General features: G+C 42.9%; 5 protein-coding genes across 15 annotated transcripts in view; 4 read left to right on the top strand and 1 right to left on the bottom strand.

Moving 5' to 3' along the window:
* The window catches only part of LOC111959565 (ribosomal RNA processing protein 1 homolog B), a 6,595-nt gene extending 1,527 nt beyond the window's left edge, over positions 1-5,068 (bottom strand). The window contains exons 1-12 of one of the 2 annotated variants that reach the window (XM_023981204.2): positions 4,876-5,068; positions 4,453-4,535; positions 4,263-4,320; positions 4,008-4,093; positions 3,803-3,864; positions 3,550-3,679; positions 3,217-3,281; positions 2,816-3,042; positions 2,421-2,643; positions 2,283-2,302; positions 2,037-2,174; positions 1-1,094 (exon numbers count right to left, since the gene is read on the bottom strand). The exon at positions 1-1,094 is cut by the window's left edge and continues 387 nt beyond it. In XM_023981204.2, coding sequence (XP_023836972.1) covers positions 1-1,094; positions 2,037-2,174; positions 2,283-2,302; positions 2,421-2,643; positions 2,816-3,042; positions 3,217-3,281; positions 3,550-3,679; positions 3,803-3,864; positions 4,008-4,093; positions 4,263-4,320; positions 4,453-4,535; positions 4,876-5,005 — 2,316 coding nt within the window. In that variant the 5' untranslated portion in view covers positions 5,006-5,068. Of the gene's footprint in view, positions 1,095-2,036; positions 2,175-2,282; positions 2,303-2,420; positions 2,644-2,815; positions 3,043-3,216; positions 3,282-3,531; positions 3,680-3,802; positions 3,865-4,007; positions 4,094-4,262; positions 4,321-4,452; positions 4,536-4,875 lie in introns of those variants that run through there. The other variant, XM_023981206.2, reaches the window with a different exon arrangement.
* A 17,533-nt stretch (positions 5,069-22,601) lies between these two features.
* On the top strand, positions 22,602-62,658 carry LOC111959575 (glucose-6-phosphate exchanger SLC37A1). 2 transcript variants are annotated; one of them, XM_023981226.2, is made up of 20 exons: positions 22,602-22,850; positions 32,461-32,698; positions 39,410-39,491; positions 40,141-40,246; positions 40,488-40,566; positions 47,023-47,158; positions 47,325-47,401; positions 47,519-47,685; positions 47,830-47,888; positions 48,445-48,525; positions 48,622-48,750; positions 52,793-52,883; positions 56,797-56,859; positions 57,113-57,198; positions 57,424-57,472; positions 57,662-57,735; positions 57,919-57,997; positions 58,147-58,244; positions 58,330-58,406; positions 62,570-62,658. In XM_023981226.2, exons 2-20 carry the CDS (start codon positions 32,643-32,645, stop codon positions 62,622-62,624), a joined length of 1,644 nt encoding a protein of 547 aa, XP_023836994.1. In that variant the 5' UTR covers positions 22,602-22,850; positions 32,461-32,642; the 3' UTR covers positions 62,625-62,658. The 2 variants fall into 2 exon arrangements, with proteins under 2 accessions (XP_023836994.1, XP_023836995.1); XM_023981227.2 differs by lacking the exon at positions 62,570-62,658 and adding an exon at positions 60,298-62,156.
* Positions 62,659-62,666: 8 nt separating this feature from the next.
* LOC111959576 (high affinity cGMP-specific 3',5'-cyclic phosphodiesterase 9A) lies at positions 62,667-98,265 on the top strand. 9 transcript variants are annotated; one of them, XM_023981229.2, is made up of 19 exons: positions 62,667-62,747; positions 75,833-75,903; positions 76,215-76,325; positions 77,762-77,805; positions 79,185-79,239; positions 79,562-79,632; positions 89,071-89,155; positions 89,632-89,692; positions 90,551-90,625; positions 90,976-91,062; positions 91,216-91,320; positions 91,950-92,032; positions 92,223-92,379; positions 92,504-92,617; positions 92,843-92,947; positions 97,392-97,520; positions 97,626-97,721; positions 97,839-97,896; positions 97,997-98,265. In XM_023981229.2, exons 1-18 carry the CDS (start codon positions 62,685-62,687, stop codon positions 97,884-97,886), a joined length of 1,560 nt encoding a protein of 519 aa, XP_023836997.1. In that variant the 5' UTR covers positions 62,667-62,684; the 3' UTR covers positions 97,887-97,896; positions 97,997-98,265. The 9 variants fall into 9 exon arrangements, with proteins under 9 accessions (XP_023836997.1, XP_023836999.1, XP_023836996.1 ...); XM_023981231.2 differs by lacking the exon at positions 90,551-90,625 and adding an exon at positions 90,699-90,773 and having other exon boundaries at positions 97,626-97,728; XM_023981228.2 differs by lacking the exon at positions 90,551-90,625 and adding an exon at positions 90,699-90,773.
* Positions 98,266-119,569: 21,304 nt separating this feature from the next.
* LOC111959532 (fibrous sheath CABYR-binding protein) lies at positions 119,570-129,978 on the top strand. The gene is made up of 7 exons (XM_023981155.2): positions 119,570-119,660; positions 120,084-120,189; positions 120,769-120,874; positions 126,921-127,841; positions 129,262-129,325; positions 129,428-129,552; positions 129,639-129,978. Exons 2-7 carry the CDS (start codon positions 120,145-120,147, stop codon positions 129,668-129,670), a joined length of 1,293 nt encoding a protein of 430 aa, XP_023836923.1. The 5' UTR covers positions 119,570-119,660; positions 120,084-120,144; the 3' UTR covers positions 129,671-129,978.
* A 13,106-nt stretch (positions 129,979-143,084) lies between these two features.
* The window catches only part of LOC111959600 (NADH dehydrogenase [ubiquinone] flavoprotein 3, mitochondrial), a 3,591-nt gene continuing 2,496 nt past the window's right edge, over positions 143,085-144,179 (top strand). The window contains exons 1-2 of the mRNA XM_023981284.2: positions 143,085-143,201; positions 143,695-143,800. Coding sequence (XP_023837052.1) covers positions 143,157-143,201; positions 143,695-143,800 — 151 coding nt within the window. The 5' untranslated portion in view covers positions 143,085-143,156. The remainder of the gene's footprint in view (positions 143,202-143,694; positions 143,801-144,179) is intronic.

Raw genomic sequence — 144,179 nt, forward strand, 5'->3', positions numbered from 1 at the left:
GTCCGCTTCAGTTTCTGGCTGCATTTCACCCTCGACCTCCACACTCTCCTCTTCAGACTTGGCAGCCTTAAGTTTCTTCTTTTTCAGGGAAGTGGTGGCGATGCGGACGTCAGCTGGAGGCTCCTCAGCTGGAGTGGCCAGTGGTTTAGGGCCTGCTGGTGTCATGTCTACCGGTGCTGAGTCTGTTTCAGCGACCTCTTCCTTTGTGCTCTCAGCACTCTGTTCAGCCTTCTTCCTCCTATTCTTCTTTAGTGGGGTGGCCATGATCTCTTCTACAGCATCTAGCTTCGTCTCAACCTCCTCTACGGTTGTCTGTTCCTCAGGGTCCTGCTTGGTGCTCTTCCTCCTGCCCTTCCTCTTGGTTGTGCTGGTAGTAGCAGTCTCAGGGGCGCTCTCTGGCTCTGTAGCCCCCTCTGCAGCCTCTCCGTCCTGGGTAGCTGGAGCAGGCTGGTCTTCTGTCTCCGTGGCTTTCACACTAGCCTCCGGCAGATCTGTATTAGTCTCTGGTTCTGCTACCGCTTTCTTCTCCTCCTGTACAGGCATTTTAGACTTCTTGGTCTTCTTTTTCTTCTTGGACGACGTGCTGTCTGGTTCTGGTGTCTCGGATTGGGTCTTCTGTCCAATCTCCATGACAGATGATAGGCTCCCCACCACTATATCCGGTGGAGTTTCTGATTGATACTCTGTCTCCATGGCAGTTACCTCTGAGGGAGTATCAGTGACCTTCATAGGAGAGGCGTCCTCCTCCAGGACAGCCTCTTGCTTCTCCCCAACATCGGTGCGCTCGGCTGGGGTAGATGTTTTCTTCTTTACCCCCACCTCTACAGAGTCTATTGGGGCAGAGAGCTCAGTCTTTGCTTCTGTAGGTGCTGCCTTCATAGCGTCTGTCGTTTCGCTCTCCGTTGTAGGAGGAGTTGTGTCTGCCTCAGCCTTCACTTCCGACTCCTCCGCCACCCGGTTCTGCTCGTCACTCTTCACTTCTCCCATGCTCCTCTTCTTCCGCGTGGTGGTGTCACCGGGTGTCTTTGCTGGTTTGCTCTTGTCCGATGCTGCACGCTGGCCTGACTTCCCTGGTTTTGAGTCGTTTTTCTTGCCTGAAGTAGAAAATATGGACATAGCAATGATGTAAGAACAACACTGAACAAAAATATGAACACAACATGTAAAGTGTTGGTCCCATGTTTCATGAGCTGAAATAAAAGAGCCCAGAAATGTTCCATACGCACAAATCCTTATTTCGCTCAGATTTTGTGCACAAATGTGTTTACATCCCTGTTAGTGAGCATTTCTCCTTTGCCAAGAGAATACATCCACCTGACAGGTGTGGCATATCAATAAGCTGATTAAACAGCATGATCATTACACAGGTGCATCTTGTGCTGGAACAATAAAAAGACACTAAAATGTGCAGTTTTGTCACAACGCAACAGATGTCTCAAATTGAGGGAGCATGCAATTGGCATGCTGACAGCAGGAATGTCCACCAAAGCTGTTGTCAGATAATTTTATGTTCATTTCTTTACCATAAGCCACCTCCCAATATAATTTTTGAGAATTTGTCAGTATGTCCAGCCGGCCTCACAACCGCAGACCACGTGTAACCACGCCAGCCCAGGACCTCCACATCCAGCTTCTTTACCTGCGGGATCCTCTAAGACCAGCCATCCGGACAGCTGATGAAACTGAGGAGTATTTAGGTCTGTAATAAAACCCTTTTGTCTGAAAAACTAATTCTGACTGGCTGGGCCTGGCTCCAAGTGGGTGGGCCTATCCCAGGCCCACCCATGGCTGCACCCCTGCCCATTCATGTGAAATCCATAGATTAGGGCCTAATTTATTTATTTCAATTGACTGATTTCCTTAAATGAACGGTAACTCAGTAAAATCGTTGAAATTGTTACGTTCATATTTTTGTTCAGTGTACATTCAATACTGAAAAAATATATAAATAAACAAAGACGCTTAATATCTATGGCAATCACGGTAACAAAGACTTAAGGTGAAAGGTTAGTGTATAAATAGTGAGTTTGAGGTACCTTTACGTTTCTTGGCTGGTGAGCTCTCTTCCTCCTCCAGGGCTCTTCCCCTCTTCATCCTCTTTCTGCTGCCAAACATTTCATCGTCATCCTCATCCGTTGACACTTCCTCTGGGTACTCGTCCTGTGGGAAGACTCCTGAGAGAGCGAGAGGAAGACAAAAGGAAAAGAGCGACGTCAGCTTCTTTGCACATCTATAATAGGGATACTCTGTGATTGAATAGTTATGACCATAAGGATTCCTACCGTCACTGAGGTCCCGGAGACTGCAGGGGAACAAAACCGAAAAATAAGACTGCCAGTCAGAATACACAAGCTGAACCAATTCCTCTTAATCTGAATTCATTTCAAGCTATTCTAAGGTAAGTGTGTGCGTTTACTTACGTCTTGATGACTTTGTAGAGTCTCTGTCTGTTGTGGCTGGGGGTGTTGCTACGGCTGGCTAGCCCAAACAGCCTGTCCGCCAGGGCAGAGTAGTCAAATTGGAGAACAGGTCCGATCCCCCCGTCATCTGGTATCGCAGACCCCGAATCACTCTCCAGATGGAGCATTTCATCATCTTCTTCATCCTCCAGACTATCTTCATCTTCCTCAGTTGATACGGTGCCTAAAACCACAAAGGGAAGAGAGGACAAGACTTACATTTTTTTTTGAATATCTGGACATTTTTAATTAGAGGCCTTATATCATTAATAAGACAATTCCGTATATTGCAATGTAGACTTGTGGAAGTCAAGCTAATTTCTCTACCAGTTAGTCCTCAGAATTTCAATGCCTACAGTTGGTCTGCTTTCCAATGGTTTTCATGGGGGATTTCTTAGCAGCTTTTTTGCCTTTGGGAGGCTCCTTTTTCTCTTCCTCCTTTTCAGAAGCCTGTCCCGAGTCAGACTCCTCAGACCCTCCACCTGTAGCATTCACCTCCTTCAGCAGGTCTTCAATGGCGAAGGGAGCCTGGTCCACGATGGCACTGAAGATGCTGCCGCAAATAGCCTTGAGCAGGATCCGACTGGGACAAAGGAAACAGGGGGAGGAGAAAAAGAGAAGGGGAATGCGTAGAGTGGGTTAAAACAACAGTCAAAGGGTGATGGCCATTCATTTGAAGAGGGTCATATATAAAGACAGTGGTATTACTCAAGTGGCTGTTATCAACCCTCGCACAAAAGTTCCCTGTAAAACTCACTCTTTGGTTTTGGATGCTGTTTTGCAGAACGGGTCGATAAACGTCAGGTTCTGAGCCGCTGTGAGCTGCAATCACAACCAAAGCCCTAAATCATTAAACTGTGGTGGAACCAATCTCAGCATGGAACTAGCTCACACACACAATATGAATTCCTAAAACCCAACAAACCCTAACCATTATTATAACAGCCATATCGGTATCATACTTTAGTAATACCACGTCTCTACCTTCATAAGCTGATTTATTGATCGATTTATTACCTCACAATTATATTCCTAATTTTAGCAGCAAAACTAAATCTCGATCAGCACTTACAGTAACCATAGGTTATACCTCAGCTGAGCCAACTGCAGCCAGCTCTGTCATGTAGAGGTCCAGTATGTGAAACTGCAACCCGCAAGGGGCTCCGCTGGTGCTGTGGAGGACCTGAGCAGTCAGGAGCTCCAAAAACCTGGTCACCACACTGTAGAAAGACAAAAACAAGTTAGTTGAACATCACAGGGAGGATGCGTGCAAAAGGGCTTAAAGGGACATTATAGTTCAAAATCGTAGTTTATCAGATGTTTAGGGTCAAAGAATCACCCACCTGGTCTCCCATTCTTTCCTCTTCATCATTTCAAAAGAGTTCCTGAACACGAAACGAACCAGCTGTCACAGAGAAAGACAAAGAGACAGGTAACGATGTAATTTCTTCATGTCCAAATTATTTTCACAGTTTATTCTCCAACTATATGCGATGATTTATTGGGTAAGGAGAAGCTGATAAGATTTTAATGGATGAATATACTGACCTGGAAAAACTTATCCATGCGAAGCCTGTCAATGCCAGTCCATTCTCTTTTGATGGTCTGCAGGAAAGTCTCCAGAAACAAAAACACTACAAAGGGGATTAGAGAGTCAATGAAAAAAATAAACAAATCTCAAATTGGAGTACACTTTCTGTACAGTGTCTGTCAATTCTCCGAAAATTTGTTCACAGACCCATAGGAAATATTTAAAAAATGACAATAATGAATACATGGTAGCTTCTTTTTATTTAGACTTACTACTCTGGACGTTCTGAAACCTATGCATCAGGCCAGATATCTGATTCGACAACTCCTCCTGTAGGTACAATTCCTATTAATGAATCTTCTCTTGGACCCACAAATTGTCAAACTTGCGTATCAACTCTAATGGTTGAACCTTTTTACATGAATTCACATAAGTTGGGTCACAGCGTGACACTGACGTTACCTGAAGAAGTGGCTTGTCCTGCATCCACAGGCAATAAAAGAGGCCCTTCCATAGTTTAAGTAACTCGTCGCCTGTGAAACCACCTAGAAAAAAGGCAATCGGTGAAACAACTGGATAAATTACTAACTTTACTAGAAAAGGAAGTTGGCAACTTTGTTGGTCGCATCGTTACTGGGCTTGTGCGACTTTTCTTTAATGTGTTCTACATCTTAAGACCTTTTACATAATTGTTTGTGCTAATGACAAGTTAACTATTGTATTGTTAAACCGTGAAATTCCGATCTTTTAACAAGCACAAACGAATCAAAGGGTTAGAAAACTAGCAATACGAAGAGATGAGGCGGACATGCTGCGTATCCCTTCCACCGTTATGTTAAAAGAGAAGTGCGTGGTCCAATTTCCCGGTAAGCCCGTTAGCCTTACCGTTGATTTTCTGTGACCTAACACTGATATACTTTCTTAGCTTCTTGATGGCCTTTGTCCGCATGGGCTTCTCGTTAGATGCCAATCTTTGAGCGAACTGGATCTCTGCTTCTTGTTGTATTGGCGCCATGTTCCCACTAATTCATGTGGAAACACATTTCTCTGAGCTTTTCGCATGCGTTTTACCTCGTCGCAGGATGATGACTTCACACTTAAAATATATGGCCGCTATTCTGCATTTCATCACAGGGCGGCAATGTTCACTCAACTTTGACTCGTCATTTTTACCCTGGCAGAGTCCATGGAGGCTATTTATAATCCCACCCAATCTTTTAATACTGAGAGAATTCCTCAGTGACATGCAAATCCCAGAACAGTAATTATGAGAGACACTTAGGCTACTATAGAAACATCTTTATAATTGAAATAGACTGAACAAAAACATAAACGCAATTTCAAAGATTTTACTGAGTTACAGTTCATATGAGGAAATCAGTCAATTGAAATCCATTAATAAGGCCCTAATCTATGGAATTTACATGACTGGGAATACAGAAATACATCTGTTGGTCACAGATACCTTTAAAAATTGGGCTCCACAATGGACCTCTAGATCGCATCACGGTATTTCTGTTTATTCAAATTTCCATAGATAAAATGCAATTGTGTTCGTTGCCCGTAGTTTATGCCTGCCCAAACCATAACCCCACCGCCACCATGGGGCACTCTCTTCACAATGTTGACATCAGCAAACCTAACATCAGCAAAGCGCTTGTTCACACAACGCCATACACGTGGTTTGCGGTTATGAGGCTGGTTGGACATACTGCCAAATTCTCTAAAACCACGTTGGAGGCGGCTTATGGTGGAGAATTGAACATTCAATTATCTGGCAACAGCTCTGGTGGTGCGCTTTTGAGAACTGTGTTTTTCCCCTAATTGCATTTAGCCTTATAGCATACCTCCGTGCACGCATTACTGCCCCTAACACGGGCGACACTGGGTCAATTGTACGTCGCCTCATGGTCCTCCCGGTCGCGGCTGGCTGCGACACAGAGGTATCGTATTTGAATATTGAAACAATGTTGCAAATGTCGGAGCAAGTTTTATACAAATCTCCGCTGTTGAAAACGAAATCTAAAAGAAATGTGAGGTATTATCTAAATGCTTTTTATAGTGGAGATCAAGTTCATAAAGTGCCTGGCTTGGCTGATGAGACAGTGGATTGCGCAGTCAGATGGAACAGAGTAAATCGGCTAAATCAATGACGTTAAAATGCCTGTGGTAACTTGTGGAATAGACGCCGGCAGGAATGCGGTTTTAACCAATCAGCATTCAGGATTAGACCCATCCGTTGTATAATTGGGCAATAAGGCCTGAGGAGGTGTGGTATATGGCCAATATACCACGGCTAAGGGCTGTGTCCAGGCACTCCGCGTTGCCTCATGCTTAAGAACAGCCCTTAGCCATATATCACAAACCCCCGAGGAGCCTTATTGCTATTATAAACTGGTTACCAACGTAATTAGAGCAGTAAAACTAAATGTTTTGTCATTCCTGTGGTATACAGTCTGATATACCACGGGTGTCAGCCAATCAGAATTCAGGACTCAAACCACAGTTTATTACAAGTTATAGCACACTTTTACTCACACCAAGGTAAACCTGATCATCATCAAAATCATCTGATCTGACATCTTTAGCTACTCGTTTCTCTGTGAAACATTCCTCTTAAGTAAAAATTAAACCAACGGACTGCTGCCTCTTCTGTTTACAATTGTCATGACAAAAGGGGTTCGTTTAATCTCCCCCGGACACCCGTGTAGGCATGTTTTGCACTGGCTGAAAGTTGATTGCATTTGATTTGGAACCGGGCTGCCTCCCGAGCTTGAGTCATGTGCCCCGTTCAAAGCCCAAGGCGAAGTTGGCTCAAAATAAAAGTGAGGTAATTAAGCATGTGTAGTAATTAGTAGGATTCATTGGCGTGTATTCATGAGTTCCAAGGGAACCCAGGCTTCCCCCCAAAAATTACTAAATAATGTATCGTTCATCTCTGTGTTTCATAAATGTTCTTCAATTTGCAAGAGGTTGAATGTATCTCACCGGAGAAAGCATCTGAGCGAGCAAAACAGCGCCCCTCTGTCTGTATGTGTAGGGCATTTATCTGATGCTGTCTGGTCAGAAAGAGTATGACATTGTTGCTGCCTCTAGCAGTGAATGCAAGGGAAGCCAAGTGAGCATTTGGCCTCCCTTGATAAAAAATTAAATAACAATAACCAATCAGCATTGAGCTAAACTGAGTGAGCTGTGAATGACACTTTTTGTTGGTACACCAGGACCAAAGGAAGACAAACGCCATGCTTGACAGGATTTTCTTTTTATTGTTGCATTTTGTTGTGTTGTTGTCCTCTGGTGGCTAGCTAGGTAGCTAAAATTGTCCCTTTCCTAAATTAGCTATCGATGGAGATTGGTATTTGGACTTGTGGTTTTACTTAATTCTCCATATTGGCCAATGATTATAAAGACAATTCTGATCCAACCCTAAATTCATACATTCATTGTGCCCATGTAGCTAGATGTAGTATGCTAATGTTAACTACAGTAGCTGGCCTGGCGTATCATTGCCCATGAAAGGAAGTTAGGCTAGCGAGCAAGTATTTTTGCCAGGTATTGTCACGCCCTGATCTGTTTCACCTGTCCTTGTGATTGTCTCCACCCCCTCAAGGTGTCGCTTATTTTCCCCAGTGTATTTATCCCTGTGTTTCCTGTCTCTCTGTGCCAGTTCGTCTTGTATGTTTCCAAGACAACCAGCGTTTTTTCCCGTTCTCCTGCTTTTTGTATTCTCCTTTTTCTAGTCCTCCCGGTTTTGACCCTTGCCTGTTTCTGGACTTTGTACCCGCCTGCCTGTGCCACGACTTCCGCCGAAGTTGGCTCTTCTCCTTGTTCGGGCGGCATTCGGCGATCGACGTCACCACGCGCCTGTATTTTGTTCATGTTCCGTGTTTTGGGCACGTTTATTGTATTCTGTGCTGTCGTTTATGGAACGGAATAAAAGTGCGCCTGTTACTACACGCTACTCTCCTGCACCTGATTTCGTCTCCCTTACACACCCGTAACAGAATATCACACCTCGTTCACCCTCCTCAGGACTTTGAATGGCCCCACAAACCGTGGACCCAGCTTCCGGCAGGGCAGGCGGAGGGGCAAGTTTCAGGTCGAGAGCCAGAGCCGGTCTCACTGCGGTGACGGTCCGCGATGGTCTTTTGCGAAGCGCAGCTCGCTGAAGGTGAACATGGGCAGCCTCCCATGTCTCCTCCGCGCGCCTGAACCAGTCGTCCACCGTAGGAGCCTCGGTCTGACCCTGATGCCACGGCGCCAGAACGGGCTGGTACCCCAATACGCACTGAAAGGGGGAGAGGTTAGTGGAGAAGTGGCGAAGCGAGTTCTGCGCAATCTCGGCCCAGGGCACGAACGCCGCCCACTCTCCCGGCCGGTCCTGGCAATAGGACCACAGAAACCTGCCCACATCCTGGTTGACTCTCTCTACCTGCCCGTTACTCTCGGGGGGGAAAACCCGAGGTAAGGCTGATCGAGACCCCCAGACGTTCCATGAACGCCTTCCAGACTCTCGACGTGAACTGGGGACCCCGATCAGACACTATATCCTCAGGCACACCGTAGTGCCGGAAGATGTGAGTTAACAGGGCTTCCGCAGTCTGTAGGGCTGTAGGAAGACCGGGCAGAGGGAGGAAACGACAGGACTTAGAGAAACGATCCACAATGACCAGGATCGTAGTGTCTCCCTGTGAAAGAGGTAGATCGGTTAAAAAATCCAACGACAGGTGTGACCAAGGTTGTTGTGGAACGGGTAAGGGGTGCTGTCTCGGTCTCTTACACTGGGCACACACCGAGCAGGAGGAAACATAAACCCTCACGTCCTTAGCCAAGGTGAGCAACCAGTACTTCCCAGTCAGACAGCGCACCTTCCGACCGATCCCCGGATGACCAGAGGAGGGTGACGTGTGGGCCCAATAGATCAACTGGTCACAGACAGCAGACGGAACGTACATACACCCGACGGGACACTGGAGGGGAGCGGGCTCTGTACGCAATGCCTGCTCAATGTCCGCGTCTAGCTCCCACATGACCTGCGCTTCCAGGCAGGAGGCCGAGAGTATGGGAGTCTGATCCATGGGCCGCTCCTCTGTGTCATACAGCCGGGACAGTGCGTCTGCCTTCATATTCTGGGAACCTGGTCTGTAGGACAGGGTAAAACCAAAACGGGTAAAGAACATGGCCCACCTTTCCTGACGAGGATTCAGTCTCCTCGCTGCCCGGATGTACTCCAGGTTGCGGTGGTCAGTCCAGATGAGGAAAGGGTGTTTAGCCCCCTCAAGCCAATGTCTCCACACCTTCAACGCTTTAACCACAGCCAACAGCTCCACATCATAGTTACGCTCCGCCGGGCTGAGCTTCTTCGAGAAGAAAGCACAGGAGCGGAGTTTCGGTGGCGTACCCGAGCGCTGTGAGAGCACGGCTCCTATCCCAACCTCGGACGAGTCCACCTCCACTATGAACGCCAAAGAGGGATCCGGATGGGCCAGCACGGGAGCCGAAGTAAACAGAGCTCTCAGCTTCCCAAAAGCCCTGTCCGCCTCAGCCGACCACTGCAACCGTACAGGACCCCCCTTCAGCAGTGAGGTAATGGGAGCAGCCACCTGGCCAAAACCCTGGATAAATCTCCGGTAGTAATTGGCAAACCCTAAAAATCGCTGCACCTTCTTTACCGTGGTGGGAGTCGGCCAATTACACACGGCTGCAATGCGGTCACTCTCCATCTCCACCCCTGATGTGGAAGTGCGATACCCTAGGAAGGAGAAGGCCTACTGAAAGAACAGGCATTTCTCTGCCTTGACGTACAGGTCATGCTCCAACAGTCGACCAAGCACCCTGCGCACCAAGGACACAAGCTCGGCGCGTGTAGCGCAGTATATCAGAATGTCATCGATATACACCACTACACCCTGCCCGTGCAGGTCCCTGAAAATCTCGTCTACAAAGGATTGGAAAACTGATGGAGCATTCATCAACCCATACGGCATGACGAGGTACTCGATTCGAGACGTCGGGCAGGGGACCTTCAGTACCTCGTGGAGTGGGAGGGGTACGGTCCGGAGGAGAGGTGCTGGGTCCCGGTTGCAGATGTGTTGGACCCCGAACTGCTGCGGGAGTTTCACCGTCGCCGGCCGGATCGCCCTGCGCCTCGCTCTCCGGGTTTTCCCCGAGGCCGGTGTCGGCGCACCGCTGGAGCCGCGTGTCAAGGGGGGGTACTGTCATTACTTCCGCAGAAGTCGGCTCCTCTCCTTGTTCGGGCGGTGTTCGGCGATTTGTTTTGTCTTGTTCCATACACACCTGGTTTTCATTCCCTAATCACACTGCATGTATTTAGTCCTCTGTTCCCCTCCATGTCTTTGTGTGATATTGTTGTATGTTATGTGGGTATTTTACCACGCACCTGTATTTTGTTCATGTTCTGTGTTTTGGGCACGTTTATTGTATTCTGTGCTGTCGTTTTTGGAATGGAATAAAAGTGTGCCTGTTACTACACGCTACTCTCCTGCACCCGACTTCGCCTCCCTTACACACCCGTAACAGCCTGACCATTTTGCCTGCCTTGACCACGAGCCTGCACCTCCTGGACTCTGATCTGGTTTTGATCTTTTTGCCTGTCCACGACCATTCTCTTGCCTACCCCTTTGGATTAATAAACATTAAGACTCCAACCATCTGCCTCCTGTGTCTGTATTTGGGTCTCGCCTTGTGTCTTTACAACAACAAAAAACTAAAAGCATGTACTGTATGACAGAGTCAKAATTCATAGACCATTTAGGCAATATGAAAGAGGATGGCATTGACGTTTCTCTACAAGTAGGGTGAGTCAACATGTTTTTTCTACTTGCACGCACACACACACACCACACACACACACACACTCACACACACAGAGAAATCAGTACCATGGACAGCTACATCTTATTTATCTTACGTTAATTGTACTAAAGAGTTTTTGTTATCTTTAAATTGTCACTGTATTAGACTAAGCATAGATGATTAGATTATGTTGAAATAGTGGAGGCAGCTCCTGTTTTCTTTGCGACTTGCGGTAACTCTCCGAGGTTCAAAATCAATAGCTGTATAGTAGTCCGAAAATGTCGGAAACATTACCTTGCTTGACCATGCTGTAGGTCATGTAACAGTTTGTTACATGCAATATGTCACCGGAAAGATGTAGCTCTCCGGTTTTGTAATGAAACAAATGTGTGGTTGAATTTATTATTCTTATTGTCTCGGCCTATTGTGATGGTGTCAAGGCATATGAACTAACCGGTTATACAGCAAACAACGTAATTATCACAACACAGGTTGTAATATGCATTGATGTATTGATATTTCCCCCAATTTTCCAGATAGGTCAAATGTCTGAACTCCGGTCCCACATTGAGGTAATTATTTTATGCTGGCCCGGGTTGAACCGGTCAAAAGCCTGTTATGTCATCGAGCGAAAGTGGGGAGGGAGGAGCGCCCTTCTCAAATGAACAGTAATCTGCGCCGCTCCGTCATTTTGTCAACAAGGCAGCATGGTGTATTGTCCAGACATATACAACATCTCTTTTCCATAAAATAAATGTTTGAACCCATACAGAAAACTCATGTATTATAATATATGTTCATACAGTATATGCGGGGGAATTCAAAATATATTTACATATACTGTACAGAATATATTTATGAAATATATAACATGAGCACTCATATATTTACATAATCTATGTTAATGCAATATATTTTTGCGCCACATGTATCAATCTGAATTGTAGTGTTGAATCTACTGATCTCTGGTACCTTGGCATTAGGTTCCCAAAGGGGGGTTTGCATGCAAAAGTTAGAATTGGCTTTAGTAAGAAGGAAATCCTTGCACTTTTAGCACAATAACCATACTGTTATAAGTATTATGACCTGGAAAAGGTTGTGCCTCATATATTCTTTTCAGAAAGGAGGAACCGTGGTTACATGCATAGGTGGAGACGGGCAGGTTGTGTATGCATGCAGTTGTGTGTGGGCGGTAAAAACTAGGGTCAAAACAAACAAATGATCTAATACACTTGTTCAAACAGGCGTAACTGCGCTCTCACGCTTATCAAGCTAATGATCTAATAACTGGTGTCAGCATGCTTCAGTTTGGTTGGTGGCTAGCTGAAGTCGGCTAGGCGAACTGAACGAGTGTGCTCACATGCTCCCTAAAACAAAAGCGGAAATATTACCCTGGGACAGTAGAGGGCGATGAGCAGGTAATAGCCATCTACAGCCAAACAAGGAAGACACGTGTGGGAAAATAAAATAGTGTACACAGAATGCGTTTCAAACTCATAAATGACACACCCTCCTCTTGGCCGTCAGTCCAAATAATTAGCCAAGCAAGGGACGTTGGCAATGTAAGGCCCTCAACCATCGTTTTTGACCGAGTTTGCGAGTGTACAATTATGTTCACTCCGGGCCTGAAACACCCCATAATTCAATTTGCGATGATTGTACATCCGCTAAGAAAAGTCCGCCAAAACTTAAAACCAACATTAATATGGAGAAGTCAACATACAAGTGTAAGTAAAAACTAATGTAAATAAGTTAGAAATTGTGCTACTAATGCACATGACGGCTCAAACACGTATCATAAAAGTAATGATGTTTTTGTTTGGTTAGCTTTTGGAGACGTTCACTTGCGCACATAACTTCTCCTGGCATCACACTTATACATTGTCATTTTTGATTTACCTGATATAGTAGGATGCTAACATTCGATGTCTGCGGAAGCGTTGTCTTCTAGCCAAGATATGATATGCAATCATAATTGACTGTAGCGCATATAAGGCACACACACAACAGTTCTATGATGACTGAAAACACAACCGTGGGATGAAGGAGTGACAAATTTCCGGGCAAGAGCAGTCCATTTAAAATGTATTAATTCTTCCCTCGCCCCTTGCCAGCAAGTGTCAACTCGTCAGACGTCATGATACGTCATCAGAAGTGTCCACTCAATTTGAGGGCTGAGGGGAGAGGGTGTGTCTTTTAAGTGTTTGGAATGCAGCCACAGAGAGACACTGATGGTGGATGGTGGTTGGAAGCGTGCGCTTGTGTCGCTTTTGATGAAGAAGAACATCAAGACGAAGCACCTGCTTTATAAGTGGGATGCAATGTTGAGCGTTACATCCTGATGGGTTCGTGCTGATTGTACGGAGATTGTGGCAGCCGGTTAAATGGCGTCCCTTGAGAGGGCAATAACAAGATGTATGTCAGGAGAAGTGCAGTATTATCATAAGGAGACGTATACTTGGAATACGGAGGAGGAATGGAGGGAAAAAGATAGGCAGAGGAGGTCTAAGAGAGAAAGGGAGGAAGAGGTCTGCTTGAGTCTGTAAAAAAAAATGAAAAAAGGGGGATGGTTTGTTAAAGAAGAATTATAGAAAGTGTAAGCAGACTGAGCTGAAGACAGAAGGAGAAATGGAAGTGAATGAGGTCGAAGTATCGGAGGTGGTAGGTGTGGTGAAGTTCTCGGAGCCCGAGGCTTGCACTGAGGGTTAGGATAAAGATGAGTCTGTGACGGTAGGAATGAAGTTTTTAGAAAAAGTGGACCCTTGCCTTTTCGCTGATCCATTTGTGGTTTCAGGGTGGGTGAAAACAGAGTTGGGTGCTGTGGAATCAGTGAGGGTTTTTTATTTATTTATTTAACCTTTATTTAACCAGGTAGGACAGTTGAGAACAAGTTCTCATTAATAACTGTGACTTGGCCACGATAAAGCAACGCAGTGCAACAAAAACAACACAAAGTTACACATAAACAAACGTACAGTCAATAACACAATAGAAAAATCTGTATACAGTGTGTGAAAATGTAGAAGAGTAGGGAGGTAAGGCAATAAATTGGCCATAGAGGCGAAATAATTACAATTTAGCATTAACACTGGAGTGATAGATGTGCAGATGATGATGTGCAAGTAGAGCTACTGGGGTGCAAAAGAGCAAGAGGATAAGTAACAATATGGGGATGAGGTAGTTGGGTGTGCTATTTACAGATTGGCTGTGTACAGGGACAGTGATCGGTAAGATGCTCTGACAGCTGATGCTGAAAGTTAGAGAGGGAGATATAAGACTCCAGCTTCAGTGATTTTTGCAATTTGTTCCAGTCATTGGCAGCAGAGAACTGGAAGGAAGGCGGCCAAAGTAAGTGTTGGCTTTGGGGATGACCAGTGAAATATACCTGCTGGAGAGTGTGCTATGGGTGGGTGTTGCTATGGTGACCAGTGAGCTGAGATAAGGCAGGGCTTTACCTAGCAAAGACTAATAGATGACCTGGAGCCAGTGGGTTTGGCGATGAATATGTAGTGAGGGACAGCCAACGAGAGCATACAGGTCGCAGTGGGGGTAGTATATGGGGCTTTGGTGACAAAACGGATGGGAATGTGATAGACTACATCCAGATAGACTACATGAGTAGAGTGTTGAAGGCTATTTTGTAAATGATATCGCCGAGGTCAAGGATCGGTAGGATGGTCAGTTTTACGAGGGTATGTTTGGAAGGATGCTTTGTTGCGAAATAGGAAGACGATTCTAGATTTAATTTAGGATTGGAGATGCTTAATGTGAGTCTGGAAGGAGAGTTTACAGTCTAACCAGACACCTAGGTATTTGTAGTTGTCCACATATTCTAAGTCAGAACCGTCCAGAGTAGTGATGCTAGTCAGGCGGGAGGGTGCGGGCAGCAATCGGTTGAAGAGCATGCACTTAGTTTTACTAGCATTTAAAATCAAATCAAATCAATTTATATAGCCCTTCTTACATCAGCTGATATCTCAAAGTGCTGTACAGAAACCCAGCCTAAAACCCCAAACAGCAAGCAATGCAGGTGTAGAAGCACGGTGGCTAGGAAAAACTCCCTTGAAAAGCCAAAACCTAGGAAGAATCCTAGAGAGGAACCAGGCTATGAGGGGTGGCCAACAGAATGTCCTCTTCTGGCTCTGCCGGGTGGAGATTATAACAGAACATGGCCAAGATGTTCAAATGTTCATAAATGACCAGCATGGTCAAATAATAATAATCACAGTGGTTGTCGAGGGTGCAACAGGTCAGCACCTCAGGAGTAAATGTCAGTTGGCTTTTCATAGCCGATCATTGAGAGTATCTCTACCGCTCCTGCTGTCTCTAGAGAGTTGAAAACAGCAGGTCTGGGACAGGTAGCACGTCCGGTGAACAGGTCAGGGTTCCATAGCCGCAGGCAGAACAGTTGAAACTGGAACAGCAGCACAGCCAGGTGGACTGGGGACAGCAAGGAGTCATCATGCCAGGTAGTCCTGAGGCATGGTCCTAGGGCTCAAGAAAGAAAGAAAGAAAGAGAGAATTAGAGAGAGCATACTTAAATTCACACAGGACACTGGAGAAATACTCCAGATATAACAGACTGACCCTAGCCCCCCGACACATAAACTACTGCAGCATACATACTGGAGGCTGAGACAGGAGGGGTCAGGAGAAACTGTGGCCCCATCCGATGATACCCCCGGACAGGGCCAAACAGGCAGGATATAACCCCACCCACTTTGCCTAAGCACAGCCCCCACACCACTAAAAGCAGTTGGGGCCACAGAAGGAGTGTTGTATGGCATTGAAGCTCGTTTTGGAGGTTTGTTAGCACCGTGTCCAAAGAAGGGCCAGATGTATACAGAATGGTGTTGTCTGCGTAGAGGTGGATCAGAGAATCACCAGCAGCAAGAGCGACATCATTGATATATACAGAGAAAAGAGTCGGCCCGAGAATTGAACCCTGTGGCACCCCCATAGAGACTGCCAGAGGTCTGGACAACAAGCCCTCCGATTTGACTCACTGAACTCTATCTGAGAAGTAGTTGGTGAACCAGGCGAGACAGTCATTTGAGAAGCCAAGTGTAACCAGAAGTGGTCTTGTGATAATTGTTTGTTTCTGCTGGTCAGAGGGAGAAGGTGCTCTGCGTTAAATGAATGGGGGCAAGAAATGTGAATTGTTTTGCTCTCAAGAAAAGGGCGCCATTGAAAGGAGTGATTACTGCGGTAGCAGTAAATGTAAAAGTTGACCAACTGAAGGGGAAGATTCCTGGTGTTTGTGATGCTCATCGTTTGGTGCGACGCAGACAGGGTGGCATGAGTGTTGAAACAGAGGAGTATGTTCTTTTGAATTTTGATGTGGAGTCTTTGCCCAACAAAGTGATGTTACGATATATAAATTATCATGTACGTGCATTTGTGCCAAATACATTACGTTGTTACAGGTGTCAAGCTTATGGGCATGTGGCAGCAGTGTGTAGGTGGGAGGTACCTTGGTGTGAGAAGTGTGCATAAGGACATAAGACAAAGAAATGTGTAGCTTTGGGAAAGGTAGTGATATGTGTTAATTGTAGGGGTGCCCATTAGGCTGGGGTTCAGAAATGTTTGTGCGAGAGAGGCAGGTTGAGGTTTCCAGGGTTAGAGTAGTGCAGAAGTTGTCATATGCTGAGTCAGTGAAGAAAGTAGAGGAAGATGGGGGTCAAGGGGTAGGGATCCTGAGAGGAGTGGTGTAGTAGTAGATCTGTACCAGTACAGAGGGATAGGCCAACTAGTGATATATGTTTCAGTAAGATTGGATTTTTAGCATTTAAGGCAATCAACTGTACTGCAGGGATGGAACGTAATTGGCAGATAATTGAGATTGTGGTGGCAGCTGCAAAGAGGTATTTGGGTGTACGAGACATAACATCAGGAGAGTTACAGGGTGTGTTAAGTGGTGGTGTCCCATCCTTTCAGGTTGTTGGCCTGAGGTAGGACTAAATAGATTTAAATAGTGGAGTAGGGTGGTGTTATTATTATTTTTAAATTGTGAGTGTAGTGTTAGATGTTTTTTTTGTTTTTTTTCAAGCAAAGTTGTACTCCAGCCTAGTAGGTGGTGGTAATGCAACATTTATTGGATGCCAACTGCCGTTAAACCTCATCGAAGAAGATACACACACACACAGAGAGAGAGACACTTGACTGGGGTCGGAGTCGGAAATGTCGGCGAGTAGTGCAGACAAAATGGAGGAAATGTATAAAAAGTTGGCGAAGCAACAGCTGTGCTGGCATGCGAACAACGTGTGTGTCAATTCTGATGGTATGGAGCAGGAGGATGAGGGTCAAGGAATGTAATGGTCGGTTGTGGAAAGACATGGGAAGAAGAGAGATCATGATACAGAAAGCAGTCTTGTAAAGAAAGCAGAAAGAGGGCCAAGGTAGGAAGCAAGAGTAAAGTGTTGGAGTGGAAAGTGGTGATAGTGTTTGATGAGACTACATGGCCTCACTTACACCCTATCCGACTAACTATTGCAGTAGAAAAAGAGGTAGGTGAGGTGAAATTGGCTCGGTTCATTGGAAATGGTCGATTGTTAATATTTTGTGGTAGCCTGGCAAAGCAAGAGAAGATTCTGAAAATGGAAAACGCTTAATGGGAAGAAGACTAAAAGCCATGTGAAGACTAAAAGCCAGGTGCTTATGCTAGGTTGAGGGTAGTCATCATTGATGTCCCAATGTCTATGTCCATAGTTTATATTAATCAAATGTGAAGGGAGTGATGGAGGCCAAAAGGTTCATCAGTAGGAAAGAAGGTAAAAGAAGTGAAAGCCTATCAGTGCTGCTGAGGTGTGAGAATGTTATGCCTGGGAAAGTACAGATAGGATTTCTTAGTTTCAATGTGAGAGAATTTGTCCCATCCCTTTAAATGCCAAAGAATGGGAAATGTAGCTGTTCAATGTATAGGAAGGTAAAGATGTGTCAAGTGTGGAGGGGAACATGATTATGGTCAATGTGGGAGCAATGTGAGGGTTAAGTAATGTAATTGTGGTGGTGAACACAGTGGTGCAGAGAGAGGCTAGAGAGGCTCAGAGATATAGAGTTAGTCATGATGTATTTTATGCAGAACCTGTAAAACAGATTGGTGGAACTACATTGTGGAAGGATGGAGCTTCCATGGCTGCCCCTGTAGTAAGTAGACCTAATGTCTGGGCTGGTGTTTCTGCTGGTCCTGGCATGGGTAGGAGGCCTCTTCAGAAATCTTGCGCTCATGAATGTGCGGTGTCAAAGGACACTTTGATAATGAAAAAAAGTTGACTTCATAGCTTTTATTGGCAAGGTTATGAATACGACTCGGGTTGTGGAAAAATATATATTTTATATTTGAGATTCTTCAAAGTAGCTACCCTTTGCCTTGATGACAGCTTTTCACACTCTTGGCATTCTCTCAACCAGCTTCACCTGAAATGCTTTTCCAACACTCTAGAAGGAGTTCCCACATATGCTTAGCACCTGTTGGCTGCTTTTCCTTCACTCTGTGGTCTGACTCATACCAAACCATCTCAATTTGGTTGAGGTCGGGGGATTGTAGAGGCCAGGTCATCTGATACAGCACTCCATCACTCTCCTTCTTTGTAAAATAGTCCTTACACAGCCTGGATGTGTGTTGAGTCATTGTCCTGTTGAAAAACAAATTATAGTCCCACTAAGCCCAAACCAGATGGGATGGCGTATCACTGCAGAATGCTTTGGTTGCCATGATGGTTAAGTGTGCCTTGAATTCTAAATAAATCACAGACAGTGTCACCAGCAAAGCACCCCCACACATAACACTTCCTGCTCCATGCTTTACGGTGGGCACTACACATGCGGAGATCATCCATTCACCCACACCCGTCTCACAAAGAAACGGCTGTTGGAACCAAAAATCTCCAATTTGGACTCCAGACCAAAGGACAGATTTCCACCGGTGTCCTTTAGTAGTGTTTTTTGTTGTTGCAGCAATTCGATCATGAAGCATTTATTTGCGCTGCAATTTGTTAGGCTGGTAACTCTAATGAACTTATCCTTTGCAGCAGAGGTAACTCTGGGTCTTCCTTTCCTGTGGAAATCTTCATGAGAGCCAGTTTCATCATAGCGCTTGATGGTTTTTGCGACTGCACTTGAAGAAACTTTCAAAGTTCTTGAAATTTTCCACATTGACTGACCTTCATGTCTTAAAGAAATGATGGACTGTCGTTTCTGTTTGCTTATTTGAGCTGCCATAATCTGGACTTGGTCTTTTACCAAATAGGGTTATCTTCTGTATACCCCCCCTACCTTGTCACAACACAACTGATTGGCTCAAACGCATTCAGAAGGAAAGAAATTCCACAAATTAACTTGTAACAAGGCACACCTGTTAATTTAAATGCATTCCAGTTAACTACCTCATGAAGCTGGTTGAGAGAATGCCAAGAGTGTGCAAAGCTGTCATCAAAGCAAAGGGTGGCTACTTTGAAGAATCTCAAATCTAAAATATATTTTGATTTGTTAAACACTTTTTTGGTTACAGCGTGATTCCATATGTGTTATTTCATAGTTTAGATGTCTACACTATTATTCTACAATGTAGAAAATAGTCAAAATTAAGAAAAACTCTGGAATGAGTATATGTGTCCAAACTTTTGACTGGAACTGTATGTATATATCCTATAGCACAACGTGTGTATATTTTAATTTACAATTTAATTAATCCATGAAATAAATAATACAAGCACATCAAATTACGTTACTATTGTACACTAGCATACTCCCCTATTAACCCAGGACATATTTAGGCATACTGTGTTGATAAGGCAAATTTGGTTTATTTGAAAGTAACGTATTTATTGTTGATAACGTATTGTCAAAAGCACGTAGGCAATATTATTTCCTAACAATTTCACAACTTAAATACAGCCTACTTACTCCTCAATCGTATCAAGGACATCTTGGTAATTATTTTCATTGTCTCTAAGGAAACTATCTGGAGCAGACACTCTCTAAAACCGTGTCTGCCAAACGAACACATTAATATCTGTGTCACAGCCAAGCTCTCAAATTCTATGCCCGTGTTTCACTCTATGAATGGTCAGTACTATCCGGAATCCTTGGGACGTCCCAACCGTGAACCCTAAACTATAACCCTTATCTTAACCATTTTACATTTCTACTTGATTGAGGTAGGGACATCACAAGGATCCCAAATAGCAAGTATCCTCTGGGAAAGCCTATGAACTCCTCTTCGACTGAAAGCCACGGACATAACTCTTATGGTTTTGTAATGTAGGCTACTGGGAACTGGTAACAACAAAGTCTGTGATTGGCCAACAACATTTAGATCTGTATACAGCAAGATAAGATAACATGCAATCCCATGAGGTGTTGAGGGAAAGACAGATTACCTATAGATTGGACATAATCTTTTCTAGGCCATTAGTGATAACAGGAAATACACAAGCCGTAGGCTACACTATAGCTCAAGGTGGCTACATCGGATTGTCGGGCTTGCACAGGAAAAACTAAGTTTCTAACATTTATGGTTGAGATTTAATCCATATAAATTTAAACTATGCACCTTGTGACTTTCATTAACACGCAGGCGTCACACCAATGTTAGTAAGGCATTGGTATGACGACATGTTAGTTACACGTTCAATGGTAGGTGACAGCCACATGTGGTACTGTTGACTAGGCTGAATTTAGGCCTTTATCACCCTCCATAGGAGAGTATAGATGTGAGAAGGAATACAATGTGGCTGCTATGATAGTGAACTGTCTTTACGATTGATTAGGGGTGTATTCATTCCGCCGATTCTGTTGAATAATTTTTCTTAAACGGAAGCAAACGGAACGAAATACCTGAATTTGTCCAGTAGAAGCTCTTGTTTGCAACTGTTGGACTAATGATTACACCATAGATCAGCTAGATGCAGGCAAGAGTGTGCAAGGCGGTATTGAATGTGTCACTGTCTGTCACCTCAAATTTTTCTCTTGACCTACGTTATAAACTTTCATTCGTAGGCTAGGTTGTAGCAACCTCATGATAGGTACAGGGAAAATATTAATATCATGTAGTAGCCTAAACCTATCAATGTTGCATTGAACTGGGTGAATGGAATATAAATGAGAGTCATCCAATATGCTGTATTATAAGGCCATGCTCATAAAAAGTAAAAATCATCCTTCCTCTTAAACGGCACCGACCGCCACAATATATTCTGTACATATATGTAAATATATTTTGAATTCCCCCTCATATACTGTGTGCACATATATTATAATATATTCGTTTTTACGTATGAGTTCAAACGTTTATTTTATGTTTCCATATTTTATTTTATGGAAAAGAGCTGTTGTATGTGTCTGGACGATGCACTACGCTGCCTTGGTGACAAAATGACCGAGCGGCGCAGATTACTGTTCGATTTGATAACGGCGCTCTTCCCCTCACGTTTTCGTCCGATGACGTGGCAGGCTTCTGCCGGGTTCAACCGGGCCAGTATAAAATAACTCCCTCAATGTGGGACTCGGGACCCATGTCCATAATGCTGAAACTGACCTAGAAGAGAAAAATACAAAAAAATAAATAAAAATACAAAAATACAGGAAAAAATATATAAAATAAATAAATACAATCAATCGTGTGTGTATGAACATGTGTAGATATATGAATGCACTCCTTAGCGCCCCCACCCCTCTCGGAAGGAGGGTGTGGTCAAGCAAGGCATCCCCCGAGGCTAGATGCCCTAAGGTTTTAATCAGAACGGGCGTAGATTAGTTTCGCCCATTTCTTTTCCCGGCATGAAAAAATAGAGGATAAAAATAGAGAGTAAAAATAAAAAGATAAAAACTTCATTAAAAGTATAGCTCACAACTGTGCCCCCTGCACAGTTGTGAGCTATACTTTTAATGAAGTTTTTATCACACCCTCCTTCCTTGCTCCTGGCCTGCCCTGCCTCTTCCACCAATCCAATTGTTTCTTATGGACAGAAAAGAGCAGAAGCTCTGAGCTGTCCCATCAGGTCCATTGTCTACTAGCTCGGACTCGGGTTCAGACACGTAACCGATCGAGAATATAGGTAAAAACATAAATAAACCCGCAAAAAATAATAAACATCAATATCTTCAAAACTGTTGAATTAATATCCTAACTTTTTTTTGTTCCACGTTAAAGCTGTTCAGGTTTATCATATATTGACAATATGTATCCGTTACTGGAAAACCAAACAGGGCTAATATGGCCTATTTGAACTGGATGATATATCCTTATCATTAAATCCTATTCAAATAGGCCAACTACAGGCCTTTTGGTTTTCCAGTAACAGATGCATGTTTTAACTAATTCCCTTCTTGATTCACTTTGTTGCCACACCAAAATGCTTTAAAAAAATATCTAGCCAGGGACATCAGACACGGCGGTTCCTTGTACTATTCTGACGTCATTTGTAGACCAAAGGAGAGTTTAGGCGACCAGTGTGAATGGGCGGATTCAATTATGCTGAGCCGCGGGGCACCGGGCAAAGGCCCGTCACGTCATCCGGAGAAAGCGAGGAGGGAGGAGCGCTGATATCAAATCAAACAGTAGTCTGTGCGGTTTGGTCATTTTGTCAACAAGGCAGCATGGTGCGTCGTCCAGAAACATATTTATATTCCCTAAGTAAATGTTTGAATGTTCTGACTATTTTTCATTGGGAAGGCAGATAATAAAAAAAAAACCCAAAAGCAATCACTTTTGCATGGGAAACACAGAGTCCTACTAATTACTACACATGCTGAGATACGTCACTTTTGTTTTGAGCCAATTTCGCTGTGGGCTTTGAACGGGACACGTGGCTCACGCCTGGGAGGCAGCGCGGTTTCATATTAAATGCAATCACATTTCAACCAATGCAAAACACGCCTACACCGGCGAGATTAATCGAAACCCCTCACTGAAGTGTGACAGTTACACATTGGTCTGAAAGAAGAAGGAAGTTGTAGTTAACCGCCTGACAAACTGCCGCCTTTTTGCTTTTTGGACGAGAAACAAGACGTGTCTTTTGGTTCCCCCCTGTATTTCAACCACGGCAAGTTTGATAATGTCTCTCTCTCTCTCAATGTCTGTGAATTGATGGGCGCGGCGATTTTTTACAGATAGACCTCATTTTCTGTCAAGCGTCGAACGCACGAGGATGAGCAGAAAGTGAATTGGAGAGCACGGTTACATGCACACAATAATGCGATTATTGTGTATAGTCGAATTAATATAATAGTTACATTAACACGTTTACATGCTTTGCAAGAATAACGATTAACCTAAGTCATATTTACATGGACACATCTGAAATCAAGCTACCTGATGGCACTGATAAATGCAGACCATGTTAGTTTTGGGAAGGTTATTTGATTCTAAGTAAGGACATACAAAATGTATGTGAAAACTACTTCAAGACGCATACATTTTTTCCCCTGACTCATTTCGCGAGGGAGGGAGGCTCGCTCGGCTGGTGGCAGGACATGGGCAGATTAAATAGATTGCTGGAAGGCGGATTAAAAGTGTTTACATTTCGAAAGATTGCCCAGAAAACTAGGGGTTTTAATCGATGTATCCTACTTCGATTTTGACCTTATGGCGATTTAAGATGAGCAGAATAAGGTGTTTACATGACTATTACATAATGCCTACTACCATACTCCGTTTAATATCGAGTTATTAGTGTACATATAAACAAGGAAAGTGGTTGGTTACAAAGTAGCTGATGATCATAATCATTGAAAACATAGTATGGACCGTGGTTTACTAGCAAATGTTCTGCAGTATGCTTCTCTCTTTGATGGCTATCACACAAGGACGTCCTATTTTGATTATATTTTTATTTTTTTACAACAACCCAAGATAATTAGTATTTGCTCTGTATACAACTAATCTCAATTAGGATGCTAGATAATAAGTCCCTAAATTAGGAAAAATATATGTATTTTTAAATAACATAGGTTACACCAGTATTGTCTACTGAAGTTCAGTTGCCTAATTAACTTCAGTAAATCATTTAGAGGCTCTGCGACTGCCACACATCTAAATATAAAGCTGGTCCAGTTGATGTGCAGTCCAAGATTCCAAGTATGAGGTTTTTCTATTAGCTCTACTGCAGGCTGCTGTAGTGAATGGTTGTGGTGGTGCAAAAGTTTTAGCGTGTTACTTAGTAGCCTATGTAGAATTAATCCATTCAACTTTCACTTTAAGTGCTAAAATGATGACGTGACCATACCAGTAGTGTAAATGACTAATGTCGTGGCAGAGACCCATGATGGAGTTAAATTGTACAGTAGGCGTAACTACAAGCAAGCCAAGCTGTCGCTAGATACACAGTTGGTGGTACAGTGCTTGGCAACGTCATGTTTTCAGACCAAGATTCCAGCATATTAGGTTATTCATGTCTGGTAATAAAAGCAATAATGCTTCTGCTGTCCTTTGCTACACATCTGATCCCCAGAGTACGAAACAGAAGTTGTTTGAATGCCAGGAATATATCTGATCCCCTACTGAGATGAGTTACTTGGTGGAAAGTTTACTGTAGCCTACAATGCCTTCCTTGGACATGTACAGTGCATTTGGAAAGTATTCAGACCCCTTAACTTCTTCCATATTTTGTTATGTTACAGCCTTATTCTAAAATTGATTAAATATAATTTCTCATCAATCTACACACAATACCCCATAATGACAAAACAAAAACAGGTTTTTAGAAATTTTTGCAAATGTATTACAAATGCAACACTGAACTATCACATTTACATAAGTATTCAGACCCTTTACTTAGTACTTTGTTGAAGCACCTTTGGCAACAGTGACAGCCTCAAGTAGGGTTGCACATTTTGGGGAATATTCAGAGGTGGGCATTTAACTGCAATATATGGGAATTAATGTAAATGTATGCAAATTAATATTAATACCATTTAAATGTAGATGTTTTTTGCATTGGATATATTTACCATATCATATGGAAACATAAACATTTTACCTTATCATAAGTAGACATAACTGCAAATGTTTAAATCCTTCCAAAATAAAAATAAAGCTGTTTAGTTACGAATTGAACTTTTAATTAAATGAGTTGACTCTTCACATGGGATGATTTCACTGAACAACAAAAGAAAGGGAACCTTGAATGATCCCCAATGATCCATTGCATCTCCCAAAAATGTTTTCAACAGGCCTCATCTTCATTGCCACTTTCCAACCTTGTTGAGGATGGCTCGTTGTCAGGCTCAAAAAGACTCAAATTTGCCTGGATAGCCACCAATTTTTCAACCCTTGTATTGGTCAGCCTGTTGCGTGCTTTTGTGTGTGTGTGTTCCCAAAAAAGGACCAGTTGCGCTCTGAGGCGGTTGATGTTGGTGGGATTTGGAGGATGATGGCGGCAACAGGGGAAAGAGCCTCAGATCCACAAAGTCCCTACCACCAGATGGCTGATGAGATATGTTGGCACGACTGCCATATTGGATCTCCATCCCAAAGCCCTTGCTTGGAAGTGTATTTCGCCAGACTGCCAAGAACCTTGCCCTCATCCAGGCCAAGGTGGTGAGACATGGTAGTGATGACACCATAGGTCTTGTTGATCTCTGCACCAGACAGGATGCTCTTGCCAGCATACTTGGGGTCCAACATGTACGCTGCGGTGTGTATGGGCTTCAGACAGAAGTCTTCATGCTTTTTTATGTATTTCAGAACTGCAGTTTCTTCTGCTTGGAGCAACAGTGAAGTGGGCAGGGCAGTACAGATTTGTTCTCTTACATCTGCAAGCAGAGTCTGAACATCAGACAGGATGGCATTGTCTCCCTCAATCCGTGCAATGGCTACTGCTATAGGTTTCAGGAGTTTCAGGCTGCTGCACCACTCTCTCCCAAATACATCACCCTTGATGGGCTGTCCATATCGGCAGACTGATATGGCCATTTCTTGGAGAGACTTCTTCCTCCAGGAGACTGTCAAACATGATGACAACACCACCCCAACGGGTGTTGCTGGCAGCTTCAATGTGGTGCTCTTATTCTTCTCACTTTACTTGGTGAGGTAGATTGCTGCTATAACTTGATGACCTTCACATATCTAACCATCTCTCTTGGCTCTCTTGTAGAGTGTATCCATTGTTTTCAGTGCCACGATGTCCTTGAGGAGCAGATTCAATGCATGAGCATCACAGCCAATGGTTGTGATGTGAGGGTAGGACTCCTTCACTTTAGACCAAGCAGCCTTCATGTTCGCAGCATTCTGTCACCAGTGCAAGTACCTTTTGTTTTATTTGTTTTATTTATTTCACCTTTATTTAACCAGGTAGGCTAGTTGAGAAACAAGTTCTCATTTGCAACTGCGACCTGGCCAAGATAAAGCATAGCAGTGTGAACAGACAACACAAGTTACACATGGAGTAAACAATAAACAAGTCAATAAATGGTAGAAAAGAGAAATCTATATACAATGTGTGCAAAAGGCATGAGGTAGGCAATAAATCGAATAATTACAATTTAGCAGATTAACACTGGAGTGATAAATCATCAGATGATCATGTGCAAGAAGAGATACTGGTGTGCAAAGAGCAGAAAAGTAATAAATAAAAGCAGTATGGGGGTGAGGTAGGTAAATTGGGTGGGTAGTTTACAGATGGACTATGTACAGCTGCAGCGATCGGTTAGCTGCTCGGATAGCAGATTTTTAAAGTTGTTGAGGGAGATAAAAGTCTCCAACTTCAGAGATTTTTGCAATTCGTTCAGTCGCAGGCAGCAGAGAACTGGAAGGAAAGGCGTCCAAATGAGGTTTTGCTTTAGGGATGATCAGTGAGATACACCTGCTGGAGCGCGTGTTGCGGGTGGGTGTAGCCATCGTGACCAGTGAACTGAGATAAGGCGGCACTTTACCTAGCATAGCCTTGTAGATGACCTGGAGCCAGTGGGTCTGACGACGAACTGTAGCGAGGGCCAGCCAACTAGGGCATACAGGTCGCAGTGGTGGGTCGTATAAGGTGCTTTAGTAACAAAACGAATGGCACTGTGATAAACTGCATCCAGTTTGCTGAGTAGAGTATTGGAAGCTATTTTGTAGATGACATCGCCGAAGTCGAGGATCGGTAGGATAGTCAGTTTTACTAGGGTAAGTTTGGCGGCGTGAGTGAAGGAGGCTTTGTTGCGGAATAGAAAGCCGATTCTTGATTTGATTTTGGATTGGAGATGTTTGATATGAGTCTGGAAGGAGAGTTTGCAGTCTAGCCAGACACCTAGGTACTTATAGATGTCCACATATTCTAGGTCGGAACCGTCCAGGGTGGTGATGCTAGTCGGCGTGCGGGTGCAGGCAGGAACGTTGAAAAGCATGCATTTGGTTTTACTAGCGTTTAAGAGCAGTTGGAGGCCACGGAAGGAGTGTTGTATGGCATTGAAGCTCGTTTGGAGGTTAGATAGCACAGTGTCCAAGGAAGGGCCGGAAGTATATAGAATGTGTCGTCTGCGTAGAGGTGGATCAGGGAATCGCCCGCAGCAAGAGCAACATCATTGATGTATACAGAGAAAAGAGTCGGCCCGAGAATTGAACCCTGTGGTACCCCATAGAGACTGCCAGAGGACCGGACAACATGCCCTCCGATTTGACACACTGAACTCTGTCTGCAAAGTAGTTGGTGAACCAGGCAAGCAGTCATTAGAAAAACCGAGGCTATGAGTCTGCGATAAGAATATGGTGATTGACAGAGTCGAAAGCTTTGGCCAGGTCGATGAAGACGGCTGCACAGTAATGTCTTTTTCAATGGCGGTTATGATATCGTTTAGTACCTTGAGCGTGGCTGAGGTGCACCCATGACCGGCTCGGAAACCGGATTGCACAGCGGAGAAGGTACGGTGGGATTCGAGATGGTCAGTGATCTGTTTGTTGACTTGGCTTCGAAGACCTTAGATAGGAGGGCAGGATGGATATAGGTCTGTAACAGTTTGGGTCCAGGGTGTCTCCCCTTTGAAGAGGGGATGACCGCGGCAGCTTTCCAATCCTTGGGATCTCAGATGATACGAAGGAGAGGTTGAACAGGCTGGTGATAGGGGGTGCGACAATGGCGGCGGACAGTTTCAGAAATAGGGGTCCAGATTGTCAAGCCAGCTGATTTGTATGGGTCCAGGTTTTCCAGCTCTTTCGAACATCTGCTATCTGGATTTGGTAAAGGAGAAGCTGGGAGGCTTGGGCGAGTAGCAGCGGGGGGGCGGGGCTGTTGGCCAAGGTTGGAGTCGCCAGGAGGAAGGCATGGCCAGCCATTGAGAAATGCTTGTTGAAGTCTTCGATTATCACGGATTTATCGGTGGTGACCGTGTTACCTAGCCTCAGTGCAGTGGGCAGCTGGGAGGAGGTGCTCTTGTTCTCCATGGACTTTACAGTATCCCAGAACTTTTTGGAGTTAGAGCTACAGGATGCAAATTTCTGCTTGAAAAAGCTGGCCTTTGCTTTCCTGACTGACTGCGTGTATTGGTTCCTGACTTCCTGAACAGTTGCATATCGCGGGGGCTCTTCGATGCTATTGCAGTTCGCCACAGGATGTTTTGTGCTGGTCGAGGGCAGTCAGGTCTGGAGTGAACCAAGGGCTATATCTGTTCTTGGTTCTGCATTTTTTGAACGGAGCATGCTTGTCTAATATGGTGAGGAAGTAACATTTAAAGAATAACCAGGCATCCTCAACTGACGGGATGAGGTCAATATCCTTCCAGGTACCCGGGCCAGGTCGATTAGAAGGCCTGCTCGCAGAAGTGTTTTAGGGAGCGTTTGACAGTGATGAGGGTGGTCGTTTGACCGCGGACCCGTGGCGGATACAGGCAATGAGGCAGTGATCGCTGAGATCTTGATTGAAGACAGCAGAGGTGTATTTGGAGGGCAGGTTGGTCAGGATAATGTCTATTAGGGTGCCCATGTTTACGGATTTAGGGTTGTACCTGGTGGGTTCCTTGATGATTTGTGTGAGATTGAGGGCATCAAGCTTGGATTGTAGGACTGCCGGGGTGTTAAGCATATCCCAGTTTAGGTCACCTAACAGAACAAACTCTGAAGCTAGATGGGGAGCGATCAATTCACGATGGTGTCCAGGGCACAGCTGGAGCTGAGGGGGGTCGGTAGCAGGCGGCAACAGTGAGAGACTTATTTCTGGAGAGATTAATTTTTAAAATTAGAAGTTCGAACTGTTTGGGCATAGACCTGGAAAGTATGACAGAACTTTGCAGGCTATCTCTGCAGTAAGATTGCAACTCCTCCCCCTTTGGCAGTTCTATCTTGACGGAAAGTGTTATAGTTGGGTATGGAAATCTCAGAATTTTTGGTGGCCTTCCTAAGCCAGGATTCGGACACGGCAAGGACATCAGGGTTGGCAGAGTGTGCTAAAGCGTGAGTAAGGCAAACTTAGGGAGGAGGCTTCTGATGTTGACATCATGAGGCCAAGGCTTTTTCGATCACAGAAGTCAACAAATGAGGGTGACTGGGGACATGCAGGGCCTGGGTTTACTCCACATCACCCGAGGAACAGAGGAGTAGTAGGATGAGGGTGCGGCTAAAGGCTATCAAAACTGGTCGCCTAGAGCGTTGGGGACAAAGAATAAAAGGAGCAGATTTATGGGCGTGGTAGAATAGATTCTGGGCATAATGTGCAGACAGGGGTATGGTGGGGCGCGGTACAGCGGAGGCAAGCCCAGGCACTGGGTGATGATAAGAGAGGTTGTATCTCTGGACATGCTGGTCTCAATGGGTGAGGTCACCGCATGTGTGGGGGGTGGGACCAAGGAGGTATCAGAGGTACGGAGAGTGGAACTACAGGGTCCATTGCAAACCAAAACAATGATAATGATAACTAGCCTGAACAACAGTATGCAAGGCATATTGATATTTGAGAGAGACATACAATAAGGCATAAAGTGATTGCAGGTCTTGATTGGAGAGCTAGCTAAACAACAGGTAAGATAACAGCAGCAATAACAGGGTGCTAGTCTAACACAGCAACAACAGGTAAAAATGGCGACGACTAGGCAGAGAGGGTCGGATTAACTACACACAGATCCTGAGTTAAAGCACAGAGCCGACAGATAAAACACAAATAAACAGAATGGAGTACCGTGAATTAATGGACAGTCAAGCATGCATCAGCTATGTAGCCAAGTGATCATAGTGTCCAGGGGCAGCCGTAGATGGAGCAGGGAGGCTCCACTAAGCTAGCACGCGGCGTTTAAAGTTAGTAGCCCGGGGTGGTGGTCTGCTCAGACGGAGGGGTCTGCTCAGACGTGGTCGTGTCGACAGAGAATCCAAGCCGGATGGCGAAAGAGAGGTTGTGAATTGTAGAATTGTTTGCTAACTGGTGCTAGCTTCGTGGCAGTGGGTAGCTGCGCTAGCTGCGCTAGCTGCAAGCTAGCTGTGAGGATCAGAAGTAGTGGCTCAGGGATTACGGCAGGAATCCGGCGTTGTTGTCGAGAGACAGTCCGATGCTGGTAAATTGGTGAGTAATATCCAGGCTAATAACAGGGCTGAATTAGCTTGTAGCTGATTTAGACCAGTTGTGATGGATTGGCAGGGCTCTGTGTCGGCAAAAAAAAGGTCCAGTCCAATTGGCAAAAGAGGTATTGTAGCCCAAGAATTCGCTGGTAGACCTCTTCGGCTAGCCGCAGATGGGCTAGCTCGAGGCTAGCTCAAGGCTAACTGGTGCTTGCTTCGGACAGAGGTGTTAGCCAGTAGTAGCCACTCGGTTGCAGCTAGCTAGCTGTGATGATACACGTGTGAATTGTCCAGAGCTTGCTCAGGAATCCGGGTGTGGTAGAGAAAAAGCAGTCCTATATGCTCTGGATTGATATCGCGCTTGCAGACTGGCAGGTATTGGCCCGGTATTGAAGCTGGCTGTGTCCGAGTTGAGGGTGAAGACCGCAGCAGTGGCTAACTGACTACTAGCTAGTAGCTAGTTATCTGGCTAGCTTCTGATTGGGGTTACGGTTCTAAAGTATAAAAAAATAGCAGGTCCGTACCACATTGGGTGAGGCGGAATGTAGGAATGTATATTCAGTTCCTAGATGGAAAGTGAAATTAAAATATATACGAAATGTATACGAAAAATACGAAGACTATTTACACGGGACAAGACAAGACAAAGACACGTCCGACTGCTACGCCATCTTGGATTCCAAGGTCAATGATAACTGCCTTCAGCTAGCTCATCTGCAATGTAGAGACCGGTGTGTCTGTTGTCCCTTGTGTCAGTGCTCTTGTAGAATACTGGTTGAGGGGTGGAGATGATGTAGTTAATTATTCCTTGCCCACAAACTTTTGACCACCCATCAGAGATGATTGCAATACAGTCTGCTTTCTCTATGATTTGCTTAACCTTCACTTGAACTCTGCATCCAGCAAATTAGTAGATAAAGCATGTTTGGTTGGAGGGGTGTATGCTAGGCAGAGAATATTCAGAAAAACTTCCAATATACATTGCCTGTGAACATCAGAGGTGAACCAGTTGCATACACAGCTCGAGCAAGACATTCATCAGCATTTCTCTGACTACGTTCCTCCATTGAGTCAAAAACACTTCTGATTCCAGGAGGACCGTGAGTTGTTGCTATCGATAAGGTGTCCGATTCATAATTTTCACCTCGACTTGAAGTAGAGGGACTTTTGTCAGAGGTTGCTTGTTGTGGGCGCTGAGGGAACTTTATGCACTTGGCCAGATGATTCTGCATCTTTGTTGTGTTCTTCACATATGATTTGGCACAGTATTTGCAAATTTACACAGCTTTTCCTTCTACATTAGCTGCAGTGAAATGTCGCCACACATCAGATAGTGCCCGTGGCATTTTCCTGTAAAGATAAGAAAAAAAGGAGTAAAAAGAAATAAAAATACAATTCCATGTACAGATAAATAGTTAAGCAGTTAGATTAAACAATTCCTTTTCTAAGATAAATGTTTTAAAATAAAATGTATGGAAACAGGTGAATTAACACTCCCTCAGTTAGTAGGCTCAGTTAGTAGTTAGTAGACTTTGCTGTAGGCTACTGTTTACTAGTTAACAAAAAATCATGTATGTCATATAAAATATATTCACCCCACCCAGTATTGTAATCAAAACCTACCAGAAAGAATGTAGTCCTCGGCTAAGACAGTTGTAGTAGTGTGGGCTCAATAGCATCTCATTAGTGTGCAAGATCTTCAGAATCAGCTGTGATGGAAGAATGATGGAAGAATGCACTGTGCATGCAGAGGGTTGCAATTCCATTGAATTGGGGAGAGTTTAACCAAAATATGCCACAAGACCTAGAATTGCCTTATGTGTATCCCACAAAAAAGGTTCACTGTTATAAGCAAACTTTTTTTGATTAATTTAAGCAAAATTCCCAGCAAAGGGTCTGAATACTAATGTAAATAAGGTATTTATATATGTATTTTTTTATATCAATTTGTCTAAACCTGTTTTCGATTTGTCATTGTGTGGGGATTGCTGAGTAATTCTCTTTATTTAATCAATTTTAGAATAAGACTAACGTAACAAAATGTGAAATAAGTCAAGGGGTCTGAATACTTTCCGAACTGTACATCCACAAAATAAAATTTATAGAACTTGCATTATGGAATGGAGAGAGATGCCCATGCTGACTTCAGAGGTCCTGCTGTGTTTGAAACTTTCTTTTGTTCTTGTGCCCTGTAGGAGAACACTTCTGAGGGGTTATTCCAGCAGGTTCTTGGCCATGTCTCCCAGGCCTAGTGTTGAGCTCACAGGGTTCTTCTGGCCAGAGGTGAGCTGCAGTTCTGTGTGTTGGTCATCATTGCTGTGAGATCTACCGATCTGTTGACCCCTGACCCCGCAGTGCCCGTTATCACCCAATCATCATGGCCCCTGTGCCACCTGGCATCCGCTTCCTGGCCTCCTTCAACAGAGACCAGTGGTGAGTTCTGTATGTCTGTCTGTCAGATCAATACGTTCTGTTGGTTTGTCAGTAAAGGTCTGGCTTACACGTGAACTTAGTTGTAAATTATTGATGACTTATGATGAAGAGACCTCGGGGCTCAAGCCATACTGTTCGTGTGTGTGCCTGTGCAGGAGTGTACATGTGAGTGTGTCTGTGCTTGTAGCTGTTTTCTATTTAGTCCTAATTATGTGTGTTCTGCAAGAGAGTGAATTAGCCGGGACACAGAGAAAGAGAGCGAGAACACTGTGCAAATAACAGAACTGTTCTCTAAGTTCCCATACATCATGTAGAGTAGGGCATACGTACCATCTACTTACAGGCAGTTTAATGATCACGTATCCCAGTCATTATTAGGGCCAGGAGTTGTTCCAGCTCAGGAAAAAATAAGATCAGGAGTTATCAAGAGAAAGAGTGGGGAACCATGTTCTGAACCTGACTTTGAAGTATTTCTTAGAGCTTTATCACATTTAATTGCGTTCAGACTGACTTGTAATACAGTGCGAGTGAGTGGCATGCTGAAATCACGGTTGTAAACCTTTGTACCTGTGTGGCTGTAGCCAGTCTCCCTACGCAGTCTCCTATATTGTATTTTTTATTTCACCTTTATTTAACCAGGCAAGTCAGTTAAGAACAAATTCTTATTTACAATGACAGCCTACCAGGGAACAGTGGGTTAACTGCCTTGTTCAGGGGTAGAACAACAGATTTTTACCTTGTCAGCTCGGGGATTCGATCCAGCAACCTTTCGGTTACTGGCCCAATGCTCTAACCACTAGGCTACCTGCCGCCCCGTATGTCTGGTCCTATCAGAGAGTTGGCGTCAAAGAACATGACTGACGTTTTACATTCTCCCAACCAATTGTGAAATTTTGTTATTTTTTTAGCGTTTTGTGTAACTTGTTTTTTAATGTATTGTGTACATAATGTTGGTGCTACCGCCTCTTATGACCGAAAACAACTTCTGAACATCAGAAAAGCAATTACTCACTGCGGACTGGAAGAAACTTTTTCCTTTAAAGAGTCCGACGAGAAGGATATCCTGCTTTCACTGAAACAGGCCCAGATCCAGGCCTTTTGCGCGAAAAGACGCCGGAAAAGGGGACGCGGATCGGGGGTCCTTCTGAGAAGCCAGAGGCGAGCGAGTAAACTCCCAATGCCTTCCATTCTTCTTGCTAATGTGCACTCGTTAGAAAATAAAATTGATGACCTACTATTAAGATTATCCTACCAACAGGACATTAAAAACTGTAACATCTTATGTTTCACCGAGACGTGGCTGAACGAAGAAACGGACAATATAGAGCTGGCAGGATTTTCCATGCACCGGCAGAACAGAGACGCTACCTCTGGTAAGACGAGGGGTGGGGGTGTGTGTCTTTTTGTCAATAACAGCTTGTGCGCGATGTCTAATATTAAAGATGTCTCGAGATATTGCTCGCCTGAGTACCTTATGATAAGCTGTCGACCACACTATCTACCAAGAGAGTACTCATCTGTATTTGTAGCCGTCTATTTACCACCACAAAGCGAAGCTGGCACTAAGACCGCTCTCAACCAACTCTAAAGGCCATAAGTAAAGAAGAAAATGCTCATCCAGAAGCGGCGCTTCTAGTGGCCGGGGACTTTAATGCAGGAAACTTAAATCAGTTTTACCACATTTTTACCAGCATGTCACATGTGCAACCAGGGGGGGGAGACCACATTTACTCCACACACTTTGTCGCACTGCTTTGCTTTATCTTGGACAGGTAACAGTTGTAAATTTAGAACTCGTTCTCAACTGGCCTACCTGGTTAAATAAAGGTGAAATAAATAAATAAAAAACACACAGAGATGCATACAACGCTCTCCCCCACCCCCCATTTGGTAAGTCTGACCACAATTCTATCCTCCTGATTCCTGCTTACAAGCAAAAACTAAAGCAGGAAGTACCAGTGACTCGCTCAATACGGAACTGTCCAGATGACACGGAAGCTACACTACAGGACAGTTTTGCTAGCACAGACTGGAATATGTTCCGGGATTCATCCAATGGCATTGAGGAATACACCACCTCCGTCATCGGCTTCATCAATAAGTGCATCGATGACGTGGTCCCCACAGTGCAGCGCCTTGCAAAAGTATTCATCCCCCTTGGCGTTTTTCCTATTTTGTTGCTTTACAACCTGTAATTTAAATTGATTTGTTTGGATTTCATGTAATGAACGTACACAAAATAGTCCAAATTGGTGAAGTGAAATGGAAAAAATAATAAATCACAAATTTTAATCGTAAAATTGGTGCGTGCGTATGTATTCACCCCCTTTGCAAGGAAGCCCCTAAATAAGATCTGGTGCAACCAATTACTTTTAGAAGTTACATAATTAGTTAGTCCACCTGTGCAATCTAAGTGTCACATGATCTGTCACATGATCTCAGTGTATATATACACCTGTTCTGAAAGGCCCAAGGAGTCTGCAACACCACTAAGCAAGGGTCACCACAAAGACCAAGGACCTATCCAAACAGGTCAGTGACAAAGTTGTAGAGAAGTACAGATCAGGGTTGGGTTAAAAAACATATCTGAAACTTTGAACATCCCACGGGGCACCATTAAATCCATTATTAAAAAATTTAAAGAATATGGCACCACAACAAACCTGCCAAGAGAGGGCCGCCCACCAAAACTCACAGACCAGGCAAGGAGGGCATTAATCAGAGAGGCAATAAAGAGACCAAAGATAACCCTTTAAGAGCTGCAAAGCTCCACAGCGGAGATTGGAGTATCTGTCCATAGGACCACTTTATGCCGTACACTCCACAGAGCTGGGCTTTACGGAAGAGTGGCCAGAAAAAAGCCATTGCTTAGAGAAGAAAATAATAGGCATGTGGGAGACTCCCCAAACATATGGAAGAAGGTATTCTGGTCAGATGAGACTAAAATGTAGCTTTTTGACCATTAAGGAAAGCGCTATGTCTGGCGCAAACCCAACCCCTCTCATCACCCCGATAACACCATCCCCATAGTGAAGCATGGTGGTGGCAGCATCATGCTGTGGGGATGTTTTTCATTGCCAGGGACTGGGAAACTGGTCAGAATTGAAGAAATGATGGATGGCGCTAAATACAGGGTAATTCTTGAGGCAAACCTGTTTGTCTTCCCCCCCGCTGCTACTCGCTGTTTGTTTGTTACCTATGCATAGTCACTTCGCCCCCACCTACATGTACAGATTACCTCAACTAGCCTGTAGCCCTGCACACTGACTTGGTATTGTTATTATTATTGTGTTACTTTTTATTATGGCTTTTTATTTTAGCCTACTGGTAAATATTTTCTTCTTCTTGAACTGCACTGTTGGTTAAGGGCTTGTAAGTAAGCATTTCACGGTAAAGTCTACACTTGTTGAATTCGGCACGTGGCAAATTAAAGTTTGATTTGAGGTGGGACAGTGGTGGTGTTCTGTGGTGTCACAGAGCCACTGACATGTTTTTCACTAAATTACTGCCAACAAGGAAGACACATTGCCAGTGTCCTAACTGTCCCCTTCCTGTCTTATGAACACAACCCCCTCCCCACTAGACACATGGAGAGAGAGATACAAACACGCACACATGCTGCCCAGCTGGTGAATGTGCAAAGGCAATCAGGGATTCTTCCCTCTGGCTACTTTCCACTCCTTAGCAATTGGTCTCTAGGAATGGTTTATGGTGGTGTTAAGACGTCCAGACTGCCATAAGTGGCTGTATTTGGCTTGTCCAGGGGCAGACCCACGTCGAGGTGGCTGCAATTGGCTAGGTCAGGGTCGTTCAGGGGCAGACCCACGTCATGGTGGCTGCGTTTGGCTAGGTCAGGGGTAGACGTGTCCGTATATGTCAAACTCAATTTGTTTGCCAATTGCACAAGTCCACAAGGAAATGACTGAGTGGGAAAGTTAAAGGAACGGCACATCCTGGCCTTTGTTATACTTACCAGTTCTCACTGTGTACTTTGAATTAGTCAGAAGTTTACATACACCTTAGCCAAATACATTTAATCTCAGTTTTTCACAATTCCTGACATTTAATCCTAGTAAAAATGCTCTGTTTTAGGTCAGTTAGGATCACCACTTAATTTTATGAATGTGAAATGTCAGAATAATAGTATATAATTATTTCTTTAAGCTTTTATTCATCACATTCCCAGTGGGTCAGAAGTTTACATACACTCAATTAGTATTTGGTAGCATTGCCTTTAGATTGTTTAACTTGGGTCAAACATTTTGGGTAGCCTTCCACAAGCTTCCCACAATAAATTGGGTGAATTTTGTCCAATTCCTCCTGACAAAGCTGTTGTAACTCAGTCAGGTTTGTAGGTCACCTTGCTCGCACATGCTTTTTCAGTTCTGCCCACAAATTTTCTATGGGATTGAGGTCAGGGCTTTGTGATGGCCACTCCAATACCTTGACTTTGTTGTCTTTAAGCCATTTTGCCACAACTTTGGAAGTATTCATTGTCCATTTGGAAGACCCATTTGCGACCAAACTTTAACTTCCTGACTGATGTCTTGAGATGTTGCTTCAATATATCGACAATTTTCCTTCCTCATGAGGCCATCTATTTTATGAAGTGCACCAGTCCCTCCTGCAGCAAAGCACCCCCACAACATGATGCTGCCACCCCCGTGCTCCACGGTTGGGATAATGCTCTTCAGCTTGCAAGCCTCCCCCTTTTTCCTCCAAACATAACGATGGTCATTATGGCCAAACAGACCAGAGGACATCAGACCAGAGGACATTTCTCCAGAAAGTACGATCTTTGTCCCCATGTGCAGCTGCAAATCGTAGTCTGGTCCCATGGTGTTTATACTTGTGTACTATTAATTGTACAGATGAACGTGGTACCTTCAGGCATTTGGAAATTGCTCCCAAGGGTGAACCAGACTTGTGGAGGTCTACAATTATTTTTCTGAGGTCTTGGATGATTTCTTTTGATTTTTCCCATGATGTCAAGCAAAGAGGCACTGAGTTTGAAGGTAGGCCTTGAAATACATCCACAGGTACACCTCCAATTGACTCAAATTATGTCAATTAGCTGATCAGAAGCTTCTAAAGCCATTACATAATTTTCTGTAATTTTCCAAGCTGTTTAAAGGCACAGTCAACTTAGTGAATGTAAACTTCTGACACACTGGAATTGTGATACAGTGAAATAATCTGTAAACAATTGTTGGAAAAAGACGCTAGCGTCCCACCTCGACAACAGCCAGTGAAATTGCAGGGCGCCAAATTCAAAACAGAAATCCCATAATTAAAATTCCTCAAACCTACATGTATTATGCACCATTTTAAAGATAAACTTATTGTAAATCCAACCACAGTGTCCGATTTCAAAAAGGCTTTACGGAGAATGCACACTTTGCGATTATGTTTGGTCAGCACCTAGCCACAGAAACCCATACAGCCATTTTCCAGCCAAGGAGAGTGTCACAAAAGTCAGAAATAGCATTAAAATGAATCACTTACCTTTGATCTTCATCTGGTGGCACTCCCAGGTCTCCATGTCAGACAATAAATGTTTGTTTTGTTCGATAATGTCCCTCTTTATGATCAAAAACCTCCTTTTTGTTTGCGCGTTTTGTCCATTAATCCGAATGCTTATGGCACTAAGTCCAGACGAAAAGTCAAAGTACACTAAAAGTTAATAGAAACATGCCAAACGATGTTTGAAATCAATCCTCCGGTTGTTTTTGTCATAAATAATCAATAATATTTCAACTGGACAAAAGCTTCGTCAATAGGAAATGAGAAACAAGAAAGGTGCGTTCCCGATCAGACGCATGGCCGATGAATGGAAATTTCCACTAGCCACTGATTGAAAGTGCTGTATCTCCCTAATTTTTCAGAGTAAAAAGCCTGAAACAATGCCTAAAGACTGGCCACATGTAGAGGAAGCCACAGAGCTCGTGAACTGGGTCCTAAGTCTTTGTATGGTGGACAGGGTTTCAATGGAAAAACAGCCTTTCAAAATAATAGTACTTCCTGGTTGGATTTTCCTTGGGTTTTCGCCTGCCATATCAGTTCTGTTATACTCAGACATTATTTTAACAGTTTTGGAAACTTTAGAGTGTTTTCTATCCAAATCTACTAATTATATGCATATCCTATCTTCTGGGCCTGAGTAGCAGGCAGTTTAATTTGGGCACGCTTTTTATCCAAAATTCAGAATGTTGCCCCCTACCCTAGTGAAGTTAATGCAGCTGGTGGCCACAGCAGATACCAACTGTTACTTTTGATTTTGACCCCCCCCCCCCCCCCCCCTTTGTTCAGGGACACATTATTCAATTTCTGTTAGTCACATGTCACAAATACTTACACATGTTAAGTTTGCTGAAAATAAACGCAGTTGACAGTTTTTTTGCTGAGTTTATATTGAAAATACTGTGATTTTAAGAATAATAGTTTTCAGAGAATCATTTATTGAAAAAGTAGGTTCATTGTCATTTCTACACACTTAAGTTAACAGTGAGAGGACGTTTCTTTTTTTTGATTAGTTTATCTAAGGACAGATCTAGGATCAGATTACCCTAAACCTAAACCTCACACTGAAAGTTTCATTCTCACAATGGTATCTCACTCTCAGTGGTCAGGGATGAATGCTACCCACTGACTACCTCCTCCTATCCAGCCCTTCTCACTGCTGCCCCCTTGTGTTGTGTTGTCCCCCTCCAGGTACCGAGCCTTCACATTTAGCCTCACCTTCCTGCTGTACACCAGCTTCCACCTGTCCAGAAAACCCATCAGCATCGTCAAGGTAATATATATATATATATACACACACACTGATGTACCCTATAGGGAATTTACTGGACTATACTGGCATAGCACATAATAACAGATTTACTCACTACACTCCTATCCACACATTAAATATACATGTTATCAGCACAGGTGTTATTGTAACCTGATCAGCCTCAATGTGATTCATCCTGCTACTATATCTGTGACCAGGGGCGCAACTTTCACTGCCCCCCCACATTCTGAAATAGCATTTTCGTCCCCCCCAGTTGTATCATTGGAATATGATACAAAACGAGGCAACGGTGTGCTTTAGAACCATGGGACGCTTCCGAGCTTTCGGGTAGGCTGTTTGGAGTGTTTATCCGACTGGAACCAAAATAAATTGTCCCCCCTAAGTTGTGCCCCTGTCTGTGACTATATATCAGAATGACAGTGTCCCTCCCAAAGCAGAGCCAGGGATTAACCATTTATATAACCAATGTTATCCAATATTGTTTACCTTGGAACCATTGCATGGCTGGAAGCAGCTTGATATTTAGTATTAAATGTATGAGATTAATGTTTGACCAGCTATATATGTTGGGTTTACTATAGTTTGTGCTCTTTTTCATTGCGTGCACACACATGTGAATGTTTGCTCACTATGATTATTTGTTCCACAGAGTGAGCTACATAAGAACTGCTCAGCTCTCAATGAGCTCTCCACAGCCAGTAGTAGCCAGCTGCCAAACCTCCACACAGCTGCAGAGTGCAGCTGGAAACCCTTTGGTGAGACCCCACTCAACCCTTGTTCTCCCCCTCTTTCAGTCTCTCAATCCCTCTTTCTCCCACATTCTCTACTAAATGTTATGCATCCTCTATCCCTACACTTATCACTAATCACACATTTGTTACTATTCATTCACACATTGTTGTCGATCCCCATAACCAAACCCAGGAGCCTGTATTCAGATGAGTGGTCCTTGGTTGAATTGATGTCATTCTCATGTAAAACTACCTCCATACCTAGATAAAAGCAACTATAAGCAGCTGCTGGGAGCCATGGACTACTCCTTCCTCTGTGCCTATGCCGTGGGCATGTTCCTCAGGTAAGGCTAAAACTAGGCTGTCCACTTGACCTGATCAGGAAAACCTCTGGGCTCTAGTTATCACATAAAACTCTTCCCCATCTCTCGTCTTTCAGTCAGTCAGACTGCAGAGTCTAGGGCTGTTGCGGTGACCGTATTACCGCCACACCCACACCGGTGGTCACCAGTCATGAAGGCAGTCAAATTCCACATGACCGTTTAGTCACAGTGATTAGACTTCTCCAAGCTCTGATGCTGCTGATGGTCATTAGTAACCTACCAACTTGCTAACTGTCTGGTACTCAGTGCTCTATTGTCACTCTGACATCAATGCAAATGTCATCAAAAATCCAATCAAACACTTCATGAGCTCATGTTTGCGCAACATTTTTCTATAGGCTATGAAATGGCGTGAGAAAACAGAGTGATGGCCACTATTAAAAAGCGGATCCTTCAGATTTCTATAGGCCTACTATATATATATATTTATTTATTTATTTCTCAACTTTCCTAATATTAAGCACATTGCTTATTTTACAACCGGAGTATAGGCTACCTGGCTGGCATGAAAATGAACCACGGGAAAAGCGTCCTCCTTTCGATATTTAAGTACATAGATGACATGTATTTTTTTTCTCCTGCCACTGTTTCGAGACGGGTGCATGATAATGGTCCATTATTAATGAAGAACATTAATTCACTTTACAAGGGTTGTAAGAGCCTAACTGGCATACATAAGCAGCGTGTGAGTTTCAAGTTTGGGGAAGATAATTTTCACCATAAAAATGCACCTTTAGAATAAAAGCATTACATGCATAGTAGCATTTTGCGGTCACTTTTGATAATGGTGTTTTCCCGCTAATGGAACATTCGCACTTATAGCCTACTACCATGTGTGCATTGCTGCACTTATTATGTGAAGAAATAGCCTAATAGTTTATCAACATTTTAAGCTAAGCGTTCTGATCTGTTGCGTCAGCCACATTGCGTACATTTTTTTTTTACTCGTGGTTGTATTAATTTGGGATCTATCGCATCCCGCAGCTGTCCCCGACTATGTTTGGAATATTTGTTTCTCGCACAGAATAGGTCAACTTTTGTACTATGGGGATAGTAGATTGACATAGGCTAGTGCTTTTGCTGTTCGTTAGGCCTACTCATCTTGATGACTGACAAAGTAAATGTGGACAGTTCTTCCAATATCTTCAATATGCACCTCGGAATTGGATAAGGACGTGCGCAGTTGCATCCCCGATGTGTCTGTCTTCACTTGTAACCTGAGATAGACCTGATCACGTGATGGAGAGCCATGTGAGTGAGAGGTGCTTTGGAGCACTCGGGGAGAAGGGCACAAGTCAGCACTCCGGGCCACGGACACAACGGCCACTGGCCGCAAAAGACATGGCTTTTTTTTAAGGGTGCATTACGGCAACACAAAGGGGATGCAGCCGGGAAATTCAAGGCGTTATCAAGTGCTTGTCAGATTGTGAATGAGAGACGACTGAGGAAGTGTGTACAGTCTGTGAAAAAAAACAAAGCAGAGCTCGTGCCTTTTCAAGCGACGTTTTAAAAAATCATTAGAGTTGCCTCATGCAGCCTTACAATGTATTAAACATCTAAACATATAGTCCAATGTTTGTAGAACAACAAGTTACATTAATAACTCTAAATTAAGCATATAGAAGTATCTATTTCTTTGTTAGCCGCATGTGCGCACTCCCTCAAATCGTTTGGAGAAAATATCCTTTCTATTTTATTCAGCTTTGTTCAGTAGTATTCTTCATACTATAAAATAATTCCAAGGAATTCTAAGCAAAGCTTGTCTGCTAAATGAACTAGTGTAGTCCACAGCCATTTAACATAGCCAGATCAGGACCTAACATAAGGACAACTCAGAGTATGCTATTGTTCTTCTGAAATTGACTACATTTTCCTGTCATGTTTCTTTAGACCTGTCTAAAATAATTAATGGATTTATTGTGAAGGTGTAGGCTATATTACATGGATTTATTAGACTTTTTAAAATGTAGATGTTCCACAGGTCTGTATCAGTGGCTTGTAGGCTGTGTGGAAGCCAGGAGATGCTAAATGTGTTTATGTTAATTAACGTTCAATTACCCTGAGACCGACAGTTATTTGCTTGAGGATCACCGGCTGATGACATTTCGTGACCTCCACAGCTCTAGCAGAGTCTAGCAGAGTGTTTGTCCCGTTTTGTGAATCCTTGGTTGGTGAGCAGACCCTGATTTCAAGAATTTTAACTGATTTCAATTATTTTTAACCAGATACTAATTGGGATATTGAATTTTATGTTCCTTTTCATGGCGTTAAAGGCCCTTCTTACCTTGTCTCTCAGATCGATCACAGCTTTTTGGAAGATATCTGTAGTGCTGATGTTTAGGCAGAGGTAGGTATAGTTTGTGTGCTCTAGGGCAATGGTATCTAGATGGAATTTGTGGTCCTGGTAACAGGAACTTTTTTGCAACACAATTATGTTTTAATTTTTTATTTTTATGTTACTGTCAAGAGTCCAGGTCTGACAGAATCTGTGCAGAAGATGCACACTACTGTTCAAAATTTGGGGGTCACTTAGAAATGTCCTTCTTTTTGAAAGAAAAGCTATTTTTTTGTCCATTAAAATAACATAAACTTGATCAGAAATACAGTGTAGACATTGTTAATGTTGTAAATGACTATTGTAGCAGGAAACGGCAGAATAAAAAATAAAAAATTGAATATCTACATAGGTTTACAGAGGCCCATTATCAGCAACCATCACTCCTGTGTTCCAGTAGCACGTTGTTAGCTAATCCAAGTTTATCATTTGAAAAGGCTAATTGATCATTAGAAAACCCTTTTGCAATTATGTTAGCACAGCTGAAAACTGTTGTTCTGACTAAAGAAGCAATAAAACTGGCCTTCTTTAGACTAGTTGAGAATCTGGAGCATCAGCATTTGTGGGTTTGATTACAAGCTCAAAATGGCCAGAAACAAAGAACTGTCTTCTGAAACTCGTCAGTCTATTCTTGTTCTGAGAAATGAAGGCTATAACATTAACAATGTCTACACTGTATTTCTGATCAATTTGATGTTATTTTAATGGACAAAAAATTAGTAGGGGGAAGCCAGGTGCTGCCTACTGTTCTAGTGCCCTCGCCTATGTATGTATGTACAGTTGACGTTGGAAGTTTACATACACTTAGGTTGGAGTCATTAAAACTCGTTTTTCAACCACTCCACAAATTTCTTGTTAACAAACTATAGTTTTGGCAAGTCGGTTAGGACATCTACTTTGTGCATGACACAAGTCATTTTTCCAACAATTGTTTACAGACAGATTTATTTCACTATCACAATTCCAGTGGGTCAGAGGTTTACATACACAAAGTTGACTGTGCCTGTCACGTCCTGACCATAGTTCTTATGTGTTTTGCTTGTTTAGTGTTGGTCAGGACGTGAGCTGGGTGGGAATTCTATGTTGTGTGTCTAGTTTGTCTGTTTCTATGTTCAGCCTAATATGGTTCTCAATCAGAGGCAGCTGTCTATCGTTGTCCCTGATTGAGAATCATATATAGGTGGCTTGTTTTGTGTTGGGGATTTGTGGGTGGTTGTTTTCTGTGTCAGTGTTTATGCCACATGGGACTGTGACGGTTAGTTTGTTTGTTATTTTGTATAGTGTCTTGTTTTCATGTTCATTAAATCATGGAAACTTACCACGCTGCACATTGGTCCTCCGATCCTTCTCGCCTCTCCTCGTCCGAGGAGGAGGAAGAGCTAGATTGCCGTTACAGTGCCTTTTAAACAGCTTGGAAAATTCCAGAAGATGATGTCATGGCTTTAGAAGCTTCTGATGGGCTAATTGACATAATTTGAGTCAATTGGAGGTATTTCAAGGCCTACCTTCAAACTCAGTGCCTCTTTGCTTGACATCATGGGAAAATCAAAAGAAATCAGGCAAGACCTCGGAAACAAAATTGTAGACCTCCACAAGTCTGGTTCATCCTTGGGAGCAATTTCAAAACGCCTGAAGGTACCACGTTCATCTGTACAAACAATAGTACGCAAGTATAAACCCCATTGGACCACGCAGCCATCATACCGCTTCAGGAAGGAGACGCGTTCTGTCTCCTAGAGATGAACTTACTTTGGTGCGAAAAGTGAAAATCAATCCCAGAACAACAGCAAAGGACCTTGTGAAGATGCTGGAGGAAACGGGTACAAAAGTATCCACAGTAAAACGAGTCCTATATCGACATAACCTGAAAGGCCGCTCAGCAAGGAAGAAGCCACTGCTCCAAAACCGCCATAAAAAAGCCAGACTACGGTTTGCAGCTGCACATGGGGACAAAGATCGTACTTTATGGAGAAATGTCCTCTGGTCTGATGAAACAAAAATAGAACTGTTTTGCCATAATGACCATCCTTATGTTTGGAGGAAAAAGGTGGAGGCTTGCAAGCCAAAGAACACCATCCCAACCGTGAAGCACGGGGGTGGCAGCATCATGTTGTTGGGGTGCTTTGCTGCAGGAGGGTCTGCACTTCACAAAATAGATGGCATCATGAGGAAGGAAAATTTGTGGATATATTGAAGCAACATCTCAAGACATCAGTCAGGAAGTTAAAGCTTGGTCGCAAATGGGTCTTCCAAATGGACAGTGACCCCAAGCATACTTCCAAAGTTGTGCCAAAATGGCTTAAGGACAAGAAAGTCAATGTATTGGTGTGGCCATCACAAAGCCCTGACCTCATCCTATAGAATATTTGTGGGCAGAACTGAAAAAGCGTGTGCGAGCAAGGAGGCCTACAAACCTGACTCAGTTACACCAACTCTGTCAGGAGGAATGGGCCAAAATTCACCCAACTTTTTGTGGGAAGCTTGTGGAAAGCTACCCAAAATGTTTGACCCAAGTTTTAAACTATTTTATATGCAATGCTACCAAATACTAATTGAGTGTATGTAAACTTCTGAGCCACTGGGAATGTGATGAAAGAAATAAAAGCTGAAATAAACAATTCTCTCTAATATTATTCTGACATTTCACTTTCTTTGTTTTAGGGTGTGCTGGGTGAATACGTGGTCTGTCGTATGGTAATTTGGTAAAAAGCCAATTTTGACATTTGCTCAGGACGTTTTCACTGAGGAAATGTAGGAGGCTGCTGTTAATGATAATGAAGAGAATTTGCTGTTGATGCAGATCCCACAGTAGTTATTGGGGACCAGTCCTTGGTTCCAAATATTGGGGAAGATGCTAGAGCTGAGGATTATGGTAGATTTATAATTGATCATGTCTCTGTTTTTGCTGTTTTCTTTCTTCATAGGGCCAAAATGAGAAGTGGTTTATCCATACGCCTCTGTTTTAGATAGTTAGCTATTTGTGTTGTTGTTTAGTGTGTTCCGATTTTTCCTTAGTGTATTCCTGTACTCTTTTAGTGTTTTAACTTACTTAAGGTGTATGATCAGGTTTTCTGGGTCTGTGTTTTTGGTTGGATATGTTTCTCAATTTCTTTCTTAGGTTTTTGCATTCTTCATCCATCCATTTGTCATTGTTTATTTTCTTAGGTCTTCTGCTTGAAAGTTTTTAGATTTGATGGTGAAGCTGGAAGGTCAATTATACTGTTTTGGCTTTCTACTGCCAATTTTACTCATTCGCTACTGCAGTGAAACGTTTTGTCCAGAAAGTTGTCTAAAAGGGATTGAATTTGTTGTTGCCTGTTATTTTTTGGTAGGTTTCTACACTACTTTCTTTCCATCTATAGCATTTCTTAATAGTATGCAGTTTGTTTTGGCTTTGTCTCGTTATTTAGTATTGCTCTGTTCAAGTAGAGTAGACTGATTTTGCTGTGATCTGATAGTGTCAGTGGGCTGACTATGAACATTGCGAGACTCTGGGTTGAGGTCAGTGATAAAGTAATCTACAGTACTACTGCCAAGGGATGAGCTGTAGTTGTACCTGCCGTAATAGTCCCCTCGAAGCCTACCATTGACTATGTACAGACCCAGTGTGCGACAGAGCTGCAGGAGTTGTGACCCATTTTTGTTGGTTGTTTTATCGTAGTTGTCAAGGGGGGAATATCTCCCCCTCGCTCCTTGCGTTCTCTTTTTTTCTCTCTTTGCCTTTCGCTCTCACCTCTCACTCTTTCCCTCTCACTCTTTTAGCCATGAAAGGGTCCTCATTCTGTCTCTTTGTGTTACAACATGAACACAGTGTGCTTTTCAAGGACCGTGTTGCATAACCAACTCTGTGCCCCAGCAAGGTCAAATGGCTTCTAGCCAAGCTTGTGGCGTGCTGGATGTCATGCTGAATAGTGTTGATATTTAATGTTTTTTCATTCAAAATTGATGTTTCGTTATATCAGGGGTGGAGAGAAATTGTCAATATGCCAGCCTATTTTTATGCTGAATATGCTAGCCATTTTTGTCAGCCTGCATTGAAACTTTTCTTATGTGTTGTTAAAATGTCATTGTGCGTCCTGCAGTGGCATCATCGGTGAGCGCCTGCCCATCCGTCTGTACCTGACGTTTGGCATGCTGATGAGCGGCCTCTTCACCTGTCTATTTGGCCTGGGCTACATTTACAGCATCCACAGCCTTGGCTTCTATATATTTGTCCAGGTAAGTCACACAGTGGACCGACTAACTACCTACACATGTACAATATCAGTAAAGCCATAGAAAATTCTTGGTCTGACATTTCATAGGAAGACGAGTTGAGAATTCAAAGGACAACAGTTCTATATTCTGAATGTTTTTCTAACTCTGTGTTTCTCCTCTGCCTCAGGTGGCTAATGGCTTGGTTCAGACCACTGGCTGGCCCAGTGTTGTCACATGCATCGGGAACTGGTTTGGCAAGGGAAGGTAAGCCACAAGATCTGTTAAAATGAAAGAATTCCTCCATAGTTCAGATGCATTGAATAGAAAATAGTTATAGAATATATATTGAAGTTAAGGTATTCTAACTGGTGTCTCCAATAGGAGGGGTCTGATCATGGGCATATGGAACTCCCACACCTCGGTGGGCAACATCTTGGGCTCTCTGATCGCAGGCTACTGGGTCTCCTCCAACTGGGGCTTGTCCTTCATCGTTCCCGGCCTCATCATCGCTGCCATGGGAATCATCTGCTTCCTCTTCCTCATTGAACGTGAGTACTGCTATGTGATTGGTTGGAGGAGTAAGAGACTCGTTCCATCTGCCTTTGAGTAGCTCCGATGCATGATTTATGCGACGGTCAGAATTTTACATGCTGATATTAAAATATTTAAACTGTCCGGGGTTTTGTCTGTAGATCCAAATGATCTTAGAAGCATCCATGCTGTACAGAACCCTGCTCCCTGCAGCAACAATGTGAGTACTTAAGATGTCTCCCTTGTTTTCAAAAGCATCTCTGCTTAGTATAGACATAATATTTAGGACATTTCAGAGGTATAAATTCACAGATATAGACAGGAAAAAGCCCCTCTTGGTTCTATGCTTAGATTAAATTATATTTTGAAAATGTGTGTCCAAGAATGGAATCATTGTGTGGATCACATGTCATCAGAATTTGCCTGGATAGCATCACATCTGTCGCACATCGCGCCCGGCAACCGTTTCCTAGACAACTGTCGCCCACTTTAGCTCCTTGCGTAGACGTAGAGTACCTGAGTGTCTCAGAGTGTGGGCTGGCTCTGGTAAAAATGCCTCCCTGGAGACGGACACACAAATCAAAAAGGGATGAAACATGATTAACTTTTACCATGTGGGCAGATTCATTGTATAAGCTTTATTTAGGGTTCTTCTTGATTGACAGGTATCATTTTCAGTCTCCCACGCTACTGTGAACTGCATTACAGTTTTCTTCACTAGTAGCTGGTGGAACACTGTGTATAATAGTGATGTTAAACTTTTTTTTCTCATGCAGCAAAAGCTGACAAAGAACTGGAATGGGACAAATGGACACAAGCAACTGTACCATTCATATAAACAGGGAGACAAATATCAGGTGTGCCTGTTTTTATCTGAGTTTGTCTGTGTTTACATTAGTGTATGTATGTGGATCTGTGCTATTAACCCTTGTTTTTCCCTCCATCTCTCTCAGAACTGGGACACAGAGCTGCTGCTCCCTCAGGACAACAGTAGTGTTTCTGTCCCAGTACAGCAGGTGGTGGTGGTGAAGAGTGAATCGGAGCCCTCGGCCATCAGCTTCATGGGAGCTCTACGCATTCCGGTCAGTCGCCTGACCTCTCACACCACCCATATCTCTCACACACAATAACAAAGGCCCAGGCCCTGTTCCCCAAAGCCAGGGGTGTTCAACTCAATTCCTGGAGGGCCATTTATCTGCTGGTTTTTATTATTGCCTTTCAATTCATGTCCAATTCAAGACATAGATAACCAGGTGCAGTGAGTTTCTAACTAATCAATTACCTTAATTGATCAATCAAGTACCAGGGAGGGGCAAAAACCCGCAGATGAGGACACTGGAAAATGGCGACTGTGCTTTAATCGGAAAGTGCGGCAAGTGAAGTGTGACAATGAATGGAAATTAGTGAAATCAAAGAATGGAACTAAACGAGCAAAAGTTGTAGTAGAAGACAAGGACCGGTCCAATAATGCATTTCTTATGGGACTGGGTTTTTTGGACAAGGAGGTTAATTTGCGAAATCCATTTGTATTATCGAGCACTGAAGAAAGCATTGGGAAAAGTGGGTTCAATCAAGGTGACTAGAAGCGGCCTTGTTTTGGTTAATTGTGTCATTGAAGAAGTGTGGACTGGATCTGGCAAAATTGCCCACATCAGAAGTAACATGTATTGATCTTCGGAGCAGGGTGCCTGCCAAAGGAGTTGTAGCTGGAGTCTTGTTGGATATACACTACCAGTCAAAAGTTTTAGAACACCTACTCATTCAAAAGTTTTTCTTTATTTGTATTATTTTCTACATTGTAGAGTAATAGGGAGGACATCAAAACTATAAAATAACACATATGGAATCATGTAGTAACCAAAAATGTGTTAAACAAATCAAAACATATTTGAGATTCATCAAATAGCCACCCTTTGCCTCATGAGGCAGTCACCTGGAATGCATTTCAATTAACAGGTGTGCCTTGTTAAAAGTTAATTTGTGGAATTTCTTTCCTTCTTAATGCGTTTGAGCCAATCAGTTGTGCTGTGACAAGGTAGGGGTGGTATACAGAAGATAGCCCTATTTGGTAAAAGACCAAGTCCATATAATGGCAAGAACAGCTAAAATAAGCAAAGAGAAATGACAGTCCATCATTACTTTAAGACATGAAGATCAGTCAATACGGAACATTTCAATAACTTTGAACGTTTCTTCAAGTGCAGTCGCAAATACCATCAAGCGCTATGATGAAACCGGCTCTCATGAGGACCGCCACAGGAATGGAAGACCCAGAGGTACCGCTGCTGCAGAGGATAAGTTCATTAGAGTTACCAGCCTCAGAAATTGCAGCCCAAATAAATTCTTCACAGAGTTCAAGTAACAGACACATCTCAACATCAACTGTTCAGAGGAGACTGCTTGAATCAGGCCTTCATGGTCAAATTGCTACAAAGAAACCACTACTAAAGGACACCAATAGGAAGAAGAGACTTGCTTGGGCCAAGAAACACAAGCAATGGACATTAGACCGCTAGAAATTTGGCCTTTGGTCTGGAGTCAAAATTTGAGATTTTTGGTCCTAACCGCCGTGTCTTTGTGAGACGAACGGCTGATCTCTGCATGTGTGTTTCCCACCGTAAAGCGTGAAGGTGCTTTGCTGGTGACACTGTGATTTATTTAGAATTCAAGACACACTTAACCAGCATGGCTACCACAGAATTCTGCAACGATACACCATCCCATCTCGTTTGGGCTTAGTGGGACTATCATTTGTTTTTCAACAGGACAGTGACCCAACACACCTCCAGGCTGTGTAAGGGCTGTTTTTACCAATAATTTGTGATGTAGTGCTGCATCAGATGACCTGGCCTCAACAATCCCCCAACCTCAACCAAATTGAGATGGTTTGTGATGAGTTGAACTGCAGAGTGAAGGAAAAGCAGCCAACAAGTGCTGAGCATATGTGGGAGCTCCTTCAAGACTGTTGGAAAAGCATTCCAGGTGAAGCTGGTTGAGAGAATGCCAAGATTGTGCAAAGCTGTCATCAAGGCAAAGGGTGGCTTTTTGAAGAATCTCAAATATAAAATACATTTTGATTTGTTTAACACTTTATTTTTTTAATTTACTACATGATTCTATATATATGTTTTCATAGTTTTGATCTGTTCACTATTATTTTACAATGTAGAAAATGGTAGAAAATAAAGAAAAACCCTTGAATGAGTGGGTGATCTAAAACTTATGACGAGTACCTCAGTCAGAAAATCCCATGAATGGTCAGTGCATGTCGCCTGACCTCTATTTTTTTTATTTAACCTTTATTTAACTAGGCAAGTCAGTTTAGAACAAATTCTTATTTACAATGACGCCCTACCAAAAGGCCTCCTGTGGGGACGCGGGCCTGGAATTAAAAAAATAAAAATACAATATAAATATAGGACAAAACACACAACACTACATTAAAAGAGACCTAAGATGACAACATAAGGCAGCAACACATGACAACACAGCATGCTAGCAACACAACAAGACAACAACATGGTAGCAACACAACATGGTCTAAACATTATTGGGCAAAGTCAACAGCACAAAGGTCAAGAAGGTAGAGACAACAATACATCATACAAAGCAGCCACAACTGTCAGTAAGAGTGTCCATGATTGAGTCTTTGAATTAGAGATTGAGATAAAACTGTCCCGTTTGAGTGTGTGTGTTGCAGCTCGTTCCAGTCGCTAGCTGCAGCGAACTGAAAAGCGGAGCCACCCAGGGATGTGTGTGCTTTGGGGACCTTTAACAGAATGTGACTGGCAGAATGGGTGTTGTATGTGGAGGATACGGGCTGCAGTAGAGATCTCAGATAGGGGGGAGTGAGGCCTGAGAGGGTTATGCAGAAATGGCCAGTTTATAGAGGAGTATAGAGTGCAGGGATGTGTCCTATAAGGAGCATTGGTGGAAAATCTGATGGCCGAATGGTGAAGAACATCTAGCCTCTCGAACACCCTTACCTGCCGATCTATAAATTATGTCTCTGTAATCTGGCATGGGTAGGATGGTCATCAGAATCCGGGTTAGTTTGGCAGCTAGGGTGAAAGCGGAGCGATTACGATCAATCTAGACTTGGTTTCCTCTAACTTTAGCCTGCAGCTTTGATATGTGCTGAGAGAAGGACAGTGCAACCACTGTATGGTTAATTGAAGGAAGGAGAAAAGCCTATCGATATTATTGTTGTTTGAGGAGACTATACCTGAATGTGTGAAGCTTGGATATGTGAGGTATGCGGTGAGAGCGTTTGTGTCCAAATCATTAGTATGGGAATTGTAAAGGATATGGTCACGTGTCAAATGTTTGCAGGCTGGAGAAGTATGGTATTGAAGAATCTGAAAAAATGTTGTAGATGTGGTAGGGTTCATACTCCAGACTTCCCTGTTAGGGTGAAGACGGTTGAGGTGTCAAGGATCAGGGATCTATGTGGAGCCGGTGAAAAGAGTCAAAGGAGCGAGAGGCAACAGTTTTGAAGATATGGCGGTGGATGCCTTGCAACCAGTTGCTAGTGTGTTAAGTCAATCGAGTGATCTGGATACACTCATTGTGAAGAAGGTAGATATTGTGGCTTTTATAGCCACAGTGATTCATTGTACAGCACAAGTGTCCAAGAAGCTGGACATCATATCTGCAGCCAAGATGTTTTTAGGTCTCCAAGACTTCATGGCAGAAGCACTGTCAGGACTATTTTCGCTAGGAAATGTCATGCCCTCACAGGAATCTTCTTAGCCTGTGTAGGGACCTAATTTAGAATGTTCGTTTTTTTTACAGAAAAGCAGGTTGGTTTTGTTTAGTTAATTAATTTTTTGATAGTTTGAATATTTATTTTTACCCACATTATTTCCTTATTATCCACCCGCACAGTAGGTGGTGGAATGTACATCAAATTGTTGCGAATACCATTTATACTGTAGAAAAATACCTGCAGACACATGTTCCTTATACACTTAAATAGATCTGAAAGAATTGCACGGGTACTGTACAAGCAACAGGGAAAACCCCTGACCCTTAGCATACACCAAACACAGTACCACGCCATTCTATTCTGAAGAAATGTATAGTTTTTATTTGTTGACAGTATGCTTCTCTTTCTCTCTCCAGGGAGTGATAGAGTTCTCGCTCTGTTTGCTGTTTGCCAAGCTGGTCAGCTACACCTTCCTCTTCTGGCTGCCGCTCTACATCACAAAAACGGGTATGTACATTACACTACATCAGTGGTTCTGAACTGGTGGATCGCGACAGGAGGTTTTGAATGGGTTTTCATATTTTTTATGAAAAGATACTCCTGTCTGAATTCAAACTAATACCAGGTAGAAAGTGTGTAGAAATGACAATGAACCTACTTTTTTAAAAATAAATTATTCTCTGAAAACTATTATTCTTCAATCACAGTATTTTAAATATAAACTCAGCAAAAAAATAAATGGTCCTCTCACTGTCAACTACCTTTTTTTTTTCAGCAAACTTAACATGTGTAAATATTTGTATGAACATAACAAGATTCAACAACTGAGACAAACTGAACAACTTCCACAGACATGTGACTAACAGAAATGGAGTAATGTGTCCCTGAACAAAGGGGGGTGAAAATCAAAAGAAACAGTCAGTATCTGGTGTGGCCACCAGCTGCATTAAGTACGGCAGTGCATCTCCTCCTCATGGACTGCAGCAGATTTTCCAGTTCTTGCTGTGAGATGTTACCCACTATTCCACCAAGGCACCTGCAAGTTCCCGGACATTTCTGGGGGAATGGCCCTAGCCCTCAGCCTCCGATCCAACCGGTCCCAGACGTGCTCAATGAGATTGAGATCTGGGCTCTTTGCTGGCCAAGGCAGAACACTAACATTCATGTCTTGCAGGAAATCATGCACAGAACGAGCAGTATGGCTGGTGGCATTGTCATGCTGGAGGGTCATGTCAGGATGAGGAAGGGTACCACATGAGGGTACCACATGAGGGAGGAGGATGTCTTACCTGTAACGCACAGCTTTGAGATTGCCTCCAATGACAACAAGCTCAGTCCGATGATGCTGTGGCACACTGTCCCAGACCATGACGGACCCTCCACCTCCAAAATCGATCCCGTTCCAGAGTACAGGCCTCGGTGTAATGCTCATTCCATCGTCAATAAACGCGAATCCGACCATCACCTCAGGTGAGACAAAACCGCGACTCGTCTGTGAAGAGCACTTATGCCAGTCCTTTCTGGTCCAGCGACGGTGGTTTTGTGCCCATAGGTGACGTTGTTGCCGGTGACGTCTGGTGAGGACCTGCCTTACAACAGCCCTGCAAGCCCTCAGTCCAGCCTCGCCCAGCCTATTGCGGACAGTCTGAGCACTGATGGAGGGATTGTGCGTTCCTGGTGTAACTCGGGCAGTTGTTGTTGCCATCCTGTACCTGTCCCGCAGGTGTGATGTTCGGCTGTACCGATCCTGTGCAGGTGTTGTTACACGTGGTCTGCCACTGCGAGGACGATCAGCTGTCCGTTCTGTCTCCCTTCCCTGTAGCGCTGTCTTAGGCGTCTCACAGTACGGACATGGCAATTTATTGCCCTGGCCACATCTGCAGTCCTCATGCCTCCTTGCAGCATGCATAAGGCACGTTCACGCAGATGAGCAGGGACCCTGGCCATCTTTCTTTTGGTGTTTTTCAGAGTTATCTTTGAAAGACAGGGTCCTGAAAAAGGGCTGTTTCTTTTTTTTTGCTGAGTTTATATCGATAAGTAGTGCTTTTTAGCCTGGTTTGTGGTCTCAAATAAGTGAGTTGCCAAAATGTTTCATCAAGCATATGAGTAATATGGAATTATTGACAATGAAAAGGTGTGATTGTTGTTCCCTTGTCTAATATAATTGCTACATTTACTGTCAAATATAGCATTAAAAAAGAAATCCAGATTGCATTTTGCCCCAAACATATTGTCGTACGAATATTGGGTCGCGACTCAGATAACATGGTTCAATTTGGGTCCAAAGGCAAAGGCAGTTGAGAACCACTACACCAACACCCTCACCCACTGCTACATTCGTATAGGAACTCTGTCTGTTTGGTCAAGTATACAGTACATGAATCCAGAGCATTGTGGAGAGCTCTATAAGAAGTGTCAGGGCATTCATTCTTTGCCCGCTACCTGCTAGACTGTCTGAGACATACTGTATCTGACATTTACAGTGCATTCGGAAAGTATTCAGTACTCTTGACTTTTTCCACATTTTGTTACGTTACAGCCTTATTCTAAAATGGATTCAATATTTTTTTCTCATTAATCAACACACAGTTCCCATAATGACAAAATAAAAACAGGTTTTTAGACATTTTTGCAAATGTATTACAAATACAAAACTGATATCACAGTTACATAAGTATTCAGACCCTTTTCTCAGCACCTTTGGCATCGAGTACAGCCCTTAAGTCTTCTTTGGTATGAAGCTACAAGCTTGGCACATCTGTATTTGGAGAGTTTCTCCCATTCTTCTCTGCAGATCCTCTCAAGCTCTGTCAGGTTGGATGGGGAGCATCGCTGGCAGATATTTTCAGGTCTCTCCAGAGATGTTTGATCGAGTTTAAGTCCGGGCTCTGGCTGGGCCACTCAAGGACATTGACACTTGTCCCGAAGCCACTCCTGCGTTGTCTTGGCTGTGTGCTTAGGGTCGTTGTCCTTTGGAAGGTGAACCTTCGCCCCAGTCTGAGGACCTGAGCGCTCTGGAGCAGGTTTTCATCAAGGATCTCTCTGTACTTTGCTCCGTTCATCTTTGCCTCGATCCTGACTAGTCTCCTTGTCCCTGCTGCTAAAAAACATTCCCACAGCATGATGCTGCCACCACCATGCTTCACCGTAAGGATGGTGCCTGGTTTCTTCCTGACGTGACGCTTGGCATTGAGGCCAACGAGTTCAATCTTGGCTTCATCAGACCAGAGAATCTTGTTTCTCATGGTCTGAGAGTCTTTAGGTGCCTTTTGGCAAACTCCAAGTGGGCTGTCATGTGCCTTTTTTACTGAGGAGTGTCTTCTGTCTGGCCCCTCTACCATAGAGGCCTGATAGGTGGAGTGCTGCAGAGATGGTTCTCCCATCTCCACAGAGGAACTCTGGATCTCTGTCAGTGACCATCGGATTCTTGGTCACCTCTCTGACCAAGGCCCTTTTACCCCGATTGCTCAGTTTGGCCAGGCGGCCAGCTCTAGGAAGAGTCTTGGTGGTTCCAAGCTTCTTCCATTTTTAAGAATGATGGAGGCCACTGTGTTCTTGGGGACCTTCAATACTACAGAAATGTTTTTGTACCCTTCTCCAGATCTGTGCCTCGACATAATCCTGTCTCGGAGCTCTACGGACAATTCCTTCGACCTCATAGCTTGGTTTTTGCTCTGACATGCACTGTCAACTGTGTGTACCTTCCCAATTAATGTCCAATCAATTGAATTTACTACAGGTGGACTCCAATTAAGTTGTAGAAACAGCTCAAGGATGATCGATGGGAACAGGATGCACCTGAGCTCCATTTCGAGTCTCATCCCTTAAGGTCTGAATGCTTCTGTACATAAAGAATTTCCGTTTTTGATGCAAACATTTCTAAAAACCTGTTTTTGCTTTGTCATTATGGGGTATTGTGTGTAGATTGAGAAATATATTTTTTATTTAATCAATTTTAGAATATGTATTTATTTTATTTAACTAGGCAAGTCAGTTAAGAAGAAATTATTGTTTACAATGACGGCCTACCCCGGCCAAACCCAGACGACGCTGGGCCATTTGTGCACCGCCCAATGGGACTCCCAATCACAGCCGGATGTGATGCAGCCTGTATTTGAACCAGGTACTGCAGTGACGCGTCTTGCACTGAGATGCAGTGTCTTAGACATCATAACAAAATGTTGAAAAAGTCAAGAGGTCTCAATACTTTCCGAATGCACTGTATGTCTTGATAATCTGTGTTCAAACCAGCTCTACCTGTTAGGACAGAGGTTCCCAAATGTTTTCACTCGGGCCCCCCTTCCAGCAGTTTGGGAACCACTGAGAGGATACCTATGCTTTGCTGGTTGTTTTGTTAGTATCCTGTGTCACTTGTTTAGTTTGCCAGAGGGTGTGTGAAGATAATAGACCTGTCTCTCAGCTCACCTAGATGCCAAGAAGGCCGGAGATCTCTCCACTCTGTTTGACGTGGGAGGAATTGTGGGTATGTTCCCTTTTTTCGTATTTTTCAGTGGTTGTTTGTGGTTCTGATCCTTTTTGTATGAATCTTTCTACGAACCAAATAACTTTATGATCTGGATATTTGTATGCTCCTGTGTGTGTTGTCAGAGATTTGATTTGTAAAAATGCATGAATGATGTCAGGACTTCCTAATTCATCATTGGAATTGAACTACCTGTAAACCACACATTTTATTTTGATTGTTGTGCTAATCTCATCTCTTTCTCTGTGTGTAGGGGGAATATTGGCTGGGGTCATATCTGATAAGCTGGGAAAGAGAGCCACCACCTGTGCAGTGATGCTGCTGCTGGCTGCTCCTATAGTGAGTCTCTTTCCCTGTGTGGCTCCATTTGTTTCTATTTCTTTCTTTCTCCGTTTCTGAAAATCAAACTAACTATCCTGGTGTTGCAAGAACCATGCTCTACCAACTGAGCTACAGAAGATCACTGAGCTTCAGAGGACCGTTGACCATCTCAAGGGCTAAACATAAGCATGCATCATTAATCTTATAGGACATATTTTTTTACGTTTTTGTTCTGTATCTCAGCTTTATGGCTTCTCCATGATCAGCGAGTTTGGACTGGGACCGACCATCGGTAAGGATCAATTTATATTACTAAGTCCAGTTTTTGTTGCTCTTGTGAGAGGGATTGTAGACTGACTTCATGAATCCCGCTCCTAAGCCCGTTGACATATTGGCTGTGCTATTCTGACTGTCAATAACGCACAGGTGAACAGAGCTATGATCAAGTGGATAATGTTGTGATGGGCCATTTTCTTCATAGGTATGCTACTGGTGTGTGGAGGACTTGTGAATGGGCCATATGCCCTTATTACAACAGCAGTGGCTGCTGATCTGGTAAGTGTGTAGTGAGTGAGTCTTTCTCACTGGTTTACACTTATATAATCCTCCCTAGTACAGTTTTGTCTTTCTAACTTTTTAGATCAGCCATACTCTCTCAGTATTTTGTGTGTGGGGGGGGGGGGGGGGCTGTCTCTGACCTCATATCCTGTCCCTCTCTGTTTTGACCTTTGAACCTAGGGAACACACAAGAGCCTCAAGGGCAACGCCAGGGCCCTTTCTACTGTCACGGCCATCATTGACGGCACAGGATCAGTAGGTCAGTCTCTCACCTCCATCCATACCAGTAGATCCTATGTGATAAATTAGCTCCATGAGGGGATAGCTAATGACATGGGGTTGCTTTAGAATTTAGCATAGGTCTAGCTCTGTGACTTACAAAAATGTCCTGTGATCTGTTCTTCTCAGGTGCAGCAATAGGCCCCCTTCTGGCAGGAGTGTTGTCGTCACAGGGCTGGGATCAGGTCTTCTACATGCTGATGGCAGCTGACTTCCTAGCACTGCTGGTAGGTGCTGATGCTTGTTAATGTTTGTCTTATTTTGTGTGTGGATCTTATAGAATGTGGCTTTGTGGGTGTGTTTCCTCTGTAGCTGTTGCTGCGGCTGGTGACGAAGGAGCTGACCTCTGGTAACTTGGTTAAACCTCGCTCTGGCAGCACCACTGTAGAGTAAGTGACTTGTTTATATTCTACTTGTAATATGGTGGTATCGAGTGGTATCTAGGCTTTGTTATGATAACTGATGCCACTGATCATGTTCTATGTTGATGATCTATGTTAATGTCTATGTTCTGTGATCTATGTTAATGACTTGTATTTAATTTTTAATTATGTTGTTTGCTGATGACACCATCTTTTTGTCTGATAAAGACACTCAGAAACGTATCACTAAATTAACTCCCAAAAAATTGTGAAAAAAGGTATTGGTGTCATCAGATGAATACAACCTCTCTTCCCCAAAAAAATATTTGGAATCTGTACTACACCTTACTCTATCCATTTATCTCATATTGCAATATATGCTGGGTCAGTACTTATAAAAGCAACACCAATAACATCTTCATTCTCCAAAAACATTTTGTGAGGAATGCAACTCAGTCGTGCCAGTTCCTCTCCACTCTTTCATCGCCTTCAAATCCTCAAAATGTATATCAACCAAATCTGTTTGTGTTCCAAATTAATCTACACCCTGTTTCTTTTCAAATTCAATACTGGAGTTCATTATTCTATAAGAACTGCCACCGATCTCCACATCGCTCCTTCCATACAAGATTAGGGCAATGTTCCATCACTTAAAGGTTGCTCTTTATTGGAACAGTGTTCTGGACCACCTCCAGCACTGCAACAGCTTCAACTCCTTCAAATATAAATAGAAAAAATATCTACTGGACATTCTATACAATGACTCTGCCTAAAATCTGACGGTGACACTGTCTTTTTTTTTTCTCCAGTTTTTTTTCTTCATTTTTCTTTGTAAATCTTTATTCATTTTTTTCTTAGTCTTAAACATCATGATACATGTTGTTTTTCTATAAACATTTTGAAAGAGGGAGGTGCCTTTCAAGACTTTTTTTTTTTTTTGCAAATAAATAAATCATAGTCACTAGTTATGTTTCCATACAATTGGCAACAGACTTTCATGCGAATATTCTAAAATCCACATAAAGAAAATATGCGCATTTTCCCACCAGTGGTGTGTTTCTACCAAACAGACTTGTTGTGGGTAAAACAAATCGGTGCCTGACGACGTAGTGCACACAATGAACTTTTTTGCTTATGTTTTCATGTACCGAAGAAACACATTGACCTTTAGATTTTTATATCGCATTTTCAACCGATTGTTTTTTATTTTTTTGTGTGTGCAAAATGTAGCCTTAAAAAGCAAATGTGCCTACTCTGGTTTTGGCACGTGAACTTTAGCCAACAGATCACAGATACAGTGCGGGTAGACTACGGTTATGCATGTCTACATGATGATATTATTATGGATAATAGCGAGAATTTCTTATTTGTCAAACGGCAGTCAAGCATCGATCATAATGCCACCAGAATAAGACCCTCGACATCACCCTGTTAAGTTCATCATAACTTATTTAGTCTAAAGCCTAATAAACTGCCTGGTTTCACGAGTCGTAGTGGGAGGACCACATACCATATCGCGTGACTCCAAGTTTACTTCGATATGAATATTATTATATCAATATTTGTGCATAAAGGCATTTCCACCACCATTTCTCATATAATTAGTTTTACCAACACAAAAAGATGATTGTCGATGCTTGGCTGCTGTTTGACAAATAAAAATGATTACTCTTTTGTCCATAATCATCTCATCATGTAGGCTATACTTGCACTGTAGCCTAACTGTGAGCTGTTGGCTAGAGCCAAATTCGGTATGTCAGAATTGAACCGCAAAATGTATTTATATGTGCACTAGGTCATCACACACAGCCTTTTTATCAATTTGATGGAAAAACATCTCTGGTGGGAAACTGCACATTGTTTTTATGCAGATTTTTGTTTAGGGATCAAAGTCTGTTTTTCTGTTTCTGTCTTGTAGGATGAAGGAGCACTAAGCACTTTGCACTAACTCTAGACCGAGAAGTGAAAAGACTGTGGCCCTCGCTCAGCACAGACACACTGCATCCTATACCACTACCCTGGACTGGACCTTTTAACTGAGATTACCTGAACCCACCCTGCCTGTGGTCACCTCTCAACCTTAACCCAATCCCTATAAACCAGGGCCCAGTTTTCAAAAGTTATCTGGATTTTAAGTCAATGATTTGTCTGTTCTATGAATATGCCTTTAATACTATCTGATGGTTTTTGAAAAACTGAGCCCAAGAGCTAGACAATGTTCACAAAGAGACATAGACCACACTTCTTTCTAAAGGTCTGTTGTCACTGCGAGCTTCTATCGCCGTCCATTCAGCAGTAGCTGACGTGAACTAGTGTGTAGCAGCACCTATTGGAAACGAATGAAAGTCGATGAAGATTCAGTAGCGAAGTATAATAAGCAACCAACCAAGCCATCCAGTCCCTCTGAGCACATACCACTTTTTTTTGTTTTGTTTTACTTCTAGAGCATATTGGGCCCACTTCAGCCTTATGTAACCAAAGATTGTGGGGAAATGCACAGTAATTTATATGAAAAATTTTTCTGTTTTCTGGTGGTCTATGTATTTTCTCTGTTTAGGAAGTATATGAAGGTACTGATATTTTGTGTTCCTATATGATCAGCAAATTATGGTGCGGTTTGTTATGTTTTGGGACTTGAATGGTATGAAGGTAACATTTTGTGTTTGAGTATGAATTTCTGCATACCAACTCCGAGGAGGATCAACCATTTCTCAATCAGTTATTTATGCAGTGCAATGTTAAACTGTGATATTCTTTTTAGTATGTGTAGAAAATACCAAATGCCGTCATCCCAAACCTTAAAATGCTCACATTCATTCTGCCTTTGAACATTTTAAAGGCGTTCCTGTGACTAATGCTTCCTACCTCCGAGTCCTGCAAGTTTAATGTGCCAAATGAGTGAAGAAAGGTAGCCTATGTACCTTCATGAAAAAGTAATCTATATTCTTATGAACTTTCATTCTGGCAGATGCCCGGGGCTGTGGTTAATTCTAATTCACCGCCCGTGTTTAACTGAATTGAAATGGAAGGGACCCCATCCAGTAACGTGTCATTGTTCTTTGTGGCGATAGAGCATTTCTTGGTGGAAGCTAAATCATCGCAGTGCTTAAATGGTAGTACTTGAAATACTGTGTACCTTTTGGTGTTTGTTCATTGGTCAGGCAGTTGCTTTGTTTAGTTACTTGTCTGATTCTTACCTGACTCATAAGTACACGGTCTTGGTGACAATTGTCCATTTCTGAAGACATCTTGGTAGATAAAAAGGGAGTGACTGTGTTGCTGAATTCTCTGGAAGCTTCTTCACAAAAGATCTGTCTTGGTTTCTAAGCATAATGTTGAGTTGTTTTGTTCACCAGGCTAAATGTGTTCCAGTTAGGAGGCTGAGTGGTCTCAAGTCTCCCAGCTGGAGGTGGCAGGTGTCAAACAAAATGTACACTTCTGAAAGCTAGTCCTCCACTCAGTGACACAGGCAGGCACACACACACAATCTCTCTTTGTTTCTGAAAAGTACTGCAGGCCAAATCAAATATGAATTATTATTCTCTGAAGGTTCTCATAATAAACCAAAACGTAATTATGCCGGATTATACCCTACAGTCAATGACGGGTTATATTGAAAGTATTAGTATGTTTTGATTGCCCATGACTCCTCTCCCACACATAGCATCACAAAACCCCTGAGCTGACTCGAGCCTACAAGGCTTGATTAATATGTCATCAAGGGAAGCGCGTGGGCGCCCATGCAAGAAACTAAATTAAATGTAAAACATCTCTTTTTCCCGGTGCTTGCTGTCTGCTTTTTGGTTTTCTTTCGTCGGTTCCTTTCTTCCCGTGTGCTTTGACCAAAAATACAGTTTTTAGAGACTATATATGATTTGAATAGCCATATTATCAATAGAATATAGCCTCGTTTGTTCGTAAAAGGGAATGAACATCGCGAACAGACTGCGGTCTGGGGGCTGTGTGGGCAGGCAAACTACCCCACTCACGCGTCCTTGAGGAGCCCCGGTAACTATGGCGATAAGAGAAAAGCGTTCGATGATCCCTGCTCTTCAGTTTTCCCAATGTGTGTGTTTGTCTGCGTGCGACTCATTGAGAGAGGCTGAGGGAGGTGGTTTATGAGATGAGAGATAGCTAGGTGCTCCAGAGAGAAAGAGATGTTGAAACGCTAACTTCATTTGCCCATTCAGAGACGGACCGACGGCTCTCGGGGTTTTCCAATTCGGGCACGGAACGGAGTGGTAGCCTATAGCCCGCAATCCGAGTCCTCGGCAGCGGCGAGAGAGGCTTGAGGGGTGGAGAGAGATGGGATCAGCTTCTTCGGCGTACCGAGTAATCTACCTGGACGTGGATGGCAGAATTCAGAAGGTATAACTGTTAATCAACCGTTATATCATGTCAGCCTGTATCATCATCAACCTACACCCTGCCCTGTAGGCCTAACCGGGAAGAGGTCCAATATTGCATAGGAAAGATTTGGAAGAACGGTGCAATGATAGTTATGCTGTCTATAGAATAGGAAACCCTCAATAGCATATTGTATAATATTCATATACAAATCGTGGTTAAAATGAATAGCCTAATGTCATTGATAATGCAATAAAAATCTATTCACTTTTTGATTGATTATGCATATGCCAGACACACTTGATTTACTGTTTAACGGATGCGCCGCTTCACTTTTCGCCCCTCGCTTCACTTTTATAAAAAGATGTATCGTTTTTTGTGTCCCTTGAGTATTTCCCAAACTGGTGCGAGAGAATCAGAGACCAAACCACCTCAGATCACGCGCTTGTTATGTTCGGGCCTCTGATTGGACACTGACGCACAAACGGTCGGGACCTGTATGTGCAGATGTTTATTTTCTCTCGCATGCCAGCATAGCTGAGGACGACGCAAATTCCTACTATTTGTGTCCAGGTTTAACGTGGTGGGACGTCCCATCGTTTAAATGCACGGTTAACGCATAATGTTTTTACCTATTAGAAGCAGTTAATACCCGAAACAACGTCATCATCGAACCAAACGACTGGCCAGAGATCAGGGCATTCCTCAGCAAAGCTTTTCCTGGCAGCCGGATGAGGCAATCGATGGAGGATGCAGTGAATTGACTATATAGGCCTACTGGTCTCGAATTTAGTAAAGCTTGCTCTGGAATTGATTTATGCTTCTAATTGCGCATTTTTAATATCAGTTATATTCTGTAGATTATGCTATAGTTTACTTTATGGCCGGATTGAAATGTACTTTTTCCAATGCTACATTCAGTTGACAGACTTTACTTGATTGATTGTCCCTCTTTCTTCAAAGTAAAAGCCTAGTCTATTATAGACCTATTCATATTTGTATTACTATTTTGTTGCAGGCTATAGGCTAATAGGTCATGAACTCATTATAAATTAACATTTTATTTGATTACAATTATTTATTGTTATTCTTGAATTAGAAAAGCATACATATTCTACTATATAGCCTGTATCGCATGGAATTACGTTTTTATCCAGTAGATAGGTGTTGAATTGCACTTATTTGATAGCGGTGCTTGACTTACACTGAAATAGGTGCCGGTACTCATTTTGGGTGCTGGTACTGTTTATATTTAGGTGCAGGAGCTCCACAATACTTTTGAGCTAATATTCTGTAAGAGGAACAGGAGCTCAAACAGTGGAAAATTTGAGGTGCGGGTGAGTTCCTGCCCAAGTCCAGCACTGTTTGAAAGACCTAACTTGAATGATTGGCCATCTTTAGTAGCCTATTTCTCCTATAAAGTGTGGTTTATGATAAGCCTTTTTAATATTTGCATTATATTCATATTTAATTAAAGCATAGTTAGACTATACATTTAAGTAATGAACTGATTATACATTTGGTCAATTTTTTTCATTAGAAAAAACACTTGATATTGTATTCTATTATACATATGTTAATAATTATGTTATTGATGTTTATCAGAGATATGTTCAGAATAAAGAAACTGTCATACTGCCCATTCTGTTTCATTTCACATGATTATATCAATTAACGTTGTACCATCATCTGCATCCTTTTTCAAAATACAGGAAAGATTTCCTAGCATAGGTTTTTGCTTGGAATAATATAACTCTTGAAGCCCACATTAGGCCTAAAGCTTGCACAGATGGGTAGGACAATGTGGTAAAGTACAAATGTATTCCTTCTCCACTATTTATGAAAAACTCTCACTTGGAGTCCATTTTATTTTGGGGGATTTTTTTTTTTTTCTTCCTCGCCTCACTTTTATGAAGAAGAAAAAAGCAGTTAAACAGTAAATCAACTTTGTCCAGCAATATCGAAAACTGAATTTTCAGAATCTTGTCTATGTTGTTTGGACACATTCACTGTCCTCTATGTGTATATGCATGCGTTTGTGTTAGATCTTAATCAAGATTTGCACAATTGCACAAGAAACTGCACAATTTTATGAACCTGTGTGTAGTGGCAACATTTAGGGCTCTATTTTTGGCTGGCGTTAAGGCGGCGCTAGTCTCAAACGCAAGTTAGTTTGCAATTTCGTAATGTAAAAACTGTCAGATTGGCATTTTCTACACCTAACGCTAAATTCGGCAGTTTACCTCTTTGATATCAGCTCAGATGGGCGGATGGAAATATTTGAGGTGTGTCCTTAAAAACAGTATCCAAAGTACTGATTTCAGGCAGCGCTGATAGGGATATTTAAGACCAACCAAAAGCTGGTTTTTAGCAGTAACGCAGTTGGTTATGGCATGAACAGCAGAAACGCAGCCTATCCAGCCCTGACGCACTCTGCCCATGTGCGCATGGAACAAGAGTAGCCCAATTTACTTTTGGTGCCTGTATTCTTCATATTTATAAATATAAAAAACGATTTTTGTTTTAAAACCAAGCATACAGTAGCCTTCCCTCCTCTCAATTAAGGTTTTGTTGTCTGCCCAATGTTATCACGAAGTAGGCTAGTCAAGACTGTCGATAAAGGGTTTGGCTCCTGAGACCGCTTGGAAATACACCTTAATCACCAAAGCTTTATTAAAATATAAGGTTTGAAAGGAGTAAAACAGTGAGCTGACATTCTCTTTTTATCTATGCATTGAAGGCAGGCCCACATTATTTTAGCCATGCAGGTCACGTTTTGGACGTGCGTAAAACCTCATCCATGATGTAGGCTACGTGTCCATGCCCACCGTGAAACGAGAGATGAGTACCTCGGTGAATGAATACCGGCGAACCTCGTATTTAGAAGTTATCTGTAACCTGTAAAAATTGAAAAACCCAAGACCTCCCTTAGGCCTACCACAACGAAGGCTAATTCAACAACAATGTGTGTTTTTTTATCCTGGTGATTTTGTATTACATTTTACATTCATTTATTGTTGTTGTAAAAAAAAAAACTGCTCGTTTTTTGTTGAATTTTATTACAACCAACCTTTAGTATGATTCACCTTCCTGGTTTCATGGTGACAACGTCAGTGGCGCGCTTGCAATGCAACTTCTGGAGATGTATGAATGCGAGATGATCTGTAAAATGTTTCCGATTATGTTCGTAAAGCATAGGCCTATTGGGGAGCATTATCACGGTGAATGGACATTCGCCCTTTCTATTTATATTGGATTTTTGTCCAGCTACTGTGAAAAGTTTGGGTGTGCGTATAACCCTAAGTAGTCTACATTGTTTTAATATTATATACCCACGGGGAGAAATTGTTGTCTGGAAGTGTGACGTAGGGTATGAAATTGGGTTCAAGTTAATGTATTTAGCAAGGATAGGTCTACATTTTGTTATTTTGTTTCTGTAAGCCATTTAACACACTAATGGACTAGCATTGGGAGTGGAGTTGATTCCAAGGCAATACAAAAAAACGTAAATACACAACTTGAAGCAACCACATTTTGCCATGGAACACATTCTGATTGGCTAGTGATGGGCCAAGCCCCAACACACCCACAATTTGTTTATTCATTAAAACCCATCACTTTCGCGCCAACGCCAGCAAGTACGCTGATAATTGTGATAGTGAAAATAGCAAAAATATTTCTGCCCCTGAACCTATAGCGCTACCACCTGCGCTGAGATTTACCATTGCGTTAGGTTTGTTAAAATATAGAGCCTGTATAGTTGGATTATGGTAAAAGCATGATAGGTTGTCAATCATTTGGGTGGGAAAAATGACAGCTAATCATTAAATGCTTGATGAAATTCCTTAGAGGAAGAATAATTCCTTCCAGGATTAAGATGAGAGGACCAGATATTTACTGTGTTTACAGTGCCTTGCAAAAGTATTCATCCCCCTTGGCGTGTTTCCTATTTTGTTGCATTACAACTTTAAATTGACTTTTATTTTGATTTCATGTAATGGACATACACAAAATAGTCAAAATTGGTGAAGTGAAATGAAAAAAATAACTTGTTTAAAAATAAAAATGGAAAAGTGGTACGTGCATGTCTATTCACCCCCTTTGCTATGAAGCCCCTAAATAAGATCTGGTGCAACCAATTACATTCAGAAGTCACATAATTAGTTAGATTGTACACAGGTGGACTTTAAGTGTCACATGATCTGTCACATGAACTCAGTATATATACACCTGTTCTGAAAGGTCCCAGAGTCTGCAACACCACTAAGCAAGCGACACCATGAAGACCAAGGAGCTCTCCAAACAGGTCAGGGACAAAGTTGTGGAGAATTACAGACCAGGGTTGGGTTTAAAAACATATCTGAAACTTTGAACATCCCACGGGGCACCATTAAATCCATTATTAAAACATTGTAAGAATATTGCACCACAACAAACCTGCCAAGAGAGGGCCGCCCACCAAAACTCACAGACCAGGCAAGGAGGGCATTAATCAGAGAGGCAACATAGAGACCAAAGATAACCCTGAAAGAGCTGCAAAGCTCCACAGTGGAGATTGGAGTATCTGTCCATCGGACCACTTTAAGCCGTACACTCCACAGAGCTGGGCTTTACGGAAGAGTGTCCAGAAAAAAGCCATTGCTGGAAGAAAAAAAATGTGGGAGTCTCCCCAAACATATGGAAGAAGGTACTCTGGTCAAATGAGACTAAAATGTAGCTTTTTGGCCATCAAGGAAAACGCTATGTCTGGCGCAAACCCAATACCTCGCATCACCCCGAGAACCTCATCCCCACAATGAAGCATGGTGGTGGCAGCATCATGTTGTGGGGATGTTTTACATCAGCAGGGACTGGGAAACTGGTCAGAATTTAAGTAATGATGGATGGCGCTAAATACAGGGAAATTCTTGAGGGAAACCTGTTTCAGTCTTCCAGAGATTTGAGACTGAGACGGAGGTTCACCTTCCAGCAGGACAATGACCCTAAGCATACTGCTAAAGGAACACTCGAGTGGTTTAAGGGGAAACATTAAATGTTTTGGAATGACCTAGTCAAGGCCCAGACCTCAATCCAATTGAGAATCTGTAGTATGACTTAAAGATTGCTGTACACCAGCGGAAGATTGCTGTACACCAGTTTTGCCCTGAAGAATGGGCAAAAATCCCAGTGGCTAGATGTGCCAAGCTTGCAGAGACATACACCAAGAGACTTGCAGCTGTAATTGCTGCAAAAGGTGGCTCTACAAAGTATTGACTTTGGGGGGATGAACGCTCAAGTTTTCCGTTTTTTTGTCTTATTTCATGTTTGTTTCACAAGAAAAAATATTTTGCATCTTCAAAGTGGTAGGCATGTTGTGGAAATCAAATGATACAAACTCCCCAAAAAATCCATTTTAATTCCAGGTTGTAAAGCAACAAAATAGGAAAAATGCCACGGGGTAAATACTTTCGCAAGCCACTGTACTTTGCTGGCCCATTGTACAATTCCAGTCTGGAAAAGTACTGGAAATGTCTATGTAGACTGCCACTAACATCATTTAAGATCATCTCCTGCACATTTTAAACCCAGCATGTAGTCTACACATTTCTATTACAGTAGATATACCCGCCATTCTGGATTCCAGGATGAAATGCTAGCCACCGTGCTTCTACATCTGCATTGCTTGCTGTTTGGGGTTTTAGGCTGGGTTTCTGTATTTACTTTGGCTGATGTAAAAAGGGCTTTGCAAATACATTTGTTTTGATTGAATGCTCAGGTTTCTTACATATATGATCAAAACTTCAGCATGTAGGGGCCACATCTTAACTTGAGATTTGTTTGTGTAAATCACTGGAACAGTCGCCACATGAAACCTCAAGTGACTTACTTGCATCTTATGTAAGGATTTGGCCTAAAGACAATTTCGTATAGTGTCACAAACTCCTTATTCTACAATGGGTTGATCAAAACAAGTATTGTGATTGGTTGAGACTCGTTCTAAACCATACTAAAAAAAATGTTTTAGCACGGGTAAGCCTATAACGCAAAATTGGGAATCTTATTTTCTTTTCTGAGAAATCCCTGCTCCTCCACAGCCCAGCCAGCCAATTCATTAACTTGATCTCCACTGTAAAAGGCATCTAGACATTATTTCCCCTTGCTTCTAGCCTAACATTTGGTTTGCAACATCTGGGGGTTGTACAAACATTGCTGTCTGTATCGACATTTGCAACATAGTTTCAATAGTGAAATTCGATCAAAGTCATTTAGCACGCCCTCTCGTGTACAATTGCTTTAATCTCACGCAGACTATATCCATGTCAATTAGCCTCCACAAACAGAGCCAGAATGGTGGGTCTAGATCCCATCCAGAGGGCTCTTTACACTTAAACCCAGTGGAGTGGAGGAGACTGAGGACCAGGGCCATAAAGGAACAACATAAAGACTTTTATGCTCCACTCCGATGGCACTTTGCATTTATTGCAGACCGTGTCACTTTTTATGGAATTCATTCCAAGTCTGTTTTATGTTTGTTTGTTGTTTTTCTGTGAGCCTGTTCGTTCAGTTGGTTTAGGATATGCTGTGGTTTAGGCTCGTAGTCAGTGACTACATCTGTGAGCTCATAGAGATAAATCAATTCATCTCTGACTGTGTGTAAGCTTTTGTTCTGGATTTCTGATATTGTTCGGTTGCCATTGGTCAGTTGTTGCTGGGGTAAAAATATGGCACCTCCTCTCTTTCTCTCTCCCTCACCCTCTGTTGTTTTCTCTCCCTCTCATTCTCCTGTGTCTATGTGACGCTGCATTTTTCTCACACTGTTGATCTATCAATCTCACACACACACACACACACATTCTCTCTCTCTCCTTTTCTTTATCCCTCTCACACACTCCTCTCTTTCTCTCTCACGCTTGCATTCCTCTCTTTCTCTCTCTCTCTCTCTGCTCTCTCTCTGCTCTCTCTCTAATATTTATTATCACTGCTCCATCATTTCTAAACATGACTTCCCATCAGACTAAATTAGAGTGTCTTACCTTACTTCTCACAGCTCAGTCTGAGCCATAACAACAGGGACCTATCGGATCTCATCATAATTCCAGCACAGCTCTGTGCACAGGAGCACATTACTAACCACGTTTCCATCCACAGTTTTTATGCGAGTTAAGTCTTACCGTAGGACCCAAAAATTAATGACAGCTTTAATGTAAACAGCAAGTTTCGGTACAATTTTATGAATGCCGACAGAATTTGTTTGTTCGACATGTGGAATCTTTCTGTGTCGGTAAAATTAATTATGCGAGAAATGGCATTGGAAACACCTTTATGCACAAATATTGATACAATAACCATCATATCAAAGTCAACTTGGAGTTATGCGATGACTTGGTGTGTGGTCCTCCCACTACAGCTCAGGAAACCATGCAGTTTATTAGGCTATAGATGAAATAAGGTATGATGAACTTCACAGGGTGGTGATAGTGCACGGTGATGAGCTTGATGCTCCTTTCCAATAAATATCAAGTGTCATATTCTGGTGACATGATGATCGATGCTTGACTGCTGTTTGACAAATACGAATATTCCCACTCTTATTTCATTATGTAGACTAACCTACCCGCACAGCCTACCCGTACGGTATCTGCGAGCTGTTGGCTACAGCACACATGCCAAGACCAAAGTAGGCACATTTGCTATTTAATGCAACAATTTTTGTGACAAAACTATCAGTAGAGTTGAAAATGCGATGGAAACACATTGAACTTTTCGATTTTCATTTGGTACATGAAAACTTAAGCGAAAAAGTACATTTTTTGTGCACTATGTCATCACGAGCTGATTTTTATCCACAACAAGTCAGTTTGGTGGTAATCTCTGCCGAGTCCCCAACAACCAGATGTTCCGGTTTTCAGGGGAAATGGAAAGAGAGCCTGTGACCCAACTTCCGCTTTTGGACTAACAAGGCGACACTCCATCTTAACTCTTCGACACTCCTGGCCTTTGTCTGACCTGAAAGTTGATGATGTTTGACATACTGTAATGGCTTCCGTCGGTAGAAGGAGAGGAGGACCAAAGCGCAGCGTGGTATGTATCCATATTTATGGATACATACTAGAACTAGAGAACACAAAAACAGATGAACGCAAGAACAGGAACAATCACCCACAAACCAACAGTGAAAACAGGCTACCTTAATATGGTTCCCAATCAGAGACAACGTAAAACACCTGCCTCTGATTGAGAACCATATCAGGCCAATAAGACAAACCTAAACAAAGAAACACATAACATAGACTACACCCACCCAGCTCACGTCCTAACCAACTAAACAAAGACTAAACAAAGGAAATCAGGTTAGGAACGTGACACATACATTATAATTTGGACTCGAACATTGTGGTTTTTGGGTCTATATTGGTTTGAACTCATTAGATTATCAGAGAGATCGTTGTTTTTGTACTGATGCACAGATCATTTGCAATTTAAGGCTATAGCCAGATGGGTTCCAGGCTCCAGTCCTTCAGTCCATAGTGAATAATGAGTGTTTCATTCTCTTGCTGCGTGACTGACAGTGTAGTGCTGCCATTGTGTGTTTTATTATCTAGCTTCCTTGTACAGAAATTATGCTGATTAGTTCCTGCTTTACGTGCTCCATTGTTCTTCTGCATGTTCTGTGTGTGATTGAATTTGAATACGGTATTTCCTGTGCCGTTGGATAGTCAGGAGTGTGGATTTATGTCATTTTGCATGTTGGTTTAGGTGTCCATATACAGTCCCTTCGGAAAGTATTCAGAACCCTTGACTTTTTCCACATTTTGTTACATTACAGCCTTATTCTAACATGGATAGTACAAAGAAAAATCCTCAGCAATCTACACAATACACCATAATGACCAAGCGAAAATACGTTTTTAGAAATCTTTGCAAATTTATTAAAGATAAAAAAAACAGAAAGACCTTATTTACATAAGTATTCAGACCCTTTGCTCTGAGACTCGAAATTCAGCTCCGGTGCATCCTGTTTCCTACAACTTGATTGGAGTCCACCTGTTGGAAATTCAATTGATTGGACATGATTTGGAAAGACACAAACCTGTCTGTATAAGGTCCCACAGTTGAAAGTGCATGTCAGAGCAAACACCAAGCCATGAGGTTGAAGGAATTGTCCGTGGAGCTCCGAGACAGGATTGTGTCGAGGCACAGATCTGGGGAAGGGTACCTAACAATTTCTGCAGCATTGAAGGTCCCCAAGAAGACAGTGGCCTCCATCATTCTTAAATGGAAGAAGTTTGGTACCCCCAAGACTCTTCCAGAGCTGGCCACCCGGCCAAACTGAGCAATCGAGGAGAAGGGCCTTGGTCAGGGAGGTGTCCAAGAACCAGATGGTCACTCTGACAGAGCTCTTGAATTCATCTGTGAAGATGGGAGAACCTTCCAGAAGGACAACCATCTCTGCAGCACTCTGCAGCACAATCAGGCCTTTATGGTAGAGTGGCCAGACGGAAGCCACTCCTCAGTAAAAGGCACATGACAGCCCGCTTGGAGTTTGCCAAAAGGCACCTAAAGACTCTCAGATCATGAGAAACAAGATTCTCTGGTCTGATGAAGCCAAGATTGAACTCTTTGGCCTGAATGCCAATTGTCATGTCTGGAGGAAACCTGGCACCATCCTTACGGTGAAGCATGGTGGTGGCAGCATCATGCTGTGGGGATGTTTTTCAGGGGCAGGGACTGGGAGACTAGTCAGGATCGAGGGTGAAAATGAACAGAGCAAAGTACAGAGAAATCCTTGATGAAAACCTGCTCCAGAGCACTCAGGACCTCAGACTGGGGCAAATGTTCACCTTCCAACAAGACAACGACCTTAAGCACACAGCCAAGACAACGCAGGAGTGGCTTCAGGACAAGTCTCAATGTTCTTGAGTTGCCCAGCCAGAGCCCCGACTTGAACCCGATCAAATATCTCTGGAGATACCTGAAAATAGCTGTGCAGCAATGCTCCCAATCCAACCTGACAGAGCTTTAGAAGATCTGCAGAGAAAAATGGGAGAAACTCCCCAAATACAGGTGTGCCAAGCTTATAGCGTCATACCCAAGAAGAGTCGATGCTGTAATCGCTGCCAAAGGTGCTTCAACAAAGTACTGAGTAAAGGGTCTGAATACTTATGTAAATTTAATATTTCCATTTTTTATTTTTAATAAATTAGCAAACATTTCTATTAACCTGCTTTTGCTTTGTCATTATGGGGTATTGGGTGCCGATACCCCATAATGACAAAGGGGGAAAAAAACATTTAATCAATTTTAGAAAAAGGCTGTAACGTAACAAAATTTGGAAAAAGTCAAGGGGTCTGAATTCTTTCAGAAGGCACTGTATAGAAACTCAACAAGAACAGAACTCAGGTATTAGAGAGGAACTGGTTATTCATCAGTTATTATTAGATGACATGGAGGGTCCATAAACATCCAGGTTTGTCAGCACTATCTACGGACCTGGTTCCTCATACAAGAGAGCTCCTATGCTTACCCTACCACCTTATGCTCTCTGTCCTTTAGCATACTCTCTGCTGTCAAGCTAGCGTCATCCATCATCGAAAACAGAAGCGGGCAGCAGCGCCAGGCTATTACATGAGCACCTCCATGTTCAAGCGCACACACACACACACACACACACACATCTATCACCCAACCACCACACACACACCCACACACACCACACAACCACACACTTACAGTTATACTTACTGAACAGGGAAATGGGGGGATACCTACGTCAGCTGTACAACTTGAAGGAACGGGACGGGAGAGTGCAGAAGAGTCAGAGCTCTACGTGCATCATGCCATCCTTCCAAGCATGACAGATGACAAAGACATGTTGACCCCTGACCACTTGTATTACTTTTACCAAAGGGCTGTTGTATGTCACTGTATATATGCATACTGAGTGGGTTTCCTTGTTGCTACTCGCTCAGATGTTAAGGCACTAGGACTGTTACTGTAGGTCTACACACCTCTCTCTAGAGAGGAGATGGAACAGAATGTTACTGTAGTCTACCTAACGTCTCTCTAGAGAGGAGATGGAACAGGATGTTACTGTAGGTCTACTTACACGTCCTAGAGAGAGAGATGGACAGGATGTTACGGTAGGTCTACTACACCTCTCTTTAGAGAGAGATGGAACAGGATGTTCCAGTAGGTCTACTACACCTCTCTCTAGAGAGGAGATGGACGGATGTTACTGTAGGTCTACTTACACGTCTCTTTAGAGAGGAGATGGAACAGGATGTTACGGTAGGTCCACTACACCTCTCTTTAGAGAGAAGATGGAACAGGATGTTACAGTAGGTCTACTACACCTCTTCTAGAGAGGAGATGGAACAGGATGTTACGGTAGGTCTACTACACCTCTTTAGAGAGGAGATGGAACAGGATGTTACTGTAGGCTATACTACATCTCTCTATAGAGAGGAGATGGAACAGGATGTTACGGTAGGTCTACTACACCTTCTTTAGAGAGGAGATGGAACAGGATGTTACTGTAGGCCTACTACACTCTCTTTAGAGAGAGATGGAACAGGATGTTACTGTAGGTCCACTATCACCTCTCTTTAGAGAGGAGATGGAACAGGATGTTTCTATTCGCCGCTTCTCTTTGTTGAATTGAAATAAAGTGAAATTGAATTACAATTTCACACCAGTGAAAATGGAGCAGACATAGCCTTTATGCATTTTTCTGAAAACGGATATGGGAAATTGATTAACAATAACTAAGTGAATATTTATGATTTGTGAATATACAATCCTGCAATTTCTATTGTATTTCATGGTGAATTGTCTGTTTGTGAACATAAGTGGCTCTTGCTTACGTGTCTCTGAACTAAACACATCACTGTCTAACACACCTGACAGCCTGCCACTGACAGGTTTCTGGAGTGCTCTCTGTCTCTCTCATCGCTTCCCCTCCTACTCTCTCCCATCCCTCTTTCCTTCATACCCTACACATTTCTCCATCTCCTTCTTACCCTTGTTGCCTTGGTTCCTTTTGTCACCTATTGTCGACATTGTTGTCCCTGCCAATGGCATAAGAATCAAGATGCTTTTATCTACATGGGTCAAAGTCGTCTGTGTTGGTGAACCTGGGGTTGACACTAGAAATGACTGACTGACTTTGTTTGGATGGCAATTAAAGGAGAGGGGGGGGTGGGATGGGGGGATATTTACTGTGGTGTGCTGGAATCTGCGTATTTGTAATCAAAAGAAAAGCCCAGAATGAGAGACCTGTCAATACAAAGTTCTTCTTCCCTCCCTAGTGGGGTGGTTGGTCCATTTTCTCTCACACTGTACTCGGGTGTTGCTTGAGAGGATAGTAGAACAGGCTGAGTAAATACACTGGTTTGGTGGTCTGCTGTTCCACCCTGATCACTGGGAATGTATTCCACGTCTAGTATCAGTATCTCCAACATTTCTGCATATATTTTTAGAATATATACTCTTAGAAAAAAGGGTTCTTCAACTGTCCCCATAGGAGAACCCTTTTTGGTTCCAGGTAGAACCCGTTTTGGTTTCAGGTAGAACCCTTTTGGGTTCCATGTAGAACCCTCTGTGGAAAGGGTTCTTCATGGAACCCAAAAGGTTTCTACCTGGAACCAAAAAGGGTTTTCTTATGGGGACAGCCGAATAACCATTTTAGGTTCTAGATGCACTCTTAGAAAAAAAGGTGCTATGTCAGCATTTTCAATTCTCAAAATGCTGTATCCCTTAGATCTACGCACATGGAGGTTGTTATGTGAACATGAACGTTTTGCTCACACGTCAAACATTATATACTCACTGTGGCTACTGACACTATAAATAGAGTATTGCATGCTACACTCTTAGAAAAATCTAGAACCAAAAAGGGTTCTTCGGCTGTCCCCAGTGGAGAACCCCTTGAAGAACCCATTTTGGGTTCCATGTAGAACCCTCTGTGGAAAAGTGGGAAACAGTTCTACCTGGAACAAAAAATGGTTCTCCTATGGGGACAGCCGCAGAACCCTTTTGGAACCCTTTTTTCTAAGAGTGTATGCATTATATATCATATATGTACTAGATCGTGACTATGTTTCGTGTCTTTGCTACCCTTCCCGTAGGTGGTCTTCAGCAGATTCTGCAGCCCGTATGATATCAAGGAGTTATTCTGTACCGCTCTAGGTCTTCCAAGGTAATTCTCTGCTCTCTTTTCCCCTCTTCAGTTCTGCTGTGAAGCTTAGAGTCGTCTCTGTCAGCGTCCTGTCAGGATCCTTTAATCTCCATGTCTGCTAGGCTGTTTTTCTAATGTTGTTTTGAGGATCACTTCTATTGGATGCCATGTTGAGAACTCATATTAGTGACAAGATAATACTCTATAGTGAGTGGCCTAGTTCCAATAGTCTTGACTAGCATTCATCTTTCCCTTGGTTTCCTTGATTGATATTTGGAATGTGCCCAACACCTACACTCTCTTCATTGAACCATAGTGGGACACATCCTCAGAGAGAGTGTCCCTGCTTTGTCTGTTTTGGACAGGAACACCACCTTGTCTCTGCTGGATTCCACGGGAGCCATGGTGTCCATCGACCCCACCATGCCACACAACACCGAGAGGTAGGCCCTGTCACATCTACATTCAGGGATGGAACTGCAATTCTTTACTATACCTGGTTCAAAATCTGTGCCATGCGATATTTCAAAAGACACAATATCACTAGCCCGGGGAGCTAGTGGGACACATTTTCTACTAGCCCGGTCTGAAAAGTACTAGCCATGGGCTAGAGGGCTACCTTCATTTCCATCTGTGTTTACATTTATAGCAGAAAAATACATATGCTGGTCCTTAAATGCATAATCTGTCATTTTGGCATTCTAAACTCATAAGAAAAAGTTAAATTCTTCAAGGGTAAAGGTTTATATTATTGATTTAAATGTCCATTCAACAGCAGGAAATATCCCAGATTGTGCCCTATTGCCCAGGACTTGTTAGGCTGAAAATACTAACAGATCCAAGGTCAGGGTGTGATCAGTGAGCTAGACACTGCTCACACACATACACACACGCATGTTTTACTAACCCTAAGCCAAATGGCATAACTCCTAATTCTAACCCTAAACCTAACCCCTAACATGCTGACCAGCGCCATTGCGTGCATGTTGATTTTGTCCACCCACATCAGACGCGATCAGGACACGCAGTTCGAAATATCAAAACGAACTCTGAACCAACTATATTAATTTTGGGACAGGTCGAAAAGCATTAAACATTTATGGCAATTTAGCTAGCTAGCTTGCTGTTGCTAGCTAATTTGTCCTGGGATATAAACATTGGGTTGTTATTTTACCTGAAATGCACAAGGTCCTCTACTCCGACAATTAATCCACAGATAAAAGGGTTAATCGAGTTTGTTTCTAGTAATCTGTCCTCCTTCAGGCTTCTTCTTCTTCTTTGGACTTTATATGGTGGTTGGCAACCAACTTTAAGGTGCATTACCACTACCAACTGGACTGGAGTGTGGACCTCAGTTCATCCTTCAATCACCCACGTGGGTATATGATCCTAAAAACCAATGAGGAGATGGGAGAGGCGGAACTTGCAGACGGTCAAGTGTCACAAATAGAACCAAATTCTGTTTTAGCGCCTGGCTACGCAGACTCGAGCGAGCAGTGGAGGTGCATTGATTGAATAACATGTATGTGTACATTATTTTGCAATGCTTGCTCACGTGACGTGAGCGGTATGGTCTGCATGTAAGCCTAAAATATCATTTTTCCTTGTAGGGACCGGCAAAATGTTCCCACTTTTCCTTGTTTTACTATCCTTGTGTGGACTTCTGGTCCCCACAATGATAGTAAAACCAAAAAGACACACACACACACACAGCCCCCAGCGTGTCCTCACACTTCAGACGCTGAGTAAGAGAGTGGGAGGAAGAGGACATTCACAGCATGTCTGATTAGGAGGAAGGGGGGACGTATTTGAGTGCTGCACCACTTGCTGTCTAAACTGACTGGTGTGTTTGTGTGTGTGTGTGTTCTGTGTGTTGAAGGTCACCGTACAGAGTGGTGCCTCTGACTGGAGGACAGCTAGCTGGTGAGTCCCAGAGGGCCATTGGCTTTTCACACACATGCACTGACTATGCAAATAGACAAGCATTGCTGACATGACATACGCAATAGCTTATTAGGATATGCATACGTACCATATCGTATATAGCATATATGTAAGCAAGCATGAGCACACACACAAAGCACAGCACAGCACACTATCCCACATACCTGATCTGCACATAAACAAGCATAGTCATCAAAACATGTAGCCAATAGACACAAGGATGTAAACACACACACACACAATTTATTTCTTGTTTTGCTTGGTTAGTGAGGTTACATGGTTCATGACCTCCGTTTATGGGAAATGTCACCTAGTAAACCTGGCTGATTTAACAGTGTGATGAGAACCAGTTCCCCAGTGCAGGGAAGGAAACAAAACAACATCCTTATTTTCAGTCATCACTCACACACAAGAGTACACAGACAGGCCAGCTGAACATCTGGGAAAAAATCCATGAACAGCAGCTTGTGTCTTTGTTTCACATTTTTTTAAAGCTTTATTTTATCAGGCCCAAGATCTCTTGGACAAGGGAGCCCTGCACTTTTTTACAAATACCACATAATACAAATATTAAACATTCAAGAGAACCAATCACATTCCTCAGTAAAGAGGTCCTCAATCAACAATGTGAACTGCCCAAGAGGCACCAGTACATCTAGTGGTAGGGTGGTACGGTGTACAATAGGACAGCATTAATGTGACACGGTGTACAATAGGACAACATTAATGTGACACGGTGTACAATAGGACAGCATTAATGTGACACGGTGTACATTAGGACAGCATTAATGTGACACGGTGTACATTAGGACAGCATTAATGTGACACGGTGTACATTAGGACGGCATTAATGTGACACGGTGTACAATAGGATCAGTCCAACAGGTGCCAGATGGTTTTACTAGTTCACATACCTGCACTTTTATTGGCCTCTCAGGTGAACTTTGGCCATAAGTCTGCACTGCACCAATAGCAGAGCTTTGTTTTTGTCGTTGAGTTATTTTCCGTGTGTGGGAAGGGATATTACAAGTGCCTTGTTAACATATCAAGCTGGTACCATCTCGAAACGCGACTACTGCGTTCAGTAGTAAGACAGAGAAAACACTCTCTCTTCTTTTGCCATCTGTTGTGTTTGTTTCATTCTCTTGTTGTTGCTGGTTTACATAAGGTGTGTGTGTGTGTGCATGCGCGTGTGTGTGTTTGAGTGTGATAAAAGGGGCACTCGATATTTGTTACACCCCCAGGCTATGATATAATGAAATGCTTCAGACGTGTGCAGTGTTGTCGTTACAGCACAGAGAGACGTGTACGAGTTGTGTTTTTCCTGTGTGTAACGCAGCACCATCTTTTTCTTCCAGATAAAGAGGAACTCTTCCAGAATGTATTGACACAGGTGGCAGAGCAGTTTTCCAGGTAAGAGCACTGATGTAGCTTTCGTGGAAATGTTGCCTCTGGCTTGGTAAATGCTTTTTGTTCCCTTGTTCTCGTAAATGTATGCTATTTGTGTGTCACTGTATTGTTGAGTGTGCTGCTTTCAGATAATGATTGCTCTATGTCCCTTTTGCTCTCTCTTTCCCTCTTTCCCTCTCTCTCTTTTCTCTCTCTCTTTATCTCTCTCTTCCTCTATCTTATTTTCTCACTCTCCTTTTCCGTCTCTTTCCCTCTTTCTATCTCCCCTGTATTTTCTTTCGTCATCTCTCCCTCTCTCTGTCTGTCCTTCACTATTTCTTTGCAGAGCGTTTAAAATCAACGAGCTGAAGACGGAGGTGACGAACCGCTTGGCCATGTTGGAGAAGAGAGTGGAGTGTGAGTACTGTGTCTGTCTGTGTGTTTATTTCTCCCTAGAGAGGAGACAGCCTCTGCTTAAATCACAGTATTGTTACCTACCATGGGGAATACTAAGGGGACTACAGAACAAATACACTGAATGCAGAAAATAGAAGAATACAGTATGGTCCTTTAACAGATGATTTTGTTCTAAGGTGACTTTTAGTTAAAGAGTGACATACAATGGCTAACCCTAACCCCAAAAATCAAATCAAATCAAATGTTATTGGTCATATACCCATGGTTAGCAGATGTTAATGCGAGTGTAGTGAAATGCTTGTGCTTCTAGTTCCAACCATGCAGTAATATCTAACAAGTAATCTAACAATTTCACAACAACTACCTTTTACACACAAGTGTAAAGGAATGAATAAGAATATGTACATATAAATATATGGATGAGCGATGGCCGATTGGCAGAAGCAGGAATCACTTTCAGTATGTTTATGTATGGCCCGTGTATGAGGCAATCAAACCCTCACTGAAACTGTGCAATAAAGCGTGCAGTGAACATTGTTCTACTACTGTATGTGAGCAGGCATATTTTAATTGGTTTAATCGCCACTCATTAACTTGGCTGGATGGGAAATGTTCATAGAAATGGTAGCCCTGGGAGATTGAGTCATAAAAAAATGTCCCTTTAACATCATTAAAAAAAAGGATGTTAAAGGGAAATTTCACGCCTGCTCTATTTCACTATACACTGAGTGTACAAAACATTAGGAACACCTTCTCTTTCCATGACATAGGCTGACCAGGTGAATCCAGGTAAAAGCTATGATCCCTTATTGATGTCACCTGTTAAATCCACTTCAATCAGTGTAGATAAAGGGGAGGAGATACGTTTAAATAAGGATTTTTAAGCCTTGAGACAATTGAGACAAGGGTTGTGTATGTGTGCCATTCAGAGGGTGAAATGGCAAGACAAAATATTTAAGTACCCTTGAACAGGGTATGGTAGTAGGAGCCAGGCGCACCTGTTTGAGTGAAACATTGCTGAGTTTTTCACACTCAACAGTTTTCCGTGTGTATCAAGAAGGCAGGCCAGTGGTCGAAACGGGTCAATGATGAAAGGGGAAAATGAGGCTGACATGAATTGTGCAGAGCAACAGACGGGCTACAGTTAGTCTACTGACAGTCCAGTACAACATTGGTGCCCAAAGACCCATAAAATAATGCACAACTCAGCTTACCTTGACATGAATGGGTTATGGCAGCCGACGACCTTACAGAGTTCTACTTCTTCCAGCAAAAAACAAACTGTGGTTGCAGTGAGCTAAGGAACGAAAACACTGAACACTGGAGAATTGGAAAAACATTGCCTGGTCTGATGAATCCCGGTTCCTGCTGTTTCACGCTGATGGGAAGACTAGGGTATGGAGAAAACCACGAGTACATGCGTGTCAACATTGAAGGCTGGTGGTGTGTTTTGATGGCACGTATTGGGCACCTTGATAAAAGTGGAGCAAAGTTTGAATGCCATAGGATATCTGAAAATCATTTCCAATTAGGTGCATCCCTTCATGGCAGCAGTGTATCCATCTGCAAAATATTTTTTTCAGCAGGATGCTAGGATTGTCCAGGAATGGTTCCACGGACATGACAGTGAATTCAGCTTACTGCAGTGGCCTGCCCAGTCACCAGATCTCAATCCAATTGAGCATCTGTGGGATGAGATGGATCGAGCTATTCGGAGTAGAAGCCATGGAGTCAACATGGGCCAGCATCCCTGTGGAACGCTTTCTACACCTTGTAGAGTCCATGCCCCGACCAATTGAGGCTATTCTGAGGGCAAAAGGGGGTGTAACTCAATATTAGGAAGGTGTTCCTAATGTTTTGTATACTCAGTCCATTAATATGTTGTTAATATATTATATGTGTCATAAACATTTTGAATTTCCTCACTACACACAAATACAAGCGTTTCTGCATTTCACCAGTTGAAACAAGACAGCTAAATATCCTGGTTGTAAGCAAACCACAATATCCAGAATTTGTAGCGATTCCAAGACGTGCATGACCGCCCCGTGGAGGTGTATGTGTGTAATTTATCCTGGTCCAGCTGGTCTAGGCTGCTGCCGCTTCTTGCTGGTCTTGTATTTCTTTTTCTCACTGTCTCAACTCCTCTTCAGTGTATTCCAGCTCAAATGAATAGGGCTTAATGTTCCTATGTAAAAGAACATAAAAAAATTAAAATGTCATCCAGCACTTCTTGGAAAGAGGAATCATCTGAATTTGCCATTTGTAGGTAATTATTTAGCAATCTCAGATACAGTGCACGGTAACATAACTCCTGTAAACTAGTACCACCCCCGTTTTGAAAAGCTTGCCTTCGAGGGTGGGAACAAGGAAGAATGGCTCCTGTCAGGCTGTAGTCTTTACAATGCCAGGGAAAATGAACCCTGATATCCTGCAATGTTCTGACAGATAGGAACATCGTATGGACAAGTCCAATGGCTCTATTGAACAATGACAACCATATCTACTTGTGCGATCGGCAAAACACAAAGGCCACAATAATTGCTAGATCAGACAGCAGGCTCAATCAACCAATGACTTCATTAGTTGAACTTTCCCAGCGCAAAAATTCTGAAATATATCTATAGTGCATAATTATCTCTGAAACACTCTCTCATCCCTTATAATCAAATCAAAATCCAATCAAATTAAATTTTATTGGTCACATACACATATTTAGCAGATGTTATTGCGGGTGTAACGAAATGCTTGTGTTCCTAGCTCCAACAGTACAGTAATATCTAACAATTCACAACAATACACACATCTAAAAGTAAATAATGGAATTAAGAAATATATTAATATTAGGACAAGCAATGTCAGAGTGGCATTGACTAAAATACAGTAGAATAGAATACAGTATATACATATGAAATGAGTAAAGCAGTATGTAAACATTATTAAAGTGACCAGTGATTCTATGTATATAGGTCAGCAGCCTCTAAGGTGCAGGATTGAGTAACCGGGTGATAGCCGGCTAGTGATGGCTATTTAACAGTCTGATGGCCTTGAGATTGAAGCTGTTTTTCAGTCTCCCGGTCCCAGCTTTGATACACCTGTACTGACCTTGCCTTCTGGATGATAACGAGGTGAACAGGTCGTGGCTCGGGTGGTTGATGTCCTTGATATTATTTTTGGTCTGTGGTGAAGAAGGCGCTGTAGCGCCTTCTTCACCACACTGTCTGTGTGGGTGGACCATTTCAGATCGTCAGTGATGTGTATGGCCAGGAACTTGAAGCTTTCCACCTTCTCCACTGCGGTCCCGTCAATGTGGATAGGGGCGTGCTCCCTCTGCTGTTTCCTGAAGTCCACGATCAGCTCCATTTGTTTTGTTGACGTATTGTTGTGAATTGAGAGGTTAATTTCCTGGTACCACTCCGCCAGGGCCCTCACTTCCTCCCTGTGGGCTGTCTCGTCATTGTTGGTAATCAGGCCTACTATTGTTGTGTCGTCTGCAAACTTGATGATTGAGTTGGAGGCGTGTGTGGCCACGCAGTCATGGGTGAAGGATCAGTGAAGTGGAGGTTGTTTCCTACCTTCACCACCTGGGGGCGGCCCATCAGGAAGTCTAGGATCCAGTTGCACAGGGTGGGGTTCAGACCCAAGGTCCCAAACTTGATGATGAGCTTGGAGGGTATTATGGTGTTGAAGGCTGAGCTATAGTCAATGAACAGCATTCTTACATTGGTATTCATCTTGTCCAGATGGGATAGGACAGTGTGTAGTGCAATGGTGATTGCATCGTCTGTGGATCTATTGGGACGGTAAGCAAATTGAACTGGGTCTAGGGTGTCAGGTAAGGTAGAGGTGATATGACCTCTCAAAGAACTTCATGATGACAGAAGTGAGTGCTACGGGGCGATAGTCATTTAGTTCAGTTACTTTTGCTTTCTTGGGTACAGAAACAATGGTGGACATCTTGAAGCAAGTGTGGACAGCAGACTGGGATAGGGAGAGATTGAATATGTCCGTAAACACTCCAGCCAGCTGTTCTGCGCATGCTCTGAGGACGCTGCTAGGGATGCCGTCTGGGCCGGCAGCCTTGCTAGGGTTAACACGCTTAAATGTCTTACTCATGTCGGCCACAGAGAACGAGAGCCCTGGAGCTGTTGAATTGCGACTCCACTTTCTCTGTACTGACATTTTGCTTGTTTGATTGCCTTACGGAAGGAGTAACTACACTGTTTGTATTCAAACATATTCCCAGTCAGCTTGCCATGGTTAAATGCGGTGGTTCGCGCTTTCAGTTTCGCGTGAATGCTGCCATCTATCCACGGTTTCTGGGTTGGGTATGTTTTAATAGTCACAGTGGGAACAACATCCCCTATACACTTCCTGATGAACTCAGTCACCGTGTCCGTGTATACATCATTGTTATTCTCAGAGGTTACCCGGAACAAATCCCAGTCCACGTGATCAAAACAATCTTGAAGCATGGATTCTGATTGGTCAGACCAGTATTGAATAGACCTTAGCGCGGGTACTTCCTGTTGGAGTTTCTGCATATAGGAAGGGGGGAGCAAAATGGAGTTGTGATCTGATTTGCCAGAGGGAGGGCGGGGGAGGGCCTTGTATGCATCCCGGAAGAGAGAATAGCAGTGGTCGAGTGTTTTCCCAGCGCGAGTACTACAGTCAATGTGTTGATAGAAATTCAATAGTGTTTTCCTCAAATTTGCTTTGTTACAATCCCCAGCTACAATAAATGCGGCCTCAGAATATGTGGTTTCCAGTTTGCATAAAGTCCAGTGTAGTTCCTTGAGGACCGTAGTGGTATCGGCTTGAGGGGGAATATACACGGCTGTGACTAAACGAAGATGATTTTCTTGGGAGGTAATACGGTCGGCATTTGATTGTGTTCTAGGTCGGGTGAACAAAAGGACTTGTGTTTCTGTACGTTATCACAGTCACACCATGAGTGGTTAATCATGAAACATACACCACCGCCCTTCTTCTTCCCGGAGACTTCTTTATTCTTGTCTGTGCGATGTACTGAGAACCCATCTGGCTGTATGGACAGGGACAGTATATCCGGAGAGAGCCATGATTCCATGAAACAGAGTATGTTACAGTCCCTGATGTCTCTCTGGAAGGAGATCCTCGCCCTGAGCTCGTCTACTTTATTGACCAGAGACTGAACATTAGCCTTCTGAGTCAGACTACAAGTCCACTCTGAATACCTTTTCTCTGCCGGCGGCGTCTTGGAGCAGCCTCTGGGATAAGTTCAATTGCCCAGGAAGGTGCGAACAAAGGATCCAATTCGGGAAAGTCGTATTCCTGGTCGTAATGCTGGTTACCACCGCTCTGATATCCAAAAGTTATTTCCGGCTATATATAATAACACAAAAAACATTCTGGGCTAATTATGTAAGAAGTAACACCCCAAAAAACGAAATACTGCAAAGTTGCTTAGGAGCTAGAAGCAAAGCTGCCATGTCTGTCGGCGCCATCTGTATGCTTTGTAGGGAGACTGGAAAAACACCCCAAATAGTGTCTAGCGGGAAAGTTTCCCTTTAAGGTTAAGAAAAGTAACGTGCACCCCTGAAGGAGGGGGATTTAACTATTTCGTAGGGTTTGAATGAGGTGTTTTGTCTTGAGCTATTTAGCAATGCAAATTTGTTCAGCTTTAAAACGTACTTGTGTCTCGTGGTTGTTATACAGTGTTTTTACATTTCAAATAGTCTACAAAACTGTCTACTAACCAAGTTTGGAGCTTTGATTTGATATGTGACCTTTTTGTTTAACATAATAGACTGACATACCATACATTCTCTATTCACCTGTTATACACGGGGTGGGTCTAATCCTGGATGCTGATTGGTTAAAACTGCGTTCCAGCCAGTGTCTATTCCAAAAGTTACTACTGGCTAAGGCTATGACGTTGAAATGCCCATTTACTGTTCCATCTCACTCTGCTATCCATCAACCCAACCAGGCAATTTATAAACTTTATAAAAATTTCCACTGTAAAAAAGTATCTTAGACATGATCTCCCCTTTCTTTTGGACTAGAATTTGTTTTTCAACAGCGGAGATTTGTATAAACCTTGCTAGCTGTCTCTGTGACATTTGCAACATTGTTTCAATATTGAAATTCGATCTCCAGCTGTCCCATAGTAATGAACGAGTCGGGTGTCGGGACGAGACAGAGAGGCAGGCAGCCTTTCTCAACCAACCGAAATCATGAATTAGCATAATTTTTATGGATATGTATACAAAGAAATGTCAATAGAAAAACAGGTAAAATGAAATGAAATGCAGCTAGTTTGCAGTCTTTCCAGCTTCAGTCTGAATTGATTGTGTTAGCTGTGTTGTTGGCTAGCTCCTCTAAACAGTGTCCTGACGAGAGAGCACATTTTCATTAGCTCATTGTTATAGATGTATCCTAATACATGTCACTAGAAAACAGCTTAAATAAATGCAAATGATGCTACTTTTCTGTTATTCTGGTTTCACTGTTTGACGTGACTGTGTTAGCCCAAGTTGGCTGGCTAGCAAGTAAGGGGATACGAACTGGCAATGGAGGGGCCTCCCGAGTTGTGTAGCGGTCGAAGGTGTTGCAGTGTCACTACAGCATGGGGTTTGATCCCAGGCTGTGTCACAACCGGCCGTGACTGGGAGTCCCATAGGGCGGCACAGAATTGGCCCAGCGTCGTCCAGGTTAGGGGAGGGTTTGGCCGGGGGGGGGCTTAACTTGGCTCCTTGCGCTCTAGTGGCAGGTCGGGCGCCTGCAAGCTGACCCTCGTCGTCAGTTGAACAGTGTTTCCTCCGACACATTGGTGCAGCTGGCTTCCGGGTTAAGCAAGTGGGTGTTAAGAAGCAGCACGGCTTGGCGGGTCATGTTTGGAGGACGCATGACTCAATCTTCGCCTCTCCCAAGCCCGTTGGTGAATTGCAGCGATGAGACATGATCGTAATTGGGTCACAATTGGATATCACGAAATTGGGGAGAAAAAGGGCTTCTGAAGTTTGACATTTCCAGGTTGAAATTTCTGACTTGATTTTCCCTTACGAAAAATGTATCAGCCTCTACAAAAATGTCCATTAATTATAATCAACATAATACTTCACATTTCCTGTTGCTGCAGGATTATTTTCCTGCTGTAGCAAACTGGCTCAAATTAAGCTCCTACATCAGTATTATTTTCTCTACTCTAGTTTAACCTCATATTATTATCTGACCTCATATTATTCACCTGGACATTGACCAAAGAGAAATCACATAGAAAAACTATAGACTAGGTGGGAAATATGCTTTATCATAAACTTGTACAATGCTAGCTGTAGCCTTGACATGGATAGCCACCGTTAGACACTATACAGTTGAAGTCCGAAGTTTACATACACTTAGGTTGGAGTCATTAAAACTCGTTTTTCAACCACAATTTCTTGTTAACAAACTATAGTTTTGGAAAGTTGGTTAGGACATCTACTTTGTGCATGATACAAGTCATTTTTCCAACAATTGTTTACAGACAGATTATTTAATTTATAATTCACTGTATCACAATTCTGCCTATGAGAGATGAACGTACTTTGGTGCGAAAAGTGCAAATCAATCCCAGAACAACAGCAAAGGACCTTGTGAAGATGCTGGAGGAAACAGGTACAAAAGTATCTATATCCACAGTAAAACGAGTCCTATATCGACATAACCTGAAAGGCCGCTCAGCAAGGAAGAAGCCACTGCTCCAAAACCAGACTACGGTTTGCAACTGCACATGGGGACAAAGATCGTACTTTTTGGAGAAATGTCCTCTCGTCTGATGAAACAAAAATAGAACTGTTTGGCCATAATGACCATCGTTATGTTTGGAGGAAAAAGGTGGAGGCTTTCAAGCCGAATAACACCATCCCAACTGTGAAGCATGGGGGTGGCAGCATCATGTTGTGGGGTGCTTTGCTGCTGGAGGGACTGGTGCACTTCACAAAATAGATTAAATCTTGAGGGAGGAAGATAATGTGGATATTTGAAGCAACATCTCAAGACATCAGTCAGGAAGTTAAAGCTTGGTCGCAAATGGGTCTTCCAAATGGACAATGACCCCAAGCATACTTCCAAAGTTGTGGCAAAATGGCTTAAGGACAAGAAAGTCAATGTATTGGAGTGGCCACAAAGCCCTGACCTCAACCCTATAGAAAATGTGTGGGCAGAACTGAAAAAGCATGTGCGAGCAAGGTGACCTACAAACCTGACTGAGTTACAACAGCTTTGTCAGGAGGAATGGGACAAAATTCACCCAATTTATTGTGGGAAGCTTGTGGAAGGCTACCCAAAATGTTTGACCCAAGTTAAACAATCTAAAGGCAATGCTACCAAATACTAATTGAGTGTATGTAAACTTCTGACCCACTGGGAATGTGGTGAAATAAATAAAAGCTGAAATAAATAAATAATTCTCTACTATTATTCTGACATTTCACATTCTTAAAATAAAGTGGTGATCCTAACTGACCTAAGACAGGGCATTTTTACTATGATTAAATGTCAGGAATTGTGAAAAACTGAGTTTAAATGTATTTGGCTAAGGTGTATGTAAACTTCCGACTTCAACTGTACATATGTAGAATCTTAATTTAAGACAGTTTGCAACAGCAGGAAAATAATCCTGCAGCAACAGAAAATTTGATTTATTATATGGGTTATAATTAATGGACATTTGTGTAGGGGAGGATACATTTTTCGTAAGGGAAAATCAAGTCTGAAATTTCAAAGTGGAAATTAAAAACTTCAGAAGCCTTTTTAAACATCAAATACAGTACACATTTTAAATTACCTGCATTGCAGGAAAGTTATCCTACGACATGGTGATCGAATTAAGATCCTACATCTATGCTAGCTGTCCTTGACCCTATAGTTAATCATACTGCTGCCTATTTAATCTATTTCTGTCCATTTTGTTGTGTGCAAGGAAGTTTGTTTACACTGTCCCACTCTATGCTCGCTGGCTTCCCTTTGAGCTTTGATTTGACGTGTTAGATCTCTCATCAGATTGTAAAAACAGCTATAAAATCGAATTGATATAGATGGCTTGATATGCCTCATTCCGTCAAAGTACCGATAGTACATTGGATTTCCTCCAGGTTTTGCACACTACTGTATGTTTAAAAGGCCTTTATGGCCTTCAACTGTTCTGTCACAATTTGTTCCATACACACACGGTGCCCCAGCCTCACTGTGCGGTCCAGTGGGAACATTTAATCAGTAATCAATCTTTAATCATTACATCGTCCTTCACTGTAAAGTACTGCTACTGTGATGGCTGGGGGGTGTTTTGAGGTTAATTTGTTCCGGGTGACTGACTGCTTCAGGCCGAGGTCACCTGATTTTTGGTTATGTAGGATATATTAACCTCTCTCTCTCTTTTTTTCTTTCTTTCCCTTTCTCATTCTCTCTCTGCAGTGGAAGGGATGAAGGTGGTGGAGATAGAGAAGTGTCGCAGCGACATCAAGAAGCTCAGGGAGGAGATGGCCTCCAGGAACAACAGGTTAGTCACATGGTTATCTTTGAACCTTTACCTCTAGCTTTGACTTGAATCCTGATAACGATTCATCTTGACCTTTAGCTTTGACCTGAATCCTGATAAAGATGTCCAATGTAAGCCTGAATGGTGTTTGTTTTCTGCGTCTTACATTGAATAGTCTTTCTTAGCTCCTAGTTAGAGGAAGTTAGTAGAGGAAGTATTGGAGGAGAAATTCCTCTCCCCTGTCTGTCATTAGCAGGGCTTTAAAACGACTGCCCCCAGATCAGTAAGTAGCCTTGCATGCGCCTCGGCTTGTGCGACCAATAAGGGCTCATACTGATATTGTTACAGACACTTACATTCTGTTATATAGGCCTACTGATATTGTTACGGAGGCTATCTTATCTTAATATTTAATATTTCATTACAGTCTTTTCACTATGTTGTGTGTGTCTATGGTCGGATTCTATTAATTGGTTACTGCTTGCTTTGTACTGTAGTCATTTCCTGGATGACAACAAGAAGCTGACACCTCGCAGAGATGTGCCCTCTTACCCCAAAGTAAGTGAGTGGTCTGCAAATTCCTCCTACTTCATTGTCACCGTCAGTCTGTGTTTTGTCATTGTCAATGAGCCTGTTATCAGGTATTGTATGTCTATAGCGTCAGAATACCACCTTTGAATGTCCAGAGTCAGTTGTGTGATCCTCTGGTCCTCCGTAGCGCAGTTGGTAGATCATGGTTCTTGAAAACTCAGGATAGTGGGTTCGATTCCTGGAAACACCCATACGTAAAAAAATGTATGCACGCATGACTTAAAAGCATCTGCTAAATGACATTCAAATTAAAATAGTGTGAAAGATGCACCTCCTGTTATCAGACACAGCATCAAAGATGATTTCCATTCAAAAAATGGTCAGGGTTCATGTCTGTGTAAGTGGGCGTTCTCTCTCTTGCGTGAGCATGATTTCCCGTGTGAGCTCACGGTTCCTCTGTAATCTCTGGCGTGCTCATACGATAGAGGGAACGCCCATTTACACAGATAAAATTGTTTTCAATGGGAAACTGCCCAACAACAGCCATCTCTGGTCTACTTATTCCCCCCACCCACGCTCACCCACCCCGCTCTACCAGAAAAAAATTACCCTGTGAGATGTCTCGCTTTCATTTCCGCCTCTGACAGCATGTCCCTAGTTAGGTGTACCCATCTTAGATGTGCTAGTGTTTCCTCTAAATTTCATTGGTAGGCGGAGTGCAAAGGTCCTAGTGGCAAGCTGCCTCACTTAAAGAAATACAGGGTGAAACTAACTGAGGTTAAACCTGTAGTCAGGTATGCCCAGGTGTGTGTGTATGTGTGTGTAGAGGTGAGCCCACAGCCAGCGGAGAAAAACAGGGTTAACTGGGAGCTCTGTCGCCTGCAGTACATGCTCTCGCAGCAGACCATAGATGCCCTCAGAAAGCCTGCCTTTGGCCTCTGGCTGTGGGAGTCCAACGAGGTAAGATGCTGACTACACTTTGTTCTTCTCTCTCCGCCCCTTCTGTTCTCTATCTGCATGCGTGTGTGTGTAGTACCACCTGTCTCAGGAGACAGTGGAAGCTCTCAGACAACCCACCTTTGATGTGTGGCAGTGGGAGCCCAATGAGGTGAGGACAGGGGGTTGGGCCTTAGAGGTTCAACTGCCATAGATAGTAGACACTCAACTTCCATAAACACTCAACTCAACCATAGAGTTGTTGACCATAGATGATCAACTACTACCATATAACTGTTGACCATATGTGGTCAAGCGCAACAAAGTATCGCTCACCTTCGGTCTCACTCCTCCTCCTTGCTTCATGTGACCAGATGCTGAGCTGCCTGGAGCACATGTACCACGACTTGGACCTGGTCAAGGACTTCAACATGAACCCCATCACACTGAAGAGGTGGCTGGTAAGACTGCTAGAGATATCCACAACTTTTCAGAATCTGCTGCTGCGCCACTTGTTTCATGTTACTAGTGGTAGGTTTGTCGTCGCTGTCTGGTGGTCTCACACATTCACTCATTCTTCCCTCTTTCTCTCATCCCCCCCTCCCTCCCTGCAGCTTTGTATCCATGACAACTACAGGATGAATCCCTTCCATAACTTCCGTCACTGTTTTTGTGTCACCCAGATGATGTACAGCATGATCTGCCTCTGCAGCCTACAGGTAATACCACAGTAATACCACAGTAATACTAGAGAAGAGAGAAGCTGAGAGATGTGTCTGAAAGATAAATTCTACTCCCTTGGAGATGCTCTCTTAGACAGTAATACCACAGTAATACTACAATAATACCACAGTAATACCAAAGGTAATACAGACGGTAATACCACAGTAATAATACTACAGTAATACCTCAGCTATATAAAAGGGCATCACTAATACTGGAGGGATGAGAATGAGGGGTTGGTGAGGAAGAATGATGTTTGTACTTGAAGAGGACGGACGAGGGGGAGGGAGAGAAAAGCTGAGAGGTGTCTGAAAGATAAATTCTACTCCCTTGGAGACGCTCCCTTAGACATCATCTCGAACCCTGTTGTCATGGACAACCATTCATGACAGGTTCATTAATCAAAGCCTATAATGGGCGATTACAAGATGCCCATGTTAATGATGTGCTAATCAGATCTCACAAACACACACTCTTTCACACACCACACACTCACTTACACAAACATGCATGCACCTACGTGTGCACAGTTGCATGATGCGTACACACACATGCACACACACACACACACAGATGGCACATTAATTGTGAGAATTATAATAATTGTGAATTGTGTGTCTTCCAGGAGACGTTCACCCAGGTGGACATTCTGATTCTGATGACAGCTGCAGTGTGCCACGATCTAGATCACCCCGGATACAACAACATGTAATCCATGCTTTTATTCTCTCTCTCTCTCTCTCTCTCTCTTACTCTACCACTGCCATCTGTCTATCGTGATTCAATGAAATTAGATACAATCTGTCTATCCTAGTTTGATATAGTCCAGGTTCCATTCAACAAGAAGACATTTGAAAGCAAGCCCCTGTGAGACTAAGTCTCCCTCTCTGTCTCTCAGGTACCAGATAAATGCACGGACGGAGCTGGCAGTACGCTACAATGACATCTCCCCTCTGGAAAATCACCACTGTGCCGTAGCCTTCCAGATCTTCTCCCAGCCCGACTGCAACATCTTCTCCACCTTCGACCCCGAGGCCTTCAAACAGATACGCCAGGTAGGGTGTGTGTGTGTGTGTGTGTGTGTGTGTGTGTGTGTGTGTGTGTGTGTGTGTGTGTGTGTACACTACTATAGCAGTAGTCTAGTCTGTAGTCTGATCTAACCGCCTATTTCTGTTTTAGGGAATCATCACACTGATACTGGCCACAGACATGGCACGACATGGCGAGATACTGGACTCCTTCAAGCATAAAGTGGACAGCTTTGACTTTACTGATGAAGAGCATGTCACTTGTGTAAGGATACACATTACTATGTGTTTGTCCCTACCATAGAATGCGTATTTTCCACTCCCTTACAGTTTGTGCAGTGTATTTGTCCTACTGCCCGATGCAGTAATGCTCTATTTACAACTTCACTATGTATGTTTGTTAGTCCTTTGTGCTGCTTTCTATGTGAAAAATCTAGTAGACCCCTTCCCTATACTGAACTCTGCACTGTGTGACCTTTGACCCGCCCAGCTGAAGATGGTGCTGATTAAGTGCTGTGACATTTCTAACGAGGTGCGACCCATGGAGGTGGCTGAGCCCTGGGCGGACTGTCTGCTGGAGGAGTACTTCATGCAGGTATGTGGATCTCTATCTATACTGTACACAGTAATTCGAACATGTTTAATTTGGCTCTATACTCCAGCATTTTGGATTTGAGATGAAATGTTTCATTTGAGGTGAAATTTGTACAAATACTTATGACATCTTCAAATGGGGGGGACTAGATATATGAAAATACCCTCAAATAAAAGGTGACATTCTGTACTGTCACTGAATGTGATTTAATCTCAAATCCAAAATACTGGAGTATAGAGCCAAATAGAACTGTCCAAATACATACAAAGGGGAGTGTATGTGTTTTTATATAGTGCATAGCCTACTGTGTAAAGCCCCATATACTGTGTATGCGTTTTTATACAGTGCATAGCCTACTGTGTAAACCCCCATATACTGTATATGTGTTTTTATACAGTACATAGCCTACTGTGTAAACCCCCATATTACTGTATATGTGTTTTTATACAGTGCATAGCCTACTGTGTAAACCCCCATATACTGTATATGTGTTTTTATACAGTACATAGCCTACTGTGTAATTCAAGGTATGTGTCATACCTGCCTCATATCTCAATATTGATACATTAGTCTGTGTGAAAATGGAACAAATTTCATGAAACATTGTATTTTGACATACTATACAGTGCCTTCAGATATATCCCTTGACTTTTTCCACATTTTGTTGTGTTACAAAGTGGCATTACAATTGATTGAATTGTCATGTTTCTAACATATGTAAAATAAATATGAAAAGTAAAACACTAATATAGTATTCAACCCCCTGAGTCAATACATGTTCGAATTACCTTTGGCAGTGATTACAGCTATGAGTCTTTCTGAGCTTTGCACACCTGGATTGTACAACATTTATTATTTGTTTTATTCTTTAAGCTCTGTCAAGTTGGTTGTTGATCATTGCTAGACAACCATTTTCAGGTCTTGCCATAGATTTTCCAGCCGATTTAAGTCTAAACTGTAACTAGGCCACTCAAGAACATCCAATTTCGTCTTGATAAGCAACTCCAGTGTATATTTGACCTTGTGTTTTAGGTTATTGTCCTGCTGAAAGGTGAATTCATCTCCCAGTGTCTGTTGGATAGCATACTGAAGCAGGTTTTCCTCTAGGGTTTTGCCAGTGCTTAGCTCTATTCCATTTATTTTTATCCTAAACTCCCTAGTCCTTGCTGATGACAAGCATACCAATAACATGATGCAGCCACCACCATGCTATGAAGAGTGGTACTCAGTGTTGTATTGGATTTGCCCGAAACAACAATGCTGCCACAATTTTTGGCAGTTTTATTTTAGTGCTTTATTACAATCAGGATGCATATTTTAGAATATGTGTATTCTGTACAGGCTTCCTTCTTTTCACTCTGTCATTTAGGTTCGTTTTGTTTAGTAACTACAATATTGTTGATCCATCCTCTGTTTTCTCCTATCACAGCCATTAAACTCTTTCACTGTTTTAAAGTCCAAAAGCAGAATAACATGCGCACTTCCAGGTACTTTCAGCAGGTGCTGGAGTTGTAGACAAACTCGTGGAAAACAGAAAGGAAAACGCTGCACACTGCTGCTCATGCTCCCAGATAATATTTATTTATAACAACGTTTCGACCCTTAGGTCTTCATCAGACATCAATATCCCAGGTGGGTGTAGAAGGTCTTGTATATAGGGGCAGTCATCAGTGACATCACTTCCTGAAACAGGAGGTAAAAAAAAAATTTGAACACATTCAATGTATCAAAATATATGATCATACTATCACGACTCAGGATATGACCCAAATGCAGAGGAGGAGGCGGATAGTACAGTTCTCATAATATTTATTATACAAGGGGACAGGCCAGGGCAGGGCAGGTCGAGGGCAGGCAGAGGTCAGTAATCCAGGGCAGAGTCAAAGAGGTACAGAATGGTAGGCAGGCTCAGGGTCAGGGCAGGCAGATTAGTCAGTAGTCCAGGGCAGAGTCAATGAGGTACAGAACGGCAGGCAGGCAGAATGGTCAGAACCGGGAAGACTAGAAAACAATAACTAGAAAGACTCGAAACCGGGGAAACATGCTGGTAATACTTGACGGGACAAGACGAACTGGCAACAGACAAACAGAAAACACTGGTATAAATACACAGGGGATAATGGGGACAAATGGGAGACACCTGGTGGGGTGTGAAGACAAGCACAAGACAGGTGAAACAGATCAGGGCGTGCGTGACACATACACAAGGAATGTGATCAATATTTACAGTAATATACATACACATACAATATTCAATTAGGATGAACAATTATTTATTTATTTTTGACATATTGAAACTATAAAAACGGTTTCAAGTCTCCTTGTTAAGTCCTTGTTAAGGCCAAGAGGAGACAGTTTGTTGAGCCTGTGGATCCAGAAAGAGTCCCTTTGAACAAGTTTCCTCTCAATGTCCCCTCCCCTGCGTGACATCTTGACCATTTCTATTCCAATGTATCTCAGAGAACTAATAGGATGTTTAGCTTGTCTCATCGCGCTCCAGCGACTCCTGTGGCGGGCCGGGCGCAGTGCGCGCTAACCAAGGGGGCCAGGTGCACGGTGTTTCCTCCGACACATTGGTGCGGCTGGCTTCCAGGTTGGAGGCGCGCTGTGTTAAGAAGCAGTGCGGCTTGGTTGGGTTGTGCTTCGGAGGACGCGTGGCTTTCGACCTTCGTCTCTCCCGAGCCCGTACGGGAGTTGTAGCGATGAGACAAGATAGTAATTACTAGCGATTGGATACCACGAAAATTGGGGAGAAAAGGGGATAAAAAAAATATTTAAAAAAAGTAATGATGGACTGTCATTTCTCTTTGCTTATTTGAGCTGTTCTTGCCATAATATGAACTTGGTATTTTACCACAATCTTCTGTATACCAACCCTACAGTACCTTGTCACAACACAACTGATTAACTCAAACGCATTCAGAAGGAAAGAAATTCCACAAATTAACTTTTAACAAGGCACACCTGTTAATTGAAATGCATTCCAGGTGACTATCTCATGAAGCTGGTTGAGAGAATGCCAAGAGTGTGCAAAGCTGTCATCAAGCCAAAGGGTGGTTACTTTGAAGAATCTCAAATATATTTTGATTTGTTTAACACTTTTTTGGGTTACTACATGATTCCATATGTGTTATTTCATATGTTGTATGTATTCACTATTATTCTACAATGTAGAAAAAAAAATTAAATAATGAAAAACCCTTGAATGTGTACTGTAGGTGTGTCCAAGCTTTTTACTGGTACTGTATATCTAGGAATGTTTGAAAAACAGGTAGTGCTGAATCCAGTGATGGCGAAACGTTGGTGATTTACCCAATAAATTACTGGAAGTTTATGTATAGAGTGTGCGACTCTATTTTTATAGCTCATAGTTTAGTCAGCACATAAAATAATTGTCTCTGGGTGTGTGTCAGCGCATGTTTTTTATTCAAGTATATAGAATGGTAACATGAAGAGTACACAGAATTGAATTTTCAGGTATATGGTCCACAGATTAAAAAATATATATATATAAAATCAATAGAGTATACGTGGGGAGGGAGATCGCCCAGGGTTTCACAAAATGGTTTACAAAGGTAGAGATATTCTCTGTCAGAGATCCGTTACTACTCACAATGGGCCTGCCCGGTATAGGTGGTGTCATGCTCTTGTGAATTTTGGGTAGAGCGTATATGACAGGACAATTTAACATGGATCAGAGTTGAATTGATTAGTAGGGTTCTTTGGGAGTATTTTGTAAAATTCATCATCACTAAGTTGTCTCAATTTGTTTTAAAGTCACAATTGGCCTCATGTGGAAATCCATGAGTGGCTTTCTTTCTCTCCAGCAACGGAGTTAGGAAGGACGCCTGTATCTTTGTAGTGACTGGGTTTATTGATCCACCATCCAAAGTGTAATGAATAAATTCACCATGCTCAAAGGGATATTCAATGTCTGCTTTTTTTTTTTACCCATCTACCAATGGGTGCCCTTCTTTGCCTCTGAAAACATCCTTGGACTTTGTGGTTAAATCTGTGTTTGAAATGCACTGCTCAACTGAGGGAGCTTACAGATAATTGTATGTGTGGGATACAGAGATGAGGTAGTCATTAAAATATATATATTGTACACAGAGTGAGTCCATATGACTTGTTAAGCACATTTTTACTCCTGAACTTGTTTAGGCTTGCCATAACAAAGGGGATGAATATTTATTGACTCAAAACATTTCAGCTTTTCATTTTTAATGAATTTGTAAAAATGTGAACTTATTGGATATTGTGTGTAGGCCAGTGACACACAATCTTGATTTCATCCATTTTAAATGCAGGCTGTAACACAACAACATGTGGGAAAAGTAAAGGGCTGTGAATACTTTGAAAGTAATGGAGATACAGTATTTACCATTTGTATAAAGAATTATGGATTGCACTGACATCTTTCTCTTCTCCATCCTTTCCACAGAGTGACAGGGAGAAGGCAGAGGGTCTGCCTGTGGCCCCCTTCATGGACAGAGAGAAGGTCACCAAACCCACCGCTCAGATCGGCTTCATCAAGTTCGTCCTCATCCCCATGTTTGAGACCGTCATGAAGGTGAGCCATGGATGGAGGGGACTATAAAAAGAGAATGTTGGAGTGATAGGACTGTGATGATGATGATGGTAAAGCCTGCCTCCTTTCTCTCTCGGTGTGTCTCAGCTGTTCCCTCAGATTGAGGATGTGATGGTCCAGCCTCTGAGAGAGTCACGAGACAGATACGAAGAGCTCAAGCAGATTGACGATGCCATGAATGAGGTCAGAGGTATTTGTGTGTGTTTGTGTTTTTTATTATTATAAATTAAGAAGGACATGTTTGCATGTTCTTATGTGCAGCAGCAGTGACTAACAGTCCTGTGAATGTTTCTACTTTAGGTGCAGAAAAAGAAAAGTGAGAACTTGACTATGGGGAAGAAGAAATGAAAGCACAAAGGTAGGTGTTTTTAAACTGGCTGCATTGAGAAAAGTATTTCTATATACTATATGGCTCTGGTGCGGTGTAGATTAAATTAATGTGTGTTCCTCTGTTTTAGCTCAAACTTCCTACGCTGGTAAAGGTTGAGTCAGCATGGCAGTCTGAGGAATGGGACCAGAGGAAGATGGAAACAGACCAAGCTACTGACTGACTGGCCGGATGAACAATCCAAAAGCTTTTATCAGGGAATGTCGACTTGTACAGCAGACTACTTCAGTGAACAATATTTAGATTTTCTCGAGTTGTTTTTTTAATGTTGTTTTATACAGAATGTACAGATTTTTAGTTGCCTTTGTTGTTTCCTACAAAATAAAAGGTTTACTTTAATTATAACCTTTCACATAATGTTTTTTTTTATTTTGTTTTAAAACATATTACCATTATTAAAGCTTATTAGACTTATTTCTAGACGTATTAATGTTAATTTTAGCTGTGGATAAGTTTCATATGATTAAGATAGACAGAATGGATGAGGAGCACTTGTTACACTCTCTGTTCTACTCTTTGCCATGTAGCGTGTCAGCCTGTGCACTCAGCATTCTGAACATCCCAAACATCATACACACGTAGCCTTGTTGCTGTAGATCAGAAACGTACCTTCCTTCCATATGCCTCCACTCCCTGTTTACTTTCTGCACATTCCTAGCGAACATAGCAACTATTGAAGGTTTAAGGAGCTGTCAGTGTGGGGGTGACCCATACAAAACGTGACTTAGTCAAACACGATGTTGAAACACCTAAAGCCTTTCAATGCAGAACATACATGCCAAACATACAAGGGTTGTGTTTAAGAAGAAAAGGCATGGTAAGAGTATTAGGGAGGGTAGACATGATCAGAATCCCGTTCCCCTGCTTAGACGTTGCATTCATCAACCAATGGTTGCGTGCCACGTCATCGACTTTGATGTCGGGCACCAGATTGCTGTATGGTTAGCTGATAAGTAAAATACCTATCCAGGCGTGGTGAGATCTGACATGCGTCAACAATGCCTGGGCAGGGGAACGCGCTGATGATGGCAACATACTGTACTTTGCCAGTGGAAGGACTTGGGCTCCCAGTGGTCAAGAAATGACACTACAGGTACATTCTGTAGATCCTGTACAGGCACATCCTGGCTCTAGTTCAGAGGGGTATTAGTATTTCAGAAAGATGGTTTAACAAATTCAAGGTTTCCTGAACATATCTGGCTTGTGTTAACCAGATGAGGGAGTCCAGGATTTCTTGGTACCAGAACAGATGCTTCTCATTTAAGTTGGTAGGCTAAGTGAAGCGCAGATTGGTTGATATGGCAACTGGCGCGTGCACGCAACATTTAAAAAGGTCCTCAAGTCGATGACAGAAAAAACTATTGATACGGAGTCAAAAGACAGCCAAATATTTCACGTCTACAACATACAACGAATATGTTCATATATTTACCAAAACAAGTAATACATCCACTGCCGCAAAAGCCATAGAGGGAGCCTGGCAGAAGATTGCTGACAGACTAAATATGCAAGTGAAGTGGAACAATTCCAATATCTAATAGGCCTAGCTCACACACATGGCTTTTATTGCAACGCTGGTGATATTAAGTGTCAAGGCTATGGCCTAATATGGAAGTTGTTGTAGCCTATGTCACAACTGCAGTGGTAGGCCCATTCTATGGCTTATGTAGGATTGATAATATTGATTGAATTCATAGAGTGCTTTTCATGACAACATGGGCAACAATGTGTTCTCTATTTAGTTATAACCTAATGGGGGTCACAGATCATCTGACAAAAGGAAGATCATTGAATTTCATGACTGTTTATGAAAATGATTTGATTTGTGTAGGCTACTGTATTCAATAGCTACCTGTTTGTTTATACTGTGCATCAATTTTCTCCCCTTCATTTTGGTCTAGACTAGAGGGTCTTTGAATGGAGGATATGTGTCCCACCTATAGCACCAATGACGTTTGGAAAATCTGCGGGATGAATTTGGCTATTTATCATGTTTATTATGTTGCTTAGCTTTATTAATTTGAGGTTAGCAAAGCATCGCTGGCAGTCAACCTACCACAGCCTACTATACCTGCAATTCTGTAAAAGTCCTCATTGATTATTATATGGACAGCTTGATGGCCAGGGAATGCAACAAATACATAAAAATATATATTCAATGCGATGCAGACTCTTTTTACGGTTGTACACACAGTTGCCTTGCCAAATAGTTGAGCATCGCCCACATTGTACAGGAAACTTCCAGTGGAAAAACATTGCTAAGCAATACAGAGTTTGTATAGCCGTGTGGTATTTGGTATGGGTTGAGTAAATTGACCAGATATATTAGTGACTGTGCGGAAAAATAATTCAGAATTCTTTATGGTCTAAAGGATGTATTCTAGGTCCAATAGTTCGTTCCCACTAGAGAGCACGGCGAACAATTCAGGCTCCGATGTCAAGTGGATTTTCCAAGAAGGGATAGGCGGTAGTGATGAACAAGAATCTGATTGGTGGAAAAGTCTTATATTTATTCACCGGACAGGCTAAAATCACGTTGTAGGTAGCAAGTTTGATTCAGAGCATTCGTTGCTATGGTTTCTGATCATGCTATGTTTCTACTGTTGTAGCTAGGTGGAGTAGGCCTACATTGCCATCTAGTGGCCACATCAGGGAAAATTGTTAAATCAAATGTTATTTGTCACACGCGCTGAATACAACAGGTGTAGGTAGACTTTACTGTGAAATGCTTACTTACGAGCCCTTTCCCAACAATGCAGAGTAAAAAATTAAGAAAACTGCTCAAAATAAAAAAAATAGTAACACAAAATAACAATAACGAAACTATATACAAGGAGTACCGGTACCGAGTCAATGTGCAGGTGTGGGTAGGGGTAAAAGTGACTAGGCAATCAAGGTATATAATAAACAAAGTATCAGCAGGGTATGTGAAGTGTGTGTGTGTGTGTGTGTGTGTGTGTGTGTGTGTGTGTGTGTGTGTGTGTGTGTGTGTGTGTGTGTGTGTGTGTGTGTGGGAGTGTCAGTGAATGTTGGAGTAAAAACAATGTGAATGTAAAGTCTCTAAGTCTGACTACTTGGCATTAGAACTACTTAGCTCAGGGGAACATTAGGAGGCAGAAAGGGAGCAGAGTGCATACACACCGCAGGTTAGTTCTGCACTTTACTGAGGGATGATGAGGGGGCGATGTGGTAATTTGATGACTCACCCTGACGTGCCTCCCAATGTGGCTGTAGGTTTTCTCTATTCAACTCCGGGCTTTCACTGTTGCACTGCAGAGAACAAACAACACCGGGGCTCTGTGAACAGTACAAACAACACAGTGAGAGTATAAGAGATAAACGTTTATGTGTGTTTACTAAACCCATACTGTATAATCTTGTGGTTTTTAAGTCGTGTTTGCTCTACACCTGTACCTTCCAGCTGCGGAGGGCACTAACCGCTCCTCTGCCCCTTAATCCATCCCAAGCAGCTGCACTGAGGGAACTCTGGAAAACACATGGCAAACATTGCATCCCAGTTCCATTCACACAAATCAAGTGTCATCTATGTATATCTTTCAACAATACAGGGTATACATTACTAAAAATTGGAGTCTGTGAGGAGAACACTGACCTCACACTGCACTGCCACATGACGTCCACCGGGAGAGCCAGTGAAGGCAGACCTCTGGGAACAAAGGCAGAGATGAGGATGTCACATGCATAACATGGCCCAGGACTAAATCTGACATGCCACCCAGCACAAAACAGCATACTGGTGTAGCCATAATAAACTGTCTAAGAAAGGAATGCCATCCTATATAGGACAGCCATATATGCATGGAAGGTGCAGTGAACTGTAAGCAATGAGCTCAATGGATTGAAGCTTGGTATGAGTGAGGACGAGGATAGCTATTCAGTATGTGTATGACTGTGAATGGCATAAGGAACACACTCCTTCATGTATCAATGTGAGTGGGCCGTTAATGTGAGAAGTAAAGTGGTCACCTTTTCGGTTTCTGTATCAGAGTTCGGCATGTCCCTCAGCTACTTCAGGTTCCAGTTCTGGAGCCTCCGTCTTGACTTAAACTCCCGCAACTTCATGGTCTCATCATGTCAACACGCACCAGCCCAGTCAGACTCACTAGTCTCCGTTGAAAATGTTTTTTTTAGTGCAGTAGTAGAGCTTCATCTGGATCAGTACAACCACAGCTAGTCTAGAGAAATCTTATATATTGGGTTTTGATGGGGTAACAAAATGGAACTAAGCTCATGAAGCGTTTATAAGTTATATTCTTCAAGAATAAATCGGTATATATCATGAATTTAAAAGTCTCAAAATGAATGTAGCAATCGCAGATTGCCCCTTTAAGTCGAAGAACTCAATTAATTGATGCGTCTAGCAGTTAGTCTAAATCTCACCCCTGATCCAGAGAGTAGCCACTGCGGATGTCCTGGTGGGGCCAATAGAGAACTGACAAACCTATGGAGAAAAACACGTTAAATATCAAGAAATTACCGTTTTAACCGACTGCTTAATGATTAATTGTTAAATTCTGTTTCTTTCTCGTGGCCATTCTGACAGGTACGCCAGCCGTACTCACTCTAAGTGTCCCAGGCAGAATGCCTGGATGTTGTGTGGGGCCTTCAGGTGACTGACTGACCCTGATCTTCTCATCGCGTTCAGCTTTGATGACATGCTTGTTGTTGACATTCAGGGTCTAGAGGAGGGAGGGAGATATACCAAACAGAGGCAGTTCCTTATGGAGTTGAACCTGCTCTGTAAGCTTAACCTAAAGCAAGCCATGATCAACAGGGGATTATAAAGAACATGTCTTGGGGATTCTTGCTTAAAAGGCCAGGCACCACAGGCGAATAGGGATTTTTTTCCCTTTACTCTCATCAGACAGAAACTTTACCAGTTGAAAGTATACATAAATACAATATATTTTTGTATTAAGTTTAATTTATTTTTAAATTAAAATATGCGAATGAGACATTGCTTCAAGGCAGAATGTCTTGAAGACTTTTACAGAACAGTTTATCAAAATATTGTAATTTCATGGAATTATTTTAAAAACACTTCACATGTATGACAGATGCATATCTTGCATATATTTACAGATAAAATGACACTCAAAATCAAAAAGACAAGATATAAAAAATATAAAACCTTTACAAATACATCAGCACGTTTAATACATTTGTTTAATGCAAAAGAGCATATGCTTTGTTGGGCAAATATGCAGTTTTGGGCAAATTCGCATATCACTTTGCTCAATTTGTCACATACAAGGCTTTTGTATGGCTGTTGAAATGTGCAGAACATTAATCAGCTATGCCTGCCACATATGTAAGGCCCTTGGAGTTGTTGCTGGTGCCGCTTCACTTTCTTGACTGTGTCATCAATCAATCAAACTTATTTATAAAGCCCTTTTTACATCAGCTGATGTCACAAAGTGCTATACAGAAACCCAGCCTAAAACCCCAAACAGCAAATAATGCAGTTGTAGAAGCACGGTGGCTAGGAAAAACTCACTAGAATGGCAGGAATCTAGGAAGAAACCTAGGGAGGAACCAGGTTCTGAGGGGTAGCCAGTCCTCTTCTGGCTGTGCCGGGTTGAGATTACAACAGTACATGGCCAAGATGTTCAAACATTCATAGATGACCAGCAGGGTCAAATAATAATAATAATAATAATCAGTGGATGTAGAGGGTGCAACAGGTCAGCACCTCCGGAGTAAATGTCAGTTGACTTTTCATCGCCGAGCATTTATAGGTTGAGACAGCAGGTGAGGTAGAGAGAGAGTCGAAAACAGCAGGTCCGGGACAAGGTAGCACGTCCGGAGAACAGGTCAGGGTTCCATAGCCGCAGGCAGAACAGTTGAAACTGGAGCAGCAGCACAACCAGGTGGACTGGGGACAGCAAGGAGTCATCAGGCCAGGTAGTCTTGAGGCATGGTCCCAGGGATCAGGTGCTCCGGGAGAGGGAGAGAGAGAGAATTAGAGGGAGCATACTTAAATTCACACAGGACACTGGATAAGAGAGGAGAAATACTCCAGATGTAACAGACTGACTCTAGCCCCACGACACACAAACTATTGCAGCATAAATACCAGAGGCTGAGACAGGAGGGGTCGGGATACACTGTGGCCCCATCCCACGATACCCCCGGACAGGGCCAACCAGGCAAGATATAACCCCACCCACTTTGCCAAAGCATAGACCCCACACCACTAGAGAGATATCTTCAAACCAACAACTTACTACCCTGAGGCAAGGCTGAGTATAGCCCACGAAGATCTCCCCCACGGCACGAACCCAAGGGGGGCGCCAAACCCGGACAGGAAGATCACGTCAGTGACTCAACACACTCAAGTGACGCACCCCTCCTAGGGACGAGATGGAAGAGCACCAGTAAGCCAGTGACTCGGCCCCTGTAATAGGGTTAGAGGCAGAGAATCCCTTTGGAGAGAGGGGAACCGGTCAGGCAAAGACAGCAAGGGCCATTCGTCGCTCCAGTGCCTTTCCGTTCACCTTCACACCCCTGGGCTGTACTACACTCAATCATAGGACCTACTGAAGAGATGAGTCTTCAATAAAGACTTAATGGTCGAGACAGAGTCTGCGTCTCTCACATGGATAGGCAGACCATTCTATAAAAATGGAGCTCTATAGGAGAACGCCCTTCCTCCAGAAGTTTGCTTAAGGAGGGCTGCGTCTTGTGACCGTAGCGTACGTGTAGGTATGTACGGCAGGACCAAATCGAGATAGGTAGGAGCAAGCCCATGTAATGCTTTGCAGCTTAGCAGTAAAACCTTGAAATCAGCCCTAGCCTTAACAGGAATCCAGTGTAAAGAGGCTAGCACTGGAGTAATATGATACATTTTTGGGTTCTAGTCAAGATTCCAGCAGCTGTGTTTAGCACTAACTGAAGTTTATTTTGTGTTTTTTCCGGGTAGTCGGAAAGTAGAGCATTGCAGTAGTCTAATCTAGAAGTGACAAAAGCATGGATTAACTTAACTGCATCATTTTTGGACAGAAAGATTCTGATTTTTGCAATGTTACGAAGATGGAAAAAAGCTGTCCTTGAAATAGTATTGCTTGGTTAGTCAAAAGAGAGATCAGAGTCCAGAGTAACACCAAGATCCTTCACAGTTATATTTAAGACGACTGTACAACCATCAAAATTAATTGTCAGATCCAACAGAAGATCTTTTTGTTTCTTGGGACCTAGAACTAGCATCTTTATTTGGTCCGAGTTTAAAAGTAAAAGATTTGCAGCCATCCACTTCCTTATGTCTGAAACACAGGCTTCCAGGGAGAGTAATTTTGGGGCTTCACCATGTTTCATCAAAATGTACAGCTGTGTATCGTCCGCATAACAGTGAAAGTTAACATTATGTTTCCAAATGACATCACCAAGAGGTCAAATGTATTGTAAAAACAATAGTGGTCCTTAAAACGGAACCTTGAGGAACACCAAAACTTACAGTTGATTTGTCAGAGAACAAACCATCCACAGAGACAAACTGATATCTTTCCGACAAATAAGATCTAAACCAGGCCAGAACTTGTCCGTGTCGACCAATTTGGGTTTCCAATCTCTCCAAAAGAATGTGGTGATCGATGGTGTCAAAAGCAGCACTAAGGTCTAGGAGCACGAGGACAGATGCAGAGCCTTGGTCTGACGCCATTAAAAGGTCATTTACCACCTTCAAGAGTGCAGTCTCAGTGCTATGATCGGGTCTAAAACCAGACTGAAGCATTTCGTATACATTGTTTGTCTTCAGGAAGGCAGTGAGTTGCTGCGCAAGAGCTTTTTCAAACATTTATGAGAGGAATGGGAGATTCAATATAGACCTAATATAGGTCCTGCGCCTACGCTTGGCACATTCCATTAAAGAAGCATCAGCTCTCACAACACGCCTCGCATCCTCCTCTCTGATTGCTTCCAGTGTCACCAAAGTAGTCAATCCACAATTTGTCTATCACATTTGATATAGCAGTGGCTCCCTCATTGAATGTGGCTACTGCCATATTGGCTGCTGCATCAATGCGGCTTTTGTCCACGAAGACAGTTTTGGGGCATCGCGACCACTAGATGTAACGGATGTGAAATGGCTAGCTAGTTAGCGGGTACGCGCTAGTAGCGTTTCAATCAGTTACGTCACTTGCTCTGAAACCTAGATGTAGTGTTGCCCCTTGCTCTGCAAGGGCCACGGCTTTTGTGGAGCGATGGGTAACGACGCTTCGTGGGTGTCAGTTGTTGATGTGTGCAGAGGGTCCCTGGTTCGCGCCCGTGTCGGGGCGAGGGGACGTACTAAAGTTATTGTTATGCTGGTGAATGAGGACCCAAAAGCGACGTAATAGTAACAGAGTCTTTATTCCAGTATTAAACAAATAATGATTCTCCTGGATATTATCAATGGTCAATCCAAAACAGGAAACTGAAATCCTCTCGTCAATAGAGAGGAACGACTGGAGACGCGACCACAGACTGCAGGTCGGCTCGGAAGCACTGGCCGTAGCAGACATAGACACCTGCTCACACGCAGCATCTGAAGAAGGCAAGAACACGACAGGGCGGAACAAGGACACAGGAACAGCAAACATCAAACAAGATCCGACAAGGACAGAAGCGGAAAACAGAGGGAGAAATAGGGACTCTAATCAGAGGGCAAAATAGGGAACAGGTGTGAAAGAGTAAATGAGGTCGTTAGGAGAATGAGAAACAGCTGGGAGCAGGAACGGAACGATAGAGAGAGAGAGCGGGGAGAGGAGAGAGGAGGAGGAGAGAGAGAGAGAGAAAGAGGGAAAGAACCTAAAGACCAGCAGAGGGAAGCACAGGGACAAGAGACATGATCAAAGACAAAACATGACAGTACCCCCCACTCACCGAGCGCCTCCTGGCGCACTCGAGGAGGAACCTGCGGCAACGAAGGAAATCATCAATCAACGAACGGTCCAGCACGTCCCGAGATGGAACCCAACTCCCTCCTCAGGACCGTAACCCTCCCAATCCACTAAGTACTGGTGACCACGTCCCCGAGAACGCATGTCCATGATCTTCCGTACCTTGTAAATAGGAGCGCCCTCGACAAGGACGGGGGGGGGGAGGAAGACGAACGGGGCGCGAAGAAAAGGCTTGACACAAGAGACATGGAAGACAGGGTGGACGCGACGAAGATGTTGCGGAAGAAGCAGTCGCACAGCGACAGGATTGACGACCTGAGAGACACGGAACGACCAATGAACCGCGGAGTCAACTTGCGAGAAGCTGTCGTAAGGGGAAGGTTACGAGTGGAAAGCCACACTCTCTGACCGCGACAATACCTAGGACTCTTAATCCTACGTTTATTGGCGGCTCTCACAGTCTGCGCCCTGTAACGGCAAATGGCAGACCTGACCCTCCTCCAGGTGCGCTCACAACGTTGGACAAAAGCCTGAGCGGAGGGAACGCTGGACTCGGCGAGCTGGGACGAGAACAGAGGAGGCTGGTACCCAAGACTACTCTGAAACGGAGATAGACCGGTAGCAGACGAAGGAACGAGTTGTGAGCGTACTCAGCCCAGGGAGCTGTTCTGCCCAAGACGCAGGGTTTCGAAACGAAAGGCTGCGTAATATGCGACCAATCGACTGATTGCCCTTTCTGCTTGACCGTAGACTGGGGATGAAACCCGGAAGAGAGACTGACGGAAGCACCAATCAAACGACAGAACCCCTCCAAAACTGTGACGTGAATTGCGGACCTCTGTCTGAAACGGCGTCTAAGGGAGGCCAGAATTCTGAACACATTCTCAATGATGATTTGTGCCGTCTCCTTAGCGGAAGGAAGCTTAGCGAGGGAATGAAATGTGCCGCCTTAGAGAACCTATCGATAACCGTAGAATCACAGTCTTCCCCGCAGACGAAGGCAGACCGGTAATAAGTCTAAGGCGATGTGAGACCATGGTCGAGAAGGAATGGGAAGCGGTCTGAAACGACCGGCAGGAGGAGAGTTACCTGACTTAGTCTGCGCGCAGTCCGAACAAGCAGCCACGAAACGACGCGTGTCCCGCTCCTGAGTAGGCCACCAAAACCGCTGGCGAATAGAAGCAACGTACCCGACGCCGGGGTGGCCAGCTAACTTGGCAGAGTGAGCCCACTGAAGAACAGCCAGACGAGTAGAGACAGGAACGAACAGAAGGTTACTAGGACAAGCGCGCGGCGACGCAGTGTGAGTGAGTGCTTGCTTTACCTGTCTCTCAATTCCCCAGACAGTCAACCCGACAACACGCCCTTCAGGGAGAATCCCCTCGGGGTCGGTAGAAGCCACAGAAGAACTAAAGAGACGGGATAAGGCATCAGGCTTGGTGTTCTTATTTCCCGGGCGATAGGAAATCACGAACCGAAACGAGCGAAAAACAACGCCCAACGAGCTTGACGTGCATTAAGTCGTTTGGCCGAACGGATGTACTCAAGGTTCTTATGGTCAGTCCAAACGACAAAAGGGACGGTCGCCCCCTCCAACCACTGTCGCCATTCGCCTATGGCTAAGCGGATGCGAGCAGTCGCGGTTACCCACATCATAGTTGCGCTCGATGGCGACAGGCGATGAAAAGTAAGCGCAAGGATGGACCTTATCGTCAGAGTGGAAGCGCTGAGACAGAATGGCTCCACGCCCCACTCTGAAGCGTCAACCTCGACATGATGTGTTAGTGACGTCAGGATAACAAGGATAGGGGCGGATGTAAAACGCTTGAGGAGATCAAAAGCTCCCTGGGCGGAACCGGACCACTTAAAAGCAAGTCTTGACAGAAGTCAGAGCTGTGAGAGGGGCAGCCACTTGACCGAAATTACGAATGAAACGCCGATAGAAATTAGCGAAACCGAGAAAGCGCTGCAACTCGACACGTGACTTAGGGACGGGCCAATCGCTGACAGCCTGGACCTTAGCGGATCCATCTGAATGCCTTCAGCGGAAATAACAGAACCGAGAAATGTGACAGAGGAGACATGAAAGGCGCACTTCTCAGCCTTCACGTAGAGACAATTCTCTAAAAGGGCTGGAGTACACGTCGAACGTGCTGAACATGAATCTCGAGGTACGTAAAAAATCAGGATATCGTCAAGGTAAACGAAAACAAAAATGTTCAGCATGTCTCTCAGACATCATTAACTAATGCCTGAAAGACAGCTGGAGCATAGCGAGACCGAACGGCAGAACCCGGTATTCAAAATGACCTAACGGAGTGTTAAACGCCGTTTTCCACTCGTCCCCTCTCTGATGCGTACGAGATGGTAAGCGTTACGAAGGTCCAACTTAGTAAAGCACCTGGCCCTGCAAAATCTCGAAGGCTGACGACATAAGGGGAAGCGGATAACGATTCTTAACCGTTATGTCATTCAGCCCTCGATAATCACGCAGGGGCGCAGAGTACCGTCCTTCTTCTTAACAAAGAAAAATCCCGCTCCGGCGGGAGAAGAAGGCACCACGGTACCGGCGTCGAGAGAAACAGACAGATAATCCTCGAGAGCCTTACGTTCGGGAGCCGACAGGAGAGATAGTCTACCCCGAGGGGGAGTGGTCCCCGGAAGGAGATCATACAACAATCATACGACCGGTGAGGAGGAAGGGAGCTGGCTCTGGACCGACTGAAGGCCGTGCGCAGATCATGATATTCTCCCGGCACTCCTGTCAAATCACCAGGTTCCTCCTGAGTAGAGGGGACAGAAGACACAGAGGGATAGCAGACATAAACACTCACATGACAAGAAACGTTCCAGGATAGGTAGAATTACTAGACCAATTAATAGAAGGATTATGACATACTAGCCAGGGATGACCCAAAACAACAGGTGTAAAAGGTGAACGAAAAATCAAAAAGGAAATGGTCTCACTGTGGTTACCAGAATACTGTGAGGGTTAAAGGTAGTGTCTCACATCTGATACTGGGGAGAAGACTACCATCTAAGGCGAACATGGGCGTGGGCTTCCCTAACTGTCTGAGAGGAATGTCATGTTTCCGAGCCCATGCTTCGTCCATAAACAACCCTCAGCCCAGAGTCTATCAAGGCACTGCAGGAAGCAGCCGAACCGTCCAGGCGTAGATGGACCGACAAGGTAGTACAGGACTTGATGGAGAGACCTGAGTAGTAGCGCTCACCAGTAGCCCTCCGCTTACTGATGAGCTCTGGCTTTTACTGGCATGACATGACAAAATGTCCAGCAGAACCGCAATAGAGGCAAAGGCGGTTGGTGATTCTCCGTTCCCTCCCTTAGTCGAGATGCGAATACCTCCCAGCTGCATGGGCTCAGTCTCTGAGCCGGTGGGAGGAGATGGTTGAGATGCGGAGAGGGGAAACACCGTTAACGCGGGAGCTCTCTTCCACGAGCTCGGTGACGAAGATCTACCCGTCGTTCTATGCGGATGGCGAGTGCAATCAAAGATCCACGCTGGAAGGAACCTCCCGGGAGAGAATCTCATCCTTAACCTCAGCGTGGAGTCCCTCCAGAAAACGAGCAGCAACGCCGGCTTCGTTCCAGTCACTGGATGCAGCAAGAGTGCGAAACTCTATAGAGTAATCCGTTATGGATCGATCACCTTGACATAGGGAAGCCAGGCCCTGGAAGCCTCCTTCCAAAAACTGAACATCAAAAACCCGTATCATCCCTCTTTAAAGTTCTGATAATCGTTAGAACACTCAGCCCTTGCCTCCCAGATAGCTGTGCCCCACTCCCGAGCCCGACCAGTAAGGAGTATATGACGTAAGCGATCCGAGCTCTCTCACTAGAGTACGTGTTGGGCTGGAGAGAGAACACAATATCACACTGGGTGAGAAAAGAGCGACACTCAGTGGCTGCCCAGAGTAACATGGTGGTTATTAACCCTAGGTTCCGGAGACTCGGAAGACCAGGAAGTAGCTTGGTGGCACGAGACGAAGACTCTAAACTGTCCAGAGAGATCGGAGACCTGAGCGCAGGGTCTCAACGGCATGACGAGCAGCAAAACATTCCTGCTCGTGTCTGCCGAGCATTGCTCCCTGGAACTCGACGCGCAGTGTTGAGAGAATCCATAGTCCTCCGGTCCATCTTGGTCGGATCTTCTGTATGCTGGTGAATGAGGACCCAAAAGCGACGTAATAGTAACAGAGTCTTTATTCCAGTATTAAACAAATAATGATTCTCCTGGATATTATCAATGGTCAATCCAAAACAGGAAACTGAAATCCTCTCGTCAATAGAGAGGAACGACTGGAGACGCGACCACAGACTGCAGGTCGCTTCAGGAAGGCACTGGCCGTAGCAGACATAGACACCTGCTCACACGCAGCATCTGAAGAAGGCAAAGAACACGACAGGGCGGAACAAGGACACAGGAACAGCAAACATCAAACAAGAATCCGACAAGGACAGAAGCGGAAAACAGAGGGAGAAATAGGGACTCTAATCAGAGGGCAAAATAGGGAACAGGTGTGAAAGAGTAAATGAGGTCGTTAGGAGAATGAGAAACAGCTGGGAGCAGGAACGGAACGATAGAGAGAGAGAGAGCGGGAGAGGGAGAGAGGGAGGAGGAGAGAGAGAGAGAGAAAGAGGGAAAGAACCTAATAAGACCAGCAGAGGGAAGCACAGGGACAAGACATGATCAAAGACAAAACATGACAGTTATACTGTTACATAGAGTTCAGACTTTCATTTGCATTCTGGGTTCCTCCGTGCTACATTCTTTTGAGGAGGTTATCATTTGACATTCTATGATATAAATGTACCATTTTCTCTGCAACCTCTCCATTAGAAAATGTATGGTCTTCATGGTTTTTGTGACTGGGTGGATCTCACCATTTTCTAGGGCTCGCTGGTACCAGCGCCACTGCACACCTATCCCGTAGTTGGAAGTGAATCCTCTCTTGTGCCAAGTGCCATCGAAGGATACATGAATGTCTATGATGGAATCCTCATCCTCCTTCAGCAACTCTGCTATGTCTGGGTCTATATCTGCGTATTCTCTTCTAATTAGCTTTGCAGCACTCTCCATTGTCTGTAGCCCTCTCTGAATCTCTGCAACTACAGCGCTTATGTATGTCAACATTACAGTCATAACTGCAGGACTAAATATCAGCATGTTACCCTATGTAAATATTAGCATATCAGTATTTACTGTATCACAGTAGGCTACAGCCCTATGACACTGTAGGCCTATGTTACAGTCTATAGTTATGTTTTCCTATCACTCTGTTTATTCACTTTAAATACATTTCCTGGAGCAAGGAAATAAACATTATTTATACACAGCAAGTCACCTGACAATAATGGGCTACACTCCCTTTTTATTTACCTGTCACTCTCCTGTCATGTCTCTAATACGCACTGAGAAGCAAGGAAGAAATCCCTAGGACTTTGCTTATTTTCTTCAGAGCTGCATAACCAAGTCCAAGTTCGTGGGCTAGAAGAACCATCCTCACGTTTATAGAAAATGCCACATCTCCCCTGCTAGAGCACTCCTGCAGCCTGGAGGAAGTGTAAACACTTGTGTGTAAACACAGTGTATTAGTCTATAAATAAATCTCTTTGACAAAATTCGTCGTCTCTCCCATGTCTTATTCGACTAGTAGTTGTTCTGAAATGTTTATTGCTTGCCTAAATGTTACTCCCTCCTCTATGTTTAATATAACACACATACATGAATTGTTAATTTTGGTTGCCTATCCTGATGTGAAGTTTGTTAAAAACAAACATTTTAAGTCTAAAGTGACCTCTAGTAAAAATTATAAAAGTTGCAGGGAGTTTCTGTTTTCAGTTGTTAACAGTTCAGTTCAGTTGTTCTATTGAAAGTATTTGACTCTGATGTGTGCCACAGAAAGTATTTGACTCTAGCCACAAAATTAAGAAAATTAGAGGGGGGGTGGGGGTTGAATTTCGGCAAGCCATTTTCTTGCCGGTAATCTGTCTGGCCCTGTGGCCTTGTGAATGTAGAACTGTTTAAAGGTCTTACTCACATCGGCTCTGGAGAGCGTGATCACACAATTGTCCGGAACAACAATGTTTCATTGTTACTTGCCTCGAAGCGTCTGTTAGGCTGGTGTCACTGGGCAGTTCACGGCTGTGCTTCCCTTTGTTGTCAGTAATAGTTTGCAAGCCCTGTCACATCCAAAGAGCATTGGAGCCGGTGTAGTACAATCGAATCATAATCCTGTATTGACGCTTTGCCTGTTTGATGGTTCATCGGAGGGCATGGCGGGATTTCTTATATGCTCCCTAGTTAGAGTCCTTCTCCTTGAAAGCGGCAGCTCTACCCTTTAGCTCAGTGCGGATGTTGCCTGTAATCCATGGCTTCTGGTTGGGGTATGTACGTACGGTCACTGTGGGGACAACATCGTCAATGCACTTATTGATAAAGCCAGTGACTGATCTGGTGCACTCCTCCATGCCATCGGAAGAATCCTGGAACATAGTCCAGTCTGTGCTAGCAAAACAGTCTTGTAGCTGAGCATCTGCTTCATCTGACCACTTTCTTATTGACCGAGTCACTGGTGCTTCCTGCTTTAGTTTTTGCTTGTAAGCAGGAATCAGGAGGATAGAATTATGCCAAATGGAGGGCGAGGGAGGGCTTTGTACACGTCTCTGTGTGTGGAATAAAGGTGGTCTAGAGTTTTCCCCCTCTGGTTGCACATTTAACATGTCTGTAGCAATTAGGTAAAACTGATTTAAGTTTCCCTGCATTAAAGTCCCCGGCCACTAGGAGCGCCGCCTCTGGATGAGCGTCTTCCTGTTTGCTTATGGCCGTATACAGCTCATTGAGTGCGGTCTTAGTGCCAGCTTCGGTTTGTGGTGGTAAACAGACAGCTACGAAGACTATAGATGAAAACTCTCTTGGTAAATAGTGTGGTCTACAGCATATCATGAGACACTACTCTAACTCAGGCGAGCAAAACCTTGAGACTTCCTTAGATTTCGTGCACCAGCTGTTGTTTACAAACATACATACAAACATACATAGACCACCACCCCTCGTCTTACCAGAGGCCACTGTTCTATCCTGCCGAAAAAGCTTAAAACCTGCCAGCTGTATGTTATTCATGTCGTCGTTCAGCCACGACTCGGTGAAACACAAGATATTACAGTTTTTAATGTCCTGTTGGTAGGATATACGTGCTCGTAGCTCGTCTATTTTATTATCCAACGATTGTACATTGGCTAATAGGACCGATGGTAAAGTTAGATTACCCACTCGTCGTTGAATCCTTACAAGGCACCCAGACCTTCGTCCCCGATATCTACGTCTCTTCCTTCTGCCAATGACAAGGATGAGGGCCTTGTAGGGCGTCTGAAGTAAATTCTTCCCGTCCGACTCGTTAAAGAAACAGTATTACCCCAGTACGGGGTGAGTAATTTCTGTCCTGATATTTAGAAGCTCTTTTCGGTCATAAGACACAGTGACAGAGACATTATGTTCAAAATAAGTTACAAATAAAGTGAAAAAACACACACAATGGCACAATTGGATCGGGGATCGTAAAATGGCAGCCATCTCCTCCGGCGGCATTATATATACATGTTGCTTATGAGTGCAATTCACACTACTTTTGGATTATAAGTGGATTTTAAGGCTTGCATGAATGTCCTGTTTAATATAATGTTTGTGTCATCATCGCAAATCAACTGCATTATACTTAAAAAACACTTCAACTTCAACCAGTAAAATGGCTATTTGGCTAGCTTTTGCTACAGCCTGTATCAATGAGTGTTAGCATTATAGCTAACCACTGCTGCATCCAAAATAGTTATTTTGCAAAGATCACAACCAAATACAATCTTAGTGACTGTTCAAGCAAGAATCAAAACAGCATTGTAAGTGAGAACCCCAAAAATGTATTTTATTTAGAATAAATAAAAGCCTAGATTTAAGTTATGTTGAAGGGGCGCAGATGGCGATAGCTTTCTTACTGCCGCCAAGAGACGCTCGCATCTATGCGTGACGTCAGTGTGTCGTGTACTGAAAAAGGGTCTATTGGATAAAGCATTACTTTAAGGACCCAAACAGCTTTTGATTTACAATACCAGTTTCCTTTTGTAGTTGAAAAACTTCCCGTTAAACTGGCTGATTTCCACAAACAAATGCTTCATTGTTTGTCCCTTCTATACAAACAAATTTTCCCCTCATACGTATGTTATATGGAATAATCTTGTCATAAAATATAAAAACAAGTCACTGTTTTTAGAACATTGGTTTAGGAAGGACATTTTACTTGTGGGTCAGCTGCTCAATGTTTGAGCTCCCTGTCTCACCAAAGGAAAATGAAATGATGTGTAAAGCAATACCAGATGGTGTTCTAGCCCTTTAGAAACCAACTGTGGTCAATATTTATTTTATTTTTATTTTTCCGTTATTTTACCAGGTAAGTTGACTGAGAACACGTTCTCATTTGCAGCAACGACCTGGGGAATAGTTACAGGGGAGAGGAGGGGGATGAATGAGCCAATTATAAACTGGGGATTATTAGGTGACCATGATGGTTTGAGGGCCAGATTGGGAATTTAGCCAGGACACCGGGGTTAACACCCCTACTCTTACGATAAGTGCCATGGGATCTTTAATGACCTCAGAGAGTCAGGACACCCGTTTAACGTCCCATCCGAAAGACGGCACCCTACACAGGGCAGTGTCCCCAATCACTGCCCTGGGGCATTGGGATATTTTTTAGACCAGAGGAAAGAGTGCCTCCTACTGGCCCTCCAACACCACTTCCAGCAGCATCTGGTCTCCCATCCAGGGACTGACCAGGACCGACCCTGCTTAGCTTCAGAAGCAAGCCAATAGTGGTATGCAGGGTGGTATGCTGCTGGCGTAATACAGATCCATCACTTGTAAATTCAACCATAGTAGTTAAGTGCCTCAATTACTGATAAAAAATTAAATAATTCATTAATTAGAGAAGCTTTTTATGACAGTGATGTTCCAATAGCAAAATGTAGGTGGAACTTGTTTGCAAATTGGCCAAAGGTATGGACTTATATATACAAAGTATGTCAACACCCTTTCAAATTAGTGGATCCGGCTATTTCAGCCACACCCGTTGCTGACAGGTGTATAAAATCGAGCACACTGTCAATGCAATCTCCATAGACAAACATTGGCAGTAGAATGGCCCATACTGAAGAGCGCAATGACTTTCAACTTGGCACCGTCATTGGATGCCACCTTTTCAACAAGCCAGTTCGTCAAATTTCTGCCCCGGTCAACTGTAGGTGCTGTTACTGTGAAGTGGAAACGTCTAGGAGCAACAATGGCTCAGCCGTGAAGTGGTAGGCCACACAAGCTCCCAGAACAAGACCGCTGAGTGCTGAAGCTCGTAGCGCATACAAATCGTCTGTCCTCGGTTGCAACACTCACCACCGAGTTCCAAACTGCCTCTGGAAGCAACATCAGCACAATAACTGTTTGCCGGGAGCTTCATGAAATGGGTTTCAATGGCCGAGCAGCCACACACAAGCCTAAGATCAATGCACAATGCCAAAATTCGGCTGGAGTGGTGTAAAGCTCGCCGTCATTGGACTCTGGAGCAGTGGAAACGCGTTCTCTGGAGTGATGAATCGCACTTCACCATCTGTCAGTTCGACGGACGAATCTGGGTTTGGTGGGTGCCAGGAGGATACTACCTGCCCAAATGCATAGTGCCAACTGTAAAGGAGGAATAAGGGTCTGGGGTTGTTTTTCATGGTTCAGGCTAGGCCCCTTAGTTCCAATGAAGGGAAATGTTAACGCTACATCATACAATGACATTCTAGACGATTCTGTGCTTCCAACTTTCTGGCAACAGTTTGGAGAAGGCCTTTTCCTGTTTCACCAACTCCATATTAATGCCCATGATTTTGGAATGAGATGTTCAATGAGCCGGCGTCCACATACTTTTGGTCATGTAGTGTATCCCAATCATGTTGGTAACTCATTGTATAAAAGCGATAATGCACTCAAAGACTTAAACAGAATTGGTTTTAGGTGTATATGTCATTAGGACTGAAAGTTATTTAAACAATAAGACATGAGGAGGTGTGGTATATGGCCAATATACCATGGCTAAGCAACGCGGAGTGCCTGGACACAGGCCTTAGCCGTGGTATATTGGCCATATATCACAAACCCCTGAGGTGCCTTATTGCTATTATAAACTGGTTACCAATGTGATTAGAACAGTAAAAATGTAATGTTTTGTCATACCTGTCAGCCAATCAGCATTCAGGGCTGATTGGCTGACAGGTAGCTTGGCCCCAGTACATCACTGGGGCCAAGCTTCCTGCCATCCAGGACCTATATACTAGGCGGTGTCAGAGGAAGGCCCAAAAAATTGTCAAAGACTCCAGTCACCCGCATCATAGACTGTTCTCTCTGCTACTGCACGACACATCCAAAAGGCTTCTTAACAGCTTCTACCCCCAAGTCATAAGACTGCTGAACAGTTAATCCAGGTGGCCATTTGACCCCCCCACCACCCTTTGTTTTTACACTACTGCTACTCGCTGTTTATCTATGCATAGTCACTTTACCCCTACCTACATGTACAAATTACCTCGACTAACCTGTACCCCCACACATTGACTCAGTACCGGTACCCCCTGTATATAGCATCGTTATTGTTATTTTATTGTGTTACTTTTCATTTTATTTTTTTCTTTAGTTTATTTAGAAAATATTTTCCTAACTCTATTTCTTGACTTGCATTGTTGGTTAAGGGCTTGTAAGTAAGTATTTCATGGTAAGGTCTACTACACCTGTTGTATTCGGCGCATATGACAAATAAAATTTGGTTTGAAATGGGTCAAATATTGCATCCTTAGTAAAAAAATTAAAAATAATGTTGGGACCTTTAGTAACTGGAAGCACTATACAGTGTGTAATCTTCATATAGGGCTAACCCTCATGAATGGGAATGCAAAAACATATATATTTTTGCTGACATGTAATCACAGATATTGGACTTTTAGACGGTCCCTAAACCATTTAAGCGCTAGAAATAAGCATATTGCCTAATTTTCGGCTCTATTAAGGGAGGAGTTAGACCATCGATAAAAACAAAGTGTGTACCTTGCTCTCTTCCATCATCTGATCCTACACTAGATACAGTGCATTCGGGAAGTATTCAGACCCTTCCCTTTTTCCACATGTTGTTACTTTACAGCCTTATTTTAAAATGTATTAAATATTTTTTTACACACAATACCTTATAATGACGAAGTGAATAGGTTCTTCGAAATGTTTGCAAATTTATTACAAATAAAAACAGAATTACCTTATTTACTGAAGTATTCAGACCCTTCGCAATAAGACTCGAAATTGAGCTCAGGTGCATCCTGTTTCAATTAATCATCCTTGAGATGTTTCTTCAACTGGATTGGAGTCCACCTGTGGTAAATTCAATTGATTGGACATGATTTGGAAAGGCACACACCTGTCTATATAAGGTCCCACAGTTGACAGTGAAAGTCAGAGCTAAAACCGAGCCATGAGTTCGAAGTAATTGTCAGTAGATCGCCGAGACAAGGATCGTGTTGAGGCACAGACCTGGGGAAGGGTACCAAAATATTTCTGCAGCATTGAAAGTCCCCAAGAACACAGTGGCCTCCATCATTCATCATTCTTACTGCACACATTATGTTAATTGCTGAAAAGCTTTAAGAGAAAATATAAGTCATATTTTCAGGGTCAAAATCAGGTGCAATATTTGACTAATTATTGATGGCAATAAATGCTATTAAAAATAGGGTTTTATAAATCCTTGTGGATTAGTAGAATATTGAAATAAAAGACAGGCATACTTCTTATTTGTTAAATTCTGAAAGCAAACGTACTTAGTCATAATAGATCAACAAATCAGCTAATTCAATTGCCAGGGTTAGAGCTTCCAATCCCGTTCTATTCATTAATATTTCTATGGTAGGGACGTCCCAAGGATTCGTGATAGCACGGACCAGCACAGAAGCAAAGACAGTACAGTATGAAGAAAATTAAAAACTGCTTCTCCAATATACATCCTCGATTACGCTTGTGGGCGATGCCATGGCGACATTGGCGAGCTAAACTCATGCTCAGAAACACATAATCGGGTCTAACGGTCGAATCTAGTTTGTGCCTTTAGATTTCGATAAAATTAACCACGGAAGAAATGTTAACTTCTCTCATTTACTAATCAAATCCCGACCTGGCCTGCTTCACAAGCGTTTCCGGAAGTTTTGTGATGTTGCACCTCTGGGTTTAGAAACTCTGTGACAGATGTGAGAAAGAATTTGTCGCACCTCATTTACGTCATCAAAGAACAACATGTACACTCCTTTGAATTATGAACTAAGCTTTGTTGCTTTAAAATAACAAGGGAGAAACCTATTGCCTGAATACAGATTTACATAACTCATGTCAAGATGAGTTGAAAAACTGTTTCATGTGTTATGCAGCTGGACCTGAATACAGAAGTAGTATGAAAACAAAAGGAAGTGCGGAAAACAAACTTGAGAGTTTCCATCAACTGTGCATTATACATGTTCATATTATGTTGAAGGTTATATAAAAACTGTTGCACACTGTTACACTGATAGAACAATGGGTTAGTTATAAGAAAATACTTGCTGTTATCTTTGCCACAAGCACTTTCATTGCACTGATGTGTCCCAGACTGGAGGAGGGGGCGTGTACTGTCACTGGTTGAGCTTCTGTTACGTAAGCCGCTTGATGCTGTGACCACCGGGCAGGAGCTTCAAGATTTGCCCTTCCAGACCTATTGGTAGATATCCTATTTTAATTCTAACTTCATAGCTAGGCTATAGAAATATAGTAAATATCCACCATTGGTCGAACCTTAGTTTGAGGATGCTTCCTGACTATAGAAGCCATTGAACTTTACTAAAGTTGGTAAAACTTTCACTGAACTTATGGCAACGGCATATTGACCCTGAGCTCACGTTCGTAAAGAAGAATTAAACTACAAACAGGCAATCGCATAAATGATCAATCATGTAATCGTTCTATATTGCAGACGTGTAATAAGTATTGTTGTGCACTGCTTCAACGCACACGTTTGATATTTGTTAATTGTTGTGTCGCAAAATGAACTAACTTCCCTAACAATGATCACATGCATTCTGTTATAAAGTGTTGATAAAAACAATTATGGAATATATATATTTGTTTTGTTATTAAAACACAGAGGCAGACTGTGGGCCGAAGATCAAGCAGTGTTTCCATAGGAAGGATTTTAAAGCGCAAAGATGGCGGCTTCCTTGCTGAGGATAGGGCGACTTGGCTCTCTCAAGGTAATGAAATGTCATGCACATAACCACAGTATTATTTAAAGTTTTAACACACCATTGTTTTCGAAAAGACACCTATAATAACCTGCTCCTTTGTTTTTCCATTTGTGCTGAGAAAAACATGAGTTGTGCGCTTGATTGGATTTTAGAAACATGGAAAGCGCTAGCAAACGTTAGATAACTTACCTATCCAGCTAACGTTAGCTGTATACTTTTCATATCAAGTGCACACATGTGGTTAATTTAGAATGAGAAAATATTGAGTGAGTAAATAAGTTGTCAAAGTATATATAGCTATATCAGCTATTTATTTAAGATTGTGACCGCTCGCTAACTTTCTATACGTAAACGTTGGTGTTAGCTAGCTAGATGGCTGGGCGGTGGGGCCTACTCGCCATGGCACGAAGCTAGTATGAGTACACTTAGCTAGTCTTCTGCTATAGCTAACATCTCTGCACTTAAATGTAATAGCAACCAACTCAACATTGAACGTTAACAAACTGCAAATCTCAAGTTTTGTCTGACGATTATTAGTTTGTGCAGTCATGTGAATTATCACTAATTCGTGTGTACTTTGATCAGTGCGTGCAGGCGGAGAGCTGGAACTCTTTGAGGAGAGCTCCTGCAGCTGTTGCCCTATGCACGAATGCTGGTGGAACCAAGAAGCCCAAGAAGAGCAGTTCAGAGAGTAAGTACAATTATTTGTAGTGTATGATACTTGAGCAGATTAGTGATGTGGAGTTCACGAACGATTGGTTCTTTTTGTACAATTCTTTTGACGTACTCGAGAGTCATGATTAGTTGTGCATTTAAGCATTTCGTGACACTCGCAATAACATCTGCTAACCATGTGTATGTGACCAATAAGATTTGATGATTTGAGTGACTCGTTCATTTAAGTTGTTTGTTTGACCTGCTGACAGCAGGGTTGGTATATGCTCCTGCAGCGCTAGAGTCCAATCAAATTGTATTTGTTAAATGCTAAGTAAACAACAAGTGTAGACTAACAGCCGATGTGCTGGGGTACGAGGTTGAGGTAGATGCAGTGCCTAGGGAAAGTTTTAAGACCCTTTGACTTTTTCCACATTTTGTTACTTTACAGCCTTATTCTAAAATGAGTCCACCTGTGGTAAATTGATTGGACATGATTTGGAAAGGCATGTAAGAGCAAAAACCAGGCCATGAGGTCGAAGGAATTGTCCATAGAGCTCCGAGACAGGATTGTGTCGAGGCACAGATCTGGGGGAAGGGTACCAAAACATTTATGCAGCATTGAAGGCCCTCAAGGACACAGTGGCCTCCATCATTCTTAAATGGAAGAAGTTTGGAACCACCAAGACTCTTCCTAGAGCTGGCAGCCCGGCCAAATTGCGCAATCTGGGGAGAAGGGCCTTGGTCAGGGAGGTGACTAAGAACCCGATGGTCACTCTGACAGAGCTCTTGAATTCATCTGTGGAGATGGGAGAACCTTCCAGAAGGACAACCATCTCTGCAGCACTCCACCAATCGGGCCTTTATGGTAGAGTGGCCAGACGGAAGCCGCCACTCAGTAAAAGGCACATGACAGCCTACTTTGAGTTTGCCAAAAGGCACCTTAAGGACTCAGACGATGAGAAACAAGATTCTCTGGTCTGATGAAACCATGATTGAACTCTTTGGCCTGAATGCCAAGCGTCACATCTGGAGGAAACCTGGCACCATCCCTACGGTGAAGCATGGTGGTGCAGCATCATGCTGTGGGGATTTTTTTCAGAATCAGGGATTGGAAGACTTCGAGGGGCCTCCCAAGTGGCACAGCGGTCTAAGGCACTGCATCGCAATGCTTGAGGCGTCACTACAGCCCCGGGTTCAATCCCAGGCTGTTTCACAGCTGCCGTGCCGGGAGACCCATTGCCCAGCGTCGTCCGGTTTTCCTTGTCCCGTCGCGCTCTAGCGATTCATTGTGCGGCCGGACGCCTGCAAGCTATGTTCGGTCGCCAGCTGTACAGTGTTTCCTCCGACACATTGGGTACGGCTGGCTTCTGGGTTAAGCGAGCAGTGTGTCAACAAGCAGTGCGGCTTGGCAGGGTCGTGTTCGGAGGACGCATTGCTCTCACATAGAGGTCGACCGATTATGATTTTTCAACACCGATACCGTTTATTGGAGTACCAAAAAAGCCTTTTTTTTTTATTTGTAATAATGACAATTACAACAATACTGAATGAACACTTATTTAAACTTAATATAATAAATCAATTTAGCCTCAAATAAATAATGAAACCTGTTCAATTTGGTTTTAATAAATGCAAAAACAAAGTGTTGGAGAAGAAAGTAAAAGTGCAATATATGCCATGTAAGAAAGCTAACGTTTAAGTTCCTTGCTCAGAACATGAGAACATATGAAAGCTGGTGGTTCCTTTTAACATGAGTCTTCAATATTCCCAGTAAGAAGTTTTAGGTTGTAGTTATTATAGGACTATTTCTCTCTATACGATTTGTATTTCATATACCTTTGACTATTGGATGTTCTTATAGGCACTTTAGTATTGCCAGTGTAACAGTATATAGCTTCTATCTCTCCTCGCCGCTACCTGGGGCTCGAACCAGGAACACATCGACAACAGCCACCCTCGAAGCAGCGTTACCCATGCAGAGCAAGGGGAGCAACTACTCCAAGTCTCAGAGCGAGTGACGTTTGAAACGCTATTAGCCCGCACCCCGCTAACTAGCTAGCCATTTCACATCGGTTACACGAGCCTAATCTCGGGAGTTGATAAGCTTGAATTCATAAACAGCAGAGCTGCTGGCAAAATGCACGAAAGTGCTGTTTGAATGAATGCTTACGAGCTTTCTGGTGCCCACCATCGCTCAGTCAGACTGCTCTATCAAAGCATCGACTTAATTATAACATAATAACACAGAAATACGAGCCTTAGGTCTTAATATGGTAGAATCCGGAAACTATCATCTCGAAAACAGAACATTTATTCTTTCAGTGAAATACGGAACCGTTACGTATTTTATCTAACGGGTGCCATCCATCAGTCTAAATATTCCTGTTACATTGCACAACCTTCAATGTTATGTCATAATTATGTAAAATTCTGTCAAATTAGTTCGCAATGAGCCAGGTGGCCCAAACTGTTGCATATACCCTGACTCTGCGTGCAATGAACGCAAGAGAAGTGACACAATTTCACCTGGTTAATATTGCCTGCTAACTGGGCTTTCTTTTAGTTAAATATGCAGGTTTAAAAATATATACTTCTGTGTATTGATTTTAAGAAAGGCATTGATGTTTATGGATAGGTACACGTTGGAGCAACGACAGTCCTTTTTCGCGAATGCGCACTGCATCGATTATATGCAACGCAGGACATGTTAGATAAACTAGTAATATCATAAACCATGTGTAGTTATAACTAGTGATTATGATTGATTGATTGTTTTTTATAAGATACGTTTTTAATGCTAGCTAGCAACTTACCTTGGCTTCTTACTGCATTCGTGTAACAGGCGGGCTCCTCGTGAGGCACGTGGTTAGAGCGTTAGACTGGTTAACCGTAAGGTTGCAAGATTGAATCCCTTAGCTGACAAGGTAAAAATCTGTCGTTCTGCCCCTGAACAAGGCAGTTAACCCACCGTTCCTAGGCCGTCATTGAAGATAAGAATGTGTTCTTAACTGACTTGCCTAGTTAAATAAAGGTGTGGGGGGAAAATCGGCAAAATTGGCGTCCATAATTACCGATTTCCGATTGTTATGAAAACTTGAAATCGGCCCTAATTAATCGGCTATTCCGATTAATCGGTTGACCTCTACTCTCGACCTTCGCCCCCCGAGTCCGTACGGGAGCTGCAGCAATGGGACAAGACTGTAACTATTAATTGGATATCACAAAATTGGGGCTAAAAGTTTTATTTTTACTATTTTGTACATTGTAGAATAATAGTGAAGACATCAACTCTGTAATAACACATGGAATGATGTAGTAACCAAAAAAGTGTTAAACAAATCAAAATATATTTTAGATTTTTTAAAGTAGCCACCCTTTGCCTTGACAGCTTAGCACACTCTTGGCATTCTCTCAACCAGCTTCGCCTGGAATGCTTTTCCAACAGTCTTGAAGGAGTTCCCACATATGCTGAGCACTTGTTGACTGCTTTTCCTTCACTCTGCGGTCCAACTCATCCCAAACCATCTCAATTGGGTTGAGGTCGGGTGTTTGTGGAGGCCAGGTCATCTGATGCAGCACTCAATCACTCTCCTTCTCGGTCAAATAGCCCTTACACAGCCTGGAGGTGTGTTTTGCATCATTGTCCTGTTGAAAAATAAATTATTTTCCCACTGAGCGCAAACCAGATGGGATGGCCTATCGCTGCAGAATGCTTCATAACTATGAAATAACATATATGGAATCATGCAGTAACCAAGGAAGTGTTTTTCTGAATTTTTTGGGGGGGTTAAGTCTTTTGTACACCACCCCTACCTTGTCACAACACAACTGATTGGCTCAAATACATTAAGGAAAGAAATTCCACAAATTAACTTATAACAAGGCTGGTTGAGAGAATGCCAAGATTGTGCAAAGCTGTCATCAAGGCAAAGGCTGGCTACTAAACAAATCAAAATATATTTTATAATATTTTTGGGGGGTTACTACATGAGTCCATGTGTTATTTCATAGTTTTGATGTCTTTACTATTATTCTACCATGTAGAAAAATACATTACTAAGGTTGCTGCGTTCTAAGTTGGTGGTCATTTTTTATATATTGCATTGATGGTATCGCATTTCTATAACTAAATAGTTTGCTTGATTGCAAATATAAGACTACATAACGGCAGTTTATCGGACAGAGGTCTCTCTCGAGCTATCACCAGCTTTCTATTTCCTTAAGTACGGATAACGTGGTTGGCAGAGTTAGTACCATGGATAGTACATGGATTTTGATTGGTTTACGGTTAAGTTCTTGGCTGTGTTTGCCTGTCCAGCTAGCAAACAAAAAAGCAATTGTTTTGCAAGAATTGACATTACCAACAAATGGAAATATGTTCAGAATAAATAGACACGATATGCAAAAACCAGCTCCTCCCTCGACAGATCGATCATCTCGAAAGCTAAAGCACATAGCTTGCTTTGACCCACCGCCTAAACGTTGAAGTTTGACTTCATGCATCTCTGTTTTCACTCGTTTTGGATCTATTCCAAAAGGCCTGGCTGTTGCCTCGACAGAATTTTGCTTTGCGGATTTCATCACTGCTAGCTTGAGTTACGTGTTTTATTTTTGAATGCACATGACTGTGGCAATAATCAGAGGCTTTGTCCATGGTAATCTCATAAACAATTCATTTAGACCCTACGTTTATTTGAAATGGGTGTTTATTTGCTGAAATATTTCCCCATGCTCTGAGTTTAAAAAAAGAAGTTATGATATTTTGTTTTTAAGCACACGTTTACAAGTCTGTCACAAGTGACCGCTCCAATAAGCCCCCTATGGTGAGCAACATTTGAATGAGAGGCTTGTAGAATCATGACTCAAGTTTAGTTCATTGTTCGCCAGTAGGGTGTCCTATGTGCTCTGGGCATTAACGGACTCGAATGAATGAAATGAGTCTAAATATTTGTTATTTTGACTGAACGAGACAAAGATCAGAGTCAGTAAAAAGAGCCCAACTTCCCATCACTAGAGCAGATGTCAATTCTTGATCATAGTGAGTGCGCTCAAATTGTGTTCAAAGTATAATTAGGCAAATAGACTGACTAACTCCATAAACTGACCCTTTTAGCATCGTTTTGTTGGATATTTTTCAAAGGCATCAAATACTTGGCACACCATGACAGTGAGAGACTAGGCTGTGAACCATCCAGAGATTTCATTTAGCTGTAATAAAAGGGCCCAGTTCGGCATTAATCTGTTGATCCAGGAAGAAGAGGATGAAGACACCCAGTGATGGCAAGACTGAATAAACACCCCAATCTGGCTGATTTAAACACCTCACTTGTGACATGACCACCCCATTTGTCCCAGAAGATTTCTATTTGTAGTGAGACTTTTAAATATTAAGTATTGTCGAACATTTCCATAATTAATCAAGAACACTCCATAATCCTGCCTTTACTGAAGATTGACCAGCACTGTCATTATGAAGTTGCATAGAAGAAAGGTTTGCCACATAGAGAATATATTTTAAATAATAATTAATAGGCCTATAAATCTGTTATTTTTCAAATAATTGTATCCTTAAGTTGAATTGTCAACGAAAGTTAGTTTTATCTAGTGGCCAATTTTTGTTTAGTGGCACATAAGCACTTCAATTATGAAACTATACTTTGATTCACATTTTGGGTTTTTAATATGGCCCTCCCACAGGAGGCTGGTGAGAGGTGGACAGTTCATAATGATGTCTGGAATGGAGTGAATGGATTAGTATCAAACTGTGTTTTTATACCGTTAAGTGTGCTCATTCCAGCCATTACTATGAGCTGTCCTCCCCAATTAATGTGCCACCAGAAGTCCATTTTAATATTACAACAACACTTTTTGTACCCTTGCTTAAAATTTGGCACTTGTCTAGTCACCATATGTGTCTTGTAAAGGGACATTCTATAGTCTGGGGGTAGCCATGTTGTGCTGGGTAAGTTTCGTCCACATTTTTATGGAAAAGTTGAGGCATGTTGGTGTCCAAGCCTTTTAGACTACATAGAGTATGAACAGAAGTAAATAAATCCTTTGTTTTCCCCCCTCCGTCCTAGAAAAGTCCCAGGGCAAAACATACTTCGATATAGAGAAGCTTGTCCCACACAGAACATATGTGGAATTTCCCAAGAAAGACGTGACACCAGCAGCTGCTGCCGCAGCAGAACTTGCTACCACCCCCAAACCTTTTGAAGCAGTTGCCGTAGAGCCAGTTGTCGCCGCCGCTGAAGCTGTAGCAGCTCCCGCTGCAGTCGAAGCCACACCTGTCGTCGAAACCGTTGCTCCCTCAGGTGAAGCAGTTGCTGAAGCCGCTGCCCCTACTCCAGCCGCTGCCCCCATTGTTGAAGCCATTGCAGTTGAAGCCATTGCAGTTGAAGCCGCTCCCGTTGTTGCTGCTGAAGCTGCCCCCGCTGTTGAAGCCATTGCAGTTGAAGCCGCTCCCGTTGTTGCTGCTGAAGCTGCCCCCGCTGTTGAAGCCATTGCAGTTGAAGCCATTGCAGCTGAAGCCGCACCCGTTGTTGCAGCTGAAGCCATGGCAGTTGAAGCCACCCCTGCCTTTGAAGCTGCTGCTCCTGCTTCAGCCGAAGCTGCCACACCCTCTGTTGAAACTGCCACTGAAGACTCACCTTCTGTCGAAGCCGTTGCACCAGCTGATGAAGCCCCAGTAGAGGTTGCCCCTGCAGAAGCTGCCCCTGTTGAAGCTGCGGCTGAAGCCCATGTTGAAGCCGTAGCAGAGGCTCCAGTAGAAGCTGACCCAGTTGAAGCTGCTGCAGAAGATGTGGCTGAAGCTGCAGCCGAAGCCCCTGTTGTAGCTGAGCTTGTGGCTGAAGCTGCTGCAGAGGTTGTAGCTGGAGCTGCCCCCGTTGACGCTGCCACTGAGGAGCTGGTAGACACCGCCCCTGTAGTGGCGGAGGCTGCAGGAGAGGAGCTGATTGCAGAGGCCCCGGCTGATGCAGTACCGATTGAGGCTTCTGAGGGTATACACCCCCCCCCCCTCCTCCCCCCGTCTAAACCCTTCTCTCCTCTCTGTGGATCCTACAGTCTACCAACAGTCATATTTGTATTCCCATTTGATGTTAATATATTATAACTGTAAGGATAACTTGTAAAGATACCCAAAATCACAAAAGCGCTTTTTGTTCTTGCATTGGGCAGCTTATTGGCCTACCTTTTTTTTAGTGGGCTTATTTACTCCATAATCTATTTTGCTATTTATCCCTTAACTACCACATTTCTACATTGCAGCCATGTAGACTCAAGCCACACAACCCCATTCTCCTCTGTGTATTTGTGGTCCTTCTGGGATTGTGTGCATTAACTTGTAACCATGCTGCTTTGACCACCTTGATGCATGCATCTGGATGCATCATCATTTTCTCATGGGTTCATCTGTGATGGCCTGCACTGATCTGCTTGGCTCAGTGTCTTTCTGCACTTTATTTTGCCATGTTTTTCCAGCACTCACTAATTCTGAACTGCCCTCATCTTTGTTTCTCAGCCTTTCCTTTCTATTTTCACTTGATCATTGTGATGTCATTTACCTGCCAATTAATTTATTAGCACAACTTCTCATATCCTCCTCCTCTATTTCCTTCACCAAATATTGTTACAAAGACTTGATTCTCAATGCCCCTAATTTTGTTTTTTTATCATTAAAACTACTGTTTGGTGTGTTTATGTTAAAGTTATTTGTACGGTTAATGCTAAAGTTACTGTGTACTGTCAAAAGTAATGTTATGGTTATACTAGCCAACCAGAGTTTTGGCCTGTCTGTTGCCTCTGGGCAGCTACTGACGGATTACATTGTGAAATGGGGTCTGATTTCCTACTTATCCCTTGTCGCACTTGTTTTACCCAGGAGGTGCATGATATCAGTTATCTGTAATTGATCCCCTCACTTCTGTATTTGTTTGGTGCTGTATGAGATTACTTTGGAAATGTCAAATTTCCATCCACTTTGTGGTCAATGCACTCGGTGAGTTTGAGTTTGCACCTTGGTTGCTGTGTGTGGAATTAAACATGAGTAGGGGAAGAGGTTGTCAATTATTACCTTCTTTTTAAATGTACATGAATTGGTTATGCAGGGATATAAATTGGACATCTCAATCTCAAATATAGATCCAGTGTCTGCCAAGTGATGCTATGAACTTGTGATGCCTAGCATGACACGGAACTTATTTAACCTGTTACCTGACCTTTCACACTCAATCCTTTCCTCTCTTACCCCTGTAGATGCCATACTGTCTACCACTCCCAGGTGCTGTTTTTGTGCATGAGGGTTTAGGTCACAGATGTGATTAGTTTTATTTTATCATGTGGTTTAAGCCAAAGGGGCATGGTCAGAGTTGGAATTTCTGTGAATGAATGGAAAATAATTGTATTTTCTTGGATTCTCAGCTCAACTGGACCCCATCCAGAAGCTATTCCTGCATTCGATCCGCGAGTATTCCTCAAAGAGCGCGTAAGTGACAGATGATTTTGTTTTGTGGCTAGCGCTTCAGTTTTGCTTACAATCACACCCTTTGTCATCAAGCTGACGTTTAGGCCTATTTTTCTCTCTCAGGGCTAGTGGTGGTTTGGTAGATGCAGGCCCTGCATATGAGAAGAACTTGGCAGAAGAGCTGACTAAACTCCAGAGGCTGTATGGCGGTGGTGACCTCACAGCTTTCCCAGAGTTCAAGTTCCCAGGTTAGTAGTTTTATAAAGGTCATGAACCTTTTTTTTAAATGCGTTACATAGAATTCTCATCTCACACCCTTTCTCTCCTTCTTCAGAGCCCAAGTTGGAGGAAGTTGCTCCCAAGTAAACATCACCAGTCAACTTTTCTGTTGTCTTTTCCTGTCAATCTGTTCTTTGAAGTGGACATCTAGTAATAAATTACGTAGGCTACTATAGCAAATCAAGGCTAAAATAATCATTAATTTTGTTTGTGTGGTATAGAGATGTTTCCGTATATCTAGAGATTCTCTTGCAAATTAGTCTGTATTAGACGCATGTGTTGGAGGACAAGCTGATGCTGCGCTTTGAGCTGTGAAATATGCTTTTGCATAGGATGAAGATCTAGAAATGTTTAAGTTGGATAAGGGGAAAAATAAACTGATCCATATTGTTTTACTTTTGTCTCCGTTGCATGTTTCATCCGAAAGTGGATCAATATGTTGTAAGTCATCATTGTACATCACATGCAATGCTTAAGTCAAGAGACTACCCATACACAATCAGTGGCCAGTTTATTAGTGACACCCATCTAGTACTGGGTCGGAACCCCCTTTACCCCCAGACGGACTGAATTATTTGGGGCATGGGAACGTTGCTCAATTGGGATCATGGGATCTAACGTGTGCCAGGAAAACTGTTCCCACACCACTGCCAACAGCTTGTACTGTTGACACCAGACAGGATGGGTAATGGACTCATGCTGCTTATGCCAAATCCTGACTCTGCCATCAGCATGACACAACAGGAACTGGGATATGTTGCACCAGGCAACGTTTTTACACTCCTAATTGTCCAGTGTTGGTGATAGCGTGCCCATTGGAGACGCTTCTTGTTTTTAGCTGATAAGTGTAGAACCCGGTGTGGCAGTCTGCTGAAATAGCCCATCCGTGACAAGGACTGACGAGTTGTGCGTTCCGAGATGCTGTTCTGCACACCACTGTTGTACTGCGCTGTTATTTGCCTGTTTGTCCCGCCTGTTAGCTTGCATGATTCTTTCTGTTCTTCGACCTCTCAATGAGCTGCCGCTACCTGGATGTTATTTGTCGCACCGTTCTCGGTAAACCTAGACACTGTCGTGCATGAAAAGCTCAAGATGCCTGCTGTTTCCGAGATGGCGCCAATGATCATACCACGCTCAGTCACTTAGGTCACTCGTTTTGCCCATTCTAGCGTTCAGTCGAACAGTAACTGTCTGCCTGCTTTATATAGCAAGCCACGGTCATGTGACTCACTAGAAGCTAACTATTTTTGTGGATTGGGTGGTGTACCACTCAGTGTATGTATTGTACAACTGCACATAAATTCCTATGAATAAGCTGAATACAGATTTGCCTTAACCTTTAATTACAGATGCTGTATGTCCACATATTAGATTTGGGGTGCTGTACATTGATGGAACATATCAGTGGAGGTTGCTGAGGGGAGGACGGCTCATAATGGCTGGAAGGGAGCAAAATGAATGGCATCAAACACAGGGAAACCGTGTTTGTATTTTATACCATTCCACTAATGCTGCTCCAGCCATTTCCATGAGCCCATCCTCCCCAATTTAAGGTGCCACCAACCTCCTTTGAAGTGTATACTACTTTTAATATGGCAGCAGGTAGCCTAGCGTTAGTCTTGGGCCAGTAACCAAAAGGTTGCTGGTTCGAATCCCTGAGCTGACTAGGTGAAAAATCTGTCTGTGCCCTAGAGCAAGGCACTTAACCCTAATTGCTCCTGTAAGCGTCTGATAAATCAAATTTACTTTTTATTTGGCCCAAATTAAACTAAACAGCGAAATTGAAGAATTTTGAGAGTCTAATTCCAGGTTTGGGGTCAGAAATGGCTGGAATGAATAACATTTACATTCCATGCCAAATTGCCAGTTGGCAACCCCACATCGCTTACAGGATTAATTGACGCACACACAAACATTACAATAATTTACTGATATTTCTAATGTTTTTTGCAGTGCGCAGCACATAGTGAAAAAGAAATCAATACATAATAGTAAATATGGTTATCCAAGCAATAATTATAACCCTGGAGCAGTATACAGATAAATGAAACGGAAATAAATAACTTGTTTTCCAAAGAATCTAGCCGGTAATAAGGGAGACGGTGGTCGAGGAATATTGGCACCAAGTACAACAGAATGCGCAACATCGCCGGTGAAAAGAGCCGATAATAAGCCGCATGAGCTACTGTCGCCTAACCATTGAACGCCTGATTAACATCTGAGTGACACCTGCAGGGCCTGCTCTAGGCTTTTGGGAGCCCTAAGCAAGATTTGGTTGGGGGGCCTTTCGTGACAAATAATGTCCCCCTGCCAAAAGGTGTCCCCCTCTGCGTCAAAATGGGATTCGATAAACTATTAGCGTCCGTTGCTATATGAACGGTGTGATGACTACGGCCTAAAATTACTCTATTTTCATCCCCACTATGTTAAACAAAGCTGATTTAGGCAATAATTTTGCTATTTATAAATAACTTTTGTTTAGCTAATAAGATGAAAACATAACTTCAAACCACTTTTGGGTACCATTTCAACAACATGAAATCAATGTATTACGTTGCTACGTTTTGGAAATTGCAAAGAAAGCGTGTAATCTGCTTGACACAATGTTACTTACCTTACAGATCACAAAGTCATCTTATTTCCACTCCATTCATATGCAAATCAGTTTGATTCATACAGGGGGTTATCTGGCTGACCATAGGCGGAAATCCCAGGGGGGACGGGGGGGACACGACCCCCCCATCCTGGGAAAAAATATGATTTGCTCCCCCCAATCTATCACTGTAAACATAACTATGTAATTTCAATAATATTAATAATACGCAATGAAAGCAGTTGTGCTGATTATAGACACTTAATAGCGCCTTTTTAAGTTTCAAAAGATTGCGACCACGCCCGCCCTTTGCCACACCCCTTTGCCTCACAATGGTTTGATCCACTGCCAGTTCTTTAGCTGGCAAGGTATAGAGGGTTCGTATCTACTGTCCGAAAGGCACATGTACGTAACTGACGTGAGGTTAATCCAGTCAATCGCGCCATAGCAATGTTTACATTTTTATTGTTGGCAGGGTTCACACACTAGCTGAATTTGCAGAGCTAGCGCGCAAACTAAAGCAAACATTAACTAGCAAGCTAGCTAGTACCTATTCCATTAATGTGGCGTCGTCAAAGATGGATCTTTGCTATCGTCAATTTATTCCAGATCAGCATGCAGCTTTAGTGCTTCAAAGTCCCTGTGATCAGTAGCGATATAAACTGAAGTCCAAACTGAACAGACTAACACCTCATCTTAATACCATTGTCTTGAAAATATATTTTTAAATCAGGTCTACGTTGCTAAAAAGCTTGACAAGATTGTCCGCTAGTGACACTTTTTAATATATTTTATTTCAACCTTTTTTTTTTAAAGATTATAAGCAAACACCACAGAAACATACGGAAAATTGGGAGCTCGCTAACTTACAAATGTCGCTATTGTCTGGAAGCCAGCCAATATAGAAACAAACTAGTATTAAAATTAGAAAAGGTTGTAGCATTATGTTGTGTAAATGTTGCTGTGTGTCGCAGCTGACCGGCCAGCCAGCCAGGTAGAAAAATGGCAGAAAAAAGTAAAAAGGACGGACATCAGAGTATTTTTCAAGTCACCAAAACGCAAAAGTAAAGAACTTTAGTAGCCTAATATCTCAAAGACGAGTTATGATAAATTGTTCATAGAAGAAGGTGATAAGTGCAATAATGATGTTTCCACAAATGATGTGACATCTAGGCGAGCAGGCAACAGATTGGCACAACAGACAGCGAGGCTGGGACAGATAGGCAGGACAGACTGGCAGAGACAAGGGAGTCTCAGGTAAGTTTTGTTGAGTCTTTGTTTGGCAACATTATGAAAGGTTCCTCAAATTTTTTTTACTTGTAAAATAGGGACATAATTGGAAAACTGCCATGGATACCCCGCTCTCAACTTAAAACCTATGACTAAACTAAGATTTTGTTTATGGAATGGTATTGGCACTGTTGTGAATTAACTGTGGTAGTTATGATGGGTACCGGTAGTGTTAGGAAGTACGGAAAACACGCTTATGTCTTTTTTAGGGAAGCAGACAGAGTCTGTGAGGTGGTGAAAGGGAAAGAGCCAGGGAGAGAGACTTACGAGAAGAAAATGTCACAGCCACGGCAGGACCAAGGTGTCACCCTTGTTGCCAGCAGCACCAGTATAGGGGACAGTGGCACAGCATTGTCCAGTTACCTCAGTGTGGCACAAAACCATATCAGCCACACCCACAATTTTTGAACGCCAACTCTTGCCAACAGAGTGTTGACGTTTCAAGAGGCCCCAAGCACAGAATGAAATTCTGAACATCAGGCAATAACAATCATTCGAGGCATTGCAGCTGAGATTAGGTCTCTTCCGTATTGTACAATTTTTTCTTAATTGTTGATGTACTCAAGATGTCTCTGGTGCTGAACAGGAGAGTGTCTTTTTGCATTATGTTGACCATGACCTTGTCCCTCACGAGGAGTTTTATTGGCTTATACAGAGGTGTCGGAGACAACAGGCGAGGGCATTGCGAAAGTGGGCAACTGAAGTGTTGTTGAGGCTCAATTTGCCCATGTCTGGCTTACGTGGGCAGAGTTACGATGGTGCCTCAAACATGGCAGGAAAATACACAGGTGCACAGGCAATTGTGAGAAGGCAGCAGCCATTAGCCCTCTATGTCCCATTGTGGAGCACACTGTGTAAATCTGATTACACAGGCTGGCTGCTCAGCCTCCCCACTGATCCGGGATTCCTTTATCTTGGGTCCATCAGTTAGTGTCCCTCTATGGCCAGTCAGGAGTTTAAGAGCATGTTTGAAATCAATTGCCACGTCCAAAGAGAACACATCTGCCTCACCCGGAAACCCCTATGTCTCACAAAGGTGGACTGGTTGCGGAATACTGCTATTAGAGCTGTGCTAGGGGCAGTATGAGTCGGGTACTATAAGCAGCCTAGAGGAGAGTAGTTTTAGTAGCACTGAACAGTACACGACAGTACACTTACAAATTTATTTTATTTCATGTTATTTTATTTAAAATTGCATACTTTGTGCGACATACTTGTCCATAGCTCGCTGTTTGAAGAGTTGAGACACTGACTGAGAGGATATTTTGTTTGATTTATTTGGGTTTTTCATTGAAGTAGTTATTTTGCTTTTAGAACTGTACTTATTTAAGCTTTTTTATTTCTTGTAAAGATAATTGTAGTAGACTCAGGCCAGTGGCCCATTTAATGACTATATAACCTGTATCAAGATACAAGTCACAATTACAAATGTCAAGTTCAATCACGGATAGAACTAAACTTTGTGATGGTTCTCAATGGAGATTATTTTAGATGAGATCACACCATGTTCATTGTATTTATGAAAACTACACCCATACAGTGTACAGTACCATTGCTACCTACTGGCCTTTCTTGATATTGCTAGTTGTAAGTACGAATACCTGCATACATACTGGACTGGTAAGGAGCACTGCTATAACTATTATTAGTAGTAGTATTATAATGATTTAAACATTTGAACAAGTTGGTTAAACCCTTCAGTTAACTACTGTACCTATCAATTATTCAGTTGTAGGAATTATGGTTCCTCAATATACATTTAACATATTACAACGTAGGCTATGTGTTACAGCACTACTTTTGGTGTCCCCCTCAGGAATTGCTCTTGAGAAAATGTAATGTAATTGTCCCCTCCAAGGTTGATATCAGATTTTCGCCCCTGTGGCTGACATGTTTTTATTTTGAGCTTCCATTCCCTTGTTTTTCTAATATTATTTCAGTAGTACTGATTCATTATTTTTCCATCTCGCATAGCTCATTAATACACCCCTGTGGTTGAATATATATTTATATATTTATTTTAGGTCCTAGGATACAACAATTAATAATGTTGAACTAGCAAATACCATCAAGGGATCTGTTACAATTTACAGCAATGAACACCTGGTGAAACAGCTGTGAAAACCAAGCTGGCAATATTTACGATTGAAATATATCAACTTTTATCTTTTTGTGGCACAGGTGTGTGATTTCATTTATTTTAACCGATTTTGTTTTTGTGCACTCACATGGCAATCAGACTGAAAAACTTAATTCTGGTGTGTGGAAAAGAGAGGTGGGTGCTGTGTGATTGGGAGGTTAAGCCTGTCACTTCACAACAAACAGCCAGTCTCGGAAGGGGGACTTGAAGAAGTCCATGCGAAGTCCATGCACTGCTGCTCTTTTCGTGTTTGCAGTGCTAGTGTTTGCAATTCATCTGTGTATCTCACATGATACGGCTAGCAAACTTTATTAGCAGATAATGACATGACAACAGTAGCTTTAGATGATGTAATGTGATTGAGGGGATGGGATGAGTGGGTAGATTATTGGACAATCAGACGTCACGAGATGCAGCATTTCATCTGGAGGGAGAGGAGAGAAAGAGTTAAAGGATGAGGAGAGAGGGAAGAGGCAGAATCAAAAGGCAGGTGGCTGTGGCTAGTTCTTCCTGTCAGTTCAGCCAGTCTCAGTCAGGGGTGGTGGGATGGAAAAGAAAACAAAGGATACTTCATTTTACATGGGTCTGCTTTAGCTGGAAGCCCTATTACACCATATAGGTTCAGGCCGAGAGAAGGTTTTACACATTTTTACCCAGTTTAATTAAGGCCCAGTTTACCCAGTTTAATTAACCCCCTACTCTATATTTTTAGTGTTTGACCTGATGGGGCTTGGATAGGTGTATCAATATGGTGATGACTCAACACTGCTGTGCAATGGACTCCGGGACACTTCTGCCATATTACATACACAAATCTAGAGCCTCCAGATATGCAAACACCAACTAGAAACCAATGTCCAATTCCATACCAACTCTGGCCTAAAGTTTCATTTGGAATTGGGCACAAAAGATATATGGCTACGGAGAAGGGGTTATTAAGGACCAGTAAGAAACTGGGCAACTGAACAGTCAATTTCAGTCAATAAAATGTTTACTTGCAATGAATACATTTAGAATGCAAATGTATACATTTACAGCCAATTCGACAAGTTTAAAATATTTATCAGCAAACAAATGGTAAAATATACAAATATTTACATGCTTGTAAACGTTACTTGAAATACAATACATATACATGTGCTATATTTACCAACCAACTTACCAACTTCACAGCCAATGTCTGCAAGAAAACACATCTTTATACAAATTAAAACAATATTACAACATGATTAAGGTTATTTACTCTAACATACGTTTTACAACAAGATGCAATGTAGTAAAATACCTACCGTCTAGAGGTGGGGAGCCAGCCAAGCAGTGACAATAAGGGTGGGGAAAACATCAGACAAAACAGATGACGGACGATGGACAGAAATTCATGCACATTGACGACATGAGACAAACAAGAGACATAAAAAAGCTTGCCGCATCTCCTGCACCAGGCCACCTCCTAACCTTCTCTCACGTATTTCCGGCAGAAGCAGTGGACGCCGACCTCTGTTGTGTAGTGTGTGGACACCTTGGGAGGCCTGGACCCAGGACTGGGACTGGAATCGGGACTGGGAAATGGTGCCAGGCGCCCAGCTGAAAACAAGAGAAAATATGTTTTCTCATGGTTTTCTGATGGTATCGTGCCATGGAGGGTTCCTCATCTCTGCAGAGAGTAAGACTGTTTGCAATAGCAAACATCCCACAATCTGTGCCCCTTTTCTGCTTCTGGACTGCCGCCACTCCACATTCACAGAGGTCCCTGGAAAAGATAAGAGAGAGGTGATTTGTGAGAGAAACTCTGGGATGGTGTCATGACCACTGGAGTCATACACCTTAACAGTACTATGTGGCAGTGAATGTTACTTACTGTGACCCAGTGGTTAGCCTTGAGATTGACTATCTGGACAAACCCCTGGGCCAGTGTTGGTAATGCTGACAGCATGGTGAAGCCGCCCACTGCAAGTAGGCCTCCTACTTCTGGATGAGTTACTTGCAAAAGAGCTTGAGCATGACCAATTGTAAAATTGTCTAACCAGGAGTGTGACGGAAGAATGACCCCCCCCCCCCCCCCTCCATCCAGCACAGAGGAGCAACTGCCTACCTGCCCCTGTTGGACACTAGTGATGAGAACCTGACTAGTGTCTTCTAGTCCAGTGACTGGATTTACCTGACTTTGTTCCTCCAGTCTGACGCAAGCCACCTGTTAGAAGATTTGTTGGATTAGTGCAGTGTTATGAAGGGGATATATGTACTTTTCAAGCAGTACCGGAGCGCCAAGTCTAGGTCCAAGAGGCTTCTAAACAGCTTCTACCCCCAAGCCATAAGACTCCCGAACATCTAATCAAATGGCTACCCAGACTATTTGCACTTCTATGTTGCTGCTACTCTGTTATTATCTATGCAAAGTCACTTTAATAACTCTACCTACATGTACATATTACCTCAATTACCTTGACTAACTGGTACATTGACTCTGTACTGGTACCCTCTGTATATATCCTCGCTATTGTTATTTTACTGCTGCTCTTGAATTATTTGTTACTTTTCTTTCTTTCTTTTTTTTGTTGTATTTTTCTTAAATTAAATTGTTGGTTAAGGGCTTGTAAGTAAGCATGTCACTGTAAGGTCTACGCCTGTTGTATTTGGCGCATGTGACAAATACCATTTGATTTGACAACGACCTTAAGCACACTGCCAAGACAAGTCTCTGAATGTCCTTGAGTGGCCCAGCCAGAGCCTGGACTTGAACCTGATCGAACATCTCTGGAGAGACTTGAAAATAGCTGTGCAGCGACGCTCCCCATCTAACCTGACAGAGCTTGAGAGGATCTGCAGAGAAGAATGGGGAAAACTCTCAAAATACAGGTGTGCCAAGTTTGTAGCGTCATACCTAAGAAGACTCAAGGCTGTAATCGCTGCCAAAAGTGCTTCAAAAAAGTACTGAATAAAGGGTCTGAATACTTATGTAAATGTGATGTTTCTTTTTTTTTAATACATTTGTAAAAATGTATAAACCTGTTTTTCCTTTGTCATTGTGGTATATTGTGTAGATGAATGGGGGGGGGAAACGATGTAATTAATGCTATAACGTAACAAAATGTGGAAAAAGTCAAGGGGTCTGAATACTTTCCGAATGCACTGTAAGTCAGTCACAATTTACCCATGATACATTGTGGTTTTGATCCCCTCAAACACGGCCCATGCTAATTCATGACTATTTTATGGAGCTAGTAAGACAATATGTTACTTGATGAGCAGTATCAGTAGCTTCATTAGGCTTAATTTAGGTCTGAATAACTCGAAAGAGCTATACTCCAATGGTCTGGCACAGTGAACACGTCATAATAACCATAAAATCTAGAGGTAAAACCCGATAATTGTTCCAATAATTTTTCCCCCATTCAGTTGTGTATAGGATTTTAAAACTACTTAATTTAAGGTCTGTGTTTCGTGTAGGCTTACCCTGGCGTGACGTTTTGATAGCCATGTAATTCTTTCTCAATATACAGTTGCAAGAAAATGTATGTGAACCCTTAGGAATTACCTGGATTTCTGCATAAATTGGTCATAAAATTTGATCTGATCTTCATCTAAGTCACAACAATAGACCAACACAATCTGCTTAAACTAATAACACACAAGCAATTATACGTTTTCATGTCTTTATTGAACACACCATATAAACAGTCACAGTGTAGGGTGGGAAAAGTATGTGAACCCTTGGATTTAATAACTGGTTGACCATCCTTTGGCAGCAATAAACTCAACCAAACGTTTTCTGTAGTTGCGGATCAGACCTGCACAACGGTCAGGATGAATTTTGGACCAATCATCTTTACAAAACTGTTTCAGTTCAGCAATATTCTTAGGGTGTCTGGTGTGAACTGCTCTCTTGTGGTCGTTCCACAGCATCTCAATCGGGTTGAGGTTAGGACTGGGCCACTTCAGAAGCGTATTTTCTTCTGTTGAAGCCATTCTGTTGATTTACTTCTGTGTTTTGAGTCGTTGTCCTGTTGCATCACCCAACTTCTGTTGAGCTTCAATTGGCGGACAGATATCAAAACATTTTGCAGAAGAATGTAAGGCTAAACTTGGGAATTCATTTTTACGTCGATGATAGCAGGCTGTCCAGGCCCTGAGGCAGCAAAGCAGCCCCAAACCAAGATGCTCCCTCCACCATACTTTATAGTTGGGATGAGGTTTTGATGTTGGTGTGCTGTGCCTTTTTTTCTCCACTCATGGTGTTGTGTGTTCCTTCTAAACAACTCAACTTTAGTTTAATCTGTCCACAGAATATTTTGTCAGAAGCGCTGTGGAACATCCAGGTGATCTTTTGCGAACTTCAAATGTGCAGCAATGGCTTCTTCGGTGTTGTCCTCCCATGAACACCATTCTTGTGTAGTGTTTTACGTATCGTAGACTCATCAACAGAGATGTTAGCATGTTCTAGAGATTTCTGTAGGTCTTTAGCTGACACTCTAGGATTCTTCCTAACCTCATAAAGTATTCTGTACGGTGCTCTTGCAGTCGTCTTTGGAGGACGGCCAATCCTAGGGAGAGTAGCAACAGTGCTGAACTTTCTCAATTTTTAGACAATTTGTCTTACCGTGGACTGATGAATATCAAGGCTTTTAGAGATACTTTTGTAACCCTTTCCAGCTTTACGCAAGTCAACAATTCTTAATCTTAGGCCTTCTGAGATCTCTTTTGTTCGAGGCGTGGTTCACATCAGGCAATGCTTCTTGTGAATAGCAAATTCAAATTTTGTGAGTGTTTTTTATAGGGCAGGGCAGCTCTAACCAACATCTCTAATCTCGTCTCATTGATTGGACTCCAGGTTAGCTGAATCCTGACTCCAATTAGCTTTTGGAAAAGTCATTAGGCTAGGGGTTCACATACTTTTTCCATCCTACACTGTGAATGTTTAAATTATGTATTCAATATAGACAAGAAAAATACAATCATTTGTGTGTTATTAGTTTAAGTACACTATGTCTATTGTTGTGACAAAGATGAAAATCACATTTTATGACTAATTTATGCAGAAATCCAGGTAATTCCAAAGGGTTCACATATTTTTTCTTGCCACTGTATTTGCCTCAATTTACTCTAACATTTTTTTAGATGCTAATTAGTAACAAGGAAGTTGTCAGTAAGGCTACAACACTTTTCAGAAAGCTCCTGCACGTCATCTCTAGCCAACACTGTCAGCTACCATTCACCAGTGCGCGATCAGAGACCTTTGTGCCCAATCCATGAACTTAAATCCCCTTTCTCTGTTTTAGCTAGCCACTGACTACACTATAGCTAGCTAGTTAGCAGAGTTGTATATAAAAAAAACTATTTTGTTTTACTTAGCCTAGATAATTGTTTGTACAGTATGTCGACTTTGGTGTCTATTTCAGACCTTATGGCATTTTTCAAAGATGAGCAAAAGAGCATCAAAAGAGGAGACCATGTCTGACCACGTGGAGAAGTGCAGCTATAGTGAGGAGCAACTTAATGGTTTGTTCTGGGCCAGCATGAGAGATAAAGTTTATCCTGTGTCGGTGAGTGTAGCTATTAAGTTAAGTTTGAGCATCTTAGCAATATAATGTGTTCTATACAGCTGACAACATTCTACAAGGAAAGAGCCACTTAATCAATTATATAATCATTCAAATCAAATCAAATGTATTTAATGAGCCCTTCTTACATCAGCTGGTATCTCAAAGTGCTGTACAGAAACCCAGCCTAAAACCCCAAACAGCAAGCAATGCAGGTGTAGAAGCACGGTGGCTAGGAAAAACTCCCTAGAAAGGCCAAAACCTAGGAAAAAATCTAGAGAGGAACCAGGCTATGAGGGGTGGCCAGTCCTCTTCTGGCTGTGCATGGTGGAGATTATAACAGAACATTTAGTTATACAAGGCCAAATACTGTATATTGATAAAAGTTACCTTGTCCGAGAGATTTGCCTACACAAAAGGTAAGCCTACACAAAACACATACCTTATATGAAGTAGTTCTAAAATCCCAGACAGACAAAGTGAATGGGGAAACAATGATTGGAACCATTTCCGGGTTTTATCCCTAGTTTTTATAGGTATTAGGACTTTTACTGTGGTACTCAATAGCTCCGGAGGTGAATTGGAAGAGAATGAGGATGAAGTACCTGAGGTGGCAGGTGTGGTGAAGGTCTCAGAACTCGAGCCTTGCACCGATGATCAAGATAAAGATGAATTTGGTCCAGTAGGAGTGACCTTTTTGGAGAAAGTAGATCCCTGCCTTACGGCTGAACCATATGTGGTGTCACGTTGGGTGAAAAATTAGTTGGGTACTGTTGAATCAGTGAAGGTATCTCGAAGTGGACTTGTAATTATTTTTGGTGTTTCTTCCACTCAGAGGGAGCGTGTGCTCCGCGCCACGCGACTGGGGAAAATACCTGTTAATTGCTTTGCCCTCGGGAACGGGGCACCATTTAAAGGAGTGATTACTGGGCTGGTGGTGAGGGTGGAGGTGGATCAACTGAAGTTGAAGATTCCTGGAATCTGTGATGCGCGCCATTTTGTGCGACGCAGGCCCGGTGATGAGCGTAGTGAAACAGATGAGTCTGTATGTCCTTTTGAGTTTTGATTCTGTGTCTTTACCTGACAAAGTAATGTTAGTATATATCAGTTATCCCATAAGAGCTTTTGTTCCGAACCCACTACGGTGTTTCAGGTGCCAAGTTTATGGTTATGTTGCAGCAGCAGGAGTGGGGTTCCTAGATGTGAGAAGTGTGCAGGAGGTTGAGGTTGCCAGGGTCAGAGTAGTAAAGAAGGTGTTGTATGCTGAGGCAGTGAAGAGAGTGGAGGAAGATGGGTCAAGGTTGAGGGATCCTAAGAGGCTCCCGTTGAATAGTGTACTTGTCAGTACAGAGTGATAAGCCAACGAATGAAATGGACTCCAGTAAGGTTAGCTTTTTATTGTTCAATGCCATGGTTATCAACTATACTGCAGAAATGGAACGTAAATCACAGAAAATAGGTATTGTGTTTGCAGCTGCAGCAAAATACTTTGGTTTACGAGATTTTACTGCTGAGTAGTTGCAGGGGGTGTTGAAAGGTAGTGTCCCGTCTTCCCAGGCTGTTGGCCTGGCGTAGATCAGAAAAGGATCCGAAAGACACCCAGGCTAACGAAGGCTGCATTTACAATGCAAAACAATGGAATGCATTTATTTCTGTGCAGGCTCTCCAGCGAGAGAGCTCTGGCCTTTTGAGGAGCCCCTCTGCAGCTGTACCCTGCACCCGCCCAAGGCGGAGGAGCCAAAGAAAGCAAGGTAGTGGAATGGGGTGATGGGTTTTATTAAGTGAAGGGTTAGTTGGCAGGGTCATTTTATTAGTATTTTTTTCCCGTTTTGTATCACATAGAGTAATGGATTTACACTCTCCAGTCTAGTTGGTGGCGGTAATGTACCTTTCGGTTGCCAACCGCCATTTAAAAAACACAGGGAAAAAAAGAAAAGACGATCGTGTTCCGCCAATGATGTGTATGTACACGTCTTTGGTTTCCACACGGAAAATAATAGAGGGAGCACCAACATGGCGACTTCCTTACTTTGGCTAGGACGAATGGGGTCTCTCAAGGTAATATGTTTTGGTTATTGTCTAAATATGTTGTTCTTCAGTTGTAATATCAGAAATAACTTATTCGTTAGATGATTGGTTTGTAATCAACGTAGCCACTTTTTTGTTGTTGTTAAACAACCGACTTCGCCGGTCCTGTTGACCTGAGCTGGACTGCTTGTTAGCTAGCTAAAGTTAGCTAGATAGATACTTGTCATCCTCACGGTTTGAGACTTGGCTGCACCTATGGCTTTTTATTTAGACGTAAATTGTAGTGATGACATTTTACAATGCATAATAAAAAATACCTGCTCATTCTGAATTAAGATAGCTAGGTAACACATTAAATAACTGAGCCAGGGCATGGGTGCTTAGGCTGGTCCCAGATATGTTTGTCAAGACATACATGGTCAGCATGACAATTCCATAAGGAGGGCAGAAATAGACTTACACCAAGGCTAATGAACGCTGCATTTACAATGCAAAACAATGGAATGCATTTATTTCTGTGCAGGCTCTCCAGCGAGAGAGCTGGGGCCTTTTGAGGTGCCCCTCTGTGGCTGCATTCTGCACCAAGGTGGAGGAGCCAAAGAAAGCTGTTAAAAAGGCGAAGGCTGCAAGTAAGAGCACAGGTTTGGTTTATGTCAGTGTTTCCCAACTACTGTCCTCAATAACCCCCAACAGCACACATTTTTGTTGTAGCCCCATACAAACTCACCTGATTCAGCTTATTGAGGGCTTAATGATTAACTTAGTTGACAAGTTGACTCCGGTGTGCTTGTCTGGGGTAAAATGTGTGCTGTTTGGGTACTCAAGGACTGGAGTTGGGAAATACTAGTTTACGTTATATGCCATAGCTAGGTCCTTCTTATTTTCCCCTAAGTAGCTAAACCTGGATGACATTTCTCTCTCTGGTATAGCCCACACTTGGATTATCTCCATGATTCAAACTATGTGCCAACAAACTTTCTCCAATGACCAAATTACTGGAATCTTACA

The sequence above is a fragment of the Salvelinus sp. IW2-2015 genome, linkage group LG36, assembly GCF_002910315.2.
Source record: "Salvelinus sp. IW2-2015 linkage group LG36, ASM291031v2, whole genome shotgun sequence".
Taxonomy (NCBI): Eukaryota; Metazoa; Chordata; class Actinopteri; order Salmoniformes; family Salmonidae; genus Salvelinus; species Salvelinus sp. IW2-2015.

Excerpts from the sequence above, each read along its gene's own strand:
- LOC111959532 (XM_023981155.2), top strand. The coding sequence starts at position 120,145 with ATGGCGGCTTCCTTGCTGAGGATAGGGCGACTTGGCTCTCTCAAG. Across the intron at positions 120,190-120,768 it reads GGCGACTTGGCTCTCTCAAG|TGCGTGCAGGCGGAGAGCTG; the intron begins GTAATGAAATGT and ends TACTTTGATCAG. Across the intron at positions 120,875-126,920 it reads CAAGAAGAGCAGTTCAGAGA|AAAAGTCCCAGGGCAAAACA; the intron begins GTAAGTACAATT and ends CCTCCGTCCTAG.
- LOC111959576 (XM_023981229.2), top strand. The coding sequence starts at position 62,685 with ATGGGATCAGCTTCTTCGGCGTACCGAGTAATCTACCTGGACGTGGAT. Across the intron at positions 76,326-77,761 it reads ATGCCACACAACACCGAGAG|GTCACCGTACAGAGTGGTGC; the intron begins GTAGGCCCTGTC and ends TGTGTGTTGAAG. Across the intron at positions 91,321-91,949 it reads TCTGCCTCTGCAGCCTACAG|GAGACGTTCACCCAGGTGGA; the intron begins GTAATACCACAG and ends TGTGTCTTCCAG.
- LOC111959575 (XM_023981226.2), top strand. The coding sequence starts at position 32,643 with ATGGCCCCTGTGCCACCTGGCATCCGCTTCCTGGCCTCCTTCAACAGA. Across the intron at positions 40,567-47,022 it reads GCCGTGGGCATGTTCCTCAG|TGGCATCATCGGTGAGCGCC; the intron begins GTAAGGCTAAAA and ends TGCGTCCTGCAG. Across the intron at positions 47,402-47,518 it reads AACTGGTTTGGCAAGGGAAG|GAGGGGTCTGATCATGGGCA; the intron begins GTAAGCCACAAG and ends TGTCTCCAATAG.